The sequence below is a fragment of the Artemia sp. Qi Xiang Cuo genome, chromosome 5 (genome assembly GCF_049724085.1).
Source record: "Artemia sp. Qi Xiang Cuo chromosome 5, ASM4972408v1, whole genome shotgun sequence".
Taxonomy (NCBI): domain Eukaryota; kingdom Metazoa; phylum Arthropoda; class Branchiopoda; order Anostraca; family Artemiidae; genus Artemia; species Artemia sp. Qi Xiang Cuo.
In genome coordinates, this window is record NC_142798.1 from 11,865,639 (window position 1) to 12,009,817 (window position 144,179).

Genomic DNA, 144,179 nt, shown 5'->3' on the forward strand with positions numbered 1-144,179 from the left:
ATTAGGGGTGCTGGCATGTAATTTTATGGTAGAAATTATTATATTTGGAAAGTGTTGGATGGTAAATCGAACGATGTGTGAGTTACCAACTAACTCTGCGTCAATTGCCATACTTTTCGTAGTGCCACTTATTCCACCATACGTGGCACACTCGACGCTACGCATGCACACTTTTGCTAGGCTTCCTCATACTACACAAGCTGCACTTCCATCTCACCTAAAACTTGAAGTACGGTGTGCACTATTATCGAAAGTGGGCAATCTCTTGCATAAATATAAAGAAATGAAATATATAAGAAGGATTGTTTGCCAGTAAACTAAAATTAAAAGTGTTGATAATCAAAAAAGATATAAAAGAGCCAAAGGTTGAAACCAGAAAATTATATAAGATATAAAAAACAGAAGTTAACAGAGGAGACTTTTCCACGTGGTGTTCGCAGAAATACCTGAACTTTAAAATGGTGGCTTATTATTTATTGTACTAGTTTTAATTGGGAATGTAGGTAAAAAGACTATCTAAATTCCCTATTTGAATTGTCGAAAAAAGTATTGAGTCAAAACATTTTTTATTTCCACTTTTTTTTTGTCAGTAGAGGCAAAAATATGATGTATCTGTAGAGGTAAAACAATGACGAACTGTAGGCAAAGTTATCCATGCCAATAGTAGTCAAAATTTTAAATAAAGAATTTTGATAAAAAAAAAATATATATTTTAGCTTCTCTTTTTAATGGTGTAGCCCTCCCACACGTTCTTTATCCCTCTTTGTTTTTCAAAATTCTAAAACTTGGGATTTTTCTTCAATTTAAGTTTGTTATTAAAAAAAAAAAAACAAGTTTTTTTAACTGAAAGTAAGGAACGACGTTAAAACTTAAAACGAACAGAAATTATTCCGTATATGAAGGGGGCTGTCCCCTCCTCAACGCCTCGCTCTTTACGATAAATTTTTTTTTTTTTTTAAAAAAATATATTTTTGATAAAGTCAAACTTTATCGTCAATAGCGCGGCGTTTATGAGGGGACATCCCCCATCATATACGGAATAATTTAAGTTCGTTTTAAGTTTTAATGTTGCTCCTTACTTTCAGTTAAAAAAAGTGTTTTTTTTATTTAATTTTTGAACGTTTTTGAATTATTGCAGGTTTTAATTTTGGCTCACCGTACATGAATAATTAAAAAAAAATGCATATTAATTTTACTTTTATTTGGTTAAATGGCTTTCTCGAAAGTTGTTTAATTTTATTTACGAACGTTTTTATTAGTAATAAATATACGTACCTTACGAATTAACTTACGTAACGAACTTCTATATTCATAAATTTTTAACACGTATATTAGGGGGCTCGCCCCCTAGTCAATACCCTGTTTTTTAAGCTAAAGTTCGAAATTTTTTCCAATTCTTTAAAAATAACCTCTTAATCACAATCAGTTGATCAGTTGAAAAACTTGTTTTTTTTTATTTAATTCCTGATCTTTTTCTTTAATAATGCTGGGAAATCCGGCGCCCCCTATGTCCCTTCCCCCATGAAAACTTCCTTCATGGAAAGATCCTCCCATATAGCCCCCGAACCTCCCCGCCCCCCACCTACCAGAAAAAATCTCCTCTGAAAAGGTCTGTATACTTCCCAATAACCAATACTATAATTATGTTAACATAGAGTAAAGTTCATAACGTTCAGCCCTCCCCCCGGGGACTTCGGGGGATCAAGTCATCCTAAAAGACATTTTTATCATATTTTCGACCATGCTGAACAAAATGGTTATCTCAAAATTTTGATCAGGTGACTTTGGGAAAAAATGAGCGTGGGAGGGGGCCTAGTTGCCCTCCATTTTTTTTGGTCACTTAAAAAGGGAACTAGAACTTTTAATTTCCGTTCCATTGAGCCCTCCCAAGATATTCTAGGACCACTGGGTCGATACAATCACCCCTGGAAAAAAAACAACAAACAAATAAACACGCATCCGTGATCTTTCTTCTGGCAAAAAATGGAAAATTCCACATTTTTGTAGATAGGAGCTTGAAACCTCTACAGTAGGGTTCTCTGATACGCTGAATATGATGGTGTCATTTTTATTAAAGTTCTATAACTTTTAAGGGGTCTTTCCCCCTTTTTTCGAAAATCAGCCAAATTTTCTCAGGCACTTAAATTTTGATCGGTAAGATTAAACTTAATGAACTTATATATTTGAAATCAGAATTAAAATGTGATTCTTTTGATGTATCTATTGGTATCAAAATCCCGTTTTTAGAGTTTCGGTTACCATTGAGCCGGGTCGCTCCTTACTTACAGTTCGTTACCACGAACTGTTTGATTATAAATATTATAAGTTTTACGTCCTTTTCCAGTTTGCTTTAGTAACTAAAATAGTCTAGAGATTAGAAATTATTGAGCCGCTGGAAATAGCTAAGATTAAAACTGATAACTCGAACCGTAAATGTGACAATATTCTTTATATTCATAACTTTTTCTCTTCTTCCAGAACGTAGTAAACGCTTACGATTTTATTTTTCGTTATTTTATTTTATGCATTATATGCAGTCATTTTTCTAGGCATATTGTTTTTTTCCGTTAATTTTTTGATCTGCTGGAGTGTTTTTGTAACTATCTGTCATTTTGTGTACTTCTCAATTTTAAGAAAAATAAATAAATAAAGATACATTAACAAATCTGGTTTTGTTGCTGATTCCAAATATTTAAAATTCATCAATTTTAATTCTCAATGCGAAGTTATTAGCACAAGCACATTTGAATGATTTTGGAAAAAGGGGAAAACGTCCCATGTCTGCAATCCTGGTAAAAATTTAAGCCTAAATTACAACGTGGCTGAGAACCCTGAAGCAAAGGTTTCAAACTCATGCCTGCGATTAAATAAAAAAAACAAAAAAAGTTTTTTTAACTGACAGTAGGGAGCGACATTAAAACTTAAAACGAACACAAAATTTTCCGTATATGAAAGGGGCTGCCCCCTCCTCAACCTCTCGCTCTTTACACTAGAGTTTTTTGTTGTTTTAAAAAACAAAGTTGTGAGACAGAGTCAAACTTCAGCGTAAAGAGCGAGGGGTTGAGGAGGGGCAGCCCCTTTCATATACGAAATGATTTCTGTTCGTTTTAATTTTTAACGTCGCTCCTTACTTTCAGTTAAAAAAAAAATTTATTTAATTTCTGAACGTTTTTGAGTTAGTGAAGTTTTTATTTTTGCTCACCGTACGTGAATAATTAAAACGAAATTTGCATATTAATTTTAATTTTTTTTTGCTAAATGGCTTTCTCGAAACTTTGTTCAGATTTAATTTACGAATTAACTTACGTAACGAAGTTCTATATTCGTATGTTTTCATTACGTATTTTAGGGGGTTCGCCCCCTAGACAATACCTCGCTCTTTACGCTTATTTCAAGTTTTTTTCAATTCTTTAAGAATGACCCCTTAATCACAAAAGGCCGTTAATTAGAATAAATAGCTCTGATGAAAGTACAAAAAAAAAAAAAATTCAGCGTATAGAGTGAGGTAAAGAGTAAGGGGCGAACCCAATTATACACGTGCTAATTTCTGTTCGTTTTAAATTTTGATTTTGCTCCTTATTTTTAGTTGAAAAATTGTTTTTTTTAATTATTTAATTTCTGATCGTTTTTTTAAATAATGCTGGGAAATCCTGTGCCCCCTTCTTAGCAATGTCTCTTCCCCATGAACACTTCCTCCATGGAAAGATCCTCCCTTGTAACACCCGACCAATCCCCACCCCCAACTACCAAAAAAAAATCCCCCCTGAAAACTTCTCCCAATAACCAATACTAGCCGATATGTAAACATTGGGCAAAGTCCTTAACTCCCAGACCTTCCCCTGGGGACTGTGGGGGATTAAGTCATCCTCAAAGACATAGTTATTGTATTTTTCGACTATGATGAACAAAAATGGCTATCTCAAAATTTTAATCGGATGACTTTGGGGAAAAAATGATCGTGGGAGGGGTCTAGTTGCCATCCATTTTTTGGTCACTTAAAAAGGACACTAGAACTTTTAATTTCAGTTCGAATGAGCCCTCTCACGATATTCTAGGATCACTGGGTCGATGCGAAAAAAATGATCGTGGGAGGGGGCCTAGTTGCCATCCATTTTTTGGTCACTTAAAAAGGACACTAGAACTTTTAATTTCAGTTCGAATGAGCCCTCTCACGATATTCTAGGATCACTGGGTCGATGCGATCACCCCTGGGGAAAAAAAGAAACAAATAAACACACATCCGTGATCTTTCTCTGGCAAAAAATAAAAAATTCAAAAAATAAAACAATTTGCAGATAGGAGCTTGAAACTTCTAAAATAGGGTTCTCTGATACGCTAAATCTAATAATGTGATTTTCATTAAAGTTCTATGACTTTTAGGGGGTGTTTCCCCCTTTTTTCGAAGATAAGGTAAATTTTCTCAGGCGCTTACCTTTTGATCAGTTGGACTAAACTTGATAAAACTTGTATATTTGAAATCAGCATAAAAATATGATTCTTTTGATGTATCTATTGGTATCTAAATTCCGTTTTTTAGAGTTTCGGTTACCATTGAGCCGGGTCGCTCCTTACTTACAGTTCGATACCAGAAACTGCTGGAAAATGTGAAACTTTGTATTTCTCGCAAGAAGGGTGGTCATAAGTCCTTTTTCTTCCCAAGAGGAGATCGTATCAAGCCATCAATCATAGAATATCGTCAGAGGGCTAATTCAAAAGGAAACCGTAAGTTAAGTAATAAAAGAGATCACACAACAGCGAAATCCCGTTTTTTCCACCATTTTTAGGGAAAAACAATAGCTTTGGCCAAAATAGGGAAGAAATGCTGTCGAGTGAAAATTCAAAGGTAATCAATCAATCAGGAGTGTAGTTCCAGTATTTTTATTGGGGAAGAGGGGTCTATATCTGGAGAGTCAAGGGGCATTGGCTATGATGATTTTTTCACCAAATTATTGGGGGGAGGGGTAAAATGTATTTTTTAATATCTAAAGGCGAAGTGCAAATTTATTTTTTTGGATTTTTTTTTTTAAATGAAGTACCAAAAATTGAGTTCCCAATGAAAATTCCCCCAAAAGATGTTTTAAAATCTAGAGAGGCAGAAATATCCATGGAAAACAGCCCCCCCCCCACCCCTGCGCCCCCAAAAAATATGCCACTGTTCTTAGGCCGATGTTTTCCAACCTTTCATGACAAGCTTATAAGATCAATATAGGGGGGGGGGGTGGATTTTGCACCTTAGCGTTCCTTCATTTGAAGGAATTTTTCTAGACAAACGTACAATTTTGGTTCTGAGGGGGTGATAGCTCTCCTTTTAGTTTGAGAATGATGGATTTTAACGAAAACCGGTAGTTTTTAAACAGAACTATTTCTAAACTAATTGATAAAATAAAATTACTTAGTATATTTTATTTCACTTTTAATTGAAAGTTTTATCCGCTATTATTTTTTTTTTATCATTTTGTCATTAATGGAAAATCAGTGTAGTCTAAGAAATTATTTGAGCCCTTAATCTCAAAGCACAGTTATAAAGAAGTTTAACTTTAGCGTTAGGGACAAGGAACTGAGGGGAAGGGGTAGATAGACCCCCTTGGGTACGACCGAGAAAACAAAATTAAAAATGGGCAAAGATTGGATAGAAAAAGTTTTGCAAATGAAAAGGAAAACCAACTTTAAGACTTGAAGCGAGTATAACTATCCTGTATATTTGTGAGACTGCTACCCCCTCACTCTTGCTTTTTCGTGCTGGAGTTTGACTTTTTTGGCTCAGTACTTCAAGAATTAATTCTCTAACTCAAATGATCAAATGTTTAAATTTATATCGCAATGCTTTGAGGCACATTTAGTTGAGTTTGATTTAAAAAGTTGCTAAATTTAAAGTTTTCTAATGAAAGTAAAGAGCGATATTAAGATAAAAAAATTCTATGTAAGAAGTAAGATGCCATCCTCCACCTCTTATGCTAAAGTTTACATTATGTAATGGAAATATGATCAACACCTTGAGTATGTTGGGATTTAGGGTAAAAAGCGGGGGGTCGCAATCCCCCTCAGATGTATTAAACATTTCCGGCCGTTTTAAGTTTTAATTTCATTCTTTCCCTTCCCAAAAAACAGTTTTCTAAATATTTAATCTAAAAAGAATGCCTAATTTCGGCTAGTTCATAAGCAGGACTTTTTATTTATTATAAACAAAATTCAATCAGCTAAGATGCAAATTTTTGAACTAGAGTATGAAAAAGGAAGGAACCGAATATTTGCCCCACAGTTTATATAATTATCCAGTATGATCATTCCCTATCTCACCCATTATAAAAACCCAGGCCGTGGTGCGAGTGCTCCAGAGAACGTAGAAACATAAGCGGCATCAGATCTTTTCACGGGTAGACAAGTCAGACGCGAAACAATCGGGAACAAGAGGAAACCCGCTATTACGAATAATGCAATTTGTAACCAAGTCAGACGCGAAACAATCGGAAACAAGTGGAAACCCACTAACACACTGATCCATAACTGCACGAAGAAGTGGGAGGAGCTTTTTGTTCGCACCGAGAACGAAGACCAGAAATGATCTGCGATAAGCTTACTGGATAATTATATAAACTGTGATTTGCCCATACGAATTCATTTTTTTGTCTGGTGTCCGAAAATTCAGGTACCTATGGTAAATTGGGTAATTGTTTTTTAACCAAATTTACCCAAAATAGCTATGTTAAATTTAGACTGCTGTCAGAACCTAGCTTAAGATTCTTCTGCTAATGCTACTAAAGTAGTTTTGGGCGATACTTGGTACCGATGCTATAATACCAATACTCTTAGGTACTAAATTGAAGTTTCAATACTTTCAAGAAAAAAATTATATTGATACCGATGCTTTGTGGTATATCAGCAAAGAAATTAAAAACTGATGCTGTTAATTTCCTGAAATATGCTATAAGAGTAACACTCATCACTAGCAGGTACTTGATAACCAGCAATTCATTTTTATAAGCCTTGCAAATGAACAAAACCGTTCCTAGGGTGGGTGGTGCCAGGGACAAAATTAATTACAGTACCCCCTTCCGAATCAAATAAAAGCAAAAAATGACGAATCAAAGTGAAAAATGAAAATTTTAGAAAAAGTTGATCAACGTAGGGAGCTCCCCCCCGCCCCAGATGCCGCGTCCGCCCCAGCCACCGTGTCTGGGGCAGCTGCCCCGATCCCCCCTTGAACGGTTATGAAAATGAATAATACATTCATCAAGTATCGTATTGTGTATCGACATCCAATACTTTTTTTGATATCGCCCAACACCATACTAAAGAGAAGAAGATTATTCTCATTTACTTCCATTTTACTTTTTCGACGTCTTTTCGCAAGCTTAATCACATTCATAGCTTAAGTTAATACCAGAAAGTAAAGCCAAAAAGCCACAGCTTTTTTATCCATTTTGCATTATCTTGTTATTGCTTTGAGCCAGACAAAAACTCAAAAGACGATTGGTTCTTTTGTATCAAGTTTCAAGCCAATAAAAAAATGAGAAGTTTTTCAGTGACAACATTTTTACAAGTAAACTTTCTGTTTCTGTGGTGCTTTTGAATAAATTCGGACGGAGGAGGAGCATGCGTAACTGCGTTGGCCTCAGGCGGCTTGGTGCTGCGGTGACTGGTTAGTAGTAGTAGTATATTGAAATAGGAGGTGAATCGTGAGAAATATCAATTTATTTAAGTTCAGTATTTGGTTTTAACAGAAAAGAGTCGAAGAAAATTCAAAGAACTATTCTTCCGTTTGGAGCAATCTAGTATAATTTCACAGTATTCTTCCTCAGCTTTTAATCACCTCTTAGCACAAAGCCTATGTCCGGTGCATGATGAGACACCTCTTCCTTCGGTTCAGAGGTTTGTTTCGCCTCTTTTTCATATAAAACATTATAAGCTGGCGGATTCTGCATGAGAGGTGCAGAGGGAGGGGCAGTTTCTCTTTCTTCTCTCACAAGACCTTCTTCTTCATGTCTTTGGGTTGGTAATTGCGCTCTTCCTTCTTTAAGTCGCTGGCGAAACGTAAGTCCATACCATATAAGGTAAACGCCAACCAATATTATACACGATGCAACAAGAGCTCCGATAAATTCTTCCTCATTTTCATCTTCTACAAAAGATAGTTTTTTAAGCAGAGTATACGCTAAAATAATAACACAAACAATACCAACTCATCCTACAGTGAAAAAAAAAAAAGATAGAAGCCAGTTTTTCAAAATTTCGCGTTCAAATTTCGTTGTTAAACTAGAATCATGCTGTATTAAACAATATTAGAATGTATTAGTAGAAAGGCCTTATTGACTCGTGACATTACCACGTGGTTTATGGTTTTCTCACTGAGAATGAAAAAACAGAATTTTTTTTACTTGAAAAAACAGGAATTTTCTCACATTTATGGATGTTTCTTGGACGGTTATGAGTGTCGGTCAATTTATTTGATGTTTTTCATGGATGTCAACATAAATTTATGTCTGTTTTATGGTTTTTGTCAGTGAGAATGAAAAAACAGGAACTTTCTCACTGTGATGGATGTTTTCTGTATTATTGAGTCTAACAGATGATGTCATGATTGATTGATTGTCACGAAAGGGGAATTAATTTGTTGTTTCTAAGGGGAATTATTGATTCACGAAAGGGGAATTAATTTATTACTTCCAAGGAGAATTGTCTCCCGGATGAAGTTTATTGATATCTTTGGAGTTCGACCAGAATTGTTTCCGGGGCAAAGTTTATAAATAACTGACAGGTGATGGCAAGGTTAATTGTAACTCCGGCGAATGTTTTGATCTTAGAGATGCGCGGGAAAAGGTTTCTTAGTAATTTCAAATGTGACAGCGCAGGGATGCCAAAAACAAAGGGAACCAGATGAAATTACGTTTAGGGATTATTTGGGTGAAACCGTTTTAGACATTTTATGGAATTATTTCGGCGAAACAGTTAGAGACATTTTAAAAGATGATTTTAGAAGATGTTTTAGAAGAGGTTTTGAGTGTGGTCCTTATAATACACAAGTTCCATTTGAACAGTGTCGTGAGGTCCCCTACCCCGACCCCAAAGGGCCCCGATCCCCCTACCCCGACCCAAAGGGCTCCGATCCCCCTTACCCCAACCCCGAAGGAAGCCCCCGGTCCCCAAAGGGCCCCCGGTCCCCAAAGGGCCCCCGGTCCCCAAAGGGCCCCCGGGCCCCAAAAGAGTCCCCTCCATATTTTTTAATACTTTTTTAAGGCTATATTATATCTTTTCAGAACAGGTTCCTTTCTTAATGTCTCTCATAAACACATTTTACAACTTGGAGTAATTATCTTTTTCACCCACAAATATAAATTACAGCTTTTTCGATGGCTAAACACTAAGAAATACTTTTCAAAGACCATTTTGGGGCAAGTTACTTTCTTAATGTCCCTCCTAAACTAATTTTCCAACTTGAAGTACTTGTCTTTTTCACCCACAACTATACTTTACAGCTTTTTGGATACCTCAACACAAAGAAATACTTTTCAAAGACCATCTCAGAGCAAATTACAGTCACAATTTCTCTCCTACACCCGTGTTACGACTTGAAATACTCATCTTATTCACCCACAACTATACTTTACTGCTTATTGGATACCTTAACAACAAGAAATACTTTTGAAAGACAATTTCTGAACAATTTTAAATATTATTTTCCCTACACAAACTATATTCCAAAATCGAGTAAATATCTTTTTCACACAAAACTAAAATTTACCTCTTTTGGATACCTCAACACCAAGAAATACTTTTAAAGACCATTTCAGAGCAAGTTCCTTTCTTAATGTCCCTACTAACCCCGTTTTTCAACATGAAGTACTTATCTTTTTCACCCACAACTATACATTACAGATTTTTGGATACCTCAACACCAAGAAATACATTCCAAAGACCATTTCAAATCAAGTTACTTTCTTAATGACCCTCCTAAACCCATTTTCCAACATGAAGTGCTTATCTTTTTCTCCCACAACTATACTTTACAGCTTTTTGTTAACCTCAACACAAAGAAATACTTATCAAAGACCATTTCAGAGCAATTTACATTTTTAATGTCCCTACTAAACAAATTTTAAAACTTGAAGAACTTATCATTTTTATCCACAACTATACAATACAGGTTTTCGGATGTCTCAAAACCAAGAAATACATTGCAAAGACCATTTCAGAACCAGTTACTTTCTTAATGACCCTAATAAACGCATTTTACAAGTTGAAGTACTTATCTTTTTCACACAAAACAATACTATACATCAATTTGGATACCTCAACACAAAGAAATACATTTGAAACACCATTTAAGAGCAATTTCCTTTCATAATATCAATTCCAATACTATTTTACTAGTTGAAGGTCTTATAACTTTCACCAACAACTTCCCAGGACATCTTTTTGGATACCACAGCACCAAAAAATACTACTCAAAGATCATTTCAGAGGAAGTTCGTTTCCCACGGTTAAACACCCATCAATTGTTCGACATGACGTGGTTAAAATTTACAAACACCAATATAAATTACAGATTTAATGATACAACAAGACCACGAAATTCTTTTCAAAGAACATTTCAGAACAAGCTACTGTCTTAATATCCCTGCTAAACGCATTTTTCAACTTGAAGTGCTTACCTTTTTCACCCACAGCTATACTTTACAGCTTTTTGGTTTCCTAAACACCAAGAAATACTTTTCAAAAACCAGTTCAGAGCAAGTTACTTTCTTAGTGTCCCTCCTAAACTCATTTTCCAACTTGAGGAACTTATCTTTTTCACCCACAACTATACTTTACAGCTTTTTGGATACCTCAACACCAAGAAATACTTTTCAAAGACTAATTCAGAACCAGTTACTTTCTTAATGTCCCTCATAAACGCATTTTTCCAGTTGAAGTACTAATATTTTTCACCCACAACTGTTCAGGAAACCTTTCTGTATACATAAACACCAAGAAATAAATTTCAAATAGCATTTCAGAGCAAGTTACTCTCTTAATGTCCCTCATAAACCTCTTTTACAACATGAAGTTCTTATCATTTTCAGTCACAACTATACTTTACTGATTTTAGGATACCTCAGCTCAAAAAAATACTTTTCAATGACAATTTCAGAGCAAGTTACTTTCTTAATGTCCCTCCTAAACCCATTTTTTAACTTGAAGTACTTATCTTTTTCACCCACAACTATACTTTACAGCTTTTTGGATACCTAAACACCAAGAAATACTTTTCAAAGACCATTTCAGAGCAAGTTACTTTCTTAATGTCCATCCTAAACCCATTTTCCAACTTGAAGTACTTAACTTTTTCACCCAAAACTATACTTTACAGCTTTTTGGATACCTCAAAACAAAGAAATACTTTTCAATGACCATTTCATACCAAGTTATTTTCTTAATATCCCTCCTAAACCCATTTTAAAACTTGAAGTACTTATATTTTTAACGCACAACTATACATTTAATATTTTTTGTTCCATCTACACCTATAACTAATATTCAAATACATATTAAGATAAAGTTAATTTCTTAATGTCCCTCCAAAACCAATTTTTCAACTTGAAGTACTTATCTTTTTCATCCACAACTATACTTTACAGCTTTTTGGTTGCCTCAACACCAAGAAATACTTTTCAAATACCATTTCAGAGCAAGTTACTGTCTTAATTTCCCTACGAAACCCATTTTTCAAATTGAAGTGCTTATCTTTTTCACACAAAACTATACTTTACAGCTTTTTAGTAACCTTATCACCAAGAAATACTTTTCAATGACCATATCAGAGAAAGTTAAATTCTTATTTTACCTCCCAAGACCATTTTCCACCTTGAAGTACTTATCTTTTTCACCCGCAACTATACTTTACAGCTTTTTCGTTACCTCAACACCAAGAAATACTTTTCAAGGTCCATTTCAGAGCAGGTTACATTCTTAATGTCCCTCCTATGCCCATTTTCCAACTTGAAGTACTTATCTTTTTCTCCCACAACTGTATTTTACAGCTTTTTGGTTACCTCAACACCAAGAAATACTTTTCAAAGACCAGTTCAGAGCAAGTTACTTTCTTAATGTCCCTCCTAAGCCCATTTTCCAACTTGAAGTACTTATATATTTCACCCACACATATAATTTACATCATTTTGTTTAATTCAACACCAAGAAATACTTTTCAATGACCATTTCAGATCAAGTTACTTCCTTAATATCCCTTCTAAACCCATTTTACAACTTTAAGTACCTATCTTTTTCACCCACAACTATACTTTACAGCTTTTGGATACCTCAACACCAAGAAATACTTTTCAAAGACCATTTCAGAGCAAGTTACTTTCTCAATGACCCTCCTAAACCCATTTTTCAACATGAAGTACTTATCTTTTTCACCCACAGCTATACATTACAGCTTTTTGGATACCGCAACACCAAGAAATACTTTTCAAAGACCATTTCAGAGCAATTTACTTTCATAACGTCCCTCCAAAACCCAATTTCCAACTTGAAGCACTTAACTTTTTCACCCACAACTATACTTTACAGCTTTTTGGATACATCAACACCAAGAAATACTTTTCAAAGACCATTTAAGAGCAAGTTACTTTCTTAATGTCCCTCCTAAACCCATTTTCCAACTTGAAATACTTATCTATTTCATCCACAACTATACTTTAAAGCTATTTGAATACCTTAACACCCAGAAACACTTTTAAAACGAAATTTTAGAGATTCTTAGATTCTCAATATATCTACAACACCCAAGGTCCAAATTTTATTACTTAACAAAATAACCCACAAAGAGCCAGTAAGAATTCTTTGATAAATCAACACACCAAAAAACTATGCTAACAAAAGTTCTGAGCACGGGTTATTCTTTGGGACCCTCCTAATCCCGTTTTCCAATATGAAGTACTTATCTTTTACCCCCAAAACTATACTATACAGCTTTTTGATTCATAAAAAACAAGAAAAACATTTAAAAGAAAATTTAAGAGCAAGTTACTTTATTATTGTCCCTCCTAAACCCATTTTCCAACTTGAAGTACTTATCTTTTTCACCCACAACTCTACTTTACATCTTTTTGGATACCTCAACACCAAGAAATACTCTTCAAAGACCATTTCAGAGCAAGTTACTTTCTTAATGTCCCTCCTAAACCCATTTTCTAACTTGAAGTACTTATCTTTTTCACCCACAACTATACTTTACAGCTTTTTGGATACATCAACACAAAGAAATACTTTTAAAAAAACATTTCAGAGCAAGTTACTTTCTTAGTGTCCCTCCTAAACCCATTATCCAATTTGAAGTACTTATCTTTTTTCACACACAACTATACTTTACAGCTTTTTGGATACCTCAACACCAAGAAATACTATTAAAAGACCATTTCATAGCAAGTTACTTTATTGATGTCCCCCCTCAGCCCATTTTCCAGCTTGAGGTAATTATCTTCTCCACCCACACTTATACTTTAAAGCTTTTTAGATACCTCAACAACAAGAAATACTATTCAAAGACATTTTAGAGCAAGTTATCTTCTTAATGTCCCTCCTAAACCCATTTTCCAATTTGAAGTACTTATCTTTTTTCACACACAACTATACCTTACAGCTTTTTGCCCGGAAGAAGAAAAGTTCAACTTCGATTCTGAATTTTCTGAATGAAAATGAAATAAGTTATTGATCAATTCTATTTTCCCAAAATAATATAAAAATTTTCCACTTCAGTTCAGATTTTTCTCAAAGAGATGAAAATTTAAAATACTTCCAAATTTTTCATAGAAGATAGAAAAGTTCAAGTTCTCTTCTGAATTTTACCAACGAACACAATTCAATTCTAGTTTCTTCAGAGAAAACAAAAAGCTTCCACTTCAGTTTTAATTTCACCAAGACATAAAAAATTTAAAGTTCTGTTCTAAATTTTTCCGTAGAAGATAGGAAAATTTATACTATGATTGTGATTATTTTCCATGAAGATAAAAAGTTTCACTTTAATTCAAATTTTCTTAAATTCAGTTCCGACTTTTCACATAAAGATGAAAAAAATTTAAAGTTCTGTTCCAAATTTTTCATAGAAGATTGGAAAAGTTAGGTTAGGTTAGCCTACGTATGCGCGCGTACGTAGGCTAACCTAACATAACATAACTTAACCTGACTTAACTTAATCTAACCTAACGTAACATGATTTAATATTTTTACCATTTTTAATTTAGATTATGTTATCTTATCATGAGCGTTCAATATAATATAAACTAACATAGCCTAACTTAAAAATGTAGAAATGTTTCTAATTATTTATTAATATTTATTTATACCTAAACTGACCTAACCTATTGTTTTTGGTGGTTAGATGAATGAACTGAATTTAAGAAAAATTAGAAATAGAGTGGAACTTTTTATCTTCATGGTAAATAATCACAATCATAGTATAGCCATTCCTATCTTCTATGGAAAAATTTAGAATTGAACTTTAAATTTTTATGTCTTTGAGAAATTATGAACTGAAATGGAAGTTTTTCATTTTCATTGGTAAATTTCAGAATTGAGCTAACTTTTTTCTCCTCTCTAAGAAAATTCAGAAGAGAACTTGTACATTTTGCACTTCTTCGAGAAAACTTAGAATTAAAGTGGAGCTCCATATCTTCATGGAGAATAATCACAATCAAAGTATAACTTTTTCTATCTTCTATGAAAAATTTGGAACAATATTTTAAATTTGTCATCTCTTTGAGAAAAATCTGAATTGAAGTGGAAAATTTTATATTATTTTATGAAAATAGAATTGATCAATAACTTATTTCATTTTCATTAAGAAAATTCAGAATTGAATTTGCTTTTCTTTTCCGGGAAAATATTTGGAACAGAACTTTAAATTTTTTCATCTCTTTGAGAAAGGTCGGAATTAAATTTAAGAAAATTTAGAATTAAAATGAAACTTTTTATCTTCATGGAAAATAATCACAATCATAATATAACTTTTCCTGTCTTCTATAGAAAAATTTAGAACTGAACTTTAAATTATTTATGTCATGGTGAACTTAAAACTGATGTGGAAGCTTTTTATTTTCTCTGGAGAAATTAGAATTGAATTATGTTCTTTGGTAAAATTCAGAAGAGAACTTGACCTTTTCTATCTTCTATGGAAAATTTGGAACAGTATTTTAAATTTTTTCACCTGTTTGAGAAAAATCTGAACTGAAGTAGAAATTTTTTATATTATTTTGGGAAAATAGAAATGATCAATAACTTATTTCATTTTCATTGAGAAAATTCAGAATCGAAGTTGAACTTTTCTTCACTTCTTTGAGAAAAATTAAAAATTGAAGTGAAACTTTTAATCTTCATAGGAAATAATCACAATCATAGTATAACTTTTCCTATCTTCTATGTAAAAATTTAGGACTGAAATTTAAATTTTTTATGTCATGGTGAACTTAAAACTGAAGTGGAAGCTTTTTATTTTCTCTGGAAAAATTAGAATTGGATTGTGTTCTTTGGTAAAATTCAGAAGAGAACTTGAATATTCACGATCAAAGTATAACTTTTCCAATCTTCTATGAAAAATTTGGAACAGAACTTTAATTTTTTTTTCATCTCTATGTGAAAAGTCGGAACTGAATTTAATAAAATTTGAATTAAAGTGAAACTTTTTATCTTCATGGAAAATAATCACAATCATAGTATAACTTTTACTATCTTCTACGGAAAAATTTAGAACAGAATTTAAATTTTTTAGTGTCTTGGTGAACTTAAATGTGAAGTGGAAGCTTTTTATTTTCTCTGGAGAAATTGGAATTGAATTGTGTTCGTTGGTAAAATTCAGAAGAGAACTTGAACTTTTCTATCTTCTATGAAAAATTTGGAAGTATTTTAAATTTTCATCTCTTTGAGAAAAATCTGAACTGAAGTGGAAAATTTTTATATTATTTTGGGGAAATAGAATTGATCAATAACTTATTTCATTTTCATTAAGAAAATTCAGAATCGAAGTTGAACTTTTCTTCTTCCGGGCAAAAAGCTGTAAGGTATAGTTGTGTGTGAAAAAAGATAAGTACTTCAAATTGGAAAATGGGTTTAGGAGGGACATTAAGAAAGTAACTTGCTCTGAAATGGTCTTTTAATGTTATGTCTTGGTGTTGAGGTATCCAGAAAGATGTAAAGTATAGTTGTGTGTGAAAAAAGATAAGTACTTCAAGTTGAATAATGGGTTTATTAGGTACACAGAGAAAGAAACTTGCTCTGAAATGGTCTTTGAAAAGTATTTTTTGGTGTTGAGTTAACTAAAAAGCTGTAAAGTTTAGTTGTGGGTGAAAAATATAAGTACTTCAAGTTGGAAAATGGGTTTAGGAGGGACATTAAGAAAGTAACTTGCTCTGAAATGGTCTTTGAAAAGTATTTCTTGGCGTTGAAGTATCCTAAAAGCTGTAAAGTATTGTTGTGGGTCAAAAACATAAGTACTCTAAGTTGGAAAATGGGTTTAGGAGGGATATAAAGATAGTAACTTACTCTGAAATAGTTATTGAAATGTATTTCTTGGTGTTGAGGTCTCCAAAAACTGAAAAGTATACTTTAGTGTGAAAAATATAAGTACTTCAAGTTGAAAAATGGGGTTTAGGAGGGACATTAAGAAAGTAACTTGCTCTGAAATGGTCTTTGAAAAGTATTTCTTGGTGTTGAGGTATCCAAAAAGCTGTAAAGTATAGTTGTGGGTGAAAAAGATAAGTACTTCAAGTTGGAAAATGGGTTTAGGAGGGACATTAAGAAAGGAACTTGCTCTGAAATGTCTTTTGAAAAGTATTTCTTGGTGTTGAGGTAACCAAAATGATGTAAAGTATAGTTGTGGGTGAAAAAGATAAGTACTTCAAGTTGGAAAATGGGTTTAGGAGGGACATTAAGAAAGTAACTTGCTCTGAAATGGGTGTAAAAGATAAAGTATTGTTGTGGGTGTAAAAGATAAGTAAGTAAAGTTGGAAAATGGGTTTAGGAGGGACATTAAGAAAGTAACTTGCTCTGAAATGGTTTTTGAAAAGTATTTCTAGGTGTAGAGGTAACCAAAATGCAGTATAGTATAGTTGTGGGTGAAAAAGGTAAGTACTTCAAGTTGGAAAATGGGTTTCGGAGGGACATTAAGACAGTAACATTATCTGCAATTGTCTTTGAAAAGTATTTCTTGGTGTTGAGGTAACCGAAAAGCTGTGAAGTATTGTTGTGGATGAAAAAGATAAGTACTTAAAGTTGGAGAATGGGTTTAGGAGGGACATTAAGAAAGTAACTTGCTCTGAAATGGTCTTTGAAAAGTATTTCTTGGTATTGAGGTAATCAAAAAGCTGTAATGTATAGTTGTGGGTGAAAAAGATAAGTACTTCAAGTTTGAAAATGGGTTTAGGAGGGACATTAAGAAAGGAACTTGCTCTGAAATGGTCTTTGAAAAGTATTTCTTGGTGTTGAGGTATCCAAAAAGCTGTAAAATATAGTTGTGGATGAAAAAGATAAGTACTTCAAGTTGGAAAAAGGGTTTAGGAGGGAGAATAAGAAAGTAACTTGCTCTGAAATGGTTATTGAAAAGTATTTCTTGGTGTTTAGGTATCAAAAAAGCTGTAAAGTATTGCTTTGGGTTAAAATTGTCCTCACATCAATTTTAAAAATGGGTTGAGTAGTGACATTAATAAAGGAACGGGCTCTAAAATAGTCTTTGAAAATTATGTCTTTATGTTTAGTAATCCAAAAAGCTGTTAATTATAGTTTTGTGTGTAACAGATAAGTACTTCAAGTTCGTAAATAGGTGGTGGAGGGACACTACGAAAGGAATTTACTCTTAAATGTTCTTTTAAATTTATTTCTTGGTTTTTAGGGAACCAAAAAGCTGTAAAGTATAGTTGTGGGTGAAAAAGATAAGTACTTCAAGTTGGAAAATGGGTTTAGGAGGGACACTAAGAAAGTAACTGGTTCTGAAATAGTCTTTGAAAAGTATTTCTTGGTGTTGAGGCATCCAAAAAGCTGTAAAGTATAGTTGTGGCTGAAAAAGATAAGTACTTCAAGTTGGAAAATGGGTTTAGGAGGGACATTAAGAAAGTAACTTGCTCTGAAATGGTCTTTGAAAAGTATTTCTTGGTTTTGAGGTATCCAAAAAGCTGTAAAGTATAGTTGAGGGTGAAAAAGATAAGTACTTTATGTTGGAGAATGTGTTAAGAAGGGATATTTAGAAATTAACTTGCTCTGAAATGTTTTTTGAAAATTATTTCTTGGTTTTTAGGTATCCAAAAAGCTTTAAATATTTGTTTTGTGTTTAAATTTTAAGATCTTAATTTTGAATTATTTTTTAAGTATGGTCATTAAGAAAGTAACTTGCTCTGAAATGGTCTTTGAAGAGTATTTCTTGGTGTTGAGATATACAAAAAGCTTTATTGTATATTTGGGGGTGAAAAAGATAATTACTTCAAGTCGAAAATTGGGTTTAGGGAGGTCATTAAGAAAGTAAGTTGCTATGAAATGGCCTTTGAAAAGTATTTCTTGGTGTTGAGGTATCCAAAAAGATGTAAAGTATAGTTGTGGGTGAAAAAGATAAGTACTTCCAGTTGGACAATGGGGTCAGGAGGGACCTAAAGAAAGCAACGTGCTCTGACATGGTCTTTGAAAAGTATTTCTTTGTGCTGAGGAATACAAAAAGCTGTAAAGTATTGTTGTAGGTGAAAAAGATAAGTACTTCAAGTTGGAAAATGTGTTTAGGAGGGAGAATAAAAAAGTAACTTGCTCTGAAATGGTCTTTGAATAGTATTTCTTTTTGTTGAGTTATCCAAAAAGCTGTAAAGTATAGTTGTTGGTGAAAAAGATAATTACTTCAAGTTGGAAAATGGGTTTATGAGGGACATTAAGAAAGGAAGTTGTTCTGAAAAGATATAGTATAGCCTTAAAAAAGTATTAAAAAATATGGAGGGGACTCTTTTGGGGCCCAGGGGGGCCTTTGGGGACCGGGGACTTCCTTCGGGGTTGGGGTAAGGGGGATCAGAGCCCTTTGGGTTGGGGTAGGAGTACCGGACGCCTTGGGGATGATGTTATGGGACCTCACAACACTTATCAATTGGAACTTGTGTATTATAACGAACACAATTAAAACCTCTTCTAAAACCTTCTCTAAAAGCCTCTTCTATAATGTCTCTAACTTTTTTGACGAAATACTTCACTAAAATATGTATAATGGTTTCACCCAAATAATCCCTAAAAGTAATTTCAGCGTTTTCCCTTTTGTTTTTGGCATCCCTGCGCTGTCACATTTCAAATTACTAAGAAACCTTTTCCCGCGCATCTCTAAGATCAAAACATTCGCCGGAGTTACAATTAACCTTTTCATCACCTGTCAGTTATTTATAAACTTTGCCCCGGAAACAATTCTGGTCGAACTCCAAAGATATTAATAAACTTCGTCCAGGAGACAATTCTCCTTGAAAACAATAAATTAATTCCCCTTTCGTGAATCAATAATTCCCCTTAGAAACAACAAATTAATTCCCCTTTCGTGACAATCAATCAATCATGACATCATCTGTTAGACTCAATAATCCAGAAAACATCCATCAAAGTGAGAAAGTTCCTGTTTTTTCATTCTCACTGACAAAAACCATAAAACAGACATAAATTGATGTTAACCTCCATGAAAAACATCAAATAAATTGACCGACACTCATAACCGTCCAAGAAACATCCATAAATGTGAGAAAATTCCTGTTTTTTCAAGTGAGAAAAATTCTGTTTTTTTATTCTCAGTGAGAAAACCATAAACCACGTGGTCATGTCACGAGTCAATAAGGCCTTTCTACTTGTATTTAAAAAAGTTCAGTTTTCCTTTTTCTATCTGCCTCACACCACACTGTACATGATGCAAATGCATTGTACGGATGCAAACGGACATACAGATAGATACAGACACAGAGTTCATAAAAGCAGACATGGATGCATACAACAGGGTTTGCACTTATTTGCTCTAAAAGTTTTCAAAGATGAAAAAAAAGATGTACATAAATTAGTGTAGGTGACATTAAAGTTTGAAATTAATTGAAAAAGATTATTATGTCGCCGAGAGGAGAGGAGGTGGGATTAAAAAAAAGTCTTCAGTCAGCTAAAAAGTATTTTTTTTTATACGTTTCGTGGTTTTGGAAATAAGACTCCGTTTTAAGTTTTATTAATTTTTTATTTTTTAATGTTTTCATTTTTTAACCTTTTTATTTATTGTTTTTATTTTTTTATTTCTTAATTTTATTTGTATATATGTCTAGGTGGTCTTTAATTCTGAGGTTAGTAACAAAACTTGTTAAAAATGACAATTATTAAAAATCAAAAGTTATCGGTCAAATCATCGGTCATCATTCGGTCATGAAAATGTCAGCACCAAATACTTGCCTACCAAACCTGGGTCATTTGTATTTCATTCATCTCTCTTCTACTACCAACCTATTGAAAGCTGGTCATTGACCTGAGTTGGAATGAAAATCATCTCGTCCCTGAATGGAATGGGAATAGGTCAAAAGAAGGAATCCAATGAAATCTAGGACTTCATAGAAGGGGATAAAGAGCCAAGCTTTAAACAGATTGGGATATAGGAGGTGCACGCACCTCGTTTGGCTTGGTGCTTCAATGAGTTGTTAGTAGTAATGGTACTTATAGTAGTACCCAGAAATTTCTCATAAGTAAAGGAGCTTTTTGAGGACGTCCAAACTTTATGAATATAAGGTTGAGCCAGCGTTGCATTTACTGTTATTTTTGTTTGTATTTATATTTTGTAATTTCTATTATATGTTATTATGGAGTTTTTACAGTATTTTTATTCTCAAACCAAAACAAACTAAAGAGATACGGGCTATAACCTCCTATGAATTGTTGTGGATGTCTCAAAAGGCTTTTTCCGTGATAGAAATAAAATGTTGCCTCGAGTTTTTTTTCTTTAGGTAAAAAAAAAACAAACTAAATTCTAAATACCTAGATTTTAGCAGACGAGTCTTCATGCAGTAGCTTTGATCTTTGAGGTCATTAATTTAACTAAAAACTAACTTTTTCAATATTTTATGTTTTGAATATCTTTAGAAAACATAATTGTTTTCTAATTTTGCATTTCTAGTTTCATTAACTTTATATATACTGATTAAAAACAGCTTACATTAGAAAAAAATTTCTCAAAAGAGGGTACTCCCTGAAAGATCTAACTTATATAAAAAAGAAGTTGAGTTGTAAGCCCGAACTTGATAAAATGTTCTCACAAGACTGATAGAAAGGGGGGGGGGGATCAGGAAGCATATTATTTCGCTAGAAGCCGTTTTAAACACCTGTTGCACACATAAATCAAATGACTGAGTGGAATAACAGACATACAGTAATTTGAAATACTTCTAATTAACGTCAACTTTTCGCGACAAAGAGAAATATGCAGCCTATACGAACTTTTCAAAGCCCAGTGGTGCACAACCACAGTATATATAATTAACAGTATGATCTTTCCCTATCTCACCCATCATAAAAACCTGGACCGAGGTGCGAGTGCTCCAGAGAACTTATAAACATAAGCGACACTAGATCTTTTCACGGGTAGACGAGTCAGATCTGTCTTGAACGCAAAACTTGGCTTCGCGTTCATGAATAAGTTCATGAATAAGTGGATTCATGAATACATCCACATGAATAAGTGGATTCCGCTAATGCATGAATAAGTGGGAGGAGCTTTTTGTTCACACCGAGAATGAAGAGCCAGAAATAATCTGCGGTAAACTTACTGCCTAATTATATAAACTGTGTGCACAACTAAGTAACATAGCTCGCCCAGTATACAAAATTTACAAAAAGGACCATGACCTTCATAACCTATGTTCTGTAACTGGGGGGCTGAACAACATGTCTCCTATCCCAGGAAATGTCAAGTACATGGTATTTGGGAAGAGAGCTCGTATCCCCTCATCCATTCTTCTACGAACTAATAGATAATACTCAATATAACACCTTGACATTTTTAGCATTTGTCCATGTACTGTCGGGGTAAAGTCTGAACGATTTTTATTAGCCTAGCGTTTTAAATTGTTTAATTCTGTTATTTTGTCACCCAATATATTAAAAAAATTGACCTTATTGACCTATAGTTTTAATTGACGGAGAAAATTAAAGCTAGAATCTGCAAAAAAAAAGAAAAAAAAGACTGTTTTGGGGGAGGGAGCCACTCTCCTATTTAGTGTAATTTATGTTTGCTTTAAGATTTAATGTTGCTGTTTACTCTCGCGTGAAAACATTTGCTTTCAATTTGACTACTGTTTGGTTTTAGTTGTTTTATGGCAAAGTAGTTCGTGGTAACGCGGTAAAGGAGCGGCTCTATAGTAACCGAAACTCTAAAAAACGGAATTTTGATACCAATAGATACATCAAGAGAATTAGGTTTTTTATGCTGATTTCAAATATCTAGCTTTCATCAAGTTTAGTCTTGATCCGAGTCCGTTGATTTTGAATTGAAAATCAAGTATTTTGCAGTAGGCATCAAGACATGGCTATTTGTAGAAAAAAGCCAAGACAGATAGTCCGAGTAATTGAGAGGCAAAAATGTTTAAATGGCACGGGTATAATGATGGGAGTAATTATAACTCTCTATTGGACAAGTACTTGTGTGTTAGTTTTTGGAAAGGCACACCTGCATAGAGTCTCAGGCAAGTTGATCAAGAATTTAAATTGACATAGGACCATTAATTTGCTTGGAATAGCAGAAAATTTGCCTTACTTTCGAAAAAAGGGGGTAACACCCCTAAAAGTCATAGAATCTTAATGAAAATCACACCATCAGATTCAGCGTATCTGAAATCCCTACTGGAGTGGTTTCAAGCTCCTATCTGCACAAATGTGGACTTTTGTATTTTTTGCCAGAAGAAAGATCACGGATGTGTGTTTATTTGTTATTTTTTTTTCCCAAGTGTGGTAGTATGGACCCATTGGGCCTAGAATATCGCAGGAGGGCTCATTTGAACGGAAATTAAAAGTTCTAGTGCCCTTTTTAAACGACCAAAAAACGAGGGCAACTAGTTCCCCTTCCACGCTCATTTTTTCCCCAAAGTCACCCGATAAAATTTTGAGATAGCCATTTAGTTCAGCATGGTCGAAAAATATAATAACTATATCTTTAAGGATTACTTAATTCCCAAAAGACCCCGGGGGAAGGGCTGCAAGCTATGAACTTTGCCCAATGTTTACATATAGTATTGGTTGTTGGGAAGTATACAGACGTTTTCAGGGGAAATTTTTCTGGTAGTGGGATGGTGGGTCGGGGGATGCGCGGGAGGATCTTTCCATGCAGGAAGTTTTCATGGAGGAAAGGACATTGCTATGAAGGGGGCGCCGGATTTCCCAGCATTATTTAAAAAAAGATCAGAAATTAAATAAAAAAAAGTTTTCAACGGAAAAACTTTTCAACTGAAAACTTTTCGACATCAAAACTTAAAACGAATAGAAACTATTACGTATATGATTGGATTCGCCCCCTAGTCAATACCTCGCTCTTTACTCTAAAGCTTTTTTTTAGTACTTTCATAAGAGCTATATATTCTAATTAACGGCCTTTATGATAAAGGGGTAATTCTTAAAGAATTGGAAAAAAAATTGAACTTAAGTGTAAACAGCGAGGTATTGACTAGGGGGTGAACCCCCTAATATACGTAATAAAAATATACGAATATAGAATTGCGTTACGTAAGTTAATTCGTAAGTTACGTATATTTATTACTAATGAACACGTTCGTAAATAAATTTAAACAAATTTCGAGAAAGCCATTTAGCCATAAAAAGAAAAACTAATATGCAAATTTCGTTTTAATTATTCATGTACGGTGAGCCAAAATCAAAACCTGCATTAATTCCAAAACGTTCATAAATTAAATAAAAACAAGTTTTTTTTTAACTGAAAGTAAGGGGCGACATTAAAACTTAAAACGAAAGGAAATTATTCCGTATATAAAAGGGGTTGTCCCCTCCTCAAGGCCTCGCTCTTTACGCTATAGTTTTACTCTTTCTCACAACTCTATTTTTCAAAACAATAAAAAACTTTATCGAAAAGAGCGAGGAGTTGAGGAGGGGACAGCCCCTTTCATTTACGGAATAGTTTCTGTTTCCTCCTTACTTTCAGTTAAAAAAAACTTGTTTTTTTATTTAAAAGTATAAATAATAGACTACACAATCATTGGATTAGGAGCCAAACGTAACTCTTTTTTGGATTCCACTTTACTATCTTTTTACGAATAGTCGTTATGTTACACAGCACTTTATATTTGAGTACGTCAAAGCGACTTTATTTATTTATATGTTTTAAACAGGCTAAGAAAGAAAGGGCTCTGAATTCGTTTATTTAACAGTAAATTTACAACAACAAAAATACTCCGTAGCCAGGAAGGAACAGTGCAGAAAAAGAAAATTTACCAACAAAAACAATATGACACACAAAAAAAGGAAAAAAACACAAACCTTGAAAATCCACAAAATCATTTATTCAATAAAACTTACATAATTCATGCCTAAAAAAAAACGCCCAAACCCAATCCGGAAACATCAATTCCAGGGAGAATCATCATGGTTACAGCAGTAGCTGCAACATAGCAAAGAGCGAACCACAGCCCATAGTAACCAAACTTGAAAAGCGTGTTGTAAAAAAACTGCCTGGTGAAAAAAAAATTCCATCTGACACTGAATCGGTAATGGTAACCATTGTTTCGGTTAATCTTAAGAATAAAAGTTTATTGCGAAAACAAAATTTATGGCGATTTCGAAAGAGTCTGAAACCCCTTGAAAATGGCGTCAGATAGAAAAAGTACACTATTGATCCATAAAAAGTGCCCCATTGGAATCAGTATGGTCGAAAACGTTAAGCAGGACAATAACGATCCTCCACCTTGACCACCAAGGAAAATCACTTTTAGATGGGTAGGCTACCACTTATGTCCTTTTTTTCCTTTTTTTCACCAGGGTAGCGAATGACCAGGACATCGTAGAGACATTTTTAATGGCTCATTTGAACAGAAATTAAATTTTCTAGTGCCTTTTTAAGTGACCAATAATGTTAGAGGGCAACTACCCCTCTCCCTCCCTAAAGGCCTTCTCCCCCAAAGCTATCCAATCAAAATTTTGAGATAGCTACTTTGTTCAACATAGTTCAAAGGTCCACTATCTGTAGTTTTGGTGATGATATGACCCTCCATAGTCCCTTGGGAAAGGGATGTACGCTGTATCGGTATCGGAAGCATCGATATCACGCGTATCGGTATGGGTGTATTGTTATTGGGCGTATTGTTATCGTAGGTATCTTAGATAGATTTTTAATAGCTCATATAAAAGATATTGCTCATATCAATTGAAAGCCATAGCTCATATCAGTAGTAAGGCAATAATAGACGCGACGAATACATGCCTGTGGCATGGATATATGTGCAGTTTCACACCTACACACCTGACCGGGGGTAGTCGCATATTGCTACGAAAGGTGCATGTCTTACCAAACGGTTTTCTGAGGCAACACCCATTTTTTGGAGCCAATCAGAGATGTTTCTACTAACGGTACTCCATATATGGTAACTTGATTAGTGTTTGGATTCCAATATGAGGAGTGATTTTCACTGTAGTTCATATTAGTAAGAGAATTAAATTCAGAGAGAATAGTTTATTTGAGACGATATTAGTAAAGAAAATGAGTGGAATATTGGAGCTTGATGGTGGAGCAGGTAGCAGCAATGATACAAGGGTGAGAGTACCAAACGTGGCTGTGGAAATAACACGAGGATGTAGACTAAGTCTTGAATGGGACAATATGTATGCTAGATGCGTGATATCATTGAGCAAATTTAAATTGGAGGAGCATTTATGCTTTGCTGCGAAACTGAACATTGTGCATATAAATAGACTTCAGTCTGCATTAGATGCACTAGTGAAATATATTGAGGAGAACAAATTGAATCAGTGATTATTATTGTTGTAATTCTGCTCAATAAAACTGTTTCTAAATCGAAGATATTTTTCTTTCTATAGTAGGCTAGCGTATATTTTTTTAGAGCAGAAAAGAGAATCCTGGTTAGTCTAAAGTTAGTTGTGAGAGTGTTAGGAATGTAAAAAATGGATAGATTTGAGAAAGAGCGAATCATTGGGAGTCTAGTGTTTATGGAAAAATGTTTGATTCTAGATGATGATTTTCTAGAGTTATCTATTCAACGGAAGATATTTTCTCAGGTAATGCTTGTCGATATAATGAAAACTGATTCTCCATCATTAGACTATTGTAAGAAGCTTTTACGACGTGGTCCAAAGGCATTTACACAATTTATTGACATATTAATCACGACACAGCAAAATGATATTGTGCATATGCTTTTAAACACTAGCTTAGAAATTTAAAGACTTTTTTTCGCGAGAAAGATGCTGTTCAAGGATGATTTACTCCTCTCTCTCTCTCTATCCCACTCAATTTGTTGATCGTAGCTCAGTTTCAGTTTGGCAGTGAGTGTCAACACATGAAAAATGTTCCATACATGTCCACTATGCATGTATACACTGGGCAGCTGGTCATCATGTGAGAATTGTACAATGGTTGATGAGTATGATGAAAAGTGCAGATTATGCAACCCATGTAAATTGCATAGAGGATATGCTGTACAAATTAAAGGTTGTAATTCCTGTCTTAAAGGGATGCGTGACTCTCATCCTAGAGGGCACCTATGCTTAAATTGCTACTATGATAAATGTAATCAGTGGGAGAATACATATTCTGGTATGATTGGAAAGAATCCTAAGCGTGATTTTAGTTTATTGCTAAGAGATTGGTATCTTCACTGCCTTAGATTGTTCTGGGAGGAGGAGCCAGGTCAGCGATTCAACTGTTGGAACAACAAAAGAATTTGGTTTCTATGTCATCGTTGTGAAGACAATTGCTACTTTGATTATACCCCCACTGATTTTTATTTGTCTGTGACAGAATATGATTCGCCACTTGACGACAATGTTTATGACATTGCTTCAAATAAACAAATTGAAACATGCAAGTTGTACAGAATGAATGAGAATAGTATCATTAACTATACAAAGAGATATGATAAGAGTGAAGTTACACTCTACTGGAGGAATTGTGACCCTGACATTGTAGCACATCAGGATCAGTATACTGTGAATTCAGGTAATCTACCTGCATTAGTTGTTCTTGACAAATACCTATAGGTAGTAGAAGATGCAATCTAAAGAGTAGAAAAGTTTTATTTATCATGTATATACATTATTTTTATTAATAAACAATTTCACATACATTTTTAGAACATTTTATTCGTAGGGCACTAAAATCAATATTAAACATGCTTGTAAGTATATTTTCCGCTAGAAAGTCATTCAACCTAGGAAAATCAACTAAAATGTTGAGAAACTGCTTGTAGGTATAGCGACGACATCTGAGCATGAAAAAGAGTAGTGAATGAAAGCCGAATGTCTTAGTCGTTAAATCCTGTACTCTCCGTTGATTTTGAATAATAGTTTTCCCACTGCTCTCAATAAAGTTGCTGATGTGTGGAGTGTAGAATTTATATGATAGGCCAATTGGATCAAAAAATTCAAGGTTCTTCGCTGTTTGAAAGATGCATAGCCAATGGCCTGTCTTTAAAGTCGATGGACTGCTATTAACGATGATTAGGGTATTGTTAACACTTGGAAATTTTTCAATGAAGTCCGATGGTATGCAATAGGACTTGTACTAGGACATGTATGGATCCATATTAAATACGCTGATTATTTGGTTTGTGTTCATGGTGCTAGGTCTAGTAGAACACTGCCGTCGGGTGATTTCCCAATAGGTTTCAAATTGACTCAATGATATTAGCGTGATACTCTCAGTCAAAGCATCGGCAAATGTGCACTCTAAAAGTACATTCCCCGTTCGTACTATGCTCATATCCTGGGTCCCCGACAGGTCCAAAACAATTACACTATGATTTTTTGAAAACACTGAATCGGTTATTCCATTTTCAAATTGTTGGGAGTCATGATCTAGGGATTGCATGGTCAACTCATACAGAGTTCTATAGGACTTTTTATCAAATAGAGTGTACAATGGAATACCACTCACTTTGCGCACAAGGCTAGATAGACCAAAAACTTAAAATCATGGGGGGATGCAGTCCAGGATCCAACGGCACTGTCACTCTTCACAAAGGCCAAAGTGAGTTTTATGGGATTTCTTCATTGATAAATGATGAATCGGTATAACTACGAGAGCCAGTGGCAATGTGGCGTTGATTGGTGATCTTAAGGGAACAAGGAGTTTAATGTTGTTGCCATTGGCTCTTAGCTTTTCCACTGCCAATGCAACGGAACTCATAACTTGTTGTTTTCGAACATGAAGAATTGCCAAAGTGATAACGACATTTGCATCGGGTGCTGCAGCAATTGTTTTCCTCAAAATGAAATTCGATGGTGCTAATTGCAATTTTATGTCAATCTTGACATTGAGGGTAACCATTGGAATATATTGAATATCTCATGATTTAATTTTCCAACTAAATGATACTCCTGGGTAACTGCAGTATTCAAATCACCGCCAGTATCAAGACCTGCTCGATATTCATAGCCCGATGACTGTCCTCTCAGCTCCTTATATGCCTTTGGTGTCATCATCATAAATTGTATGTAGCTTGCATAGCTGGATAGATTATTGCTTGTGCTCACCAATGTTCCATTAATAAATACATTAATTTGTTTGAACAGGTTGTGTAGAATACCGTTTTCGTAGGACATGCCATCGGCAGCAGACGGAGTTGTATTGTCTAACTTTTTCTTCACTGCAACATTAAATGTTGATGACAAATCAATGAAATAGTCTTCATTGGAAAATATCTGAAAGTGTATATTTTCCAAAAGGAGTTGTTGAGGATAAAATTGTTCATAGTAGCCATATTTGACACTGACATAAACATTTTCAGCATTGAACAGATTCAATGAGGAACTGATTGATGGATGTGATTACTTGTGGGGGATATAAGTCATCTTAAGAGAAGAAATCCTTCTTTGATCTAACAATCTTTTCTTTTTGTTGGTCTTCTTTGTTTTATTCCTCAAAGTCCTTATTGATGTCGTTCGCTTCCCACCTGGGTAGAGACTGATGAGTGAATGATGACCACACATCCTTTTTAATCCCTTCCCACTTTCCTGAAATTTTAATTGCTCACGAACGGCTCTTGCTGAAGATCTAATATTTTCTTTAACACTTTCGTTGAAATTTTTACCCAATCCCCCGTCCTGTAGTGTTGATACAGCAGGTACAATATGTTTTCTGGCAAGGGGTAGTGCAGAACGAAATAGCCTAGCAAACCAGCTACCAAGACCATGGCCAGACATTGTAGTACACCCCTTGTAGTAGTCCAATCTATGACCTATTTAACGTGGACTCAGAGCACCAACATAACAATTGATATCAGGACAGACAAATGGAATTCTTCTATTTTTCATTTTAGGCGGTGTCGACGATGGGTCAAAATGACATGTAATCACAGCTTAACCTTTTAATATTGCTAGAGGATCACCCAATTCACTTCTTAGTGTTAACTGACAGAGCTCCAAATATGAAGTGTTTACAGAAACATACTGAAGATGCTTTATATTACAGTGATGAACAAGTTCATGGGTTGTTTTTCGTTCAAGAACACGTAGGAGGGGGACATTTGAATTACCAACTCTCGATGTTTCCACAAAGGATGCATAAAGAAATATGCAAGAGTCCAAGGCGAAACCAGGTGGATAATCAGCAAAAATTACCTGATCCATCCCGCTAACAGTACCAGCGTTTTCCCCATTGATCATATTCTGTTTAAAGCCAAGAACATCTCTCAGATTGTCATTGAGATGAATAATTTCAGTGTCAACAGGCGAGGTAATGTAAATCCTATCGTGTTCCATTGAATAATTAAAATGGAATGCACCATTCCTACCATATGAGATTTTTCTATTGATTGTAGGACACAAATCTGTCATAGTACAATATTCCTTATATTTCAATGTGACATGTGGATATTCACTAGATTTATATGCTTCAACCCATTCATACTCGACAAAGTGACCAATAGAATGGTACAACTTTTATATCATACATACGATCCTTTCTCGGGATATCATAGGTATTTTTGAGAATGCAGTAGACCAGAGCCACTTCATACGCACCGTCGAATTTGATGGCGGAGGAGAGTTTAGTCCAAAAATAACTTGTTTTATTCAAGTCGTTGTAGAGAGGATCGGAAACGTTGGGCATAAATTTTACATATAAATCATTGGTTATTGTCAATATCTTAAACACCGATCCAAGAATCAAAATCAGAGTTGTATCCTAGCCACAAATAAGTAACTGTTTCTTACCCCTGCGAGCTCCTATCTTTAATATCTTTTCGATTTGATAGATTTTACTCTTATTTATAGCTTTTTATATTTCATAGTCATAAAAACCACAAAGAATCTTTTCATACTTGAAATCGCGCAAACAATTAGTTATGCATTTGGTGTCTGGTATTTTTGCCACTTTAAAAAGTTCTGTGGACCACCGGTAATTACCCTTTTCAAAAACTTTAGTTGTTTTATTAATTCGAACGGTATCACCAACATTGAATTTTTTCTCCTTCACAACCGTTTCATTAGAATATTGTTTAAGAAAAGTGTCAATTGTATCATGATAAGAATGGTGAACTTCCGTTGGGGTTTAGTGGGACAATGATCGATGAGGTCGTTGATTATAAATCAACATGATTTTATCCAAATCATGAATAAAAGCAGGTGTATTTTTCAATTTACAATATCTTCAAATTAAAAGTCGAATAGTTCTTATCAATCGTTCAGACAATGCAGCCTTTATAGAACTATGACTGTAATAGAGCAGTGTATTACATTTCATTAGTACTTTTTCAACATGGGGATTAACAAATTCACTACCGCGATCGGTTTGAATTTTTTTATACGAATCCTGTTCGAGAATACTTTCAATAGCCTGAGCAACTTCAACACCTCTCTTTGACCACAATGGAATTGCATATGCATAGCAGCTATAAACACTGATTGCAAGTAGAATGTACTTGTATGGTGTATTGTGATGCCTTTGAATCTCATCTAGAGTTAAGAGATCTACTTGCATTATATGCAATAGGAAAAAAGCTTTAGTTTTTCGACAATGATCAGCACGACGCCTATGGTTTCTTTGCAGAGTGTAACTTGTTTCATTTTGTAGATAGTCTTGTACACTTTTAGTGTGAACACCAGTGACTTTGGAAAGAGTTGTGGGGGAACTTAAACTTCCCACTTCACCTATATTTTCATAAGTTTCAGAACTTCAACCATTTTGAACGTAAACACGTATTGTAACGTCTGCTACCCTTTTGTATACTAGTGGTTGGTGGTGTTGGTGACGTTGATGTGCAACCCCTCTAAAGTTACTCCCCTTCGTTACTGCCCTTTTGTATACTAGTGGTTGGTGGTGGTGGTGACGATGACTTGATACGTCTTCACTTTTGTCTAGCTATTTGTGGTGTGCTCCTCATTGTCAAATCAGTGTTTCCACTAGGTGTGCTGGTATTTTCCAAGATTGATTTAAAACCATCATCTTCTTCTTCTTGTTCATGTTTTAATGGTGTTGACGACGACGACAATGAGGTGCATGTTCATTTAATTTTTTAAAGTTAATTTTTCCAAACCGAGTTGTTTGTTTTCTATATTCTACACATTCAAGTCGGTCTGAGATTAAACAGTGACCGTGTGGTGGTACCTTTACACCATCCTCAAGCACATAAAATTTCTCCGATATGACCAACCTGGAATTTTTCTCAGCTCTCAATTTTCTCAACTGTTTTGTTTTTAAATTTTAATGAGCAAATCTCCATGACTTTCGCCCTTGGGACTAAGCTACGTTCCACATAGTTTCTATAGACACTCATGTCGAAATTATTTTGTACAAAGTGTGTAGGTACCCCCTTGCAAACTTGTTTGATATCCTTGTTGTGCGTTTCCACACAGTATACCTTCGGCCCAGGAAACACACCACTGGATATCAGATCGCTACCCGTTTCAGATTTTAAAATTCATAATTGACTTGGGGCCTGGCGTTTCACTAGTTCTGGGTAGAGGGATTCATTCCAATTGGTGTAGTCCATTCGTGAGCTAATGTACTCGCCATTTTCCAAATTATTCAATAAATTTTCAGGTTTAAATTTTACCAAGAGTGAATCAGTGTCCCCGTAATACACTTGAACTTGTCCCTCAATCGGCCATTGTACCTTGCATACATTATAACAAAATGACAACAATAGCTTTTTAGATATTTCTGTTATTGCACTCCCGCCTGCAGTATTTTTATTTAAAACAATGTTTCTTTTTTTATGACGTAGGAGCACCATATCAAAGTCTATGATTGTGAACGGTGTGAAGTTTGGATCCGCAATGATTCGAGCCCAATCTTTGGGATCGGACAATGTCACATCGACTTCTGTTTCGTACGCTTTCGCATATTTTACCGAAGGCTGAGTTCAAAATGAGTTTATAGATTTCCTTCTCAACCTTCGTTTTCGCTTGTGAAAGTTTACTGACACAGGTTTCAATAAACGTTTTCAGATAAGGCTTTTGATCAAATTGGAGGGCTCTATGAATCTGTGACCTTGAAACCATTGGACACCATCCATTTCAATAGCAAATGATAAACAAGGATATTCTGTTTCGGGTTGAGATCGGCAATAAGTTTTTGCTTTGAAGGCACCCAGCGCAGACTCCCATCCTCTACGAAAGAAAAATTGATTTTATCCGTATTTTTGCACACAATGTCCAGATGAGTGAGTTCGTCACTGGCCAAGTACAGTTTACGGAATCCCACCCAATTTTACATCTGCCCTTTGCCCAAACCCTCTTAGAAAATTCATAGTCTCTAGTGATGCACTCACTCTCAGTAAGAGAATTGTTAAAAGCTTCAATGGGCGGTAATGACACTTCATCTAGCCTCGAGGCAGAGTTGTAGTAATCATATGCATATATGCCTTTATACGTTAATAAATCATACATTTCATCATGGGGGAAGCGCTGTTTAAGGAGGAGGAAGCTATCAAAATTGTCGCTTTTCTGTACCAGAATCAATTGACTTAAGGATGTGGAGAAGAAGCTGAAAGAGTCTAAAAAACGGATTTTATTCAGGCATGTGTTACCCATGTCAACTGTTTTCCACATGTATTCTAGCAGCAGTAGCTTCTCCGATGATTTGCGTATATTATATGAGATGTAATCATCTATCCATGTGTTATCTACAACTCCCTCCATTGGCAATGCGGGCCAACACCGGTAAAACAAACTTTAAGTCGTAATTGGAATTGTGTATAAAAACCGGTACGAAATATTGCTGTCTAACCTTTAAATTGTACGACTGATGTGCAGCCCCTCTAAAGTTACTCCCCTTCGTTACTCCCCCTTTGTGTACTAGTGGTTGGTGGTGGTGTTGACGTTGACTTGATACGTCTTCAATTTTGTATAGCTATTTGTGGTGTGCTCCTCATTGTTAAATCAGTGTTTCCACTAGGCATGCTAGCATTTTCCAAGATTGATTTAAAACCATCATCTTCTTCTTCTTGTTCATGTTTTAATGGTGTTGACGACGACGACAATGTGGTGCATGTTCATTTAGTTTTTTTAGAATTTGCGTATTGCTAATAAGGCTTTTGTGTAAGTTTAATGTATTTAGAAAGTTGTATAGATAAGTGTCAAATGATAATAGTCCTTTACGATTTGTAACCATATCATATATTAAATCAAGTAGATTATAGCTCTTGCCTTGAATTATAATCCCTTTCCAATTACTATCAACTTGAACATGATCTTGACCACTTTCCATGAGACATGTTATGAGTCGTTTAATTTGTTCACGATATTAGTGCGGCATCACATTTACAATGCTTGACACTATTGAATACAAATCCTCCTTCTTTAATTGTGTTCCACCAGTGATAGCAGAAGAATCCTGAGGGAATGGTTCTTTTTTGTGATCAATGCCACTGGCTCTCGCCCGATAGGGCTTATGTTTTTCCACTCGGCGAAGTGCATCTTGAAGTAAAAGTAGTTTTTTATCATCCTCAATATTCCCGTTGTCAATGAATTTACTCACATTGTCCTCAAAGTGTTCCACGGGTGAGAGAGCGAGTTCTATTGGAGTCAATTTATAGGGTTTAGGCATCTAGAGAAAACTGTTTACAAGCCTGCAATTATTGGCAGTAAAAGTGTGAAAAAGCTACCGCCCGCTTGAAGAAGACCTTTCCTTTCAAAATTTTTCCCTTTCTTTTTACAGGCCAATGTACGTACAATGGAATGATGTTGCCTTGCCTGTTGCTTAACTAGTTCTGGCAGTTTAACATTGCCCTCGGTTACACTTAAACAAAGTTCAGATATCAGGCTGATTAAATCATTGTCAATACCATGTTTGAGTATGGCATTCCTAAGTGGGGGTTTTGAAGTGCTTAGAACGGAAAATGAATGTCTATTTTCATGTAGTTTCTTCAGTGTCATGATGGCAACTAATAGCCTTTTTTACTGTTCATGGGGAGATCTACTGTAATTTCATTGTCAAAAATATCTGACTACACGCAGATCCTCGGATGTATTTTGATTAAGGTCCAATAGGATGTAGCCGTAGGGTTTATTAGTTGCCTCATTGTACGCTGAGAGCAGAAATTTTGGGGCACCGGGGTATATTTGTTTATTGAGAGTTATTAGCGATCTAGAATCACGAACAACTCTGTAGATGATATAGTAGGTGCATTTCAAAGCAAGTGTTTGCATACATTTGCTCTGATGAAAGAGATTGTGTAGAACCAGAGTAAGAGAAATCTGTTTATGATGAGAGCGAACAGTGAACAGTTGTAGCATTTCCTGGGACCATTGTTCAATGGATTCAGCTAAATCGTCAATAATCGGCCAAGAGTTTGGTTCAATAATGTTGAAAACATTAAGTCCTCATATGAATTGTATCTGCACGCCCGATATAGCAATTGCTTTTATTTTATCCTATGACTTCTGCCAAATATTGTAACAATAGTAGATTTTTTGGGCTTTTCCTTAAACATTTTATCACAATTTTTAATTACTTTAGATAAGAGTGTCGTTTTGCGTGACATTAATGGACCACACAGAAACAATCTAAATGGTGTTTTAAATTTATACATATTCCCTGAAACAGTTCACCTACAACTAACTGTAGATTATAGATGCCTAATGACTAAATAATTTCCCTATTAGTACTACTACTCCGTTCAAGGATAATGAGAACAAAATCAATAAAGAATCATACTTTATTTTATTATTAACATAAAAGCATAACTTTACAAACAATACATTAAACAAGAATCCATTTCCTCCTTCTTTAATTGTGTTCCACCAGTGATAGCAGAAGAATCCCGAGGAGATTGTTCTTTTTTTGTGATTAATGCCACTGACTCTCGCACGATAAGGCTTATGTTTTTCCACTTGGCGAAATACATCTTGAAGTAAAAGTAGTTTTTTATCATCAAAAAAGCACATTAATCAAGAAAAATACACCTTTTTTATTTATTTATAACAAAAATAAAAAAATTATTTTAAATAAGCACTAGAAAAAACACTTTAATAAATACACTTTTTTAATTTATTTATTTATAAAAAAATACAACATTTATTAAACAATACACCTAAAATAATATCCCATTGTTTTTTATTTACAAGATTTTAAATTTGAAATGGGCCCCCCCCCGGGGCGGCCACTGCGGCGGCCGAAGGCCGAGGGTGGCCACTGCAGCGGCCGGGAAGCGCCGCGGGGCACGCTGCGGTGGGACGGGGCCGGAAGAGGCATTAAATAACTAAATAGTGGAAATTATGAAGAAGCTGCTCTGCCTTGCACGCACACATATTGATAATTGTTTGATAAAAAGAAAACAGAATATAAAAAAACCAATCACCACCCACCCACCCACCATGAAAGACTAAATAATTTAAGCTAATTTTTAGAGAACGAGGTGTTATCGATACTCTACAAATTAAGCTCGTTCTGAGATTAAATAGTGACCGTGTGGTAGTACCTTCACACCATCCTCAAGTACATAGACTTTGTCTGATATGGCCGACAAGGCATTTTTCTCAACTCTAACTGTGTAGTTTTTAAATTGTAAAGAGCAAATCGCTATGCCTTTCACTATTGGGACTAAGCTACGTTCCACACAGTTTCTAGAGACACTCATGTCGAAAATATTTTTTACAAAGTGTGTAGGTACCCCCTTGCAAATTTGCTTGATATCCTTGTTGTGCGTTTCCACACAGTATACCTTCAGCCCAGGAAACACATCACTGGATATCAGATCGCTACCCGTTTCAGATTTTAACATTAACAATTGATTTGGGGCCTGGCGTTTCACTAATTCTGGGTAGAGGGATTCATTCCAGTTGGTGTAGTCCATTCGTGAGCTAATGTACTCGCCATTTTCCAAATTATTCAATAAATTTTCAGGTTTAGCTTTTAACAAGAGTGCATCAGTGTCCCCGTAATACACTTGAACTTGTCCCTCAATCCGTCATTGTACCTTGCATACATTATAATAAAATGACAACGTGAGCTTTTTAGATATTTCCGTTATTGCTCTACCGCCGGCAATATTTTTATTTAAAACAATGTTTCTTTTCTTACGACGTGGGAGCACCATATCAGAGTCTAGGATTGTGAACGATGTGAAGTGTGGATCCACAATGATTCGAGCATAATCTTTGAGATTGGTTACAATGTCACATCGACTTCTGTTTCGTACGCTTTCGCACATTTTACCCAAGGCTGAGTTCAAAATTAATTTATAGATTTCCTTCTCGACCTTCGTTTTCGCTTGTGAACGTTTACTGACAAAAGTGTCAATAAACGTTTTCATGTAAGGCTTTTGACCAAATTGGAGGGCTCTATGAATCTTTGTGACTTTGAAACCATTGGACACCATATATTTCAATAGCAAGTGATGAACAACGATATTCTGTTTCGGGTTGAGGTCGGCAATAAGTGTTTGCTTTGAAGGCACCCACCGCATACTCCCATCCTCTAATAAAGAAAAATTGTAGGGGCTCAGAAAGCCCCTACCCACTGGTCTATTTATGCACGGAAAAACAAAGTCTTTTACCGAGTCATGGATTTCCAAGGGTATTTCACCGTCAATTTAAAAAAAACCGTCCCTGTGCCCCATTCTCCTCAACGGTAGTAATGTTGGGAAATTTGAAGCACATGGATTGTTAAGCCATTTATAATTCTCACGCGGCAAACAGCAGTGAGGCATTGCCGATGGGTGAAAGGAATTCATATCCAAAAAAAAACTGCGTCTGAAATTTCATCGGCGTGCTGTCCGGTCGGATCAGTTTTCATGATACGGTACCTGTGAAAAACATACCCACCCCTCATTGATCTCTCTACAAACAGATGCTTATCCACATCGTTGATGAGACCTATTTCTTCTTTGCTGATTTTAAGTTTCAAGTCCATCACCAGATGAGGAGTGGAACAATAATACCCTAAATCCAATCCAAATTCCCCATAGATTTTATCCGTATTTTTGCACACAATGTCCAGAAGAGTGAGTTCGTCACTGGCCAAGTACAGTTTACAGTAATCCCACCCATTTTTACATCCGCCCTTTGCCCAAACCCTCCTAGCAAATTCATAGTCGCTAGTGATGCACTCACTCTCAGTAAGAGAATTGCAAAAAGCTTCAATGGGCGGTAATGACACCTCATATAGCCTCGAGGCAGAGTTGTAGTAATCATATGCATATATGCCTTTACACGTTGATAGATCATACATTTCATCATCGGGGAAGCGCTGTTTAAGGAGGGGAAGCTATCAAAATTGTCACTTTTCTGTACCTGAATCAATCGACTTAAGGATTTTGGGAAGAAGCTGAAAGAGTCTAAAAAACGGATTTTATTCAGGCACGTGTTATACAAGTCCACTGTTTTCCACATGTATTCTAGCAGCAGTAGCTTCTCCGATAATTTGGGTATGATATTATATGAAATAGAATCATCTATTCATGTGTTATCTACAACTCCCCCCTTGGCAATGCAGGCCAATGCCGATAAAACAAACTAAGTCGTTATTTGAATTGTGTATAAAAACCGGTACGAAATATTGCTGTATAACGTTTAAATTGCACGACTGATGTGCAACCCCTCTAAAGTTACTCTCCTTCGATGTAATTTCCTGCCACAAATGATCATGGTCTATCACCTTCCTCTTTCCCCCATTCCTAACACCATCATCAAATTCTCCCTTGCAAACCCAACATATTTTACGATTTTTAATGGCCAATATGTCATCTGGTGATAGGAGCATAGGATAATTTGTGTAACGAAGGCGCGAAATTGCACCGTTCGCTGTTTTGATTAGACTGAAAAATGCCGAGTGCATGAAGTCTTCACTGCCCAACGACTCAACTACATCCAGCACTTTCATGGTTTTACTGAATTTCGTTGCGCATGAGCGTAAGAGACCCCTATGGCTTCATGTATTTTAACACGATTTGGACTTGACGAATCGTACACGTCTGAGTTTCGCCTCGCAGTCCAAAGCGATATTATTGCTCTGTAGGAGCGTGTTCTGGAAATTCTTAAAACGTAAGATCGCTCTATCTCCGCTTACCGTTTCCACACCCTGGTATCCATGAAGTTTACAGTGTCTCTTTCGTTGATTTAACTTCAAATTGGAGCGAAATCTTGAGAGGCATGTCTGACAATAATAGCATACACCTTTCCCCTTTTTACCCTCACATAAAACCCTATTAATATCTGTAATTGGATTAATATGTCCAATTGAATCAGGCTCTGTGGGTGGCGTGTATAGAAGCAGAACCCAATGATCCACTGACTCAATTGACGGAGCCCTCACTGGAAATAATACTCACTTTTTATCGGAACGCTGGCCCTCCTCAAATTCTGTTTTATACTGCAACAGCGTGACACCAACCTTTAAATGTGCATTAGCCCGTTCAAAACATCTATTCCTTTTAATGTCACGGGAAATTAACCATTTAAACAATTAAAATCTACTACAGGAAACTTTAACCCCTCCCTACCATTAACTGCTAATTCGTTCAACTTTTTCTTAGAGGCATTATCGTGCAGAGGTCTATAGGCGGTAATTAAAAATGCATACTTGAGACACTGCAGCCTCGCATCAAAACAGATTCAATGTACCCCCTGACGACCCTCTAAATCAGAATGATATTTTAAAATTATAGCCCTCCCCATGCCCACCTCTTATAATAAAGTCCCTTTTAAATCCACAAATATTAACGTTCAAACTCTCAATAAGTAGAACCACCGACCCTCTTCCCCCTCGTTATAATTATCCAGTTTAGTTTGAATGCTACTAACCCAATCTAAAAAAAAAACTCCTCATAATTAGATAAATGCGGGCGAATTGCTAACATCTCTGTATGCAAGTATTTTGAATAGAGCTCGCTCGCATTTTCATTTAAAAAAATGTTTTTTAGTGCTATCGATGCTTTTAAACTGTCTCTTCCCCCCACACCCCATTTCTTGTTTAAGAAGGGCTCGTTTCTTGTTAACATATAAATGGGTAACATCCAGGGGATGTGTTATTATATCCCCTGACACTAAAGAGTTAAAGGGGTCACCGAATTTGGCACTGTAGACTTTTGTATGGTGAAAGGCAGAGTTAGAAAGAAAAAATCTGGAAGTGTAAATGCTTGTGAGGTATTGTTTCATTACTTGTAGTATCATTAACCTCAATGACGGGGGTGGCATAGAATCGTCAATAGCACCACCCCAAGTCTGTTCAATTGCAGTAGTGGGACCTGGTGTGAAATCACCCAAATCACTTAGTATGCTTTTCAGGGTATTTGGAGATAGCTGATCAAGCCAGCCTGTATTTTCTTGTGACGGAATTTCTTAATGAGGACCCGGTTTAGACACACTTGTGCTACCATCACCTAAATACACATTCATAAATCTATTTGTCCATTCCGGGTCCTCCGCCATTTCTATGTCACAAGTTAAGTCATCTATGCTGGCCACGTCCCCAAAACACTCATTTAAAACCCCCCTTCCCCACTCCATATCATTAACAAATAGAGTATTCTCATCCCCAAACTCCACTGGCGGTGCAATGGCTGGCGCAGGTTCACTACAAATAGCTGCTTCTTGAGCTGATGGCGGCGCTAATTCAGTGATCTTATTCTATAAGAATAGAATTCATTTTCCATGTGCAATATCCATTATTTTATTAAGTTAAAAGACTATATCAATTTTTCACCCCACTCAAAACTTAATTTTCTTCCTAGCATTATATTGGCTAAATACTTGCCCCACCCCTTCACCCATATAAAGTAGCCAAATAGAGCTTAATCAATTCAATACTTCACCATTTTTATGATATTAATTTCACTGAAAATAGCTGAGCAGAAAAAAGCCCGACACATATTCACTAGTTGGTATGGCACACACAACGTCACGTTTGGATAATAGCAATAAAGTACAATAAAAAAATGTCTCTCGTAGAGCTGCCAATACCTCACTAGGATGCGCAAACCTACTTGTCATGAAGCATTTCAATATAGTTTCACTCTCGTGTTTACTAGGTACTAAATAAGTACCGAAAGTCATGTAACATAGTTAAAGTACTATCTGATTATGGTTTTTTCTTCTCTTTTTCCCCATCCCCCACCATTTTCTTCAGTACCCCTACTCATTTTTTTCTATCCCACTTCTTCTTCTCTAATGATACCCCATGAGTTGCAACATACACACCTTCATGTCTCGTAGTTTTTTGAACAATCCCTGACGATTTTTAACTCGGTTTAATCCTTTAGTGTATTTAGAATGTAATGCTGACTAATAGGTGTGAAGATAATTTGCTAGTTAAATGAGGATATGCTTTTGCGAAATTATGAGCGCATTATAAACTTGAAAACTACCAGATAAATTGAACTTACCCTAGAAATCGGAGGTATACTCTTAGAAACTGCTTGTCCATCTGAACGGCGTGCTTAGTGGATTATAGTGTGCCTCATTGAGTTCAGGGACCTGATTAGGTCCGTGTCAGTGTTCTCGGGGGGCGAGATCCAACTTTGCCCGATTTTGGCCTTGAGTTTGATTACCAGTGTCCTGCAATAAAAATTAATTTCAGTTTTGTTTTCAGTATGTAACTTGTAGCCTTATAGACTTAAACCCCATATCATCCTAAGACACATAGAAAAATAAGAACGCCACTTCAACATATGATAAAGGAAAAAAATAAAAAATTTTGACTATTAGCTAAGTTTGATATTTATTCAGAATATTAATGGTGGGGTTGCACCCCTCCCACCTCCCCAAAGCCCACTTCAAATATATTAACGATATTGTTTATTTTTAAAGGACACGTATTGTTCAATTTTAGTCTTAAAAAAAGATATTTCTGTATGGTACTTGAGAAGCATTTGAGCCGAATAGCCTATATCTATAAGACTAGCATAAAACATATTTTTAAATACGATACATAAAGAAACAAAAAAAAAACACTTTTTTTCCTACTTATAACTTTAGTTTAGTAGTTTAGTTTAGTTTAGTACTTAGTGCTACTTAGTTTTTTACTTTCTTAGTCTATAAGAATAGAATTTATTTTCCATGTGCAATATTCATTATTTTATAAAGTTAAAAGACTATATAAATTTTTCACCCCACTGAAAATATAATCCCCTCCTAACATTATATTGGCTAAATACTTGCCCCTCTCTTCACCCATATAAAGTAGCCAAATAGAGCTTAATCAATTTTATACTTCACTATTTGTATGATATTAATTTCACTGAAAATAACTGAGAAGAAAAAAGCCCGATACATATTCACTAGTTGGTATGGCACTCACAACGTGACGTTTGGGTAATTAGCAATAAAGTACAATAAACAAAATACCTCTCATAGAGCTGCCAATACTTCACTAGGATGCGATAACCTATTTCTCATGAAGTATTTCAATATAGTTCCATTCTCGTGTTTACCAGGTACTAAATAAGTGCCAAAAGTCATGTAACACAGTTAAGGCACTATCTGATTAAGTTTTTTTGTTTTCTTCGCTTTTTCCCCATTCCCCACCCTTTTCGTCAGTACCCCTCTTCTTCTCTAATAATACCCCATGAGTTGCAACATACGCACCTTCATGTCTCGTAGTTTTTTTTTGTCTCGTAGTATTTGAGCCGAATAGCCTATATCTATATGACTAGCATAAAACATATTTTTAAATACGACACATAAAGGAATAAAAAAACGCTTTTTTTCCTAACCTTCAGGTTAGGAAAATTCACATTCAGGTATCATAGTTTTTAAGCAATCGCTGACAATAACGGCAATTTTTAAGTTGGATTAATCCATAATTGCTATCTATTCTTTAAAATAGAATATGTATTTGGCGAAGTAGCTATTTCAGGCAAATACCTGTAAACCTGGACAGCTGATATGAAACTAGCGAAAAAATATCCGGTCCCCTGTCAATCAGAAAGCCAATATGACAAGATAGTTATAAGCCAGCTATAATGAAAAACCTTTGGCCGCTGCTTAAAGCAAACCCAGATTTGGATATTGTCGGATGTTAATTATAATCACCAAATCAAACCAAATCCGAAAAACATATGGCAGATATCAATATAGGAAAAAAAGATCACGCACTTTATAATAATTCAAGAATAAGGAATATTTACTTACCATCAAGTTTTTTTGGTGTTCTCCATTAGAAAAAACGAATAAATTTAACTGTAAAAGGCTTATTGCAAGTTCTATTATTCAACTGATACAGAAAGACCAATTTGCTCTATATTTATAGTAAAAAAACTTGATTATAAGCCACCAAGGTGAAAACCAGTATTTCTAGAAAAAGATCATCTTTGAATATACGGTATGACTGAATCAAGTTTTGGATATTGAAACTAGAAAAAACGTGTCTGATAATGCATATAGTGGTGAAATATATATATTCATGGTAGGTGCATGAACCGACGATACTGGAAATTTATTCTTGTATAGCTCATTATACACCCATGTTTGGACCAGAAAAATGCGTGCTAGCTGAGAAACCCGTCTGGTAAGACATGTACCGTTCGTAGTAATAGGTGACTGCACCTGGTAAGGTGTGTAGGTGTGAAACTGCACATATATCCATGCCACAGGCATGTATTCGTCGCGTCTATTATTGCCTTACTACTCATACCAACGTGCTTTTTATCCATTATACCATCCGTAACTGTGATACAGCACTAAAAACTAACACTTTTCGTGTCACTTCTTAAGTGGAAAAGCTTGGAAGTGCAAAACGATATCATCATTGTAATACTTATGACCCATAACCCGTGAACCGGAGCTTTGCAAGAAAAGCTCCTACATTTTCCTTCTCCAAGCCCCCTTAACAAGCCGCGCAATTAAAGTAAAAACACCAATATATAAAATTAGATTATTGTTCTTTGTGTGTGATTTTTGTTCGTTTCAAGCTTGATTTGCATATTCAATTTAAGTTTCACTTATTTTAAGATTTATTTATTCATTTAGATTGATATATATTGTATGAGTGTTTTCTTCGATTGTTTATTTAATTTCTATTCGTTTGAAGTTTCATTTGTACTTCAATAACAAAATATTTTTTTCATTTTAAGCTTGATATTCATATTCGATCTAAGCATTAATCGCCTTAAGATCTATTTATTCATTTATATTATTAATTGTTGTATGTTTTTGCTATGATTGTTATTTAATTTCTGTTCGTTTTTGGTATCATTTATTCTTTAATAGTAATTTCTGGTCATTTTGAGTTCAAATTTTAAAAGGTATTTGTATCTACTGAGCTTAAGTTTAAAATGGCCTTTACTTTTCCTTAAAAAACTTTTTTTTCGGAAAGTTTTTTTAAATTAATTTTTGTTCGTTTTCGATTGCAAAAAAATTCAAGTTTTTAAAAATCCCTTATATCAAAACTAAACTTAAAATATGGAAGGGCACTTCATATGGAAGGGGTCGTAGTAGAAACTTCATAAAGGGCTCATTCGATTTGAAACTGAGAGTTCTAGTGCCCTTTTAATTGTCGTAGAAACTTCAAAAAAGGCTCATTCGATTGCAAAGGGCTAGTGCCCTTTTTAATAATCGAAAGTGATTGGTGGGCAACTAGCCCCCCCACGCCTATCATTTCCCCAAACACATCCAATCAAAATTTTGAGATTTCAATTTTGTTCAGCGTATTTGATTTCCAGATGCAAAATATATTTTTGAGGAGGAAACTCCCCCACAACCCTCAGGGCAAGGGTTTTAAATTATGCCCTGGGGGCATACAAGGTTTTTTTTATAGAAGGCGTTGTTGTAGAAACTTCAAAAAAGGCTCATTCGATTGGAAAGGGGTAGTTCCCTTTTTAATAATTGAAAGTGATTGGAGGGCATTTAGCCCCCCCCCAACCTATCATCTCACGGTGGGCGTGAGAGGGGGGCAACTAACCCCCCTCTCACGCCAACCTTTTCCCCAAACACATCCAATCAAAATTTTGAGATACCCATTTTGTTCAGCGTAGTTGATTTCCAGATAAAAAAATATGTTTTTGAGGAGGACACTCCCCCAGAGCCCTCATGGCAAGGGTTTTAAGTTGTGCCCTAGGGGCATATAGGATTGTTAAAGAAGGTGTTGTCGTAGAAACTTCAAAAAAAAGCTCACCCGATTGGAAATTCAAAAGGCTAGTGCCCCTTTTAATAGGTGAAAGTGATTGGAGGGCAACTAGCCCTCCCCCCCCCCCCAACGGCCATCGTTCCCCCAAACACATCCAATAAAATTTTTTAGATATCCATTTTTTCAGCGTAGTTGATTTCCAGATAGAAACTATATTTTCGAGGAGGGCACTCCTCCACAACCCTCAGGGCAAGGATTATAAGTTATGCCCTGGGGGCATATGAGGTTTTTATTGAAATCTTTGTCGTAGAAACTAGAAAAAGGGCTCATTCGATTTGAAATTCAAAGGGATAGTACCCTTTTTAATAGTCGAAAGTGATTTGAGGGCAACTAACCCCCTTCTATGCCCACCTTTTCCCCAATCACATCCAATACAAATTTTTAGATAGCCATTTTATTCAACGTAGTTAAAGCTTTTGGAAATTAGGTTTTTAAGGATGAAAATCCTTCTCCCCACGGCCCTCAGGGCAAGGGTTGTAATTTATGCCCTGGGGGTACATAAAGTTTTTATTGAAAGCGTTTTCGTAAAAACTTCAAAAGGGCTCATTCAATTGGAAATTGAAAGGGCTAGTGCCTTTTTAATAGTTGAAAGTGATTTGATAGCGACTAACGCCCCTCTCACCCCCACCATTTTCCAAAGCACACCCAATCAAAATTTTGAGATATCCATTTTGCTCAAAGTAGTCGAAAGTTCTGAAAATTAGGTCTTTTAGGATGATAGCCCCCTCAGAGCTCTCACTGCAAGGGTTTTAAGTTATGCCCTGGGTGCATATAAGGTTTTTATTGAAAGCGTTGTCGTAGAAACTTCAAAAGGGCTTATTCACTTGGAAATTGAAAGGACTAGTGCCTCTTTTTATAGTTGAAAGTGATTGGATAGCGACTAACGCCCGTCTCACGCCCAACATTTTCCAAAACACATCCAATCAAAATTTTGAGATATCCATTTTGCTCAACGTAGTTAAACGTTCTGGAAATTAGGTATTTTAGGATGATAACCCCGTCAGAGCCCTCAGTGCAAGGGTTGTAAGTTATGCCCTGGGGGCATATAAGGTTTATGTAGAAAGTTGTTGTATAAATCATAGGCAGCGCGATCGCGCTGCCTAAGTAAAGAACGGGGGCACTCGAGAACGAGACAAGAAACGGGGACTAAGTAAAGAGGAGGACACTCCCCCACAACCATTAAGAACGAAGTTGGCACAATGTATTATTTAAGAAATTTTTCCTTTTGAGCAGGGCACTTCGTATTGAAGAAGTTGTCGCAGAAACTTCGAAAAGCGCTCATTCAATTGGAAATTGGAGTGGTTTGCGCCCTTTTTAATAGTCGAAAGTGATTGGAAGGCAACTAACACCCCTTCCACGCCCACCATTTCCCGAAACACATCCAATCACAATTTTAAGATAGACATTTTGTTCAGCGTAGTTGATTTCCAGATAAAAATTATGTTTTTGAGGACAGTCCCTCACAGCCCTTAGGGCAAGGGTTGTAAGTTATGCCCTGGGGGCATATAAGGTTTTTTGTAGAAGGCGTTGTCGTAGAAACTTTAAAAAAGCTCATTCGATTGGAAATTTAAAGGGCTAGTGCCCTTTTTAATAGTCGAAAATGATTGGAGGGCATCCCCACGCCCATCATTCCCCCAAACACATACAATCAAAATATTGAGATAACCATTTTGTTCAGCGTAGTTTTTTTCCAGATAGAAAGTATGTTTTTGAGGAGGACACTCCCCAGAGCCCTCAGGGCAAGGGTTTTAAGTTATACCCTGGGGGCATATAAGGTTTTTTATAGAAGGTGTTGTCGTAGAAACTTCAAAAGAGGCTCATTTGATTGGAAATAATGCTTAGATTGAATGTGAAAATCAAGCTTAAAACGAAATTAAATATTTTGCAAAGTTTATTTTGGTTTTCTTTCCTTGAAATGCAAGAGTTGGAATATTTCAGTAGTGTTTTGTCGTGGTTTACCTTGCCACAGTTACATTCTCTTGATTTTTCAAAGTTCATTTTTGGATTTCTATCGTTGAAATGCAAGAGTTAGAATATTTCAGTAGTGTTTTGTCATGGTTTGCCTTGTCACAGTAACATTCTCTTGATTTTTCAAATTTCATTTTGGATTTCTTTCCTTGAAATGCAAGAGTTTGAATATTTCAGCAGTTTTTTGTTTTGGTTTACGTTGTCACAGTTACATTCTCTTTATTTTTTCAAAGTTCCTTTTGAATTTCTTTCGTTGAAATGCTAGAGATGGAATATTTCACTAGTGTTTTGTCTTGGTTTACCTTGTCACAGTTACATTCTCTTGCTTTTTCAAAGTTCATTTTGAATTTCTGTCGTTGAAATGCAAGAGTTGGAATATTTCAGTAGTGTCTTGTTGTGATTTACCTTGTCAATGTTACATTCTCTTGATTTTTCAAAGTTCATTTTGGATTTCTTTCGTTGAAATGCAAGAGTTGGAATATTACAGTAGTGTTTTGTTGTTCTTTACCTTGTCACAGTTACATTCTCTTGATTTTTCAAGATTCATTTTGAATTTCTTTCGTGAAATGCAAGAGTTGGAATATTTCAGTAGTGTTTTGTCGTGGTTTACCCTATCACTGTTACATGCTCTTGATTTTTCAAAGTTCATTTTGAATTTCTTTCGTTGAAATGCAGGAGTTGGAATATTTCAGTAGTGTCTTGTTGTGCTTTACCTTGTCAAACTTACATTCTAATGATTTCTCAAAATTCATTTTTGAAATTCTTTCGTTAAAATGCAAGAGTTGAAATGTTTCCGTAATGTGTTTTTTAGCTTTTCCTTGCCAGACTTACATTCTCTTTATTTTTCAATGTTAAGTTTTGATTTATTTCCTGGTAATGCAAGAGTTGGAATATTTTAGTAGTGTTTCGTCATGATTTACCTTATCACAGTTAATTTCTCATTATTTTTTCAAAATTGATTTTGAATTTATTTCGTTGAAATGCAAGAGTTGGAATATTTCAGTAGTGTTTTGTTGTGCTTTACCTTGTCACAGTTACATTCTCTTGATTTGTCAAAGTTCATTTTGAATTTCTTTCGTGAAATGCAAGAGCTGGAATATTTTAGTAGTGTTTTATCGTGGTTTGCCTTTTCACAGTTACATTCTCTTGATTATGCATTACATTGTTATGTGTTCATTATTTTTAGAGTAAGCTAGCATATCAAAAGTTTAGAATGTCTATTAAAACATCGGAGATGTGAGAAACAGAATTTGTATTCACCTATTGTGAGATAAATGGGGTAACATTGACAAAATCTAGGTATCAGAATGAATCAATTCTTTATCAACATCCGTTGTTGGATATGTCATTATGTCATTATAAAAAAATTGTAAGTAAGTAGGAAGTAGGTAAGTAAATAAGTAACAAACTCTTTCTTGAATTCATCTCTTAGATACACAAAAAAAGACATTTCATTCAAGAAAATATGAAAATATTTTCGTATATATATACGTGCGCACACGTAACCTCGTCTAAATTAACCTTAAAAAATGAAATAAAGCTATGTCGACTTTGCATATTTTATTCAACATATCCGACAATTGATGCTGAAAAAACATAGAGTTTGTTACTTACTTACATTTTTTTTCATTATTTTTTGAATTAAATTTCTGTATTGTGCATCCAAATGGCGAAATCAAGAGAGTTTGTTACTTACTTGCAATTTTTTTATAATTTCTTGAATGAAGTATCTGTATTGTGTATCCAAGAGGTGACTTCAGGAAAGAGTGTGTTACTTACTTACAAATATTTTCATATTTTCTTGAATGAAATGTCTTTTTTTGTGTATCCAAGAGGTGAATTCAAGAAAGAGTTTGTTACTTACTTACTTACCTACTTCCTACTTACTTACAATTTTTTCATAATGACATAATGACATATCCAACAATGGATGTTGATAAAGAATTTATTCATTCTGATACCTAGATTTTGTCAATGTTACCTCCTTTGTCTGACAATAGATGTATGCAAATTCCTTTTCTCACATCTCCGATGTTTTAATAGACATTCTCAACTTTTGATATGCTAGCGTACTCTAAAAATAATGAACACATAACAATGTAATGCATAATCAAGAGAATGTAACTGTGAAAAGGTAAACCACGATAAAACACTACTGAAATATTCCAACTCTTGCATTTCCCGAAAGAAATTCAAATGAACTTTGAAAAATCAAGAGAATGTAACTGTGACAAGGTAAAGCACAACAAAACACTACTGAAATATTCCAACTCTTGCATTTCAACGAAAGAAATTCAAATTTAACTTTGAAGCATGTAACAGTGATATGGTAAACCAAGACAAAACATTAATGAAATATTCCAACTCTTGCATTTCACGAAAGAAATTCAAAATGAACTTTGAAAAATCAAGAGAATGTAACTGTGACAAGGTAAAGCACAACAAAACACTACTGAAATATTCCAACTCTTACACTTCACCGAAAGAAATAGAAAATGAACTTTGCAAAATCAAGATAATGTAACTTTGACAAGGTAAAGCACAACAAGACACTACTGAAATATTCCAACTCTTTCATTTGAACGAAATAAATTCAAAATGAACTTTGAAAAATCAAGAGAATGTAAAAATCCAAAATGAACTTTGAAAAATCAAGAGAATGTAACTTTGACAAGGTAAACCACGACAAAACACTACTGAAAATATTCCAACTCTTGCATTTCAAGGAAAGAAATCCAAAATGAACTTTGAAAAATCAAGAGAATGTAAAAATCAAAAATGAACTTTGAAAAATCAATAAATTGTAACTGTGAGAAGGTAAACCATTACAAAACACTACTGAAATATTCCAAATCTTGCATTTCAAGGAAAAAAAAAATCCAAAATGAAATTTGAAAAATCAAGAGAATGTAAAAATCCAAAATTAACTTTGAAAAATCAAGAGAATGTAAATGTGACAAGGTAAACCACGACAAAACACTACTGAAAATATTCCAACTCTTGCATTTAAAGGAAAGAAATCCAAAATGAACTTTGAAAAATCAAGAGAATGTAAAAATCCAAAATGAACTTTGAAAAATCAAGAGAATTTAACTGTGAGAAGTTAAACCGTGACAAAACACTACTGAAATATTCCAACTTTTGCATTTTAAGGGAAAAAAAATCCAAAATGAACTTTGAAAAATCAAGAGAATGTAACTGTGACAAGGTAAACCGTAACAAAACACTACTGAAATATTCCAACTCTTGCATTTCAACGAAATAAATCCAAAAATGAACTTTTGAAAAATCAAGAGAATGTAATTGTGACAAGGTAAACCACGACAAAACACTACTGAAATATTCCAACTCTTGCATTTCAAGGAAAGAAATTCAAAATGAACTTTGAAAAATCAAGAGAATGTAACTGTTACAAGGTAAAGCACAACAAAACACTATTGAAATATTCCAACTATTGCATTTCATGAAAGAAATTCAAAATGAACTTTGAAAAATCAAGAGAATGTAAATGGGACAAGGTAAACCACGATAAAACACTACTGAAATATTACAACTCTTGCATTTCACGAAAGAAATTCAAAATGAACTTTGAAAAATCAAGAGAATGTAACTGTGAGATGGTAAACCACGACAAAACACTACTGAAATATTCCAACTCTTGCATTTCACGAAAGAAATTCAAAATGAACTTTGAAAAATCAAGAGCATGTAACTGTGACAAGGTAAAGTACAACAAAACACTACTGAAATATTCCAACACTTGCATTTCAACGAAAGAAATCCAAAATGAACTTTGAAAAAAATCAAGAGAATGTAACTGTGACAAGGTAAAGCACAACAAGACACTACTGAAATATTCCAACTCTCGCATTTCAACGAAAAAAAAATTCAAAATGAACTTTGAAAAATTAAGAGAATGTAACTGTGACAACGTAAACCATGACAAATTACTACTGAAATAATCCAACTCTTGCATTTCAATGAAAGAAATTCAAAATGAACTTTGAAAAATCAAGAGAATGTAAAAATCCAAAATGAACTTTGAAAAATCAAGAGAATGTAACTGTGACAAGGTAAACCACGACAAAACACTAATGAAATATTCCAACTCTTGCATTTCAAGGAAAGAAATCCAAAATGAATTTTGAAAAAATCAAGAGAATGTAACTGTGACAAGGTAAACCATAACAAAACACTACTGAAATATTCAAACTCTTGCATTTAAATGAAAGAAATACAAAATGAACTTTGAAAAATCAAGAGAATGTAACTGTGACATGGTAAACCATGACAAAGCACTACTGAAATATTCTAATTGTTTCATTTCAACGAAAGAAATCCAAAAATGAACTTTGAAAAATCAAGAGAATGTAACTGTGTAAAGGTAAACTACTATAAAACACTACTGAAATATTCCAACTCTTGCATTTCAAGGAAAGAAAACCAAAATAAACTTTGAAAAATCAAGAGAATGTAACTGTGATAAGGTAAATCACGACAAAACACTACTGAAATATTCCAACTCTTGCATTTCAAGTAAAGAAATCCAAAAAGAACTTTGAAAAATCAAGAGCATGGAACTGTGACAAGGTAAACCACAACAAAACACTACTGAAATATTCCAAGTCTTGCATTTCAACGAAAGAAATTCAAAAATGAACTTTAGAAAAATCAAGAGAAAGTAACTGTGAAAAGGTAAACCACGACAAATCACTACTGAAATATTCCAACTCTTGCATTTCACGAATGAAATAAAAAATTAACTTTGAAAAGTCAGTAGAATTGAACACTGACAATGTTAAGCATGAAAAGACCCTAATGGAATATTATAACTGTTGAATTTCAAAGAAAAAAATCCAAATTGAATTTTGAAAAATCAAGAGAGTGCAACAGTGTCAAGCTAAGGCATGACCAAAAATTAGAGAAATACTCCAATTCTATTATACCACAGAAAAAAATACAAAATGAACTTTTAAAAATCTAAAGAATTTAAAATCAAAAATGAACTTTGAAAAATCAAGAGAACATAACTATGACAAGGTAAACCACGACAAAACCCTACTTAAATTATTCCAACTCTTGCATTTCAAGGAAAGAAATCCAAAATGAACTTTGAAAAATCAAGAGAATGTAAAAATCCAAAATGAACTTTGAAAAATCAAGAGAATTTAACTGTGACAAGGTAAACCACAACAAAAACACTACTTAAATATTCCAACTCTTGCATTTAAATGAAAGAAATCCAAAATGAACTTTGAAAAATCAAGACAATGTAAAAATCCAAAATGAACTTTGAAAAATCAAGAGAATTTAATTGTGACAAGGTAAACCATGACAAAACACTACTGAAATATTCCAACTCTTGCATTTTAAGGGAAAAAAAAATCCAAAATGAGCTTTGAAAAATCAAGAGAATGTAACTGTGACAAGGTAAACCGTAACAAAACACTACTGAAATATTCCAACTCTTGCATTTCAACGAAATAAATCCAAAAATGAACTTTTGAAAAATCAAGAGAATGTAACTGTTACAAGGTAAACCAAGAAAAAACACTACTGAAATATTCTAACTCTTGCATTTCAAGGAAATAAATCAAAAATGAACTTTGAAAAATCAAGAGAATGTAACTGTGATAAGGTAAACCACGACAAAACACTACTGAAATTTTCCAACTCTTTCATTTAAATGAAAGAAATCAAAAATGAACTTTGAAAAATCAATAGAATGTAGCTGTGACAAGTTAAACCATAACAAAATACTACTGAGATATTCCAACTCTTGCATTTCAATGAAATAAATCCAAAATGAACTTTGAAAAAATCAAGAAAATGTAACTGTGACAAGGTAAACCATAACAAAACACAACTGAAATATTTCAACTCTTGCATTTCAACGGAAGAAATTCAAAAAGAACTTTGAAAAATCTAGAGAATGTAACTGTGACAAGGTAAACCATGACAAAACACTACTGAAATATTCCAACTCTTGCATTTCAAGGAAAGAAATCCAAAATGAACTTTGAAATATCATGAGAATGTAACAGTGACAAGGTAGACCACGACAAAACATTACTGAAATATTCCAACTCTTGCATTTCAAGAAAAGAAATCCAAAATGAGCTTTGAAAAATCATGAGAATGTAACTGTGACAAGGTAAACCACGACAAAACACTATTTAAATATTCCAACTCTTGCATTTCACGAAATAAATTCAAAATAAACTTTGAAAAATCAAGAGAATGTAACTGTGACCAGGTAAACCACTACAAAACATTACTGAAATATTCCAATTCTATCATTTCAACGAAAGAAATCCAAAAATGAACTTTGAAAAATCAAGAGAATGTAACTGTGACAAGGTAAACCACGACAAAACACTACTGAAATATTCCAACTCTTGCATTTCAATGAAAGAAATTAGTAAACCAAGACAAAACACTACTGAAATATTCCAACTCTTGCATTTCAAAGAAAGAAATTAGTAAACCACGACAAAACACTACTGAAATATTCCAACTCTTGCATTTCACGAAAGAAAATCAAAATGAACTTTGAAAAATCAACGAATGTAACTGTGACAAGATAAAGCACAACAATAGTAAACCACTACAAAACACTACTGAAATATTCCAAATCTTGCATTTCACGAAAGAAAATCAAAATGAACTTTGAAAAATCAAGAGAATGTAACTGTGACGAGGTAAAAAACAACAAAACACTACTGAAATATTCCAACTCTTGCATTTCAACGAAAGAAATCCAAAATAAACTTTGAAAAAATCAAGAAAATGTAACTGTTACAAGGTAAAGCATAACAAGACACTACTGAAATATTCCAACTCTTGCATTTCAACGAAAGAAATTCAAAATGAACTTTGAAAAATCAAGAGAATGTAACTGTGACAGGGTAAACCATAACAAAACACTATTGAAATATTCCATCTCTTGCATTTCAACGAAATAAATCTAAAAATGAGCTTTGAAAATTCATGAGAATGTAACTGTGACAAGGTAAACCACGACAAACCACTACTGAAATATTCCAACTCTTGCATTTCACGAAATAAATTCAAAATGAACTTTGAAAAAAAAATCATGAGAATGTAACAGTGACAAAGTAAACCACGACAAAACACTACTGAAATATTACAACTCTTGCATTTCAACGAAAGAAATCCAAAAATGAACTTTTAAAAATAACGAGAATATAACTGTGATAATGTAAACCACAACAAAACACTACTGAAATATTCGAACTCTTGCATTTCACTAAATAAAATCAACATAAACATTTAAAAATGAATAAAATTTAGCTTAGACATGGTAAACCACACCAAAACATTTCTAAGACGTTCCAACTCTTGTATTTCAACGGATAAAATCCAAAATGAAATTTGAAAAATCAAGAGACTGTAACTGTGACCAGGTAAAGCACAACAAAAGACTACTGAAATATTCCAACTCTCGCATTTCAACGAAATAAATCCAAAATGAAATTTGAAAAATCAAGAGAATGTAACTGTGACACGGTAATACACAACAAGACACTACTGAAATATTCCAACTTTTGCATTTCAATGAAAAAAATCCAAAATGAACTTTGAAAAATCAAGAGAAAGTAGCTGTGACAAGGTAAAGCACAACAAAACACTACTGAAATATTCCAACTCTTGCATTTAAACGAAAGAAATTCAAAATGAACTTTGAAAAATTAAGAGAATGTAAGTGTGACAAGCTAAACCACGACAAAACACTACTGAATTTAAGTTTGTTTCATCTCATTCGAAGACATGTAAAAAAAAGAGTTGAAAAAATATCATGTTTAAAAAAAATAAAAAAAATGGGGATGGGGGGGGGGGCAAAAAGTTGGAGGGAGGGGGCACCCTTCGAGTTTGGGGGCACGGGACCTTTGGGGGGTTGATGTCTCTGCTGGTTAGGGTCGTTGGTGCTTATGATCCTTGATGGTTCGTACTCACATACACCTTACTACTTGATTTGCAAGCAAAAATATTTTATTCAGAGATGGTTTACCTTGTCATAGTTACATTCTCTTGATTTTTTAAAGTTCATTTTGAATTTATTTCGTGAAATGCAAGAGTTGGAATATTTCAATAGTGTTTTATCGTGGTTTACCTTGTCACAGTTACATTCTCATGATTTTTTCAAAGCTCATTTTGGATTTCTTTTCTTGAAATGCAAGAGTTTGAATATTTCAGTAGTGTTTTGTCGTGGTCTACCTTGTCACTGTTATATTCTCTTGATTTTTCAAAGTTCGTTTTGGATTTCTTTCGTTGAAAGGCAAGAGTTACAATATTTCGGTAGAATTTTGATATGCTGTAATTTATCACAGTTAAATTCTCATGATTTTCCAATGTTCATTTTTGGATTTCTACGCTTAAATGAAATATTTTGAATATTTCAGTAGTGTTTTGTTATGGTTTACTTAGTCACAGTTATATTCTCTTGATTTTTTCAAAGTTCATTTTGGATTTTTTTTTTGAAATGCAAGAGTTGAAATATTTAAGTAGTGTTTTATCGTGGTTTATGTTGTCACGGTTAGATTATCTTGATTTTTCAAAGTTTATTTTGGATTTGTTTCATTGAAATGCAAGAGTTGGAATATTTCAGTAGTCTTTTGTCGTGGTTTACCTTGTCACAGTTACATTCTCTTGATTTTTCAAAGTTCATCTTGAATTTTTTTCCTTGAATTGCAAGAGTTTGAATATTTCAGTAGTGTTTTGTCGTGGTTTACCTTGTCACAGCTAAATTCTCTTGATTTTTCAAAAGTTCATTTTTGGATTTATTTCCTTGAAATGAAAGAGGTGGGATATTTCAGTAGTGTTTTGTTATGGTTTACCATGTCACAGTTACATTCTCTTGATTTTTAAAAGTTTATCTTGGTTTTTTTCCTTGAAATGCAAGAGGTGGAATATTTCAGTAGTGTTTTGTCGTGGTTTACCTTGTAAGATATAAATTATCTATATTTTTAAAAGTTTTTTTTGGATTTTTATATTCTCTTGATTTTTCAAAGTTCATTTTGAATTTTTATATTCTCTAGATTTTTCAAAGTTCATTTCTAATTTCTTTCGTTGAAATGCAAGAGTTGGAATATTTCAGTAGTGTCTTGTTATGCTTTATCTTGTCACTGTTACATTCTCTTGATTTTTCAAAGTTCATTTTGGATTTTTTTCGTTGAAATGCAACAGTTTGAATATTTCAGTTGTGTTTTGTTGTGCTTTACATTGTCACAGTTACATGCTCCTGATTTTTAAAAATTCATTTTGAATTACTTTCGTGAAATGCAAGTGTTGGAATATTTCAGTAGTGTTTTGTCGTGGTTTACCTTTTCACAGTTACATTCTCTTGATTTTTCAAAGTTAATTTTGGAATTTTTTCGTTGAAATGCAAGAGTTGGAATATTTCAGTAGTGTTTTGTTGTGGTTTACCTTGTCACAGTTCCATGCTCTTGATTTTTCAAAGTTCTTTTTGGATTTCTTTCCTTGAAATGCAAGAGTTGGAATATTTCAGTATTGTTTTGTCGTGATTTACCTTATCACAGTTACATTCTCTTGATTTTTGAAAGTTTATTTTGGATTTATTTCTTTTAAATGCAAGAGTTGTAATATTTCTGTAGTTTTTTGTCATGGTTTACCTTGACACAGTTACATTCTCTTGATTTTTCAAAGTTCATTTTTGGATTTCTATCGTTGAAATGAAAGAGTTGGAATATTTCAGTATTGTTTTTTCATTGTTTACCTTGTAACAGTTACATTCTCTTGATTTTTCAAATTTAATTTTTGATTTCTTTCCTTGAAATGAAAGAGTTTGAATATTTCAGTAGTGTTTTGTCTTGGTTTACCTTGTCACAGCTAAATTCTATCGATTTTTTCAAAGTTCGTTTAGAATTTCATTCCTTTAAATGAAATAGATGGATTATATAATAGTTGTTTCATTGTGCTTTAACATTTCATTGTTACATTCTTTAGATTTTTCAATGAAAATTTTGGATTTCTACATTCTCTTCATTTTACAAAGTTCATTTTTAATTTATTTAATTTAAATACGAGAGTTGGAATATTTCATTAGTATTTAGTTGTGAGTTATCACGCCGCAGTAACATTCTCTTGATTTTTCTAATTTGACTGTGAATTTTTTTTTCGTTGAAATGCATTAGTCCGTATATTTCAGTATTGTCTGTTTACGTAGGTATGTTTCAGATTTAAAGTAGATTGATTTATTTCAAAGTTAATTTTGGATTTATTCAGTTAAAATGGACGATTTATAATATTTAAGTAGTGTTTTGTTGTACTTTACATTGTCACAATTACATTCTCTTGATTTTTCAATGTTCATTTTGAATTTCTTTCTTGAAATGCAAGAGTTGGAATATTTCAGTAGTGTTTTGTCGTGGTTTACCATAGCACAGTTACATTCTCTTGATTTTTCAAAATTCATTTTGAATTTCTTTTCTGAAATTCAAAAATTTGAATTTTTCAAAAGTGTTTTATAGTGGTTTACCTTGGCTCAGCTACATTCTCTTGATTTTTCAAAATTCATTTTGAATTTCTTTCGTTAAATTAAAAAGTTAGAATCTATCAGAAGTGTTTAGTCGTGGTTTAGCTTTTCACAATTAAATTCACTTTATTTTAAAAATTTAATGTTGTGTTTCTTTCCTTTAAATGCAAGAGTTGGAAAATTTCAGTAATGTTTTGTCGTGGTTTACCTTTGCACAGTTACATTCTCTTGATTTTTCAAAAGTTCATTTTTGGATTTCTTTCGTTGAAATGCAAGAGTTGGAATATTTCAGTAGTGTTTTGTTACGGTTTACCTTGTCACAGTCCTATTATCACACTCAATCACACTCCTATTATTCAAAACATTAATTAATATCGTTCATAGTGTCCAATTTGCGAATTCCTTATCCCTTTTTGCAAAAATGTCAATCATAACAATTCCTAAATACGCATTTTGAAAATATCTTGTTTTCGAAAAAAAAAAACACGGCGGGGAATCCCCGTTCGTAATTACTAATCACCTTAACCCTTTTATCCATCGTCAAGTACATGCTCCAAAAATATTTTATTCAGAGATTTCATGTTAAAAAATTATCCAATCACTAATTAACCCTTTTTTGCAAATGTCAATCAATGAATTCCGATTGTAAAAGCGTGTTTAATCATGTTGCATAAGTACATGCTCTGAAAAGGTGCCAAGGAACGTAATCCCCCCAAACATCTCAAACTGTTTCCATTTGCAATTGGTCTGGTAATCTGCCTTGGAAAGCTGCCAGGGATCGTAAAGGAAGCAAATTCAATAGATACTTACTACTTTCACTTTTGACTCTTAAAAAGGGCACTAAAACTTCCAACTTCCAATCAAAGGAGCTCCATCCGATCCAAAGTTTATACAACCACCTGTTCCATAAAATCCTTATATGCCCCGGGGTATAACTTAAAACCCTTGCCAATGGGCTCTGGGGGATTGTGTCCACCCAAAAGACATTATTATATGATTCTTGGACTATTGGTAACAAAATGTCTATCCCACAATTTGAATTGAATGTGTTTCGAGAAAAGAGGATATCGGGGAGGGGGCTGGCTGCTCTCCATTATGTTTGACTCTTAAAAGGGAACTATAACTATACCTTTCCAATCAAATGAGCCTCTTCTAAAGTTCACGCGACTATCCCTTCCATAGAAATCTCATAAGCCCCTAGGGCATAACTTACAAACCTTACCCCTAGACTCTGGGGTCTTCTGTCAACCCCAAAAGCCTTATTATATGATCTTTGGACTATTTTGGAACAAATGGCTATCACAAACTTCTATTGGATGTATTTGTGGAAAATACGACGTGGGAGGGGGGTGGCTGCTCCCCATCAATTTAACTCTTAGAAGGGCACTAGAACGTATAATTTCCAATTCAATTAGCCGCCTCTGAAGTTTATACAGCCACTGTTTCTATAAAAACCTTATATGCCCCCAAGGGCATAACTTACAATCCTTGCCCTAAGGCCTGCGGGGGGGGGGGTATCATCTTCGAGGATATTCTGGATCTTTTAACTACGCTGAACAAATATATATCTTAAAATTTTAATTAGATGGGTTTGGGGTAATTGTGGGCCGAGGGGGGTTAGTTGACCTTCAATTACTTTTAACTATTAAAAAGGCCCTAGCCCTTTCAATTCCCAATGGAATGAGCCCTTTTTCAAGTTTCTACGACAACTTCAATACGAAGTTCCCTGGTAAAAAAAAATAAAATAATAATACATTATGCCCGCATCGCTCTTTCCTTAGGCAGCACTATTGCGCTGCCTAAGGTGTTCATCTTATGCGTTCGTGATAATACACATCTCCCTTATCCCACATATAGCCCTAGAATATCCACAGAACAAAAAGTAAACACTAAAACAGTGAAATTCTTAGTTTATTATATGTAGCATGTTTCTATTGATCAAAAGCCATTGATTTTTGATTACAGCATGTTTCTTTCAATTGTTGTCCTTATTTTGGATAACAATCGCTATCGTGATCGCTTTGACCTACTGAATTTCACCAGGTCAAGAATGCAATTAACCAGTGTACAAGGAAGACATGACAAATCACGATATAAAAGCAGAGAAGAAATATATTATTAGAGTATATCTGGAACCTGGAACCATCAATGGGGGGGGGGGCACGTTTTTCAACAGGGAGGATAAAGGCAAATATGGTATAGAGAAAGAACACAAAATAAGGAATCTAATTCTATTTCATGTTTTTCTGTATTTGGTTAACATGTTCCCTTCTGTGGGGAGCTAATATAGAGCCACCGTGTTTGGCTCCCCATTTAACAAGAAAATTAGCTACCGCGACAACTGCATTACACAAAGGAACTTTGCACCAAAGTTACCGTTTTTCTGAAGTATGGTTTAGGCCTTCAAGTCAGGGCTGCCATCTGTAGCATACAAGTCGTTTGCACTAGTACAATCAATCTTAACTATAGCACCAAAAATCGCTGTATAACATGCAAATTTGGGCAACTGTAGCAATTTACGAACTGGCCATGGTGGTAATCCTGCTTGAAGTATGCGTTTTGTGACCTGTATATCTTGGCCATGCGGTTTGCAGCGTTTGAGCATTTTTTCCTTTTTTTTAAGTCGATGGAACCACTACTATAATTTAGGTAAGGAGTAGGGAAGGAGCAGATGTATGAGGTTGATAACACCTCTCAAAATTCTCATTTCTGAAAGTTTATTAAAAAATCACAGTTTCTTTTAAATTTTATGAAAGGTCAATGCCACGGAGTAGTATAGTCCTTCTAATGAATTCTGCCCCTTTACGTTCCTTCTGGTTTTTCTGGTAGTTAATTCTACAGGTCATTACACTCTTTGCCAAGAGTAACGGTTACAACTTGTTTGGTGATTATTATTTTAATATAAGGACTAGTTTTCTTTAAAGTTAATATTATTAATATACTATGATTCAAAGAGAATAGTTTTTTATTTGAATTTATATTAGTGGAGAAAAAAAATGAGTGTTGAATTTACACTATTTCATATTAATGATGGAACTAACAACAGTGATGTAATTACTTATTTTGTTTACGACATTTGTGAATTTTTTGCGAAGATGTATTAGCGTAAAGTTACTGCGAGGTTTAAGCATATCTCACGGGGTAATTAAATAATATGGTCCTTACATCGGAAACTTAATAGATTTGACGATTACAATAGACATTGCTAGAGTCAAATATATTGGGTGTTGTTCATATTATTACCCTCCTAGTCCCCTCGGGAAAGGGCTGCAGAGTCTATCGGTATCGGACGTTTTATTTTTGGGCGTATTGCTATCGCAAGTATCTATACAGATTTTTAGTAGCTCGTATAAAAGATATTACTCATATCTACGTTCTTCCTATAAATTCAACCATCAGAAACTTCAAAACGGCACTAAAAACGGCACTCTTGGTGCAATGTCTCGAGTGGAAAAGCTGGGGCTAGTGGACTACCAGCACTTTTAGATTGACGTTTAATGGGTCATTCGAAAGCTAATGCTCGTATCTACGTGATGTTTATAATTTCTACCAAAAATAAAAAAAAACCTTTTTTTTAAAATTATTATTTATATTAAATAAAAAAAAACAAGTTTTTTTTTAAAATTAAAGAACGGAATGACGGTAGAACTTAAACAAAACAGAAATTATTACGTTTATGGAAGGGGCGGTCCCCTCCTCCCTGCCTCGCTAGTTTCGCTAAATTTTTTTATTTTTTTATAAAAATAGAGTAGTGTTAAAGTCAAACTTTTGCGTAAAAAGCGCGGTGTGGAGGAGGGGACAGCCCCTTTCATATACAGAATAGAGTTTTATGGATACTGCTAAAAGTGGTATTTTACTTTTAAAAAGTTCAATATTCGAATCTAGCTCCAGCAGGAGCTTAGGATAGTAGTGGTGACAATTGAGAAATAATAAGCAATTGCCCCCTATTTCTGAAAAAATACATTTGTGTGTAATTTATACTTTATAAAAATAAACTTTTCACTAAGAGACGATTGCGCCATAAGGAGAGTAGTATTTTATTGGTTGCACGATTGAACTACGGTTCAAGTTTAAAATATTATTGATCGAAAAAATCCTGTTATTTTCTTTTATTATATATATATAATAAAATTTATATTTAATATCATAGCTTCATATTGATCATAGTATATCTTTTTGGAGCCTTTAGATAGTCTTATCATTTTAACCCTAAATTAGAAAATTATAATTTTGTTTGGATTTTTAATTTTAAAAAAATACAAAGTAATAGAGCCTACGATCTCTCCAGCAGGAGGTTAGGATAGTAGTGGGGACACTTGAGATATAAGGAGCAATTACCCCCTATTTTTAAAAAAAATACCTTTGTGTTGCATTTATACTTTTTAAAAATACAAAGTCCAATGGTAGAAACTAGACTCATCAGGAGCTTATGATAGTAGTGATTACACAAGAGATATGAGGACCACTTGCCCCCTCGTTTTTAAAAGAAATACCAGTGTGTGGCATATAAAATTTTAAAAAATGCAAAGTTAAAAAGTAGATCACATCCTAATAAGGAGCTTCGGATCGTAGGGGGGAAAAAAGAGATATAATGAGCAATTGCCCCCCTAATTTTTAAAAAATACCATTTTTTTGGCATTTATAATTTAAAAAAAATACAAAGTTCAATATTCGATGCTATTTTCAGCAGGAGCTTAGGATAGTATTGGTGACAATTGAGATATAAGCTATCTTCAGCAGTAGCTTAGGATAGTAGTTGTGACAATTTATATATCAGGAGCTTTTGCCCCCCTATTTTTGAAAAAATACTTTTTTTTGGCCTTTATAATTTTTAAAAATACAAAGTTCAATATTCGAACCTATCTTCAGCAGGAGCTTAGGATAGTAGTGGGGACAATTGAGATATAAGGAGCTATAGCCCCCTCGTTTGTATAAAATATACCTTTGGGTCTCACTATAAATATATAAATACGAAAAGTTAATTATTAAAAGCCAGATACAGCAGGAGCTTATTAGAGTAGGGGGGACAAATGAGATAGTATGTGCAAGTGCCCCCTATTCTTGAAAAAATACCTTACGTTGGCTTATAAAATAATAAGAATTTCATTATTAAAAGCTAGCCCAAGCATGAGATTATTTTTGGAGTGTGAGCAAAGCAGATATACTGAGCACTTTTAAACTAAATTAGAAAATATTAAATTTAGTTTATTTAATTAAATATTATTTTAAATTTTAAAATAGAATAAGAGATCTTAATAATTCTCTTATTTTATTAGTTGGTTAAATTGATATATTTTGAGCAATTGACCACTATTTTAGAAAAAATAACTATTTTTGGAATTTATAATTTTAAAAAATAAAAAGTTCAATATTCGAACCTATCTTCACCAGGAGCTTAGGATAGTAGTGGTGACAATTGAGATATAAGGAGCAATTGCCCCCTATTTTTGAAAAAAATACCTATATGAGGGGGTTCGCCCCTTCGTCAATACCTCACTCTTTAGGCTAAATGGAAAATACTATTCGTTGGTTCATAGGTGAAACTTAAGTCCAGGTATGGATTAAAAAATAAACTATTTCTGTAGAATTTGAGATAATAAGGGTTTTTGACCATAAACTCTAGTTTCCTGTAAGAAAATTATGGAAAATACAATTATCTCGTTCAAACTTGAAACTTAGGTCAATTATTTGGGTCAATTTTTAAACTTAAGTCAAGTTTTGGATAATCATAATAATGAATACTTATGGTTATAATTCAATATTTTTTTTTCATAAAAGCACAATATTTTTTTTAAACTTTGAAATTATTAAACTTTTTTTTTTTGTACTTATATTAAAATTAAAAAATATTCTTAAGACTCTAAAAATTTTAATCTGTGATTGGTAAGAGAAACAATGTGTCTTTCCCACTGATATTCTATGTCCGGATATTGACACTACCTAGTCTATTGCATGTATTAAATCAGTATTTTTTACGCAGTAGTACGATAAACACATAAGTCATATCTTTTAAAAAAGTGAAGATGGGGCATTTTAATAAAGTGTGTTCACATGTCAATGTTATTATAGCATTGAATGCTGACAAGGAGAAGTATTTAAACTATGAAACAAGTAACAATGGTAGCTCTATTAGAAATGTATGTCTGCATTTTCATGAACGTAAGGTATTTAATTTCTTTGAATTATCAAAAAAAATTCAACTGTTGTTAGGATGGATATGCAAAAGTTTTATATCCTGAGATGGGTACGTTCGATTAAAATAACAAAATCCAAATAGCATTATATCACGAAGGACATCTTCCTGCCTTTGCTTTCGTTATCGTTCTCCTTAATGTTACACCCCTTCGTCAACTTTTGGGTCTTATTAGTCAACGGAAGATCAAAAGAAGTCATGCATACTCTTCTACTAATATCATAAACCATATCTTGTCGACGTGCCGAAACTGTTACATTTATAAAAATAATGTTGTAATAGACATTGAAATTGCCAGAAAAATAAAAAGGGCATTGGCATAAAATATCACTAATGAATATAATGATGAATATATTAAAAACAAAGCACCAGCAAACGTCACTACCGTTAATCAAAAAATTAATGAACCAAATAATATCAAATATAAAGTGCATATTGAACATGTGGATAACCCCCCATTAGAAATGTGTTCACATGCTAGTGGTATTGTAGCATTGAATGCTGACATGGAGAGGTATTTGAACTATGAAACAAGTACAAGTGATAGCACTATCGGAAACGTATGCGTGCGTTGTCATGACACTATGGAATTAAATTTCTTTGGAGTACCAAAAAATTCAATTATACAAATGATGGATATGGGAAAGTATCATTTCCAGAGATGTTAGTACTCAAAGAGAATGCCAACTTAAAAATAATAGTTGATGAAGAGGGGTATCTTCATGCTAGTGCTATAGGTAACATACTACCTATTGATAGAAGCTTTCGTCGGCTTTTAGGTATTAGCATTCAAATGAAAGCAAATAAGAAAAGAAAGGCCTACTCTGCTACTAATATCATAAACCATACCTTGTCTACGTGCCTAAACTGTTACCTGTGTAAAAATAATGTGATAATAGACAGATAAATTGCCAGAAAAATAAAATGGGTATTGTCAGAAAATATCACTATGGAATATAAAGATGAAACGATGAAAAACAAAGCACCAGAAAACTTTATTGTCATTGATAAAACAGTCAATGAATTAAATAATACCAAAGACGAAAAGCATATTGAGCCTGTTCATGAGACACCATTAAAAATTGTTTATTATTCAAAATGTAATAATGATTATTCCACTAATTACGAGCCAAGAGAGGACAATAACTACAATATCAAGACAGAACATGAGGAACCATTTTATGGAACAGATTCAAAATGTCCAAAGTTAATCATTGATATTAATAATGTATCATAATATATTTTTGTTTTAATATTCTACATAACACTATTTCATTAAAAACATTACATTGTTATGTGTTCATTATTTTTTAGAGTAAGCTAGCACATCAAGCGTTTAGAATGTATATTAAAACATCGACGATGTAAGAAAAGGAATTTGCGTACATCTATTGTCAAAACACATGGGATAACATTGTCAAAATCTAGGTATCAGAATTAAAAATTGTAGGTAAGTAAGCAAGTAAGTAAGGAAGTAAGCAAGTAAGTAAGTAAGTAAGTAACAAACTCTTTCTTGAAGTCACCTCATGGATACATAATGCAGATATTTCATTTAAGTAATAAAGAAAAAATTGTAAGCAAGTAACAGAAAATTGTAAGAAAGTAACAAATACTTTCCTGAAGTCACCTCTCTGATAGATGGTGAACCATTTCAGAAACTCCATATAAGAAATTATCAAAAAATTTTAAGTACAAAAAAAAGTCATTTAATTAAATAAATTATGAAAAAAATTCTAAACAAGTGACAAATCCTTTCTTTAAGTTACCTCATGGATACACAACGTAGAAATTTTATTTAAGAAATTATCAAAAATTGTAAGTAAGTAGCAAATTCTTTCTTGAATTCACCTCCTGGATAAATAAAAAAGACATTTCATTCAAGAAATTATGACAAAATTCTAAGTAATTAACAAACTGTTTCGTGATTCCTCCCCCAGAATGCACAACACAGATGTTTTATTTAGGAAATTACGGAAACATTTTAAGTTAGTGACAAACTCTTTCTTGAATACATCTTGTGAATACACAATGCAGAAATTTCATTACAGAAATTATAAAAAACTGTAAGTAAGTAGCAAATTCTTTCTCGAATTCACCTCCTTGATCAATAAAAAAGACATTTCATTCAAGAAATTATGACAAAATTCTAAGTAAGTAACAAACTCTTTCTTGAAGTTACCTCATGGATACATAATGCAGAAATTCCATTTAAGAAATTATGAAAAATTGTAAGCAAGTAACAAACTCTTTCCTGAAGTCACCTCGTGGATACACAATGCATAAACTTCATTTAAGAAACTATGAAAAAATTGTAAGTAAGTAAGTAACATATTCATTCTTGAATTCACCTACTGGATAAAAGATAAGACATTTCTTTAAAGAAATTATGACAAAATTCTAAGTAAGTAACAAACTCTTTATTTTTTTCACGACTTAGATACACGATTTAGAAATTTATTTCATTTAATAATTCATGAAAAAATTGTCATCAAGTAACAAACTCCTTCCTCAATTCACCTCTTTGATAAACAATGCAGAAACTTAATTTAGGAAATTATAAAAAATTTCAACTAAGGAAAACAATTTTTAATGAATTCGCATCTTAGATATACAAAAAAAAGTCATTTCATTCAAGAAAATATGACAAAATGCTAAATAAGTAACAAATCCTTTCTTGAAGCTAACTCATGGATAAACAACGCGTTATTGTTTTCACGACTTAGATACACGATTTAGAAATTTCATTCAATAAATTATAAGAAAAAGAAAAGTAAGTAACAAACTCTTTATTGATTTCCACCTCTTGGATACAGAAAAAGACATTTCATTCAAGAAATTATGACAAAATTCTAAGTAAGTAAAAAATTCATTCTTGAATTCGCCGTTTACATGCAAAATATAGAAATTTCATACTAAGGGACCTCTACACGTGATTAAACACGTTTTGAAACTACATGCTATTTGCTTGCCTTTCCTTGGCACCTTTCCAAACGAGCGGGGATCCCCCACTGGTTCCTACACATTGCAAAAAAGTGACTTCTCTGTGTCGTCTCTGTGATGACACACACATAGAGACGAGACACGCACAGACACGACACACACAAACAGAGCCATAGTGAGAGAGATATCCAAAACGTTGGGTTGATCTAGGTTCACTTAGAGTGGCGCGCCACTTCACTTTTTTAAAAGATATGAGTTATGTGTTTATCGTACTACTGCGTAAAAAATACTGATTTAATACATGCAATAGACTAGGTAGTGTCGATATCCGGACATAGAATACCAGTGGGAAAGCCACATTGTGTCTCTGACCAATCACAGAGTACAATTGTTAGAGCCGTAAGCATATTTTGTCATTTTAAGATACGTACAAAGAAAAAATGTTGAATAATTTCGAAGTTTAAAAAAAAAAATAGTTTGCTTTTATGAAAAAAAAATATTGAATTAGAACCAGAAGTCTTCATTATTATGAGTATCCGAAACTGGACTTAAGTTTCACATTTGAACCAGAGAATTGACCAAGTTTCATATTTGAACAAGATAATTGTATTTTGCATAGTTTTCTTACAGGAAACTAGAGTTTATGGTCAAAAACCCTTATTAGCTCAGATTCTACAGAAATAGTTTATTTTTCAATCCATACCTGGACTTAAGTTTCACCTATGAACCAACAAATTGTATTTTCCATTTAGCCTAAAGAGTGAGGTATTGACGAAGGGGCGAACCCCCTCATATAGGTATTTTTTTCAAAAATAGGGGGCAATTGCTCCTTATATCTCAATAGACACCACTACTATCCTAAGCTCCTGGTGAAGATATTTTATAATATTTATCTTTGTATTTATAATAATTATAAATGCCAAACAATTGCATTTTTTTTTCAAAAATAGGGGGCAATTAATCCTTATATCTGAATTGTCAACACTACTATCCTAAGCTTCTGCTTTAGATAGCTTCTAATATTGAACTTTTTATTTTTTAATAGTATAAATGACACAATAATTTATTTTTTCAATAATAGGGGGCAATTGATACTTATATCTCAAGTGCGCCCCCTACTAACCGCCGCTCATTCTGGATCGATCTTCTAATAATTTATTTATTAATTGTATAAATGAAAAAACAAGTGGATTTTTATAAAATAGGGGTCAATTACTCCTAATATCTAAATTGTCACTACTACTATCCTAATACCCTGCTGAAGATAGCTTCGATTAATGAAATTTTTATTTTTTAAAATTAGTAAAAGCCAGAAAAATGTACTTTTTTCATAAATATGGGGCACTAGCTCCTTATATCTCAACTGTCCTCACTACTATCCTAAGCTCCTGCTGAAGATAGCATCGAATATTTAAGTTTGTATTTTTTTAAAGTATAAATGCCACAAAAAAGGTATTTTTTCAAAAATAGGGGGGCAATTGCCCCTTATATCTCAATTGTCACCACTACTATCCTAAGCTCCTGCTGAAGCTACCTTATATCTAAATGGGCCTCAATAAGATACTCATCTCAGGATTGAGCTTTCATAGTATATTGTTAATTTTATTTTTTTAAAAGTTTTAATGCCACAAAAAAGGTTTTTTTTCAAAATTTTGGGGCAATTGCCCCCTATATATAATTTTTACTAAATACTATCATAACCACCTGCTGGAGATAGCTTCGAATATTGAAGTTTGTATTTTTTAATATTATAAATGCTAAAAAAATCTACTTTTTAAAAAAATAGGGGGCAATTGCTCCTTATATCTCACTTGTCACCACTACTATCCTAAGAGTCTTGTGAGTATAGGATCTAATATCTAACTTTTCATATTTTTAAATTTTAAATGCCAAATAATGTTTTTTTTTCATAGAAAGGGGGCACGTGCCCCGTATATAAAACCTGCCAGCACTACTCACCTCATCTCATGCTGAAGATAGATTCGGATATTGAACTTTGTATTTTTTTAAAAGTATAAATGCCACAAAAAGGTATTTTTTCAAAAATAGGGGGCAATTGCTCCTTATATCTCAATTGTCACCACTACTATCCTAAGATCCTGCTGAAGATAGGTTCGAATATTGAACTTTGTATTTTTTAAAAGTATAAATGCCACAAAAAGGTCTTTTTTTTTCAAAAATAGAGGGCAATTGCTCCTTATATCTCAATTGTCCCCACTACTATCCTAAGCTCCTGCTGAAGATAGGTTCGAATATTGAACTTTGTATTTTTTAAAATTATAAATGCCACAAAAAGGTTTTTTTTCATAAATAGGGGGCAATTGCTCCTTATATCTCAATTGTCACCACTACTATCCTAAGCTCCTGCTGGAGCTAGCTTCGAATATTGAACTTTTTAAAAGTAAAATACCACTTTGACCAATATCCATAACACTCTATTCTGTATATGAAAGGGGCTGTCCCCTCCTCAACACCACGCTTTTTACGAAAAATTTTTAATTTAACGCGAAACTTTTTTTTAAAACAAAGAAAGAATTGATCTTAACGAGCGAGGCGTGTCGGAGGGGATAGCCCCTTTCCTATGAGAACTAATTTATGTTCGTTTTAAGTTTTACCGTCGGGGCTTGCTTTAATTAAAAAAAAAAATTGTTTTTTTAATTTAAATAATTAAGAATTTACAAAAAAAATATTTTTTTAATTTATTGTATAAATGATAAAAATCAAGTAGATACGAGCATTAGCTTTTGAATGACCCATTAAACGTCAATCTAAAAGTGCTGGTAGTCCACTAGCCCCAGCTTTTCCACTTGAGACATTGCACTAAGAGTGCCGTTTTTAGTGCCGTTTTGAAGTTGTTGATGGTTGAATTTATAGGAAGAAAGTAGATATGAGTAATATCTTTTATACGAGCTACTAAAAGTCTGTATAGATACCTGCGATAGCAATACGCCCAAAAATAATATGTCCGATACCGATACACTGTGCAGCCCTTTCCCCAGGGGACTTGGAGGGTCATAATATCACCAACACCAAATATATTTGACTCTAGCAATGTCTCTTGTAATCGTCAAATCTATTAAGTATCTGATGTAAGCACCCCATTCTTTAATTATCCCGTGAGGTATTCTTAACCATCGCAGTACCTTTACGCTAATACCTCTTCGCAAAAAATTCGCAAATCTCGTAAACTAAAGAAGTAATTACATCACTGTTGTTAGCTCCATCATTAATCTCCAATAATGTAAATGCACCACTCATTTTTTTTCTCCACTAATATCCTCTCAAATAAAAAAAGCTATTCTCTTTGAATTCAATTCTCTTACTAATATGAATTGTAAAGAAAACTATTCCTTTTATTCAAATCCCAATCACCAATCAAGTTATACTCGTTCCTCTTGGCAAAGAGTGTAATGACATGTTTACCTACCAGAAAAACCGGAAGGAACGTAAAGTCCTAGAATTCATTAGAAGGACTATACTCGGAGTCGGTTACGATGAGAACTGGAAAATACCTTTCAAGGCCTTAACTTGGGCTACAGTCATTCTTAGGATGCCTACCTCAACAACTTTTTAAGATAATAAAAAATCTCCTAAATTACGGTTTACTACGAAACAGCGCCAAAATTGCATCCATTTAGCGGCTACTCTGATTAGCACATTAACCTAATTTTGATTTGTAGAAAGCACTTTATATAAATAATAAACAGTAAGATCACACTACAGTGACTTTTGACTACTATATTCTCGGTGCATACAAACAGCTCCTCCCATTTAACCTGCCATCAGAAGGTCCAGTGTATATTACACTAGAACATGTATTTTTGCCGAAACTTTCCCAAAATACCTTTGGAACCAACTCGAGACTTCGAAACCTACTAGTAATTCCTAAGAACATCTAATAATAACATTGCACTACTGATTACCTATTTTTATATATGTGTGGAATAAATTAATATAAAATTAGATTCTTTAAAATTTAGTGTTACAAAGGTGGTCAAGTTTCACGTTCAAGAGAAATCTGACTTGTCTACCCGTGAAAAAATCTTACGTCGCTATGTTTATACTTGTTTAAATGTTCTCCAGAGCACTTGCATCTCGGTCCGGCTTTGTATAATGGTTGAGATAGGGAAGGATCCTGCTCTATTATATTGATTAAATAAAAAAAAACAAGTTTTTTTTCTAACTGAAAGTAAGGAGCGACATTAAAATGTAAAACGAACAGAAATTATTCCATATATGAACGGGGAGGTTCCATCGTCAATCCCTTGCGCTTTACGCTAAATTTTTTTACTGTTTAAAAAAATAAAGTTGAGAGACAGAGTCAAACTTTAGCGTAAAGAGTGAGGCGTTGAGGAGGGGACAGCCCCTTTCATATACGGAATAATTTCTGTTCGTTTTAAGTTTTAATATCGCTCCTTACTTTCAGTTAAAAAAACTTGTTTTTTTTAGTTAAGTTTTGAATGTTTTTGAATTAATGCAGGTTTTGATTTTGGCTCACCGTACATGAATATTTACAACGAAATTTGCATATTAATTTTCCTTTTTTGGCTAATTGGCTTTCTCGAAATTTTGTTCTGACGTAACTTACGAATTAACTTACGTAACGATTTTCTATATTCGTATGTTTCTATTACGTATATTAGGGAGTTCGCTCCCTAGTCAATACCTCGCTCTTTACGCTAAAGTTCAAATTTTGTTCGAATCACAAGCCCCTGAATCACAAAGGCCGGTTAATAAGAATAGATAGCTCTTTTGAAAGTACTAAAAAACATTACCGTAAAGAGCGAGGTATTGACTAGCAGGCAAACCCTCTCATATACATAATAATTTCTGTTTGTTTTAAGTTTTAATGTTGCTCGTTATTTTCAGTTGAAAAAACTTGTTTTTTTATTTAATTTCTGATCGTTTTTTAAATAATGCATGGAAATCTGGCGCCTCCTTCATGGAAATGTTCCTTCCCCCAAGGTAATATCCTCCATGCAAAAGATCCTCCCCCGTAACCCCTACTCTGACCCCGACCCCCCTCTAGAAAAAAATTCCTCCTGAAAAAACCTGTATGCTTCCCAATAACCAATACTATATGTAAACCACAGTTCATATAATTATCCAGTATGATCATTCTCTATCTCACCCTTTATAAAAACCCGGACCGCGGTGCGAGTGCTCCGGAGAACGTTTTTGCAGATATAAACATAAGCGAAGTCAGATCTTTTCACGGGTAGACAAGTCAGATTTCTCTTGGACGCTAAACTTGGCTTCAACGTTGGAACACTAATTTTGAAGAAACTAATTTTAAATTAATTTATTCCAATACATACATGAAAATCGGTAGTTAGTAGTGTAATGTTATTATTAGATGTTTTCAGGAATTAAAAATAGGTTTCGAAGTCTCAAGTTGGTTTCAAAGGCATTTTGAGAAAGTTTCTGCCAAAATACGTGTTCCAGGGTAATTGGACCGCTGATGGCAGATCAAATGAGAGGAGCTGTTTGTACGCGCCGATATATATATATATATATATATATATATATATATATATATATATATATATATATATATATATATATATATATATATATATATATATATATATATATATATATATATATATATATATATATATATATATATATATATATATATATATATATACACTACGAAAACTTTACGAAAAAGAAAGTTTTTTTTTAAGAAAAGTAAAGGCCAGATTAAACTTAAGATCAGTAGAAATAGAAGCCTACAATAATTCAAACTCAAAACGACCAGAAATTATTATTAAAGAATAAAAAAGGAAAGGAGAATAATTGGTATGGCGGTAACACTGCATATAAATTTATATTAATATATGTACAGTGGGCTGTAATAATGCAAAAGGTAAATATAACATTGGTTTAAGAATGGAAAGAAAGACAAAAAATAAATTTACGACGATAATCAAGTTAAAAATAAGTTTTATTTGAACAATGCCATAAAGCGATGACATTTGATTATGATATTTGATGTTTTGCATTGACATTTCAGTTTTAAAAGTTTTATCAATTTTTTTTCAAAGGGAAATTACGTGGTGGGCATGAATGTAGACTTGCAGCTAAATTAAATATAGTTACTTCCACTTTTCACATCTGTTTATTGATATTGGTTTGATTTTTATTGTCTGTAGTACTGAGGAGCGTAAAGCCCCGTAAAATTTTCTAGGCTTTTCTAGCGTAAAGCCCCGTAAAATTTTGGATCTGCCACTAAAATATGTGATGTCCTTTACGAAAAAAGAATTTCACGAAAAACACTTCTTAACAGACGTTTGGTATTTTCTTGGATAGGGCTATTGTGGCAACTTTTACCACAACAACCAATAATTAGAACTCAAGTCCTAAAATTGTTCTCAATCAGGAGCCCTTATCGCTATCTAAATTCACAAAGAGCAAAGATTTTCAAACAGAGGTGTTTATTGTTTAAAGTTCAGGAAAGGTCTGCCCATTTCATACGAAAACATTAATTTAAAACGAAAGTAGTCTTACCTAGAAAATAAATGTCGTAAACATCACGACATGAAAAAAAAAATGATAAACCATCCAGTGGTGGATTCAGAGGGGAGGGCGAGGGGTTCCCCCCTCTCGTAGTCTCAAGTTGTGTAATTTACCTAATTAACGCAAGTTTGCGTCAATTAAAATTGCTTCTAACGCAAGTTTATCGGATCAACCTGTTTTGCCCCCCCCCCCTAAAAAAATCCAGGATCTGCCCCTGAAACCATCACACCTACTCCACCAGTTATTAAAAGAAGAAAAAATTCCTTATTTTCACAAATTTCATCAACCCCCCGCCCCCGGTTTTATAAAATCATACATAGGCCAAACAGTTGAGTCCAAGGAATATAAAAAATATATTAATTAATAATATGTATATAAATTAAATAATACCTGTGAGATGGGACACTTGCAAACCACTTGCTGGCTCACCAAGTTTTTTTCTGCTTTCGCAATTACGAATAATGCACTTGGTAACCATTTCTCAGTGATTGACGAAAACAGACTAACCCGCTAATGCAAAAATAAGTGGGAGGAGCTTTTTGTTCGCACCGAGAACGAAGACCAGAAATGATCTGCGATAAGCTTACTGTCTATAAACTGTGATGTAAACAATGGGCAAAGTTTATAACTTGCAGCCCTTCCCCCGGGAACTGGGGGGATTAAGTCATCCTCAAAGACATTAATTAGGTTTTCGACTATGCTGAACAAAATGGCTGTCTCAAAATTTTTATTTGGTGACTTCGTGAAAAAAATGAGCGTGGAGGGGGCCAAGTTGCCCTCCAATTTTTTTGGTCACTTATGAAGGGCACTAGAACTTTTAATTTCCGTTCGAATGAGCCCTCTCGCAATATTCTAGGACTACTGGATCGATACGATCATCCCTGGAAAAAAAAAACAAACAAATAAACACACATCCGTGATCTTTCTTCTGGCAAAAAATGCAAAATTCCACATTTTTGCAGATAGGAGCTTGAAACTTCTATAGTAGGGTTCTCTGATACGCTGACTCTGATGGTGCGATATTCGTTAAAGTTCTATGACTATTAGGGTTTGTTTCCCCCTTTTTTTGAAAAAAAGGCAAATTCTCTCAGGCGCGTAACTTTTGATAGGTAAGACTAACCTTGGACTTGATTACTCCTTGACGTATTTGCAGTGGAACTTCTTTATTTTTTTTCTTGCATTTATGGAAATTTGTGCAAAAAAGAAAAAGATCGAAGTTCCAGCCAGCCTCCTTCTAGAATTCCTGGAGCCACTAGTAATCCCTACAACAATCCCTTTATTCCTAGCTGTGTTGCTATGTGTGCTAACTACAAGTTAGACTGGATTTTCAAGTTTAAGCACCTTTTATATTGAGACTAGAACTTACCATTTCCTAGAACTTTTGTTGAATTTGTCCTTTCAGTAATATTTCTAAGAACCCTTAATACGTCTGCAAATTGAGGATCCTTCCATAACTGTTCCTCTAGCTTTGAATATGGTGATGTGCCCCTGTCTTTATCCTGATTTATTTGTTCATAATAAGAACCCATTTTGTTCACCAAAAATTCCAAAGCGAACTGGATTGCTGTTTATCCCTCAGCAACATGTGTAACGTATAATCGACGTTTAAATGCTCTTCGCATTGCTTTGCATTAGGCTAATTCAGAAATCAAGGGTTTAGCTTGAGATTGGGCATCAGTCCAAACATTTTTGTGGTTATCATTAGGCATAGTGTTGGGCGATAATTTGATCAAACGATATATCGAAATATCGATATTTTTACTTTCGATATTCGATAATCGATATATCGATTTCGATATTTCTGATCAGTTTTCATTCAGAGTAACTCTTGGCTTTGCCAAAGTTAAAAAATATATGGGTACTTATCTCTTAGCCACCGCACACTCGAGATTCTGAATCTATAAAATCATGCAACAACCGGTTTATTGCTGTTTGTATACCGAGACAATTAGCTTCGATTCAGTGGAAAACTACATTGTAGCTATGTTTTAATAAATATTTAGTTGGTATTTTGGTTTATTTAGGTTAGGTTACTTATTGCATGCAGCCCCGCTATACTTAACCCCCACCCCACCATCCCCCTAGTGTGCAAATATACAGCCCAAATAATATATATACTATCTATTTCCCAACCATAGCAGTTGTTTTTACCCCGTACCTGTAGATCCAAATTCTCGAGTGTGCACTGGCTGATTGAAAAGTACCAACAATTATAATAAAAGTATATTTTGCACAATTTTTTTAAACTTTGAATAATAGAAAATCAAGCAATAAAAGCAAAATTCGATTACAAAAGTGAATATCAGGGATATATAGACTTTAAATTACTCGGGCTCAAGGGAAAGAAAGGTAACCTACTGGCTACTTCTGGCTATTCAAACTCAGTAACATGTCAATGTTTTTTACTTGAGCATTTGTTCTACCTTTCAGTGATTAAATAAAAAAAAAGAAGAAAACAGGTTTTTTCAAATGAAAGTAAGGTTCAGCATTAAAACTTAAAACGAACAGAAATTATTCCTTATATGAGAGGAATACCCTTCATATATGTTTTTTCTGGTGTTTTTAAAACAAACTTCTTATTCTAATTAAATAGCCGCTGTGTTTCAGAATTTGTTTTTAAACAATTGGAGCTCTTTAAAGGAGGGGATAACTCCCCTCGCATACGGAAGGATTTCTTTTTATTTCAAGTTTCAATATGTCTCCCTAGTTTCCGTTGAAATTTTTTTTTTTTATTTAATTTTTGGTTGTTTTCATTTAATACCAGGAAATCATCACTACAAATCCGTCCCTGCTGAAAATTCCACCCAAATATTTTCTTGTGGACAATTTCGCCTAGAAATTTCTCTTAAGCCTATTTTCATTTGAAAAAAAAGACTTGTCTTTCATTTAATTTTTGATCTTTTTCAAATCATGCCGGAAAACTCCTTCAACAGGAAATTTTTCATTGAAATCCCATCCTCCGAATGGAAAGTTTCTTCCACGGAAAATCCTCTGATGAAGAATTTCTCCTGCGAAAAATTTTGACGTGGAGTATATCTCCTGCGGAAAATTCCGCCATGAAGAATTACTCCCACTGAAAACTTTCCCATGGATAATGTTCCCCGTGGAACCTGCCTGTCTCCCACAAAAAAGTATCCCAGGCACTTTTAACCTCTTTCCATTTTAATCCCAGATAATATTCCTGAAACATCTCTAGATGTTAAATTGAATCAGCAAAGAGAAAGTAACATAAATTTGATAAAAGAGTTCTGGCAAATTCTCCTGTGTAATATTTCCCCTTATAAGTTCATCTTTGGAAACTTCCCTACCCATGGAAAATTCTCCCGTGGAAAACCCCCTTGCAGAAAATTTTCCTCCCTAAAAATGTCTGTTTACTTCGATATAATAGAAACTCTATGTCAACAACATAAAAAATACATAACTTACAGCCGTTCCCCCAGCCACCATGGGGGGGGATCATAATACTTTCCTCGGAACATCTCTACATTAAAAGTTGAATCGGCAGAAAAATATTATGATGAATTTCGTATTGGAGTTCTGACAAATTCTCCGGTGTAAAATTGCCCCTTGTTAGTTCAGCCCCGGAACCTTCTCTGTCCATGGGAAATTCTAACTGTGGAAACTCCCCCCACAGAAAATTCCCCTCCCCTAAAAAAGCCTGTTTACTTACAAATAAAAAATACTATACGTAAACAACAGCTGAATTCATAGCTTAAAGCCCTTTCCGCAGGTTGCGGGGAATCAGGTTATCTCCGGGTAACATTTTTTCGATCTTTTAACTAGGGTGAAGAAAATGAATATCTCAATATTGGGATCGGGTATTTTCAGGGAAAAAAGGGCGTTGGAGGGAGACTAGTGACTCTCCAGTATCTCGGGTCACCTTAAAAGGGAACTAGAACTGTTATTTTCTTTAGAAGGAGCTTTCCCAACATTCTTGGGCCTTTGATTTGATCCGATCACGCTGGCAAAAGATAGAGGAATAACTAAACATGCATCCGTGATTTTTATTCTGACAAAAAATACAAATTCTACATTTATGCTGACGGGAGGTTAAAATCTTTACAGTAGGGTTCCATGATATGCTGAATCTGATGGTACGCTTTTCTTTAAGATTCTTTGACTTTTTGGGGGGTTTCTCCCCTTTCCCAAAAATCATGCAAATTTCTCAGGCTCGTATCTTTTGATGGGAACATTAAACTTAATGAATCCTATATATTTGGATTCAGCATAAAAAGCCAATTCTCTTTTATATGAGCAAGGCCTATCAGCTTAGAAGGCATTAATACAGCCAAGACCTTTTGGAGGTTCTCAGCAACATTTGGAAGTCCTCCTGACTAAACGTATCTTAGTTTGAGAACAGGCTATGCCAATTTATGGATACAGGTAAGTATGCTGTGTATCAGCATGTATGAGTCAATGGATTAAATATATCATTGTTCTTCTTCTCGCCCACTTCCCAAACAATTTTCTATGTTGGATCTTTTCTGCAGGACGTTTACCAGTAGCAGAAAAGGCCGAAAATAGTCAAATATGTTCAAATATCGTTTTCGATATCGATATTTTCGTTTCGATATTCGATATCGATATTTGCTCTGATATATCAATATCGATATTGAATATCGCCCAACACTAATTAGGCAGAGCTTATAATAGCTGATAACAGACATGTACACAAGTTTTTTGGGGCGGGAGTGGGGGAGAAAACTTGTCCACATGTAATCGGTGCTATAAAAATACAGAAAAATAGTAAATCTTGAATCCCCTTCTTCCAGTTCTCATTGTGCAAGTTACACACACACAAAAAAATATTATTCCCAATTCTCCTAAATTACCTAGGTCAAGGTTAAACAATCCATAAGAGATTTTCATCTGTTATCAGGGGCGTCGTTTGAGGGGAGGCAAGGGGGAGAAAAAAATCCATCCCATGCCCATTGACTATCTGGATATGGACCATTCTTGCGCCCCCCCCCCCGATAAAAATTCTGGAGATTTGCCCCTGTCTGTTATACAAGGCCACCTAGGCTACCCCTTCGCCCTTTTCCATTATTTTTGTTGTGAAGAGAATTAGGTTTTTTTTTGTATTATATGCCTTTTAATTCTTTTTTGTATGTTGTGTTGAGGTTCGTGTTATCAGAGCAGGATAACATAAAGGAAACAATGTGCTCGGTTTTGATTTGTCCTTGGCTCAATGCTATTTAAACTAAGTAAAAAAAAAAAAAAACTTTAAGATACTTCAGACGGGAAAACCTCCTGATATACGTCTAGTGGACGTGTTCTCGATTACAAGGGGCGAACTGGTAACATATAAATTTATATCGGTGCCAGATCTTGTACACGGGAGGTAATTACTCTTACTTCTTAGTCCTAGCCTATATTTCTGTGAACTTCCATCACAGGGCATCCCATTCACAGTTGCCACTAATTCCATATTTTCAAATTTTTATCAAGCATATGTGTTCAGTAAAATATGTCGTAATAAGCGTAATATGTCGAACAAATCTCACTTACAATTTAAAAAAAAATCAGAACCCAAGGCTGTAGCCAGGGAGGCAGGGGGGGTTAGGGGGTTTGAACCCCCTCGACATGTTTGTTGAACTCGTAAAAACGTAACAAAAAAGAATATAAACAAATTCCGGATGCGTTTTTAGCGACCCATTTTTCCACGTTTCGTATTTCTTAAAACGTAAAAGCACTAGTTTGTTTTGTGAATGCAAACGAGTCAGAGCTCGCATATAGTTCTAGTACTAGCAGCCTAGCATGTCAGACGTCGGTCTACAAAAGAAAAAAAAAGTTGTAAATATACTCATTTATGAGCCTACCCTGCAACACAAAGTTTGAAATGTCGTTCAACATCCCATTCCCTTCCTGAAAATAGCTTTTCCTGAGAGCTTTAACTCTATCCCTCAAGTGTGAAACAGGGCACACTTATGCCTGTGCCACATTATAGTCACACTCGTCGATAAATCAAAATTACGCACGACTACAGCGTCGATTACGTTCGCCGTTCGCAATTTCTCGAGTTGAAAATTGTTCAACTTTCAAACATAAATTCTTGACTGGCCAATCAGAGTCAAGGCTTAAAGCAAAATTTTTAAAACTAGAAAAGATGAAAACTTCGAACAGCGGATTTCTATCTGGGAGAGGAATCTGACAAAAGTTAAGAAGACTTAGTATTAGTAAAGAACAGTTGGACAAAAATTACTTTTGGAGCAAAATCTTTAAACTAATGTCTTATTTTTATTTTTAGCTTTTTAAATACAAGTGTGACGCTAAAATCACGAAAATTGCTTTGTCATTCTTGATATTTGGCTTTCTGTATCGAAAGATGTGACTATGACATGGCACGGGCATCACCAAACCACATATAAAATTTGTCGTCATTTTACTGAAACCTACTTACTGCATAACGATAAATTCTTGATTGACTTAAAAAAAAGAAAAATTAAAAAATAAAGACACTAAAAATCAATAAATATCTGTTTAGGTGCTTAAGCCTCCCTCCACAAATTTAGAATTCCGTCCAATTCTAGGAAGGAAATTGCTTTTCCAATCAACCTTGTGCATAAAAATTTTATCGCCTAATTCCGATATGCTAAAAGTGACTATTACCTTATTTGACTTTGTTCACAGAGGATATATTGTGCGCTTATGACCATTTCAATGCCATTCTTTAGATTTAATACGGATGGAATTTCGTAAAAAGAGGGTTTTAAGCCTGTTTCTCAAATATTATAACAAACATTATGTTACATACCCCCCCCCCCGTATACTAGCAGTCTAGCATTTGGACTTAACATTTTCAATCAGAAAGAAGAAAAGGTCCAAAAATGTGTCTTTCTCATGAGTTATTTTGATTTCCCCGGCCACTTTGTATCAAAAAAAGTTCCTACAAAAATGAGAAGGGGTGTATTTAATTAGGAATGGATATCCATTGTTTCATTCTAAAGTCCATCATTATTAGGAGGCCACCCAATCACTGTCACATGCCCCTTTTCTCCCCGAGCACCCTCGTTACCCAACTGGGCATTGGGCCGCATTTCTGAGACAGATTTTTCGTTCACAGTGATCAAAAGTTTACACACAACTTGCTTCCAGGAGGATACTGGGCATATCTTAACGGCAGTAGAGGGGGGATTACTATACAGGGCAAACAACAGGGCGAACAAGATCATACGCCTATTTCTAGGTCAATCACTGGGCTAACAAGGCGTTGTCGAAATCAACCTACGTAATAACTGTTTGTTATGAAGTGACATCATCAGATTCCCTGGAATTTCAGCATTGAATTTTATGTAATTTCTTTGCTGTAATCAAATTGTAATCAAATATTCTTGCCGACACTCTCTACACCGAGCAGGGCCCGGCAGGAGACATAAGTCAAGTAAGTCAAGTAAGTAATCAAAGTACCGTATTATCTGTAATGTCACAATTTGTCCATGGGACATATATTGTAAAATCCTCTTATCTGATTATCGAATATTCTTGAAGTAGAACTTTCTTAGGGGTGAAACAAAGCCAGATATTATTCCTATTTTTAATTGCATTGTATGAAAGGGATAAAAGAGTTAATAGCACGTAACAGTTAAGGTAAGTCTTAGAGAATGGTAAGTTTAGAATATATCTCTGCACAGTTTCCAGATCAAAGGAAACGCCAGAGATTAATTGAAATTTTAGGGGATTATTTAAGGTGAAATAGTTTGAGACACGTGACTTGACCTAGCTTTACTTCTCGGCTTTGGTCGCTATAATAGACAAATGCACAATATGGGATTAGTAGGATGGTTATAGATTTGAACCATCAAGGACCGCAACCACCAATGACCCTAGCCATCAAGGACCTCAAACCCCAAGGCCCCCTCTCCCAATCCTTCAAGGGGCCCCCTACCTACCACTTTTTTGGCCCATCCCCCCATTTTTTTATACTTTTTTGAAGTTTATTTTTTTTAAATGATAATTTTATTTCAACTTTTTTCACATGTCTTATAATGAGATGGTTATGGATTTGAACCATCAAGGACCGATAGCACAAATGACTCTAGCCACCAAGGACCGCAACCTCCAAGGTCCCCTCTCCCCAACCTCCAAGGGGCCCCCTCCCTCCAACTTTTTGGGGCTCATCCCCCCATTTTTTATACTTTTTTGAAGTTTATTTTTTTAACATGATAATTTTTTTTCAACTTTTTTTTACATGTCTTAGAATGAACAAGTACTCAATATGGGATTAGTCAGATGGTTATGGATTTGAACTATCAAGGACCGCAACCACCAATGACCCTAGCCACCAAGGACCTCAACCTCCAAGGTTCCCTCTCCCCAACCACCAAGGGGCCCCTCCCACCAAATTTTTTGAGCCCATCCCCCCATTTTTTAACACTTTTTTGAAATTTATTTTTTTAACATAATAATTTTATTTCAACTTTTTTTTACATGTTTTAGAATGACATAAAACATACTTAAAGCATAAAGAATTGACATTTTAGGGGATTATTTGGGGTGAAACAGTTTTAGACATGTGACTTGAAATAGCTTTACTGTCGCTATAATAGACAAGTACACAATATGGGATTAGTGTGATGGTTATGGATTCGAACCATCAAGGACCGCAAACACCAATGACCCTACCCACCAAGGACCTCAACCTCCAAGGTCCCCTCTCCCTAACCTCCAAGGGGCCCCCTCCCTCCAACTTTTTGGAGCCCATCCCCCCCATTTTTTACACTTTTTGAAGTTTATTTTTTTAACATGATAATTTTATTTAACTTTTTTTTTACATGTTTTAGAATGAACAAGTGCACAATGTGGGATTAGTGAGATGGTTATGGATTTCAACTATGGAGGACCACAAAAACCAATGACCCTAGCCACCAAGGACCTCATCCTCCAAGATCCCCTCTCCCCAACCTCCAAGTTGCCCAGGTTATGGATTTGAACTATCAAAGACCGCAAAAACCAACGACTCTAGCCACCAAGGACTTCATCCTCCAAGATCCCCTCTCCCCAACCTCCAAGTTGCCCCCTCCCTCCATCTTTTTGGGGCCCATCCCCCATTTTTTAAACTTTTTTGACGTTTATTTTCTTAACTTGATAATTTAATTTCAACTTTTTTTTTAAATATCTTGGAATGAACAAGTACACAATATGGGATTAGTGAGACGGTTATGGATTTGAACCATCAAAGACCGCAACTACCAATGACCCTAGCCACCAAGGACCTCAATCTCCAGGGTTCCCTGTCCCCAACCTCCAAGAGGCCCCCCTCCAAATATTTGGGGCCCATCCTCCCATTTTTTATATTTTTTTGAAATTTATTTTTTTAACATGATCATTTTATTTCAAATTTTTTTTACATGTCTAAGAATGAACAAGTACACGATATGGGATTAGTTAGATGGTTATGGATTTGAAGCATCAAGGACCGCAACCACCAATGACCCTAGCCACCAAGGACCTCAACCTCCAAGGTTCCCTCTCCCCTCCCTCCAAATTTTTGGGGCCCACCTTTCCCCTTTTTCTTTTACTTTTTTGAAGTTTATTTTTTTAACATGATAATTTCATTTCAACTTTTTTTTACATGTCTTAGAAAGAAGAAGTACACAATATGGGAAAAGTGAGATGGTTATGGACTTGAACTTCAAGGACCGCAACCACCAATGACCCTAGCCACCAAGGACTTCAACCTCCAAGGTCTCCTCTCCCCAACCTCCAAGGGGTCCCTTCCAACTTTTTGGGGCCCATTCTCCCATTTTTTTATACTTTTTTGATTTTTTTACATGATAATTTTATTTCAACTTTTTTTTACATGTCTTAGAACGAACAAGTACACAATATGGTATTAGTGAGATGGTTATGAATTTGAACCAAGGAAAAAAACCTCCAAGGTCCCCTCTCCCCAAAATCCAAGGGGCCCCCTCCCTCCAACTTTTTGGGGCCCATCCTCCTATTTTTATGCTTTTTGAAGTTTATTTTACATGGTACTTTTGTTTCAACTTTTTTACATGTCTTAGAATGAACAAGTACACAATATGGGATTAGTGAGATGGACATGGATTCGAATCATCAAGGACTGCAACCACCAATGACAAAGCCACCAAGGACATCAACCTCCAATATCCACTCTCCCCAACCTCCAAGGGGCCCTCTCTCTCCATCTTTTTGGGCCCATCCCCCCATTTTTTATACTGGTGTTCTTAGGAATTATCTGTCTGTAGATTACAAGTGGTAAAAGACAAACTTTATTTTTAAATCATTCGTTTTGTATTTTGGAAAAAAAATACTTCCTTACCATGAACAGTTTGACCACTTTCCCTTTTTTTCGAAAACAAGGTAAATTTTCACAGGTTCGTGGCTTTTGGTGGGTAAGACATGAAACTTTTTTATTTGAAATCAGCATGAAAATTCAATTCTTCTAATGTTCTTACTTACACTTCGTTACCAAGGCACTATGATGGATATAGGGCTGCCATTTCTCTCCACTAGATATAACTTCGGAGAATTTAACTTTTATAAGAAATTCAGTATATTAATCAACATCGTATTTTACATCTGCATTATTTTATTCTACACTTTTACCACAATTTTTACACTTATAAATAAATATTCTGTTAATGTAGTCTCTAGATATTGCACGAAAGTTCCGCTTTTTGTACTAGTGACAACGAGGATCATATATGATATCTAAGAGGTGCGTGCGTACATATGCTTCTGTTCTTTTCCTAAGAGGGTCCTGAAAGAAGAAGATGAAAATTAGCTATGATTGTCTAATAAATGTCTTTGGAGATAAAATAACATCCTAAACCCATATTACAAGTTCAAGTACTCATCTTTTTTCACTCCAAACACTACTTTACGGCTCTTTGCATGCCCTAACACCAAGCAAATACGTTTCAAAAGGCTTTATTATATTTTTTCAGGACAAGTTCTTTTCATAGCAGTCCTCATAAGCCTGTTTTACAAGTTAAAGTTCTCATCTTTTTACAATCCCAACGTTACAGTACGCCTTCTTGCATACCCTAACACCAAGCAATACTTTTCAAAAGGCTTTATTATATTATTTCAGAACAAGTTCTTGTCTTAATATTCCTCCTAAACCCATTTTACAAGTTGAAGTACTCATCTTTTTTCACTCCGAGCATTACTTTACGATTTTTTGCATTTGCCAACACCAAGAAACTACTTTTCAAAAGGCTTTATTTCTTTATTTCTGAACAAGTTCTCTTCGTAATATTCCTCCTAAACATGTTTTAAAAGTTTAAGTACTCATCTTTTTTCACTCCCAACATTACTTTACGACTTTTTGCATACCCCAACACCAAGCAATACTTTTCAAAACGCCCTATAATATTATTTTTTAGAACAAGTTGTTTTCTTAATATTCCTCTTAAACCCATTTTACAAGTTGACGTACTCATTTTTTTTCACTCCCAACATTACTTTACGACTTTTTGCATACCCCAACACCAAGAACTACATTTAGAGTTTTTCCAATAAAGTGAAGAGAAGTTTAAGTTCTCTTCTGAATTTTTGTCAAAGAAAAAAAAGTTATACTATGATTGTGAATATTCGCCATGAAGATAAAGAGTTCAACTTTAATTCTGAGTTTTCTCAATAAAGTGAAGAAATGTCAAGTTCTCTTCTGAATTTTCTCAAAGAAAAAATAAGTTACAGATCAATTCTAATTTTTTCTAGAGAAAATAAAAAGGTTCCACTTCAGCTCTGATTTTTCTCAACGAGATGAAAATAAATTTTAAGTTTTGTTCTAAATTTCTTGTAAAAGATAGAAAAAAGTCATAGATTGATTGTGAATAATCACAATGAAGATAAAGAGTTCCACTTTAATTCTGAGTTTTCTTAGAGAAGGGCAAAAATGTTCAAGTTCTCTTCTGAATTTTCTTAAACAGAAGAACAAAAGTTAGCTCAATTCTGAATTTTACCAAAGAAGAGAAAGAAGTTCCACTTCAGTTCTGAATTTTCTCAGATACGAAAAAATTTAAAATATCTGTTCTAAATTTTTCCGTAGAAGATAGAAAAGAAGTTACAGTTGAATTCTGTATATTCTCCATGAAGATAGAAAAAGTTCCACTTTAATTCTGAGTTTTCTCAGAGAGGTGAAGAAAAGTACAAGTTCTCTCTTCTGAAGATAAATAGTTAAATTTGTAAATCTGAGTTTTCTTGAAGAAGTGAAGAAAAGTTCAAGTTCTCTTCTAAATTTTCTCAAATAAAAAAAGTTACAGTTCAATTCTAAATTTGTCCATATAAGTTAGAAAAAAGTTATACTTCAATTCTGAATTTTTCCTCCAAGAAGAGAAAAAGTTCTGCTTTAGTTCTCTATTTGCTCAAAGAATTGAAGAAAAATTCAAGTTTTCTTCTGATTGTTTTCCCAGACAAGAGAAAAGGTTCCATTTTAATTCTGAGTTTTCACAACGAAGTGAAGAACAGTTCAAGTTCTCTTCTGAATTTTCTCAAAGAAAAGAAAAAAGTTATAGTCCAATTCGAATTTTTTTCTAAAGATAATACAAAACCTCCGACTTTTTAACAAGCATTCTAAGCGTTTGACATTCTAGCGTATTCTAAAATAATAGAAATATAACAAAGTAATGCATAACATATTTTTATTGAAATAACAGCATGTAGAATTTTAACATAAAAATATGTTACATATATTATTATACACTATTAGTATTATTGAGCAACTTTGGACATTTAGAATCTGTTCCATAAAATAAATCATCACATTCTGTCTTCATACTAGAGTTACTCGCTTCTCTTAGTTCATAACCACTAGAGTAATCATTATTTCATTTTGAGTCATATACAATTTTTACTGGGGTGTCACCTACAGGTTCAATACACGTTTCATCCTTGGTATTATTTGATTCATTGACTATATGATCATTGGTAGTAATAATGTTCACTTGTTATTTATTCTCCATTAATTTATCTTTATATTCATTAGTGATATTGTCTGCCAATGCCCCTTTTTATTTTGACAGTGATTTCATTGTCTATTATAACATAATTTTTACAGAAGTAACAGTTCTGGCACGTAGACAAGATATGATTTATTATATTAGTGCACCAGTATGCATGTCTTCTATTTCCCTTTGCTTTCATTCGAATGCTAACACCGAAAAGATGATGATAAGATCTATCATCGTGTAACATGTTACCAGAACCATTAGCTAGAAGTTGAGCCTCTTTATAAACTATTATTTTTATGTTGGCATTCTCTTTTAGTACTAATTACTATGGAAATGATACTTTCACATATCCACCCTTTGCACGATGTAAATTCTTGGGTACTCCAAAGGAATTTAACTCCTCACTGTCATGACAACGTAGGCATACATACCCAATAAAATCTCCACTACTACTTGTTTCATAGATCAAATATATCTCTTCGTCAGCATTCAAGGCAACGACGACTTTATCATGTGTACACACTTTCCTCGAATAATTCATTTTCACTTTTTTTAAATATGATGCCGGTGTTTATCCCTCCAATGGGTGAAAATTACTGATTTAATAAATGCAATAAACTAGGTAGTCTCGATAATCTACCATGGAGTACCACTGGGAAAGCCGTTTCCGATGTAAGAGCAAGCATAGAGTACGATTGATACAGCCGCAAGCATATTTCATGTCATTTTAAGGTTTGTTAAAAAAATTTGAATTATCTATAACCAGTCTAACCTTTGTTTGGACTGAATTTTTTGGACTGAACTTTTTTTTTAACGAATCTTAAAATGACTTGAAATATGCTTGCAGCTGAACCAATCGTACTCCATGCTTGCCCTTACATCGGAAGCGGCCTTCCCGGTGGTACTCCATGGTAGATTATCAAGACTCCCTAGTTTATTGCATTGATTAAATCAGTAATTTTCACTCTTGGAGGGATAAACACCGGCATTATGTTAAGAAAAAGTAAAAATGAATTATTCGAGGAAAGTGTGTACACATGATAAAATCATCGTTGCCTTGAATGCTGACAAAGAGATATATTTGAACTATGAAACAAGTAGTAGTGGAGATCTTATTGGGAATGTATGCCTACGTTGTCATGACAGTGAGGAGTTAAATTCTTTTGGAGTACCCAATAAATTCTATCATGCAAATGATGGATATGTGAAAATATAATTTCAAGAGAAGTTAGTACTCAAAGTGAATAACAACATAAAAATAATAGTTGATGAAAAGGGACAACTTCTAGCTAATGGTTTTGGTAACATGTTACCCGTTGATAGATCTTATCGTCATCTTTCCGGTGTTAGCATTTGAATGAAAACAAAGGGGAATAGAAGACATGCATACTGCTGCACTAATGTCATAAATCATATCTTGTCTACGTGCGAGAACTGTTACCTCTGTAAAAATAATCTGATAATAGACAATGAAATCGCTGGCAAAATAAAAAGTTCATTGGCAGACAATAGCACTAATGAATATTAAGATAAATTAATGGAGAATAAAGCAAAAGTGAATATTATTACTACCAATGATCATATAGTCAATGAACCCAATAATACCAAAGATGAAATGTGTATTTAGACTGCATGTGACTTCCTAGTAAAAATTGTGTATGACTCAAAACGAATTAATGATTACTCTAGTGAATATGAACTAAGAGAAGTGAGTGACTCTTGTATAAAGAGAGAACATGATGATTTATTTTATGGAACAGATTATAAATGTCCAAAGTTGTTCAATAATATTAATATTGTATAATAACGTATGTAACATATTTTTATGTTAATATTCTACATGTTGTTATTTTATTAAAAATGTTTTATGCATTACTTAGTTATATATCTATTATTTTAGGATACGCTAGCATGTCAAACGCTTAGAATGTTTATTAAAAAGTCGGGGATTTTTTGGTTTCATTGGAAAAAAATTAGAATTTGACTATAACTTTTTTCTTTTCTTTAAGAAAATTCAGAAGAGAACTTGAACTTTTCTTCACTTTTTTGTGAAAACTCATAATTAAAGTGGAACCTTTTCTCTTCCCTTGGAAAACATTCCGAAGAGAACTTGAACTTTTCTTCACTTCTTTGAGAAAATATAGAATTAAAGCAGACCTTTTTTCTTCTTGGAGGAAAAATTCAGAATCGAAGTATAACTTTTTTCTAACTTCTATGGAAAAATTTAGAACTGAACTGTAACTTTTTTTTATTTCAAAAAATTCATAAAAGAACTTGAACTTTTCTTCTCTTCTTCGAGAAAACTCAGAATTAAAAGTAGAACTATTTATCTTCAGATAAGAGAACTTGTACTTTTCTTCCCCTCTCTGAGAAAACTCAGAATTAAAGTAGAGCTTTTTCTATATTCATGGAGAATATACAGGATTCAACTGTAACTTCTTTTCTATCTTCTACGGAGAAATTTAGAATATAAATTTAAAATTTTTTCATATCTGAGAAAATTAAGAACTGAAGTGGAGATTTTTTCATTCCTTTGGTAAAATTCCGAATTCAGCTAACTTTTTTTCTTTTGTTTAAGAAAATTCAGAAGAGAACTTGAACATTTTTGCGCTTCTTTAAGAAAACTCAGAATTAAAGTGGAACTATTTATCTTCATGGTGATTATTCATAACCAAAGTATAGCTTTTTTCTATCTCTTACGAGAAGTTTAGAACAAAACTTTAGATTTTTTTCGCCTCTTTGAGAAAATCAGAACTGAAGTGGAATCTTTTTATGTTCTCTAGAAACAATTAGAATTGATCTGTAGCTTATTTTGTCTTTGAGAAAATTGAAAACTTGGACTTTTCTTCACTTCTTTGAGAAAAAACAAAATTACAGAGGTACTCTTTGTCTTCATGGCGATTATTCACAATCATAGTATAATTTTTTTTTATCTTTAATAAAAAATTTAGAACAGAAATTTAAATATTTTTTATTTTCTTTGCTAAATCTTAGAATTAAAGTGGAAATCTTTATCTTCATGGCGAATATTCGCAATCAAAGTATAACTCTTTTCTATCTTTTACGAGAAATTAGGAACAGAACTTTAAATTTTTTTCACCTCTTTGAGAAAAATCAGGACTGAAGTGGAACATTTCTATTTTCATTGGAAGAAAATAGAATTGATCTGTAGATTTTTTGGGGAGGATATTCAGAAATGAAAAGAGGAACCCTTTAGTTTTGAAAAAATTTAGAATTTATCCGTAACTTTTTTCATTGAGAAATTTTCAGAAGAGAACTTGAACCTTTCTTTTCTTCAGTGAGAAAACTCAGATTTAAAGTGGAACTGTTTATCTTGATGGAAAATATTCACAATCAAAGTATGACTTTTTCTATATTCAACAGAAAAACTTAGAAAAGAACTTTAAATTTATTTTCACCTCTGAGAAAAATCACAACTGAAGTGGAAGCTTTTTTTTATTTTCTTTGGAGAAAATTAGAATTGAACTGTAACTTTTTTCTTTTTATTGAGAAATTTTCAGAAGAGAACTTGAACTTTTCTTCACTCTTCGAAAAAACTCTATATTAAAATGGTACTCTTTATCTTCATGGCGAATATTCGCAATCAAAGTATAATTTTTTTTCTATCTTTTACGAGAAATTTAGAGCCGAACTTTAAATTTTTTTCACCTCTTTGAGAAAACTCAGAACTGAAGTGGAACCTTTTAATTTTCTCTAGAAAAAATTAGGATTGATATGTAGCTTATTTTATTTTCTTTGAGAAAATTCAGAAGAGAACTTGAACTTTTCTTCACTTTATTCAGAAAACTCAGAATGAAAGTGGAACTATTTATCTTCAGAAGAGAACAAGAACTTTCTTCACTTCATTGAGAAAACTCAGAATTAAAGTGGAACTCTTTATCTTAATGGCGAATATTCGCAATCAAAGTATAATTTTTTTTCTAACTTTTACGAGAAATTTAGAGCAGAACTTTAATTTTTTTTCACCTCTTTGAGAAAAATCAGAACTGAAGTGCAACCTTTTTATTTTCTCTAGAAAAAATAGAATTGATCTGTAACTTATTTTTTCTTTGAGAAAATTTAGAAGAGAACTTAAAATTTTCTTCACTTTATTTAGACAACTTAGAATTAAAGCGGAACTTTCAATATTAAGAAAAGAAATTGTTCTGAAATAATATTATAAAGCCTTTTGAAATGTATTCTTTCGTGTTGGTCGTAAAGTGATGTCGTAAAAAAGTCGTAAAGTAATGTTGGAAGTGAAAAAAGATGAGTACTTCAACCTGTAAAATGGGTTTAGGAGGAACATTAAGAAAAGAACTTGTTCTGAAATAATATTATAGAGCCTTTTTAAAAGTATTGCTTGGTGTTCGGGTATGCAAAAAGTCATAAAGTAATGTTGGGAGTGAAAAAAGATGAGTACTTCAACTTGTAAAACATGTTTAGGAGAAATATTACGAAAAGAAATTGTTCAGAAATAATATAATGGAGTCTTTTGAAAAGTATCTGCTTGGTGTTGGGGTATGCAAAAAGTCGTAAAGTAATGTTGGTAGTGAAAAAAGATGAGTACTTCAACTTGTAAAATGGGTTTAGGAGGAATATTAAGAAAAGAACTTCTTCTGAAATAATATAATGTAGGCCTTTTCAAATGTATTTCTTGGTGTTGGGGGTATGCAAAAAGTCGTAAAGTAATGTTGGGAGTGAAAAAAGATGAGTACTTTAACTTGTAGAAAATGTTTAGGAGGAATATTAAAAAAATAAATTGTTCTGAAATAATATAATAAGGCCTTTTGAAATGTATTTCTTGGTGTTGGGGTATGCAAAATGTCGTAAAGTAATGTTGGGGGTGAAAAAGGATGAGTACTTCAACTTGTAAAACAGGTTTAGGATGAATATTAAAAAAAAAACTTGTTCCGGAATTATACACTTAAGGCTTTTGAAATGTATTTGCTTGTTGTTGGGGTGTGCAAAAAATCGTAAAGTATTGTTGGGAGTAAAAACAGACGAGTACTTCAACTTGTAAAACGGGTTTAGGATGTTATTTTCTCTCCAAAGACATTTATTAGACAATCACAGCTAATTTATTCTTCTTCTTTCAGGACCCTCTTAGGAAAAGAACAGAAGTATATGTACGCACGCATCTCTTAGATATCATATATGGTTCTCGTTGTCACTGGTACAAAAAGTGGAAATTTCGTGCAATATCTAGAGACTACATAAACAGAATATTTATTTATAAGTTTAAAAATTGTGGTAAAAGTGCAGGAATAAATAATGCAGATGTAAAATACGATATTGATGAATATACTGAATTTCTTATAAAAGTTAAATTCTCTGAAAATTTATCTAGTGGAGAGAAATGGCAGCCTTATATCCATCATAGTGCCTTGGTAACGAAGTGTAAGTAAGGACATTAGAAGAATTGAATTTTCATGCTATTTTAAAATAGAAAAATTTCATGTCTTACCCATCAAAAGTCACGAACCTGTGAAAATGTACCTTATTTTTGAAAAAAGAGCGAGTGGTCAAACTGTTCATGGTAAGGAAGTATTTTTTTCCAAAATACAAAAAGAATAATTTAAAAATAAAAGTTGTCTTTTACCACTTGTAGTCTATAGACAGATAATTCCTAAGAACACCGATATGAAAAATGGGAGGATGGGCCCAAAAAGTTGGAGGGAGGGGTCTCTTGGAGGTTGGGGAGAGAGGACCTTGGAGGTTGAGGTCCTTGGTATTGACAGATAATTCCTAAGAACACCGATATAAAAAATGGGAGGATAGGCCCAAAAAGTTGGAGGGAGGGGTCTCTTGGAAGTTTGGGAGAGAGGACCTTGAAGGTTGGTGGTCCTTGATGATTCAAATCTATAACCATCTCACTAATCCCATATTGTTTACTTGTTCATTCTAAGACAAGTAAAAAATGTTGAAATAAAATTATCATGCAAAAAAAATAAACTTCAAAATGTATAAAAAAATGGAGGGGGGGGGGGTGGGGGTGGGCCCCAAAAGTTGGAGGTAGGGGGCCCCTGGAGGCTGAGGAGATGGGACCTTGGAGGTTGAGGTCCTTGGTTCAAACCCATGACCATCTCTCTAATCCCTTATTGTGTACTAGTTCATTCTAAGACATGTAAAAAAAAGTTGAAATAAAATTATCATGTTAAAAAAATAAACTTCAAAAAAGTATCAAAAATGAGGGGAATGGCCCCAAAAAGTTGGAGGGAGACACATGGAGGTTAGGGAGAGGGGACCTTGGAGGTTGAGGTCCTTGATGGTTCACATCCATAACCATCTCACTAATCCCATATTGTGCACTTGTTCATTCTAAGACATAAAAAAGTTGAAATAAAATTATCATATTATGAAAATAAAATTCAAAAAAGTATAAAAAATTTGGGGATGGGCCCTAAAAAGTTGGAGGGAGGGGGCCCCTCGGAGACTGGGGAGAGGGGACCTTGAAGATTGAGGTCCTTGGTGGCTACGGTCATTGGTGGTTGCAGTCCTTGATAGTTCAAATCCATAACCATCTCACTAATCCCATATTGTGTACTTTTTCCTTCTAAGACATGTAAAAAAGTTGAAATAAAATTATCATGTTAAAAAAATAAACTTCAAAAAGTATAAAAAATGGGGGGATGGGCAAAAAGTTGGAGGGAGGGGGCCCCTCGGAGGTTGGGAAGAGGGGACCTTGAAGGTTGAGGTCCTTGGTGGCTAGGGTCATTGGTGGTTGCGGTCCTTGATGGTTCAAATCCATAACCATTGCACTAAGTCCATATTGTGAACTTGTCTATTATAGCGACCAAAGCCGAGAAGTAAAGCTATGTCAGGTCACATGTCTCAAACTGTTTCACCCCAAATAAACCCCTAAAATGTCAATTTTTAATGCTTTAAGTATGTTTTATGTCATTCTAAGACATGTAAATAAAGTTGACATATAATTATCATGTTAAAAAATGAAATTCAAGAAAGTATAAGAAAACGGGGGGATGGACCCTAAGAAGTTGGAAGGAGGGGATTTTCACCCCAAATAATCCCCTAAAATGTCAATTTTTTATGCTTTAAGCATGTCTTATGTCATTCTAAGACGTAAAAAAAGTTGAAATTAAATAATCATGTTAAAAAAATAAACTTCAAAAAAGTATACAAAAATTGGGGGGATGGGCCCCAAAATGTTGGAGGGAGGGTGCATCTTATAGGTTGGGGAGAGGGGACCTCGGAGGTTGAGGGCTTTGGTGGCTAGGGTCATTGGTGGTTGCGGTCCTTGATGGTTCAAATCCATAACCATCTCTCTAATCCCATATTGTGTACTTGTTCATTCTAAGACATGTAAAAAAAATTGAAACAAAATTATCATGTTACAAAAATAAACTACAAAAAAGTATAAAATAAATGGGAGGGGGGGCAAAAAGTTGGAGGGAGAGGGCCCCTTGGGGGTTGGGGAGAGGAGACCTAGAAGGTTGAGGTCCTTGGTGGCTAGGGTCATTGGTGCTTGCGGTCCTTGATGGTTCAAATCCATAATCGTCTCACTAATCCCATATTGTGTACTTGTTCATTCTAAGACATGTAAAAAAAAGTTGAAACAAAATTATCATGTTAAAAAATTAAGCTTCAAAAAAGTAAAAAATGAGGGAACGGGCCCAAAAATTTGGAGAGAGGGGGCCCCTTCGAGGTTGGGGAGGGGGACCTTGGAGTTTAAGGTCCTTGGTGAATATGGTTATTTGTACTTGCAGTCCTTGATGGCTCAAATCCATAACCAACTCACTAATCCCATATTTTGTGCTAGTATATTATAGCGACCAAATCTATAAAGTAATGCTAGGTAAAGTTACTTGTCTCAAACTGTTTCACCTCAAATAATCCCCTAAAATGTCAATTAATGTCTGAAGTTTCCTTTGTTTTGGCAACTTTGCACAGATACATTTTAAACTCACTATCCTCTCAGACTTACCTTAACTGTTACGCGTTTTTAACTCTTTTATCCCTTTCATACAATCCAATTAAAAATATAAATAATATCTAGCTTTGTTTCACCCCTATGAAAGTTCTACTTCAAGAATATTCGATAATCAGATAAGAGGATTTTACATTATAAGTCCCATGGACAAATTGTGACATTACAGATAATATGGTACTATGATTACGGCAAAGAAATTACATAAAATTCAATGTTGAAATTCCAGGGAATCTGATGACATTCTGTTAGCCCAGTGATTGACCTAGAAAAAGGCGTAAGATCTTGTTTGCCCTGTTGTTAGCCCTGTGTAGCACTACCCCCTTCTACTAACGGAAAGCGCCCAAAACTATTCAATTGGCCTATTTACTTACAAATACATATAGTAGGAAGGACTGGACAAGTCTAGCCTGAGGTATCTCTGTGAAGGGTGTAAAAATGGGTTGGTTCCAAGCATAGGCTAATTTGGTATACCTAAATTTGCAGACACCAAGCCATTCCTGACATATTGCAGATCCGCTGTTTTTATTATTTGTTTTACGAACGGGTGTCTTCTGATTTACCTCGTTACTTCAATGTCCCCTCATTACCCCATCACCATTCCCATCACTTCACCTCACCATCACATAGCTATCACCAACACCTCTCCAAAAAATATTGAGTCAACTCATTCTCCACCTAAACCCTGAGAGTTTCAACCTAATCCTCGAAGCCGTCTGATCCCTCTTTGTCTGTCTGACCTCTGTTGAGATATTATAGATACGCTATTTTATAACCTGAATAGTTGTAGGTTTTTTTGTTTTGTCTTATTTATCTCTGTAACCTCCTTCCAAGTCAAAATCTTATGTCCACTTAGCTTCTCAAAATTCTCTTAAAGTTCCAAATCGATCACCCAAGCTGCTCCGGAAGAAGTATCCCCTCACGGCTTTCTGTGACACAGGTAGGGAATTAGCATAGAATTTCTGTGAGACAGGTAGGGAATTAGTATTGGATTTCAATCGGCCCATTTGACTTGGAGCTCTAAACCCCTTGCACCTGTTACCGGTTGTCACGATTCCCATCCCTGGCAAGATTCCCAGGTGTTTCAGTGACTTGGAGTGTGGTCAGGATAATAGAAAAGTAATAATAACAAGGGGAATCCTTTGCACCTGTGCAGTACGGTCAGCTGTTTATAGTGGTGCCCTCTGACGTCACGGCACATCTGTTTCTAGGCGACATTCCTACCCTTGGCAAGAGTTCAAAGGTCAGGTGACACACCCCCTTTGTTTTTCTATAACAGCTCTGGCAAGATTCCAAGCGCATATCCTATTTCAAGGTGAAATTCCCACGTGTTTCATTTACTTGGAATGCGGTCCGTATAATAGAAAAGTAGTAATAATAGGGAAATTATGACATCACGGTGCACATCCCCGTTTCAAGTGCATGTTACACCAGACGACACACCCATTGCCCTTAAACGGCCCAGATAAATGGAGCTACCAGCCCCTTGCACCTGCACAGTGCAGTCACCTGCTCTGTGAAAGGGAACACACTTGGCAAGACTCCATGACACACCCCTCTGCACTCCAATGACGTCATACGACTTACCATGTTCCAAACAGACAGGTTGAATATGCATTAAGCAATTTTCCGTAACCCTAAGGAGCCCATGGGGGAATCCCCGTTTGTAGCAAAAACCTTACGTAATGATTGTGCAGCAGTGTCACGTAATATTTTTTTTCACTAGCTTAATGGCGGCACGCACTTTATGTAATGATTGCGCATCCATCACTGCCAGATAATACCATTTTCGCATTTTTTGCCAAAAACCCTCAAGACATTTTTTTCGGCGTTTCTTTTTTCACCCAAAACCCCCAAGGCTTTTTTCAGTCACTCAATGGCTGTGCTCAATGATTGCGCATCCATCACTGGCAGATAATATCATTTCAACATTATTCCACGAAAAGCCTTTCTTTTTCGGCGTTTCATTTTTCGCTCAGAACGCAATTCATTTTTTTTCTAGATTTCTTGACCCCGCCAGGACTCGAAAGGTCATTGCCTTCAAATGGAACACGCTCTAACCTAGATAACTAAGAAGACATTTCCAATATTATGTATCTTGAGTCATATTCTAAAAATAAACTATTGCACGACACCTTTGATTCCCCATTTCTGGCAAACACTAGAACGGCGTGTTTACAGCCCAAATTTGATGCACTCCGGGGGGTACTTGCTTTCAAGATATTCATAAAGAGAAATGCGTGTTTACTGCCAAATTTATGTAAACACCTAGGTATGAGAGACGCGTCCCAAACAATAAATTTTAAAAATATAGACAATAAAAACAAATTGGCGATCAATAAAACATAATAAAAGACAGCTAAAAAATAAAAGATGAAACTGTTATATTATCATATACGCAAAAAAGGACCATCTAGTATAGAAAACAGAGACTTCTAGCCTGAAACTAAGGAAGATGAGAAGGAAGGGAGTTATATTAGATGCAAATTTAAGACATATTAGGAGCTTTTAAGGAAATACCCCTTTTTCATTAAGATAAACTCTCCCCGTCTAGTAGCCTTCATTTTCAGAGGGCACCATGATAATAGATGTAATTTTTAGGTGCTATTGTAGCTTTAAAAGGATAAAGAATAACATGCCAAATTTAAGGAAAGACGAAGGGGTAGGGCTCCATGGGAGGGTGGAACCATCTCTGGGGGATGAGATTCAAAAACACATGAAAACACACACACACAAAAAAAACTTGCACACACACACAAACACAAACACACATGAACACAAAACACACAAAAAAAACAAAAAAACACACACACAAACACACACGAACACAATACACACAAACACACACACACACACACGCACAGACAAACACACAAACACACACACACAACAACACACAAAACACACACACAAACACAAACACACAAACAAAAACACGCAAACACAAAAAAAACACACACAAACACACACACGAAAAAAAATGACACAAACACAAAAACACGCACACACAGACACAAAAAAACACAAACACACACACACAGAAAAACATACGCTCACTTTTTTTTCATTGCGTTAAACAGCTTAGTGTTCCTTGAAGAAAAAAATTGAGGGTATGAGTAAAGGGGTAGAAAGACAACAACAAAAATGTCGAAATTACTCAGGTATACCTCAAATTATTGGAAAACTGAGTGATAGATTTGCCATGACATTCCATAAGATCCAAAGAATGTAATTAAAAAGGAGCACACACAAAAGCCAAATAAGGCTAGTAGCCTATGAGAAATCACAAAATACCCAAGACAATGAACAAGTCCTAATGGGGGACCCTGGGTCTATCAAAATATTCAATGATTTCCCAGGGAATTAGATATCATTTTCTTCTGTCTCCACTTTAAATGAAAAAAAATATCTCTTCGGCATCCCTGCTTTCAATAAAAAAAATGAGGTATTATCATTTAAAAATAATAGTCCACTACCCCTCCCTCCCTATAGGCAATAACGTACAATATATTTATGAATCATATTTCTGGGGTAACTTCCGGTTCAATTTTTAATTCCCCAACCTTGTACATAGCTTAGTCTATAGGTAAATTTTGTCTCAATCGAAGGTTTTTTTTTTTTTTTTTTTTTTTTTTTTTTTTTTTTGGGAGGGGGGGGGTAAATATGTTCAAGAAAGAAGATTTTATTTTCTATCAGGCGTTCAATAATTGAATATTAAAAATTTAGAAAATCTTATCTAAAAAAAGCAAAAAAAAATCTGCAAACTTACAATTCAGCTGTAGAAACAATCTGTCAATTTCAAAATCCAACAAAAGGCTGAAGCTGTATAGTAGTGAATGCGTTCTATAATTCTATTGAACTTGAAAATAAAATTCTTGACTACGAATGATGTAAGAAATAACGATTGGGAAACTGCATTCGAAATGATTTAAACTCATTTCATAAAGACGATACTTTTTTTGTCAACATATGAAGAACTGTGTAGTTTGCAACATTTGCAATTGCATTTTGCATCTGTCTGGTTTTTATGCAAAGTAACAAAAGAGATGAAAATTAATGAACAAGAGAGTAGTGAAAAATTATGGTATGCAAAGTAATATTTGGCAGGGAAAGTCACTGGTGATAAATCGCTAGGGGTGGCACCGTGATTGGGTGATTTTCGGGGATTTGGGGAACCAAATTTTTTTTCGGGGTGACGCTTACATTTTCGGTGAAATACCTGAAAATTCGGGGATAGTTCAAGCCCTGATTGATTTATAATCAGGAAAATCGAAATACTAAACCACACGATAAAGAGAAGCTCCGACTTTGTGGTTGACGCAATAAAGAATTGCCGCAAAATTAATTTAAAGTCGACCAAACGCCGCCGCCTCTGTGAGCGGCAGCGTGCCTGCGGCTTGCCGGCGGCGTTACGACACTTCGGCGGCGTTCGACCGTGCCTCTCGTCGGCGGCGTTCGGTCGATCCGCCGGCGCGGCCGGGGTCTAACTGCAACATTTTGTTGACCTTTTAACGTTCACTTTGGAAGTATTTTCACTGAAGTCTAAGGCTTTGAATATTCTTGTAGTAGTTCACCATATCACTGCTACACTCTGTTGATGTTTCAAAGTTCATTTTGGAATTTTTCCCTTGAAATGAGAGACTTGGAGTATTTTCAAAGTGTTATGTTATGATTTACCTTGTCACTACTGCACTCTGTTGACGTTAAAATGTTCACTTTGGAATTTTTCCTTTATAGTAATAGACTTTCTCCACGTTTAAGTTAGGTTCATTTAAATTAGATTATCATGAACGCTCATGCTAATCTAAGTTAAATGAACATAATTTAAACATAGAGAAAGTCGTTTTTTTGTTTGTGTGGTGTTTTTTGTGTTAGTGTTTGTTGGTGTTTTTTTGTGTGTTTGTGTGTGTGTGGTTTCTCTGTGTGTGTGTGTGCGTGTGTGCGTTTTTGTGTGTGTTTTTGAGTGTGTTTGGTTTTGTGTTTTTTTTTTGTGTGTGTGTTTTGTGTGTGTGTTTTTTTGTTTGTGTGTGAGTTTTTGTTTGTTTTTTGGTGTGTGTGTGTGTTTGTGTGTGTGTGTGTGTTTATGTGTGTGTGTGTGCGTGCGTGTGTGTGTGTTTGTGTGTTTTGTGTGTTTGTGTTTATGTGTGTGTGTGTATGTTTGTTTTTGTGTGTGTGTGTGTGTGTGTCGTCTCTCTCTCTGTATGTGTGTGTGTGTGTGTTTTGTGTTCGTGTGTGTGTGTGTGTTTGTGTTTGTTTGCATGTGTGTGTGTGTGTGTGTGTTTTGTTTGTGTGTGTTTTGTGTTCGTGTGTGTTTTTGTGTGTGTGCGTGTGTGTGTGTTATTTGTGTGCGTGTGTTTGTTTCAAATGTTAGATGACGCTTACAATGATGATGGAAGGTGTTTAAGGGACTCTAGAGATTACTTATAGTGTGGTACTGTGGGCTGAATTGCTCGCGAAAACCCGAATGAATGAGTTGAAAATAAAATTTTTAACGAGAAATGACTGAAAAGTGTTTTTTTTTTTTTTTTTGGGGGGGGGGTGATGACAGTGGTGACATTTGTGAGGTGAAATACTTAGAGTATCAAACACTAGCAAAGAAAGAGGGGGCTTTTGTGTTTTCAAAGGGAGGGGTATCATGTGGAGAGCTGATGCTAGTGTGAAAACAGTGTCGTAGCACCATTCCGCTCTGGACCATAAGTATACTTTTTAATGGTTTGGACATCTGCCCTTCTCGCAAGATGATCTTCCAAGCTCTCCCAATAGGAATCTTTTCTTGAGATATACATCACCGTTATTACACAATATGCATGTGTCTGTGTCTTGCTGGAGCTCTATGAGGTCCTTTTAGACTTGTTTGTGAGATACGCTGGCGTCATTTACATTAGACCTCATCGCGGGAAATCCAAGTGTATTCCAGAGAAACTATGAATCAATTGCTGGAATTTTGCCGGTGAAAGAATCTTGCTAACTGAGCGCAAGAAACAAGGATGCTCTGACGTTAGAGGGTTGCCGTAGAAACTCTATGATAACTTCTCTATTATTACTACATTCAATGTTATCTCGAGCAATAGCCTCTTTTACCGCCTAGCCAAAGCCCGGATTCCGTCCTAGGAATAAGTAGACCTAGATCAAACTGCCCTACTGCGCGTAGGATGGCTGGATTCCATCCCTGGAATGACACAAAACTGACCAAACTCCCCCCACAGCGCACGGGGTGGATGGTAACAAGAATTTCTCGAAGTATAATTTTCCCCTCCTTTCCGTGTTTTGATATTTTAGTGAGAAATGTACCATGGGCTAAGAGAAACCGTTCAGGGGGACTTTACACTTCCCCAGAGGTAAGCAGTGAGCACTAGATAGAAGCTGGATAACAATAAATGTACACTTGAATCTCCTCCCCCACAGATGGTTCCCCCTTCCCTGGAGTCCTCTCCCTTCGTCTTTCCTTAAATTAGGCATGTTATTCTTTATCGCTTTAAAGCTGCAATAACGCCTAAAAAGCAACATCTATTATCAGTGCATCCTCTGAAAATGAATGTTACTAGTTGGGAGTTGGAAAATATTGTTAGGATATTGTTATATATCCATTAATTTTTCTGAATGAAAAAGGGGTATTTCCTTAAAAGCTCTTAATATGGTTTCAATTGCATCTAATATCACTCCCCTCCTTCTCGTCGTCCTGGTTTCCAGGCTATTAGTCTCGGTTTACTATAATACAGGGTTCTTTTTTGTGTATATTATGATCCCCTCCCTCATATTTTTTGCTGAAAAATTTTGTCCTGGGGGTGTGTCTGGCTGGGATAAACAGCTCGGGTAGGGAGGGGGGTTGGATACCTCCTCAGAGACGAGCAGCGAGCACTGGATGGAGGCTGGATAACAATAAATGTACGCTTGAATCTCTTCCCCCAGAGACGGTTTCCCCTCCCCTAAAGTCCTCTCCCTTCGTCTTTCCTTAAATTTGGCATGTTATTCTTTATCCTTTTAAAGCTGCAAAAACACCTAAAAACTAGCCTACATCTATTATCAGTGCATCCTCTGACAATGAAGGCTACTAGGTGCGAGCCGGAAGCTATTGTTAGAATAATTAGAAATATCCATGAATTTATCTTAATGAAAAAGGTATATTTCCTTAAAATCTCTTAATATGTCTTAAATTTGGATCTAATATCACTCCCCTCCTTCTCATCGTCCTCGGTTTCAGGCTAGAAGTCTCAGTTTTCTATAATACACGGTTCTTTTTGTGTATATTATGATCCCCTTCCTCATATTTTTGTTGAAAAATTTTATCCTGGGGGTGTGTCGGGCTAGGACTAACCGCTCGGGGGTGATCGGACACTTCCTCGGAGATGAGCAGCGGATGGAGGCTGGATAACAATAAATGTACACTTTAATCTCCTCACCCATATATGGTTCCCCCCTCCCCTGGAGTCCTATCCCTTCGTCTTTCCTTAAATTTGGCATGTTATTCTTTATCCTTTTAAAGCTGCAATAACACCTAAAAATCTATATCTATTATCAAGGTGCCCTCTGAAAATAAAGGCTACTAGACGGGGAGTTTATCTTAATGAAAAAGGGGTATTTCCTTAAAAGCTCTTAATATGTCTTAAATTTGCATCTAACATAACTCCCCCCTTCTCATCCTCCTGGGTTTCAGGCTAAAAGTCTCGGTTTTCTATAATAGATGGTTCTTTTCTGCGTATATGATAATATAACATTTTCATCTTTTATTTTTTAGCTGTCTTTTTTTTTATATTTTATTGCTCTTCAATCTGTTTTTATTGTTTGTGTTTTTAAGGTTTATTGTTTGGGACGCGTCTCTCACACCTAGATGTTTACATAATTTAAACATACATTTCCCCTTTATTAATGTCTTGAAAGCAAATGTCCCCTGGAGTGTATCAAATTTGGCAGTAAACACGCATTTCCCTTTATTAATATCTTGAAAGCAAATACCCACCGGAGTTTATCAAACTTGGGCTGTAAACACGCTGTTCCAGTGTTTGTCAGAAATGGGGAATCTCAGGTGTCGTGCAATAGTTTATTTTTAGAATATGGTTAAAGATACATAATATTGGAAATGAATGACATTTGGAAGGGAATGACCTTTCGAGTCCTGGCGGGGTCATAACTCTAGAAAAAAAAATGAATGGTGTTTTGAGCGAAAAATGAAACGCCGAAAAAGAAAAGTTTTTTGGGGAAAAACGTTAAAGTGGCATTATCTGCCAGTGATGGATGCGCAATCAGTGTGTACCACCATTAAGTTAATGAAAAAAGCTTTGGGGATTTTGGGCGGAAAAAAGAAACGCCGAAAAAGAAAATATCTTGAGGGTTTTCGGCGAAAAATGTCAAAATGGTATTATCTGGCAGTGATGGATGCGCAATCATTACATAAAGTGCGTGCCGCCATTAAGTTAGTGAAAAAAAATATTACGTGACACTGTTGCACAATCATTACGTAAGGTGTGTGCTACAAGCGGGGATTCCCCCATGGGTTCCTTTTGGGTTATGCAAAATTGCGTCAAGCATATTAGACCTGTCTGTTTGAAACAGGGTAAGTCATATGACGTCGTTGGGTGTGTCGTGTGGTGTAATATGCACTTGAAACGGGGGTGTGCGCTGTGATGTCATAATTTCCCTATTATCACTACTTTTCTATTATACGGACCACATTCCATGTAAAAGAAAACACGTGGGAGTTTCACCTAGAAATAGGATGTGCGCTTGGAATCTTGCCAGGGCTATAATAGAAAAACAAAGAGGATGTGTCGCCCGACCTTTGAACTCTTGCCAAGGGCGGGAATGTCGCCTAGAAACAGGTGTGCCGTGACGTCAGAGGGCACCGCTAGAAACAGCTGACCGTATTGTAAAGGTGCAAGGGATTCCCCTTGTTATTATTACTTTTCTATTATCCTGACCACACTCTAAGTAATTGAAACACATGGGAATCTTACCAGGGGTGGGCAAGATTCTTGACAAACGGTAACAGGTGCAAGGGGTTAAGAGTTTCAAGCCTAATGGGCCGATTGAAATTCAATGCTAATTCCATACCTGTGTCACAGAAAGCCGTTTGGGGATACTAGTTCCAGATATGTTGCTGCTAAGGTATTTGGATAACCTGCAGGGTACATACATGTTTTTTTTATTTACCTCACTTCTTCACCAAAAGTGGATTTTAAATCTGGTGTGGCTGATATTGCTAATTCTATTACGCAGATCAAAAACCTAATTGTTTTGCCCACCCCCCCCAGTCCAACATCCTAACCCAAAATCTGAAGTGCTTTTGCTCCATCCTTCCAATGCCCTGAAAGTTTAAGTTCGATCCTGCCAATCCATTCATGATGTACTATAGATATGGTAGTTTGATCACCAGCATACTTGTAGTTACTTTTCATTTACCTTTGCCCTTATGAACTTCTTATTAATAAAACTCTCAATTGGAACCACAGACAGTTGAATAGTTCAACTATTCAGAGCCTACCTCCCCGCAATGGGTGCCGACAGGGGGGGGGGCATGGACCCCTGGAAATTTGGGACTATAAAATAATTATAAGAAACCAAAGTAAAGAGAGCAGAATAGGGGGAAAACATGGAAAAAATGTGTGTTGCCTCATTGTTGTCTGCCTGCTAGATTTTAACCCTTAATAAGGAAAATATAAGTTCTAATTTGTGACTGAGTGACCCCTTTCCAGTTTTCCGCAAGCATTTTTTCTATATGATTTGGTTAGAGTAGCCAAAAAAATAAAAAAGAAAAATAAAATCACATTCTTCATAGTAATAAATGGTTAGTAAATAACTATCCTTGTCAATAACGAAATTATAAGAGCCTAACTATTGATTTATGAAAAAAACAACAAGTTTTTCAACTGAATGTAAAGAGCAACATTAAAGCTTAAAACGAACATAAATTATTATGTATATGGAGGGGGTTGCTCTAAAGTTTTTATTACTTTTAAAAAAAGCTATTTGTTCTAATTAAACGACCGTTGTGTTTAAGGAGTCATCTTCAAAGAATTGGGACAAAATTGAAACTTAAGCGTAAAGAGAGAGGTGTTGAAGAGAGGGCAGACACCTTCATACACGTAATAATTTCTGTTTGTTTTTAAGTTTTAATGTTGCTCCTCACTTTTATTTGAAAAAAACTTGTTTTGTTATATAATTTCTGGGCGTTTTTTAAATAATGTCAGAAAATCTGGCCCCACCTCCGAGAAGAAACCCCCTCCCCGCGGAAATATCCTCTAGACTATTCAATCTTGGAAAAAATTTACACCGGACAATTACCCTTAACAACCCCGCGTTTAAAATTGAGACGGAAAAGAGAGAGCAAGACATATAAAAAGAATTTTGTGTAGGAATTCTGGCAGATTCCACAAGTGTATACTTTCCCCTGACAAGTTCACCCACTGGAAACTTTTCTCCCCATGGAAAATTTCCCTGTAGAGAAAACCTCAGGAGAAAATTCTTCCCCACCCCCCACCCGAAAATGTATGCATACTTCGCAATAACAAATATTATACGTAAACAATGGACAAATTTTATAATTCAAAGACCTTGCCCCTAGGGCTGTGGGGGGGGGGGGGTGGGGCTCTGTTATTTCCAAAGGTATAGCTATTGGGCATTTCGACTATGATGAACAAAACGGCTGTCTCAAAGTTTGATCGGACGATTTTGGGGAAAAAGGGGTGGGGAGGGGGCTTAGTTGCCCTCCAATATTTTTGGTCATTTAAAAAAGGCACTAGGACTTTTAATTTCCGTTCAAATAAGCCCTCTCATGATGTTCTACGACCAATGGGTCGATACGATCACCCTAAAAAAAAAACAAAAAAAAAAACACACGCATCCATGATCTTCCTTCTGACAAAAAAATATCCGCGTTTTTGCAGATAGGAGCTTGAAACCTCTACAGTAGGGTTCTCTGTTACGCTGAATCTGATGGTGTGATTTCTATTTAGATTCTATGAATTTTAGGGGATGTTTCCCATTTTTTTTTAAAACCAGGCAAATTTTATCAGGCTCTTAGCCTTTGATGGGTAAAATGAAACTTAATGAAATTTACATATTTGGAATCAGCATAATAACCCAATTCTTTTGATGTATCTATTGGTATCAACATTCCGTTGTTAAGAGTTTCGGTTACTATTGAGCCCGGTCACTCCTTACTTACAGTTCATTACCACGAACTGTTTGATACCTTCTCAATGTGTCTTTTCTCTATATTTTACATATATATTACTAGTAGAGTATGGATTATTATTATTATTCTTGTTTGTACGTTTTTGTTAATTTATTTTATTACTTTATGATGGGCGTCATATCGATAGGCTATTCCGTTGCTTTCCCCATCTCAAATGGACAAAATGACCTCTAGAAACGGGGCTTCTTTCAAACATCTCAGATTCAATTCTCTGAACCCGATTATCCGAAAAAATTTTCGTCCGCTTAATTTTCTTTCAAAATAGAAGACTATGTTGTTGTTTTCTTTTTAGTCTGGGGGCCAAAGTTAAAAATCTGACAAAATTGTGATCCGAGGATTACAAGTGATCTAAGAGTGGTTTGGGACTATATCGACCATGCTCATTACGAATATATCGTGAATAAAAGCGCCAAAGGTGCGCTTGGTGGTTCCCCGTAATTAGGTTCGTTATTTTTCTGTTTTACTCAGACTAAGTCCAGCTTTCTATTATAATATTGTAGTTGTCTTCTTTATACCTTGCCAAAACATGAGGCGATCGTTAATTTACCATAAAAAAAAAAGAAAAACTATGTTTAGGTTTCCTATGCTGCTGGCCAGGGAAAACAGCTCAGCTTCAATATGCTTTAAACTGCTTTTACAAGCTTTTTCTTTTACATTATATTAAGATCCAATTTGTCGAATTTCATTTCATTTATTTTATTCTCCAAAAATGATACCTCCAAAACTTCTTGCGATTAATTTTTCTAAATCAGCTACTACCAAGAAACATTGATGCGCTAAAAGGCAATCCTAATTGTTCATAAATGAAGTAGGTGTAGCAATATTTTGTAAGCTATTATTTCGTTAAACTCGTCTTCACTTCCAGAACGATCGCATGACCCAGCATATGCACAAAGCAAGTCACAGTTTCAGGTTCCCGCACAGTAGAAAAAAAAAAAAAAACACAGGAGCAAATTTCAAATGGGGATAAATCCATTTATTTAGACAGTGAAAAAACAGGTACAAAAGTCCAGATATTTCGGTCACATATACAGCGACCGTCTTCAGTAGAAATACTCTAATAAATGGATAATATTTACTGTCTAAATAAATGGATTTATCCCCATTTGAAAGTTTATTTGTTCGTCTTAGAACGGCAGTGTGGTCTAAGAACACAACACCTAATTTAAAGGTGTTACGTCGAAAACCACAGGAGCACTTTCCAAGGCACATATTTCTACATTTACAATGGATTGCAACACGGCTTAAAGAAATCGGCCACTGTGACAGTGAATTTGTCAGAGGAATTACCCCAAAAGCGTCACTATATACCCATCCGAAATTTAGGGGATCTAGAACTAAAGGTTCACACTCCGTAGGCTGTAAAATGATTCCTCACTAAAATACAACCCTGAGGACGTGATATTTAAAGCTGTTTTCAGTGAGCGGAAGGTTTTTCAATGATTTTTTTCTGTGGAATAAGTGTACTCGTAAGTCATTTAGGGAGTTAAAGTCTGTAGGATTCTTTCCATAGGCTGCTATAGTTGCTATTCTTGCCACCTCAATCACTTCATCTGCATAATTCGATGATAACGAGGTCAATCTTGACTTTTTTCCTCAATTCCGCCATTTCACTAACAAGACCATATTTCAGAGCTGCTTTTATGAATGTCTTCTCACCCACAGAATATGCAAAGGTCGTAGTGTCAGAGCCACTAAGGCAGTGTAGAAGTCCAATGCTGTCAACAAAGTCCCTTGGAAGAGATATAGAAAAAAAGGCATGGAGCAGTGAAAATTAATATTTAGAGGCAAACAAATGGTATGAAGAAAAGGGTTTCTGCCGCGAAGCGGGAAAAATTTTGCGGGAAACTTTGACCTCATATTAAAGTATGTAGTGCACTTCGGTGGTTGCTATTCCCGAAACAAATGGAATCAGCATGTTCGAAACTATCGTTTCCAAAAGTCAGAACTCATGTACCAAAATATTTTGTACAAATCGTTATTCGGCGACTTTTTCAGCTTTGGCTCCCCGACTATTAAGAAAATCGAGTTTAAAGTCGATGTCAGCTAAAAATATTTCGTAGAAGTGATTGGATTCGAAATTACAACTTTAAGTCTCCTTCCACTCAAATAGAACGTAAACTTTGGAGCAACTCCCCTCCTCCCCCTCCTCAATTAAAAATTGCCGATGTCGAAATTTTCTCTATAGTTTTCCGGATAATATCCCTGTTGTTTTTAATTTGTACCCCCCCCCCACCCAGAAAGTATTTTTTTTTTCTATAACTGCTTGGCTCTCTTCCTCTAAATATACATGAAATAGTATCTGTCTAGGCTATAGTCAACGGAGTTCAACAACTGACGAAATTGGTGACAAACTTATACGTTTGCATACGCATATTATACCTTGCTAGAATCGGAATACTTATTCAATTTACATCCTTGGAACCCTTCTGGTCCCTGAGTAGCAGCCCTAAGCCCCCCCTCCCAAAAAAAAAATTACGTTAAGAATATTACCCCTAATATTATGCTAATTCCAAATACAGCCAATAAAAAGCAAAAATAGTGGTAAATTAATTCAATAATATGAACTGCCAAAAATTTATCAAAATAGTTTTCATTGAATGGTACGGTAGGATAGGATTTCTTCTCCGAAAAGCTTTAGTAGTATCCATGTATAAGGTACAGAACTTACACCTGAGGCATGAATATACATTGCAGTTTGACGTGCACATTGCAAAAAGCGACCAATCGTTTTATATTATATACCTATAAAGTGATCAAACAGGTTTTGAAACTATAATTGAGATTGCATAACGCAACCAGACTGGTTTTTGAGGCAACACCCGTTTTTTAGGGCAAATCAGAGAGAGCGGACGTTACTCCATATACGATAACTTGATTGGTAATTGGATTCGAATAAAATGAGTTATTTTCATTGCAATTCATATTAGTAAGAGAATTGATTTCAGGGAGAATATAGTTTATTTGAGACGATATTAGTAGAGAAAATGAGAGGAGTATTTACACTATTGGAGGTTGATGGTGGAGCCGGTAGCAGCAAAGATATACGAGTACCAAACGTGGCTGTGGAAACAACAGGAGGCTGTAGAATATGCCCTGAATGGGATGATATGTATGCTAGATATGTGATATCATTAAGCAAATTTAAAATGGAGGAGCAATTATGTTTTGCTGCGAAACTGAACATTGTGCATATAATTAGACTTTAGGCTGCATTAGATGCACTTATGAAATATATTGATGAAAAGAAATTCATTCAGTGATTTTTATTGTTGGAATTATGCTCAATAAACCTGTTTCTAATCAAAGATATTTTTCTTTCTATAGTAGGCTAGCGTGTATTTTAAGAGTAGAAAAAAATTCTGGTTAGTCTGAAGTTGGTTGTGAGAGTGCTAGGACTCTAAAATGCATAGATTTGAGATAGAGCGAATCATGGGGAATCTTGTGTTTATGGAAAAACGTTTCATTCTAGATATTGATTTTCTAGAACTGTTTATTCAAAGGGAGACGTTTTCTAAGGGAATGCTTTTTGATATAATGAAAACTGATTCTCCATCATTAGACTATTGCATGAAGCTTTTACATCGTGGACCAAATGTATTTACACAATCTATTGACATATTAATCACGACACAGCAGAATGATATTGTGGATATGCTTTTAAACACTAGTTTAGAAATTTAGGACTTTTTTTAATGAGAAAGATGGTGTTCAAGGATGATTTACTCCTCTCTCTCTATCCCACTCAATTTGTTGTTGGTAGCTCAGTTTCATTGTGACAGTGAGAGTGTCAACACATGAAAAAATGTTCCATACATGTCTGCTATGGTTGTACACACTGGGCCGCTGGTCATCATGTGAGAATTGTACAATGATTGATGAGTATGATGAAAAGTGCAGATTATGCAACCCGTGTAAATTGCATAGAGGATATGCTGTACAAATTAAAGATTGTAATTCCTGTCTTGAAGAGGTGTGTAATTGTCATCCTAGAGGGCACCTATGCTCCAATTGCCACTATGATAAATGTAATCAGTGAGAGAATATATATCCTGGTATGATTGGAAAGAATCCTAAGCGTGATTTTAGTTTACTGCTACGAGATTGGTATCGTCGTGGTTTTAGATTTTTCTGGGAGGAGGAGCCTGGTCAGCGATTCAACTGTTGGAACAACAAAAGAATTTGGTTTCTACTTCATCGTTGTGAAGACAATGGCTACCATAATTATAAGCCTACTGATTTTTATTCGGCTGTGACGGAATGTGATTCGCCACTTGAGGACACTGTTTGTGACATTGTTTCAAACAAGCAAATTGAAACATGTGAATGCTATAAAATGAATGAGAATAGTATAATTGACTATACAAAGAGATATGACAAGAATGAGGTTGAACTCTACTGTAGAGAATGCGACCCTGACATTGCAATAAATCAGGATCAGTATACTGTGAATTCAGATAATCTACCTGCATTAGTTGTTCTTGATAAATACCTATACCTAGTAGAATATAAAATCTGAGGAGTAGAAAAGTCGTTTTTTATCCTGTATAAACATTATTTTTATTAATAAACAATTTCACATACATTTTTAAAACATTTTATTCGTAGGGCACTAAAATCAATATTAAACATGCTTGTAAGTATATTTTCCACTAGAAAATCGTTCAATCAAGGTAAGTCAACATAGATGTCGAGAAACTGCTTGTAGGTATAGCCACGACATCTGAACATGAAAAAGAGTAGAGCATGAAAGCCACATGTCTTAGTCGTTAAATCCTGTACTCTCCTTCGATTTTGAATAATAGTTTTCCCGCTGCTTTCAATAAAGTTGTTGATGTGTGGAGTGTAGAATTTATACAATAGGCCAAAAAGATTCAGAAATTCAATATTGTTCGCTGTTTGAAAGATGCATAGCCAATGGCTTGTCTTCAAAGTCGATAGACTGCTATTAACAATGATTAGAGTATTGTTAACACTTGGAATTTTTTCAATGAAGTCCGATGGTATGAAATAGGACTTGTAGTGGGACATATATGGATCCATACTAAATACGTTGATTATTTGGTTTGTGTTCATGGTGCTAGGGCTAGTAGAAAACTACCGTCGGGTTTGATCTCCCAATAGGTTTCAAATTGACTCAATGATATTAGTGTGATACTCTCAGTCAAAGCATCAGCAAATGTACACTCTAAACGTACATTCCCTGTTCGTACCATGCTAATATCTTGGGTCCCCGACATGTCTAAAACAATTACGCCATGATTTTTTGAAAACATTGAATCGGTTATTCCATTTTCAAATAGTTGGGAGTCATGATCTAGGGATTGCATGGTCAACTCGTACAGAGTTCTATTGGATTTTTTGTCAAATGATAGAGTGTACAGCGGAATACCATTCACTTTGCACACAAGGCTAGATATACCGAAAAAATTAAAATCATGGGGGGATTCAGTCCAGGATCCAATGGCACTACCACTCTTCACAAAGTCGAAAGCCAATTTTGATGGAATTTCTCCATTGATAAATAATAAATCGGTATAGCTACGAGAGCCGGTGGCAATGTGACGTTGATTGGTGTATGTATGGGGACAAGAAGTTTAATGTTGTTGCCATTGGCTCTTAGCTTTTCCACTGCCAATGCAACAGAGCTCATAACATGTTGTTTTTGGACGTGGAGAATCGCCGATGTGATAATGACATTCGCATCGGGTGCTGCAGGATGTGTTTCTCTCAAAATGAAATTTGATAGGGCCTGTTGCAACTTTATGTCAATCTAGATATTGGTGGGTAACCATTCGGATATAGTTTATATCTCATGATTTAATTTTCCAACTAAATAATACTCCTGGGTCAATGCAGTAGTCAACTCACCGTCAGTATCATCACCTGATCGATATTCATAGCCCAATGACTGTCCTCTCAACTCCTTATATGCCTTTGGTGTCATCATCATAAATTGTATGTAGCTTGCATAGTTGGATAAATTATTGCTAGTGCTCACCAATGTTCCATTAATAAATACATTAATTTGTTTGAACAGGTTGTGTAGAATACAGTTTTCTTAGGAGAGTCCATTGGCAGTAGTTGGAGTTGTATTATCTGACTTTTTATTCACCGCAAAATTTAAATCAATGAAAATCCATGAAGAATCAATGACATAGAGTCCGTCTGAAAGCATTTTATAGTGTATATTTTCCGAGAGGGGTTTTTTGGTGTGAAATTTTATATAATGTTCACACTTCGCACTGACATAAGCATTTGAGGTATTGAATAAACTCAGTGAGTACCTGATTGATGGATGTGATTCCTTGTGAGGGAGATGAGTCATCTTAAGAGAAGAAATCCTTCTTTGATCAAACAATCTTTTTCTTTTTCTTCTTATTGGTCTTCTTCGTTTTATTCCTCAAAGTCCTTGTTGATGTCCTTCGCTTCCCACCTGGTTAGAGACTGATGAGTGAATGACGCGAACGTATCCTTTTCAATCCCTTCCCATTTTACTGAGATTTTAATTCCTCAAAAACGGCTCTTGCTGAAGATCAAATATTTTCCTTAACACTCTCCTTGAAATTCTTACCCGACCCCCAGTCCTGTAGTGTTGACGCAGCAAAATTTGATGCAGCAGGTACAAGATATTTTCTGGCAAGGGGTAGTGCAGAGCGAAATAACCTAGAAAACCAGCTACCAAGACCATGGCCAGACATTGTAGTACGCTCCTTGTAGTAGTCGAGTCCTCGACTTATTTGACTTAGACTCAGCATCAACATAGCAATTGATATCAGGGCAGACAAATGGAATTCTTCTATTGTTGATTTTAGGAGGTGGTTTCGCTGATAATGGGTCGAAAATGACAGGTAATCACTGCTAAGCCTTTTGTTATTACTAAAGGATCACCCAATTCACTTCTTAGTGTTAACTGACAGAGTTCCAAATACGAAGTGTTTACAGGAACATACTGAAGATGCTTTAAATTATAGTTATGAACAAGTTCATGAGTTGTGTTTCGTTCGAGAACACGTAGGAGGGTGACATTTGAATTACCAACTCTCGATGTTTCCACAAAAGATGCACAGAGACATATGCAAGAGTCCGAGGCGAAACCAGGTGGATAATCAACAAAACTAACTTGATCTATCCCGTAAATGGTGCCAGCGTTTTTCCCATTGATCATATTCTGTTTAAAGCCAAGAACATCTCTCAGATTATCATTGAGATGAATTATTTCAGTTTCAACAGGTGAGGTAATGTAAATCCTATCGTGTTCTATTGAATAATTAAAATGGAATGTACCATTCCTACGATATGAGATTTTTCTATTGACTGTACGACACAAATCTGTCATACTATCATATTCAATATATTTCAATTTGACATGTGGATATTCACTAGATTTAAGTGCTTCAACCCATTCATACTCGACATAGAGTAACCAATCGAATGGTATAACCTTATATCATACACACGATCCTTTCTCAGGATGTCATAGGTATTTTTTAAAATACAATCGACAAGAGCCACTTCATACTTTCCGTCATCGAATTTGATGGCGGGGGAGAGTTTCGTCCAAAAATCACTTGTTTTATTCAAGTCATTGTAGAGAGGATCGGAAATGTTGAACATAAAAGTTACATAGAAATCATTGGGCATTGTCAATATCTTCAACACGGATCCAAGAATCAAAATCAGAGTTGTATCCTAGACACCGAACAAGTAACTGTTTCTTACCCCTGCGAGTACGAATCCTTAATATCTTTTCAGTTTGATAGATTTTACTATTATTTTTAACTTTTTGTATTTCATAGTCATAAAAGCCGCTGAGAATCTCTTCATCCTTGGTCTCGCGCAAGTAATAAGTTATGGGTTTTGTATCTAGAATTTTTGCCACTTTAAAAAGTTCTGTGGACCACAAGTAATTCCCCTTTTCAAAAACATTAGTTGTTCTATTAATTCGAACAGTATCACCAACATTGAATGTGTTTTTATTGACAATCGTTTCATTGGAATACTGTTTAAGAAAGAGGTCAATTGCATCATGATCAGAATGATGAACTTCCGTTGGGGTTGAGGTGGACAATGATCGATGAGGTCGTTCATTATAAATCAACATGATTTTATCTAAATCATGAATAAAAGCAGATGTATTTTTCAATATGCAATATCTTGAAATTAAAAGTCAAACAGTTGTTATCAATCGTTCGGCCAATGAAGCCTTTATAGGACTATGACTATGATAGAGCAGTGTATTATATTTCACTAGTACTTTTGCAATATGGGGATTAATAAATTCACTAGTGTGATCCGTTTGATTTTTTTTATACGAATCCTGTTCGAGAATACTTTCTATAGCCTGAGCAACTTCAACGCCTCTCTTTGACCGCAATTGAATTGGATAAGCATAACGACTATATTGCAAGTAGAATGTACTTGTACGGTGTATTGTGACGTCTTTGAATCTCATCTGGGGTTAAGAGATCTGCTTGTATTATATGCAATGGGAAAAAGGCTTTAGTTTTTCGATAATGATTAGCACGAAGCCTACGATTTCGTTTTCGAGTTTAACTTATTTCATTGTGCAGATAGTCTTGTACATTTTTAGCGTCAACGACTGTGCAATTTGAAAGAGTGGTGTCGGATCTTAACCCTCCCATTTTAGCAGTATTTTCATAAACAGCTTTAGAACCGTCAAGCATTTGAACGTAGACACGTAGTGTAACGTCCGTTACCCTTTTGTATACTGGTGGTTGGCGATGGTGGTGATAGCGACATTGAGTTGATACGTTTTCGCTTTTGTCTAGCTATCTATGATGTGCTCCTCCTCATTGTCAAATCAATATTTCCACTAGGTGTTCTAGTATATTCTAGAATTTACTGAAACTCTTCTTCTTCTTCTTCTTCATGTTCATATTCTAATGGTATTGAGGGTGCATGCTCATTTAATTTTTTTAGATTTCGTCTAGTGGTAACAATTCTTTTGGGGAAGTTTAATTTTTTAGAAAGCTTTAAATATGAGCTTCAAATGAAAATATTCATTAAAGATTTGCAATAATATCGTATATTAAATCAAGTAGATTATAGCTCTAGCCTTGAATTATAATCCCTTTCCCACTGTTCTCAACTTGAATATGATCCTTACCTCTTTCTATGAGGTAGGTTAGGAGTCGTGTAAGTTTTTCAACATATTAGTGCGGCATTAGATTTCCAATTTTAGACACAAATGAATACAACTAATCATTTTTTAATTGTGTTCCAGCAGCAGCAGCAGCAGAATCCTGAGGAGTTAGTTCTTTTTTGTTATTAATAGCAGTGGTTCTTGCACGATGGGGCTTGTGTTTGTCCACTCGGCGAAGTGCATCTTGAAGTAAAAGCAGGTTTTTATCGTGTTCAATATTCTCGTTGTCAATGAATTTACTCAGATTGTCCTCAAAGTGTTCCATGGGTGAGAGAGCGAGTTCTATTGGAGTCAATTTATATGGTTTTGCCATTCTCTAGAGAAAACTGTTTACAAGTCCTGCAATTATTGGCAGTAAAAGTGGGAAAAACCTACCGCCCGCCTGAAGAAGACGTTTCCTTTTAAAATGCTTTCCTTTGTTTTTTTAGAGGCCAATGTGCGTACAAAGGAACGATGTTGCTTTTCCTGTTGCTTAACTACTTCCGGCAGTTGAAAATTTCTCTCGGTCAAATTTAAACAGAGTTCGGATATTAGATTAATGAAATCATAGACAATACCATGTTTGAGTATGGCTTTCCTAAGCGAGGGTTTTGAAGTGCTTAGAACTGAAAATAAATTTCTATTTTCATGTAGTTTCTTCAGTGTTATGATGACAGCTAATAGCCTTTTTTAATGTTCACAGGAAGATATACAGTAATTTGATGTCAAAAATATCTGTGACTACACGCAGATTCTAGGGTGTATTTTGATTAAGATCCAATAGGATATAGCCGTAGGGTTCATTAGTTGACTGATTGTATGCTGAGAGCAGAAATTTAGGGGTGCCGGGTTATATTTATTTATTTAGAGTTATTAGCGAGCTAGAATCACGAACAACTCTGTAGATGATTTAGTAGGTGCAGTTCAATGCAAGTGTTCGCATACATTTGCTCTGGTGAACGAGATTGTGTAGAACCAGAGTAACGGAAATCTGTTCATGATGAGAGCGAACAGTGAACAGTTGTAGCATTTCCTGGGGCCATTTTTCAATGGATTAAGTTAGTTCGTCAATAATCAGCCAAGGGTTTGATTCAATAATGTTGAAAACATCAAGTCCCTGCGTGAACTGTATATGCACTAAACCCGATATGCCAATTTCTTTTATTTTATCGTATAACTCCTGCCAAACAATGTAAGAATAGTAGATTTTTTTTGGCTTTTCCACAAACATTTTATCGCAATTTTTTATTATTTTAGTTAAGAGTGTTGTTTTGCCTGACATACATTGCCCACACAGAAACGATCTGAATGGTGTTTTAAATTGATACATGTTCCATTCAACAGTTCACCTACAACTAACTGTAGACTATAGTTGTCTAATGACTAAATGATTTCCCTACTAGTCCGTTCAAGAATAATGAGAAGAAGAACAAAATCAATAAAGAATCATATTTTCTTTTATTATACATAAAAGTAATAGCACTTTATAAATACTACATTGAACATGAAAAAAGCACATTAAACATGAAAAATACACTTTTTTTTATTTATTTATAATAAAAAATACAACATTTATTTTACATAAGCACTAGAAAAACACACTTTAATAAATACACTTTTTTTTGAATCTATTTATAAAACAATACAACATTTATTAGAATATACACACACTTGAAATAATATCACACTTTTATGTATAACATTTTAAATTTAAAATGTGTCCACCCCGGGGGCGGCCGCTGCGGCGGCCGAAGGCCAAGGGTGGACGCTGTGGCGGCCGGCAACCGCCGCGGGCCGGCAAGCGCCGCGGGGTAAGCAGCGGCGGGCCGGAGGCGGGGCATTAAATAGTGGAATTCATGATGAAATTGCTCTGCCATTCACACACACTGAAAATTGTTTGCGATTAAAAAAGAGAAAAAAGAAATTAAAAACACCCATCACCCAACGAACCCTCCCACCCAATTTGTACTTTTCAATAATTTAAGTTAATTTTTGTATACCGAGTTGTTTTCTGTACTCTACACATTCAACTCAGTCTGAGATTAAATAGTGACCGTGTGGTAGTACCTTCACACCATCCTCACATACATAGACTTTGTCCGATATGGCCGACATGGCGCTTTTCTCAACACTAACTGTGTAGTTCTTAAATTGTAAAGAGTGAATCGCCATGACTTTCGCTCTTGGAAATAAACTACGTTCCACACAGTTTCTATACACAATCATGTCAAAATTATTTTTTACAAAGTGTGTAGGTACCCCCTTGCAAACTTGCTTGATATCCTTGTTGTGCGTTTCCACACAGTATACCTTCGGCCCAGGAAACACACCAGTGGATATCAGATCGCTACCCGTTTCAGATTTTAACTTTAACAATTGATTTGGGGCCTGGCGTTTCACTAGGACTGGGTAGAGGGATTCATCCCAATTGGTGTAGTCCATTCATGAGCTAATATACTCGCCATTTTCCAAAGCCTTCAATAGATTTTCAGTTTTAACTTTTAACAGGAGTGAATCAGTGTCCCCATAATACACTTGAACTTATCTCTCAATCGGCCACTACACCTTGCTTAAATTATGATAAAATGACAACATTTACTTTTTCTAGATATTTTAGTGATTGCAATCCCGCCTTCAATACTTTTATTTAAAACAATGTTTTTTTTCTTGCGATGTAGGGGCACCATATCAGAGTCTATGATTGTGAACGATGTGAAGTTTGGATCCGCAATGATTCGAGCACAATCTTTGGGATTGGTTACAATGTCACATCGATTTCTGTTTCATACGCTTTTGCACATTTTACTAAAGGCTGAGTTCAAAATGAGTTTATAGAATTCTTTTTCAACTTTTGTTTTTGCTTTTGAATGCTTACTGACAAAGGTATCAATAAACGTCTTCATTTAAGGCTTTTGATCAACTTGGAGGGCTCTATGAATCTTTGTGACTTTGAAACCATTGGACACCATCCATTTCAATAGCACGTGATGAACAACGATATTCTGTTTCGGTTTGAGGTCGGCAATTAGTTTTTGTTTTGAAGGTACCCAGTGCATACTCCTATCCTTTACTAAAGATAAATTGTAGGGGCTCAGAGACTCCCTACCCACAAGTATATTTATGTCTGGAAAAACAAGGTTGTGTGACAAATCATGGATTTCAAATGCATCTTCCTCATTGATTTCAAAATGCCCCTCCGCGGTTCAATTCGCCCTATCGCCGCAAATATTGGAGAAATTTAAATTGTGTGGATGGCTATGCAAGTTATGATTGCCTTATGTCCCTCCATCGTAATAAATTGCCGACGAGCAGAGGGACTTCCAATCCAAAAAAACTGCGTCTGACTTCTTATTAGTGTGCGTTCTGGTCGGATCGGTTTTAACGATACGATCCCCGTGAAAAACATACCCACACCTCATTGATCTCTCTACAAACAGAAGCTGATCCACGTCGGCAATCAGATCTATTTCTTCTTTGCTGATTTTAAGAATCAAGTCCATCACCAGATGAGGAGTGGAAAAATAATAACCTAAATCCAACCCAAATTCCCCATAGATTTTATCCGTGTTTTTTCAAACAATTTCCAGAAGAGTGAGTACATCAATGGCCAAGTACAGTTTACAGTAATCCCACCCATTTTTACACCCACCCTTTACCCAAACCCTCTTAGCAAATTCATAGTCGCTAGTGGTGCACTAACTCTCAGTAAGAGAATTGTAAAAAGCTTCAATGGGCGGTAATGACACCTCATCTAGCCTCGAGGCAGAGTTGTAATTATCATATGCATATATGCCCTTACACGTTAATAAATCATACATTTCATCATCGGGGAAGCGCCGTTTAAGGAGGGAGTAGCTATCAAAATTTTCACTTTTCTGTACCTGAATCAATTGACTTAAGGATTTGGGGAAGAAGCTGAAAGAGTCTAAAAAACGGATTTTATTCAGGCACGTGTTACCCTTGTCAACTGTTTTCCGCATGAATTTTAGCAGCAGTAGCTTCTCCGATGATTCGGGTATGATATTATATGAAAAAAAACCATCTACCCATCCGTCATCTACAACTCCACACTTGGCAACGGGCCAACGCTGGTAGAACAAACTTTAAGTCATAATTGGAATTGTGTATAAAAACAGGTACGAAATATTACTGTCTAACGTTTAAATTGCACGACTGATGTGCTACCCCTCTAAAGTTACTCCCCCCGATATAAATTCCTGCCACAAATGATCATGATTGATCACCTTCATCCTCCCTCCATTCCCTACACCATCATCAAATTCCCCCTTGTAAACCCAATATATTTTACGATTTTTAATGGCCAATCTATCATCCGGTGATAGGAGCATAGGATAGTTTGTTTAACGAAGGCCCGAAATTGCACCGTTTGCTGTTTTGATTAGACTGACCAATGCCAAGCGCATGCAGTCTTCACCGCCCAACGACTCAACTACATCTAGGACTTGCATGGTATTATTGGAATCTCGTTGCGCATGAGCTTAAGAGACCTCTATGGCTTCGTGTATTTTAACACGATTTGGATTTGACGAATCCTAAACGTCTCTGAGTCGGGCTTCGCAGTCCAAAGCGATCTATTGCTCTGTAGGAGCGTGTTCGGGAAATTCTTAAAACGTAAGATCGCTTTATCTCCGCTTACTGTCTCCAGAGCCTGGTATCCATGACGTTTACAGTGTTTCATGTGATGCTGTAACTTCAAATCAGAGCGAAATCTTGAGAGGCATGTTGGACAGTAATAACATACACACCCATTTTGACCCTCCCCCAAAACCCTACTAATATCAGTAATTGGATTAAAATGTCCAATTGAATCAGGTTCTGTGGGTGGCGTGTATAGAAGCCACACCCAATGCTCTACTGATTCAATTGAAGGAGCCCTCACTGGAAATAATGCGCCCTTCTTGTCGGAACGGTGCTCCTCCTCAAATTTGGTTTCATACTGCAACACCATGACACCAATCTTTAAATGTGCATTAGCCCACTCGAAAATATCTATTCCTTTTAATGTCACGGCAAATTGACCATTTAAACAATTAAAATCTACTATGGGGAACTTTGAACCCTCCCTACCATTAACTGCCAATTCCCCCAACTTTTCTTAGAGGCATCTTTTTGAAGAGGTCTATATGCGGCAATTAAAAATTCATACTTGAAACACTGTAGCCTCGTATCGAAACAGATTCATTGTATCCCCTTACATCCCTCTAAATCTGAATAATATTTTAAAACTATAGCCCTCTCCCCAGCCCCACCACCTCTTAAAATAAAATCCTTTTTAAATCTACAAATATTAACGTTCAAACTCTGAATAAATAAACCCACAGACCCACTACCCTCCTCGTTATAATTATCCGCTTTAAATTGAAAACTATTTAACCAATCTAGAAAAACCTCCGCAGAATTTGATAAATTCGGGGGAATTGTCAACATCTCTGTGTGCAAGTTTTTCGAATACAGCTCGCTCGCATTTTCAATAAAAAAAACATTTTTAGTGCTATTGATGCTTTTAAACTGATCCCCAACCCCCCCACCCCCATCTGGTGTTCAAGAAGGGCTCGAATCTTGTTTACATATAAATGGGTAATGTCTAGGGGATGTGTTATTATATCCCCTAACACCAAAGAGTTAAAGGGGTCACCGAATTTGGCGCTGTAGACTTTTGTATGGTGCAAGGCAGAGTTGGAAAGAAAAAAAACCTGGAAGTGGGGATTTTTGTGATGATGTTATATCATTATTAGTACTAGTACTAGCGGTATCATTAACCAGAATGGTGGGGGGTTGCATAGAATCGTCAATAGCACCAACCCCAGTCTGTTCAATTGGATTGGATGGACGTGGCATGAAATCCCCTAGGCTAGTTAGTATGTCTTCCAGGGTGTTTGGGGATATCTGATCAAGCCAGCTTGTATTGTCCTGTGACGGAATTTCTTTATGAGGACCCAGTTTATATGCACTAGTACTGCTACTACTACTAACATCACCTAAATGCTCTCTCATAAATCTATCTGTCCATTCCGGGTCCTCCATCATGTCAATGTCACAGGTTAGATTATCTAGGCTAGCCATGTCCCCAAAACAATCATTTAAAAAAACACTATGCCACTCCATATTATCAAGAACTAGTGTAGGCTCATCCCTAAACTCTATTGATGTTGCAATGATTGGTTCAGGTCCACTAAAAATGGATACTTCATGACCTGATGTTGATGGCGCTGCTAATTCATTAATCTGTAGAAAAAGGGTTTATTTTCTATATGAAATAACCATTATTTTATAAAGTTAAAAAACTATGTTCATTTTCACCCCACCCTCAAAACTTAATTTCCTCTCCTAGCATTATATTCACTGAATACTTGCCCCCACCCCTCACTTCATATAAAGTAGCCAAAATGGAGCTTAGCCAATTCTAAATTTCACCATTTTTTATGTTATTAATTACACTGAAAAAAATTGAACCCCTAAAAAGCCCCGATAAATATTCGCTAGTTTGGTCTGGCACAGACAATGCAATGTTTTGACTAATAGCAATAAAGTAAAATAAAAAAATATTTTTCAAGGAACTGCGATTAGTTCAGAAAGAAGCAATAGTCTATTTCTCCTGAAGCATTTCAAGTCAGATGTTTACCGGGGTATTAAATAAGTACCATTTTTACACCCCCTCAAAACTTAATTTCCCCTCCTGGCATTATATTCACTAAATACTTGCCCCCTCCCTCACACACACACACACACACACACACACACACACACACACACACACACACACACACACACACACACACACACACACACACACACACACACACACACACACACACACACACACACACACACACACACACACACACACACACACACACACACACACACACACACACACACACACACACACACACACACACACACACACACACACACACACACACACACACACACACACACACACACACACACACACACACACACACACACACACACACACACACACACACACACACACACACACACACACACACACACACACACACACACACACACACACACACACACACACACACACACACACACACACACACACACACACACACACACACACACACACACACACACACACACACACACACACACACACACACACACACACACACACACACACACACACACACACACACACACACACACACACACACACACACACACACACACACACACACACACACACACACACACACACACACACACACACACACACACACACACACACACACACACACACACACACACACACACACACACACACACACACACACACACACACACACACACACACACACACACACACACACACACACACACACACACACACACACACACACACACACACACACACACACACACACACACACACACACACACACACACACACACACACACACACACACACACACACACACACACACACACACACACACACACACACACACACACACACACACACACACACACACACACACACACACACACACACACACACACACACACACACACACACACACACACACACACACACACACACACACACACACACACACACACACACACACACACACACACACACACACACACACACACACACACACACACACACACACACACACACACACACACACACACACACACACACACACACGACACACACACACACACACACACACACACACACACACACACACACACACACACACACACACACACACACACACACACACACACACACACACACACACACACACACACACACACACACACACACACACACACACATCTACACATACACACATCCCCACCCACGCACACACACTCACACACATATACACACATTCATACACTCTCACACTCTCACTTACATTCTCACATATATACTCACATATATTCACACCAACACACACACACACACACACACTTACTCACACGTTTACGCACATATATACATATGTACATGTACACATATACATACCCACCCATAAACACATACATATATACACACACATTTTTTGATTTGACGCTTGAATATCAGAATCCTGGATATAAAAATCAATTTTTAGTTATTCACTAGGTAACTTGTAGTCTTATAGGCTTAAATCATCCTAAAACACATAGAAAAGAAACCCCTTTAGTAAATACACACATGTACATACAAGTAGCTGATTATAAATTACTAGCAGAGTAAACAATGATCGTCTCAATTATATATGACACGGAAGATAATTGCTATCTGTTGAGTTAAAAATAGACATTGTTGTGAACGCTATTTTACCCAGATATCTTTATACCTGGCCATCTGATTCGAAGCTAGCGAAAAATATACGATCTGAAGTATTTCAAGTCAGAAGTTTACTGGGCATTAAATACGTACCCTTTTTACACATTCTTCAAAACTGAATTCCCCCTTCTAGCATTATTTTTAACCCCAATTATTAGGTTCGGTTAAGCTATGAATGCATATAGGCATAAAAGTGCAGTTTTGACGCATCAGTCACACACACCCCTCAACAATGCCACAACAATGAGCCACCGGAATGTCATAAAACACGCTTTTTTAAATACGATGCATGTAAAAAAAATGCAATTTCAACTATTAGCTACATTTGAAATTTATTTAGAATGTTAATGGTGGGTGCCCCTTCCCCCATCTCCTCTTTTTTTCTTCAATAATTACCCCCTTTAGTAAATACACACGCGTACATACGAGAAGCTGATTATACATTACTAGCCGAATAGACAATGATCGTTTCAATTATATATGACACGGAAGATAATTGCTATCTGTTGAGTTAAAAATAGAAATTGTTGCGAGCGCTATTTTTACCCAGATATCTTTATACCTGGCCATCTGCTTTGAAGCTAACGAAAAATATACGATCTGAAGCATTTCAAGTCAGATGTTTACTGGGTATTGAATAAGTACCATTTTTACACATCCTTCAAAACTGAATTCCCCTCCTAGCTTTATTCTTAACCCCAATTATTAAGTTCAGTTAAGCTATGACTGCATATAGACATAAAAGTGCAGTTTTTGATGCATCAGTCACACACCCCCCAACAATGCCACAACAATGAGCCACCGGAATTTCATAAAACACGTTTTTTAAATATGATACATGAAAAAAAATACAATTTCAACTATTATTTTATTCAGAATATTAATGGTGGGCACCCCTTCCCCCAACTCCTCCTCTTCCTCTTTTTTTTTCTCTACAATAATTACCCTTGATTATTGGCTGAGTTGGACCATGATCCTCTCATTAAGTTTGCTTAATTAAGAGTACAGTGAAATGTAATCTCACGAGAAAGCACGTAGCCTTTCTAATCAAAACAGGTGTTATGAACATGTAAAATTTATCGTAGCTTCGAGAGCTTGCATAAATACAGAAGTTCCCTTTCTGTGTGAAACTCAAATGATATGAATAAAAAAGGCTTTGTTCTTATGTTAGTACACGAATAATGTATATTTACTTACCATTATAATTCTTTTATTGTCCATTAGAACGAACGAATTGATTCTTATAGGTTTATTATAACTTCTATTAATCAACTGACACAGAATGATCAATTTGTTCAATATATATAGAAAAAAAACATGATTATACCTAACTGTAAACCGGTGTTTCTAGAATGAGACCATTCTTTGATTAAGCAATTTGACAATTTCTAGTTTTTGGTAAAATAAAACAAAAAAACGTTATGATGAAAGTGTCTCAAAAACCCGCCTGATTGCGTTATACAATCTCAATTATGCTTTCAAAACATGTTTGATCACTTTATAGGTATATAATATAAAAGGATTGGTCGCTTTTTGCAATGTGCTCGTCAAACTGCACTGTATATTTATGCCTCAGGTGTAAGTTCTGTGCCTTATACATGGATACTACTAGCTTTATATCTGCTTGTCCCCTCGTCTAGCTGAGGGGAGAAGCTTTATTTTTGTAAGAGTGTTTTGAATAAACCTAAGACTGTTTTGAATATTTTTGTGCAACCAAATTGACCTAAAGCTCAAAAGGGAAAAGATAAGATTTTAAATTCCAGTGCTGAGGGATAGGAAAATGTCAATATGAGAATTTAAAATGCTTCCTCTAAAAATATAGAGAGCGATCCTTATAATTCAGTCATAGTTGGAACATCCGAAAAAATTTGTATATTCTTTAGACAGTTTGTGTCAGATCCTAGCTTTATTCTGCCCTCGAATCATTGGTTAACACCAAGTTAACCAAGAGAATGCAGAGGCAAATCTGACTACTCTTGGGCAATCAGCCCTCGCAATCAAATCGTACTTCTGTTTAGCTTCAAGTCCGGTATTAGATGAATGAGCATTAAGATCAAATGTTATAATCAAAATGGTAATATGTTTAACTTCAAATGGTAATAAACTATGGCCATTGGGGATAACATAACCCCGCCCCCAAAGTCCATTTGGAATGGTCTTTAAGTTATGAATTTTGCCTATTGTTTACGTACAGAATTTGTTATTGGGAAGTATATAGACACTTTCCGGGGGTGGGGTGAGGGTGAATTTTCTGCTATGAAGACTCCACAGGGTTAATTGAATTAGGTTCATTCTGACAGCCTTTTTGAGAATAATTTTTTTGGGACCCGATGGAGCTTTATTTTTCTGGGTTGAGGGGAGGGGTTAAAAAAACAGAACATGGAAGGTAAAATAGAAGGCATAGAGAAATTTGTGATATTTTAGGAGGGTTGCGCTTGGAGCCTGAGTTTTTGAGTCTGAGTCTAGTGAAACATATGCTTAGATTTAGGAATTTTAGAAGACAATATTCCATCTTACGTACAGGGAGACAACTAATCGATAGGGGGATTGATGGCAGGGCTGTGGCTCCAGGATTTTTCTGGGGGGTAGAGGGGGGGGGGCAAGAGAGGTCTTCATCCGGAGAGTCAAGGTGCACGGGCCATATAATATTAAAAAAAAATAATTGGGGGGCAACCCCCCCCCCAAAGACAACACTGATTGATGGGATCTGAAACAAATTAAATTCGATGACAAAACAAAGGTGCAAATCCCCATCCCTAGCTGTTTGAAGAAATTCCTGCTAAAAAATGTTAGTTTAGCAAAATTACATCTAAAATCAGAAGTGATCAGAGAGAATGCTCTTGCCATTGAGTGCCCTTCTTAAGCTTGAAAGTGATGGGAGGGCAACCATCCTCCTCCCAGGCCCGTTTTTGCTACCCAGCTCCCATAAACCCATGAAACTTTGAAATAGCTGTTTCGTTCAAAATTTTCTGACGGTCGATTGATTTGGTTTCCAGGGATGACGTGACCACCTTTTCCTCGCTAGGGCAAGGGCCATTAATTGTAATAAACGAACGTTTGAAACTTATACACAAATTGCAAATCCATTTGGGTTGAAACGTATCCATAAGTCCTTGGGCTAAGGAAACCCTAAGGAAGAAGGAAAAAGTAGAAGAGAATATCAGTTCCCTTTATACGAGTCCCGACAAAGGACCAAAAAGAAGATTGGGTTGAAAACTTAAAACTGTAACTTCCTGGACCAAGGAAAACCTAAGTAGTAGGGGATAATCACTTTTGTGACAGCCATACCCAGGATACCTGCGACACCCCAGGATTCCTGTGACACCCTGGATTCTGAAAGACACGTCCCCGGATTCCCATGAAATCCCTGCTTTTAAATGGCCAGCAGGTGTTTGTTACGGCAATGTTTACATTTGGGAAGACACACCACCGCAATACAACCAGTGCCATGTTTTAAACGGCCAGAAGGAGTTATGTAATGTTTACTTTTAGTTACAATGTAATAGAGGATGGCGCAATCTTGTGCAACCTTGCTTCAGTATTAAAAAGAGTTCACTGTGTCAGCATCATGGATATTGTAATGGATGCTTTTACACTATTCGTATTGAAGGCGCTAACAATGGCGAAATGGAACATAGAGTGCCCAAAGTAGCAGTGGAAATTACAAGGGGTTGCCGACTAGTCATAGAATGGGACAAGATGTATGCAGGATATGTTATATCATTAAGCAAATTCAAGTTGAAAGAACATCATTGCTTTGCAGCAAAAGTCAATATAATGCATATAGCTCACAAAGAATAGAAGACGGATTAAATACATTAGTGTAAGATATTGAAGAGAACTATCTGAATAAATCTTTAAAAAAGGAGTAGTTTGTTACTAACGAGGTTCTTACATAGTTTAGAATTGGTAGTGAGAGTGCAAGGATAAGAAAAGTAATTGGATTTGAAAATCCAAAAATCTTGTGAAATTTAGTAAAATTGGAAAAGAACTTGATTCTAGATGATGACTTTCCAGAATTATCTCTCCAAAGGAAGGTATTTTCTCAATGAATGCTTAACGATATAATGGAAATGATTCACCATCGTTGGACTATTGTATGAAACATTTACGTCGTGATCCAGATGCATTTACTAAATTTATAGATATATTAGTTGAAATGAAACAAAATGATATTGTGATTTTGCTTTTAACCAGTACCTAGACAGCCATATTTTAAGGCAATAAGAAATTAATCGATAAATCCTGCCTAAATAGGTTTTGTGACGTCACTTCTCATCCTAGAAGACATTCACTTTTCGCGGTCAGTTTCTTTTCGGAAGTGAGTGAGTCAACATCGAAAATATTTTACACATGTCCATTATGCTTGTATTTTTTTGACAGCTGGTCATCCTGTGAGAATTGTACTTTTGTTGATGGCTTTAATGAAAAGTATAGCTTATGCAATCCATGTAAATTGGATAGAGGATATGCTGTGCGAATTAAAGACTGTGATTCATGTCTCGAAGAGATTTGTAACTTTCACACTAGAGGTTTCCTATGCTCCATTTTTCGCTGTGATAAACGTGATCAGTGGGAAAATACTTACCCTGGCATCATTGCAAAAAACCCTGAACTTGATTTCAGTTTATTTTTAAGAGACTGGTATCGTCGTGGTTTTTAATTGTTTTGGGAAGAAGAACCTGGCCTATGCTACAATTGCTGGAATAATAAAAGAGTCTGGCTTTTACGACATCGCTGAGAACATACCGGCTACTATGATTATAAACCTACATACTTTTATTTAGCTGTTACAGAATGTGATTCTTCATATGAGAATTGTGTGTGTGACATTTCGTCAAATATGCAAATTGAAACAGGTGAATTTTGTAATATGAATAAGATTAGTATTATTGACTTTACAAAGAGATATAATAATAATGAAATCACAATATATTGTAGAAAATGTGACCCTGACTTTCCATGCCAAGATGAATACAAGTTGAATTCTGAAGAACTGCTGTCACTTATCGTTTCTGATGACTACCTATACGTGAAAGGACAAATCTAAAAGGGCACAGTGTTTTGTAAATACAAGTTTTATTAATAAACAAATTTACATACATTTTTAAAGCATTTCACTATTAGGGCATCAAGATTTATATTGTACAGGTAGGAAAGAGTATTTTCAACTAGAAAGTCTTTCAATCGAGGATTGTCACCTTAAGTTTTTAGGAATTCACTGTAAGTATATCCATGACATAGGAAAACAAAATATAATAGTGCGTGAAAATCACAGCTTTTGGTTGATTAATCTTGCACTTGCTTCCTATTTTGAATAATAGATTTTCCACTTTGCTCAAGAAAGTTTTTAAGATGAAGCGTGTAGAACATGTACGGTAGGCCAAGAGGATAAACAAATTCAATATTCTTTGTCGTTTGAGAGACGCATAGCCAATGCCCCGTCTTTACAGTTGATGGCCTACTATTAACAATGATAACAATGATCGTTAAAACTTTGAATATAGTCGAGGAAATACGAAAATATGCAATAGGATTTGTATTTGAACATGTAAGGACCCAAATTGAATACATTGACTACTTAATTTGTGTTCATGGTGCCAGGTCTAATAGAACACGGCCATCAGGGGTAATTTCCCAATAAGTTTGAAATCAATTTAGCGTGATTAGTGCAATACCCTCCCTCAATTCCACGGCAAAGGTGCACTCTAATCGTACAGTACCCGTTTGGACAATAGTCATATCCTGAGTACTGAACAAATCCAATACAATGACACCATGAGTCTTCGCAAACATTTCTTCGGTTATACCATTTTCAAATAATTGTTAATTTTGATCTAGGGATTGCATTGTCAATTTATATAAAATCCCGTAGGATTTATCAAAGGATTAATTGTAAAGTGGAATTTCATTTATTTACATACAAGAGATGAAAGTCCAAACATTTCAAATTTATGCGGAGAATTTATGATCCAACGGCGCTAGCACTTTTTACAAAATCCAAAGCAAGTTTTGAAGGAATTTATCCATTAATAAATGATGAACCAGTGTAGGTACGTGTTCCCGTAGCAATATGCCGTTGATTCAGGATTGTATGAGGAACGAACAATTTGATTTTAGTTCCACTAGCTCTTAATTTATCAATTGCCAAGGCAACAGAACTCACAACTTGATGTTTTCGTACATGAAGTATTTCCGAGGTGAAAGAGACTGTTACAACGGGTGCAGTGCCAACTACTTTTCGCAAAATAACATTGGACGAGGTAAGTTGTAACTTTATATCAATCTTTACATTGGAGGGCAACCATTGAGGCATATTAAATATCTCATGATTTATTTTCCCATCAAGTGCAAATCTTTAGTTATCGCATCTCTTAGTATATTACCACTATAAGTGTCCGTTTTATATTCATATCCAATAGCACTGCATCTCAATTTCTTATAGGACATCGGAGTCATCAACATGAATTGTATATATGTGTTTCATCAACATGAATTATCATGTGTTTTAACTATATATGCAACTATGTTTGTTTTTGCCATGGCCCAAAGAGGCTTTTGTTTTGCAATAAATATCTATCTATCTATAACTTGCATAATTTGAAAGATTATTACTTGTTCTCACCAATATTCCAGTTATTTAGACAACTAATTTGTCAAGATAACTTGTGCAGTACACAATTTTCATTGGATAACCCCTCAGTGGCACTTGGTTTTTCATTGTTTGATTTGTTGACAATGACATGCAAATCTATAAATATCGAAGTCAAATCTATGAAATAATCTTCACAGGAATAAATTTGAAAATGGACATTTTCAGAGAGTGGTTGTTGCGAATAAAAATGTTCATAGTAACCATGTTTTACACTCTCATCAAAATTGTCTACATTGAAAAGATTTAGAGATGAGTTGACTGAAGGATGAGATTCTTTATGCGGTAGATATGGCATTTCTAGGAAAAGAATTTTTTTTCGATCTAACAATTTTTACTTTCTTTTCTTCTTTGGTGTCTTACACTTCCGGGCTGAGTCGAGACTGATGAGTGATGAAGACTTTCTTGCCCTTTTTAAACCTCTGTGTTGTCGGGATTTCAATCGCTCACCGAGGGATCGTGCGCTGGGCCTGAGATTTTGTAAAACCCTTTCTTTAAAATCCTTCCCAGAGCTCTAATCACGTTGTGTAGAGAACGCAAAATTCGCGGCAACCGGTGCAATATATTTCTTAGCCAGGGGTAATGCAGAGTGAAACAACTTAGCAAACCAATTGCCGCGACCGTAACCGGACATTGACGAACGAACCCTGTAATAGTCTTTTTCATTATCCAATTGTCGTGGTCCAAGAGTAGCAACATAAAAATCAGTATCAGGACCAACAAAAGTATTATTTTGTTAATCATCTCACTGAATGGGTCAAAAATGACAAGTAATCACAGCCAGACCTTTTGTTATTGGTAGAGGCTAGCCCAATTCGCTTTTAATGTTAACTGACAGAGCTCCAAATACGAAGTGTTGACTGGAATGTATTCAAGGTGCTTTATATTGTGGTGGGGAAATTTTTCCTGAATAGAATAAATTTTCCTGAATACGTTCAAGAATACGTAGAAGGGGAACATTGGTATTACCGACTCTTGATGTTCTGACAAAGGATGCGTAAAGAAATATACAATTTTCAGATGAGAAGCTGCGTGCATAGTCTGCATAGATAACATGGTCCTTGCCACTGATTTTTTGTACTTTAACAATACAATCTTTAAAACTGAGAACCTCACGTAAATCCTCATTGAGGGATTTTTTTTATTCTCAAATGGACTGGTAATTTAAATTCTCCTCTCTCCTGCTGAATAATTGAATCTGAAGCCACCCTTTTTCGATATGCAATGTTTTTTTTTGATAACTCGACCCTAATCAGTCATATTTCTGTACTCCCCATAGGGTATAATTGCAAAGGGGCAAATACTAGAGTCAAAACTTGCCACCAAACCCTCGTCAGAAAAGTCAAAGGGTCTTACTTTTATGTGATATGTGCGATTTTTTTTTAGGATATCATATGCATTTCTAATAATAGAATCAACAAGAGCAACTTCATACCTTCCCTCAAATTTAATGGTGGGTGAGAGTTTGTCTAAAAAACACTTGTTTTATTCAAATCGTCATAGAGAGGTCAGAGACATTGGATATGAAAGTCACAAAAAAATCATAGACATTATGAACGTCTTCAGTGGCAGTCCATGAATCAAAATCAGAGTTGTATCCTAGCCAAAAAAATCATAGACATTATGAACGTCTTCAGTGGCAGTCCAGGAATCAAAATCAGAGTTGTATCCTAGCCAAAAAAATCATAGACATTATGAACGTCTTCACTGGCAGTCCAGGAATCAAAATCAGAGTTGTATCCTAGCCAGCGAACAAGCAACTGTTTCTTGCCCTTGCGAGTTCGGCTCTTTAATATCTTTTCAATTTGATATATTCCATTATTTCCAACTTTTGCAATTAATAATTATCAAAACCGCCAAGAATCTCGTCATCTTTCATATTGATTTAAAAAAAAAGTTTTTCCGACGGAAGTAAAATTTGAAACTTAAAACGAACAAAGATTATTACTTCACAGCCTATCTAACATATATCAATAAAACTATTGCAAATAAATCAACTGATGATATTTTGCTATGTTTGTAGGATTACAGAAAACTAGCGCTTTACTGAAAACACAATACAATATAGGAGTTTTGGTTCGGTAAATGTAAACCTTTTAAGGGCGTTTTTAACAGTACAAAATTAAAGCATATTTATATTGTTGTTTTATTTATAATTCGTTTAATTTGGCATCACTTCTGCACAATGAACTCAATTCAATGATTAACGGTCGTCTTGGATCTGAAAAGGACATTTTACGATTATTTTGTTGACAAGTTTGAAGTGAAGGAATCTTCTTAGTATTAGGACTACAAACTCACTTTAGATTTCCAGATTTCCAGAGTTCATATTACGGTTGGTATGTTCTTCATTTCGAGTTATACTCGGTGAGACCAAGATGATACCTGGTCAATCATTCCATTATTTTATATGCTGTGTAATGATTTTAAACTTATTCTTTTTAAGCGTAAGTTTTTAAGATAATTTTAATTGTATACTGAAAGTTACTGATATCACAGCTCCTGTATGACTATGAAAAGCGTTATAGATTAGTTTGTCGTCGTGAGGCTGCGTGTTTACTTTTGACTCCTAAATCAATATTCTTGTTTTTGTACTTGGCTTTTGTGTTTTTGTGTATTGAAGGAAAAAATAAATTTGGAGTGAAAAAAAAACATAGTTTCATTTCTTTTTGTAAAAAATTTTTCAAAAACAAGAAATTGATATTTAATTATTTGTTTTAAAAAATTAAATTTAGTCACACTTAACAAAATAGTTCTAAGCGAGTAGCTTCGACACAAAAGGTTAACTGAGCGGACAGGTTAGTATATCGAAATACTTGCGGAAAATTTTGCTAGCTCAACATAAATGTGCCTTTAGGCTTAGGGATCTATTTGGCCTGTCCCTAAATAAAAAGCCACTCATGACTCAGAAATGAATGGAAAATTTTTAAAAAAGGTCATTTTTTGTGTAGGTACTATAAATGGTATTACAAACTAAATTTGTTTTCATTTCAAAAATTTTGGGAAGAATTACCCGAGTTCTCCTACAGAACTGTTTTCATTTGTCTTTCTTCCTCTTTGGATGCACAATCTTACGTATGGAGAGAATATTACGGTGGAATTGTCAAGTAAATAATTTGAATAAGTAAGTATAACAATAAGTAATCCTTCTTTTAATATACAATTTTGAGTGGTTCCAGAACCATATGCCTACACTTCCCCAACCACTTAGTGGCAAGAGGTTGGGGTCAGGGGCATAATTTGCTATAAGATAGAGGGGGCAACTTCCCCTTCCAGACCTCAATTTTTCTCCAGACCCCAGCTTCACCCCCCCCCCTCCCAGCTGAAATTTAGTTTCTCCAAAAATGTTGTCAAAACTAAGATAAGCCTGCATAATTCAAATATCCACTGAAACAGGTCAGTTTTCTTTAGTACATCTTTACCTTTTTTATTACTATACGATAGTTTTTCAGTTTTCTCTGGATTTTCACTTGATTTGGGAAAATTGGCTCCGACTTTAACCCATTCCCCCTAAAAGATTTTGACAAAATTACGCCATTCTTTGGGGTATAGATTTAGAGATCTACTCAGAATGTCGTTGCAAATCATGAACTGGATGACCTCTATTCTCTTTTGAGTCAAATGCTTGACGGAATATGTTCCTGGGATATGCTTTAAAATATGAGTCTATCAAATTTACAAAAACAGTGAATCGGCGTAGCTTTTTAAGGGGGCTTGGAGGAGGAACATAAGAGAGGTGTTCTAGAAAACCTCCAGTTACGGGTTTTTGAACTTAATTATTACGGTTCTAGGCGTTTACCCCCCCTGACGATTATCCCCCCCGCCAAAAAATGTCCACCTGAAAATGCCCCCGCGGAAAATACCCCCCCCCCCCCGGAAAATACCCTAACCCCCCGTGGAAAATCCTCCTCCCTAAAAATAATCCCCACGGAAAGTACTCCCCCAGAGTATTTCCCCCGGGGAGTATTTTTTTCGGGGGGGGGGGGCGGACACTTCCCCCTCAGAATATATTCCCCGGAAAACACCCCCGTGGAAAACACCCCCTCCCCAGGTAAATACTCCCCCCCCATGGGAAATAAGGCTTTCCAAATTTGAGATTTTTATTTGAGTTTTATTTTTCAATTTCCCTAGGGGAAAGAAATTTTGGTACTTGTGTATCATGCGCCACTCACTCAAGTTTACGCTGTGTAAAATTCGAGAATACACCGGTTTTTTCGTTAGTTTCTTCGTTACTTTAGAAATAAATTTGCGCTATAGATTTGCATATTAGAGGGGGGCGGGAAAGTATAGCGGGTCTGCATGCAAAATGTGTTTGGTAAATTATTCTGCATATTAGATATATAGATAATTAAGTGTATTTTAAAGCCAAATATACGGCCATGAACACAAAAAAATAAGATAAATGAAAGGCACAAAAACATAAACTTGAATGAAACACTACATCAACCTAATATTAGTACTTAATACTTGGAAAAAAGGTCATTGACAAAAAAAAAAACACTTAACACTTGGAAATAACACTTAAAAGAAACATTACATTTACTTTATACTGGGATTTTTTTTTTAGTTCACAAAATTTCCAGATACCTTGCTATTCTTCTGTAATTTTTTAGAGGCCATATACCTTGAAAGTATTGTTTTCTGACTTCAAACTGTCCAAATACTTTACCCCCCCCCTTTATGTGCAGATATAACCCCGCGGAAAATACCCCCCCCCCCGCTGAAAATAAACCCTCGGAAAATATCACCTGCAAAAAATAACCCCCACGGAAATAACCCCCTCCCAGAAAATACCCTCCGGAAAATACCCCCCAGAAAATGCCCCCGTGGAAAATAATGCTTTCCAAATTTGAGAATTTCATTTGAGTTTTTTTTTAATTTCTGTAGGGGGAAGCAGTTTTGGTACTTGTTCATTATGGGCCACTCACTCAAGTTTACGATGTGTAAAACTTGAGAACAAACCGGTTTCTTCGTTAGTTTTTTTTCAGCTTAGCGCAAGACAAGACAAAGGCAAGTGACAAAATATATGGGAAATATATAATTTGGACTATATATTTGCGCACAAAGGAGGGGGGGAGTATTTGGACAGTTTGAAGTCAGAAAACAATTCCCCCCCACCCCCCACCCAGAAAATACCCTCCGGAAAATACCTCCCGGAAAATACCTCCGTGGAAAATAATGCTTTCCAAATTTGAGAATTTTGAGTTTTTTTTTTATTTCCATAGGGGGTAGGAGTTTTGATATTTGTTTATTATGGGCCACTTACTTAAGTTTACGATGTGCAAAACTTGAGAACAAACCGGTTTCTTCGTTAGTTTTTTTTCAGCTTAGCGCGAGACAAGACAAAGACAATTGACAGAATATATGGGAAATATATAATTTGGACTATGTATTTGCACATAAGGGGGGGGGGAGTACTTGGACAGTTTGAATTCAGAAAACAATTTTTTCTAGGTATACGGCCACTAAACAATTACTCAAGAATCGCGAGGTATCTGAAATTTTTTTTAACTAAAAAAAAAAAAAAACAGTATAAAATAAATGTGATGCTTCATTTAAGTGTTTTTTCCAAGTGTTAAGTGTTTATTTTTTTTTAAACGGACATTTTTCCAAGTATTAAGCAATATTATCAGGTTAAAGTAGTGTTTCATTTAAGTGTTTTATGATGGTCGCTGATCAAAGTTTACGTTATTTATGCCTTTCATTTATGTTATTTTACTGTGTTCATGGCCGTATATTTGACTTTAAAATATACTTGTCCATCTATGTATATGATATACTGAAAAATTATACCAAACATATTTTGCATGCAAACCCATTATACTCCCCCCCCCCTAATGTGCAAATCTAGAGCCCAAATTTATTTCTAAAGTAACGAAGAAACTAAGGAAAAAACCGGTGTGTTCTCGAATTTTACGCAGCGTAAACTTGAGTGAGTGGCGCATAATACTCAAGTACCAACATCATTTCCCCCTACGGAAATAAAAAAAACTCAAATAAAATTCTCAAACCTGGAAAGCTTTATTTTCTACGGGGGGTTATTTTCCGTTTTTTTTTCCGGGGGGCTATTATCCGCGGGGGTATTTAAAGTTTTTTTCCGGGGGGATATTTTCTGCGGGGGAGGGGGGGGTGTTTTTCGTAGGGGATGTTTTCCGGGGGGTATTTTCCGGTTGGTTATTTTCTGCAGTGAGGGGGGGTGTTTCGGTGGGGGTATTTTCCTCAGGGGGGTAACTTATGTGGGTAAATTGCCCGGGAAGGGGGTAAACGCCGGCCATTATTACAATGATGATTTCGTTTTATACTTCCAAGCTTTTCTACTTAAGAAGTGACATCAAAAGTATTGTTTTAGTGCTATATCACACTTACGGATGGTAGCATTGATAAACATCACGTAGTTATGAGCAATAGCTTTCAAACAAGCCATTAAATATATCTTCGAGTACTTTGAGTACTATACATTCTCTTTGAGTACTATCATCTCTGGAAATGTTATTCTGGTATATCCACCTTTATGCAAGTTGATTTTTTTTTCGGTAGTCCATAAGAATCTAATCTCTCAATGTCATGACAACGCACGCATACATTCCCAATAGCGTTACCACTGGTACTTCTTTCAAAATTAAAATATTTTTCTTTGTCAGCATTCAATGCTACGATGACTTTATCATGAATACACACTTTCTTCAAATATTTCATCTTTCCCTTTTAAAACAAGATTTAAGTGTTTATCGTTCCAATGTACAAATAAGACTAATAAAAAAAATACGATAAACTAGCTTATGTCGATGTCAAGCAATAGAGCACCACGAGAGCAGCAAAAAAAACCCTGAAACCGGTGAAGCTCGCAGCGAAATTGTTGGAATCGGAACCGTATAATCGGGGAGGGACAGAAGTGGCAGAACTGGAAGCGAAACTGACGAAACCAGAACCGGTGGGACTGGAAGTGGAACCGGTCGAACCGGGACTGGAACTGGAACTGGGACGGGAGCCAGCAGGATTGAAATTGGAACTGCTGTAACCAGGGATGGACCAGCCACAGTGTACCCCGGGGCGTGTAATGCCATGGGGAATTACGAGGGATGATGGCTTGCGAAAACAAACCATTGGAGTCAAAGCATTATTTTTATGAAGAAAACGTCCAAAAACGTTATAGGAATGATGATGTGTGCTACGGGACATCCGCATAGTGCCACGTTGGCATGAAATACTTTGGAATATCACGATCTAACGATGAAATGGAAAGTCTTGCTATTCAAATAAAATATCTGTCGCGATATTCAAACGTCTGAAAACACTTAAGTGATAATGACGGGTGCCACAGGTTATCATGGGCCATCCGCAGAGTTCCATGGGCCAGTGCTTTGAAAATCAGTTGGAAGAGATCAATGACATAACAAGAGGAAAAGCACAGTTTCGAGAAATAACGTGCTTTTTTTTATCTCAAATGACACCCCGTGCCTTTGGGCAATAGACTAAAACAATAGCATCTATTTCTAACCTTGATCCTCATTTAAATTTACATAACTATGATGTAATATCCACGTGTGCGTTAAATGTAAAACAATAGCAACTGCGTCCCAAAATCTATTTCCAGCAATCGATTTCTTGAATTCTCCCTTCCGTGAGAATTATTACCCGGAAAGATTTATCTCAAGGCGTAGTAATCACATCCCGAAACTATTTTCCGGAATCATTTATCTCAAGGCGTAGCAATCACATCCCCTAAATCTATTGCGTAACAATCACGTGTGCGCAATAGATCAATGATCAATAGCACCTGCGTCTTGAAGGGCTAACAGCTACGGGTACACCCTTTATGGGGTATGCCTCCACTACTGTCTAGGAGAGATTGCTTTACTATTTTGCGTTCCATAAGACAAACTCCATCAAAATCCTTTCAGAGGCAACGCTATAGCGTTGCCTATAGTAAAGGCCATACGGCTCCAATGTTTTATTATTTATTTATTATTGTTTTTTTTTTTCAGAGGCACTTCATATAGAAGGGGTCGTCGTATAAACATCAAAGGAGGCTCATTCAATTGGAATCGAGAGTTCTAGTGTCCTTTTTAAGGGTCAAAAGTGATTGGAACGCAACTAACACCCCATCCACGCCCACCATTCCCCCAAGCACATGCAATCAAAATTTTGAGATAGCCATTTTGTTCCACGCAGTCGATTTCCAGATAGAAATTATGTTTTTGAGGAGGACACTCACCCCACAGCCCTCAGGGCACGGGTTGTAAGTTATTCCCTGTGGACATATAAGGTTTTTATAGAAAGCTTTGTCGTAGAAACTTCAAAACGGACTCGTTCGACTGGAAATTCAAAGGGCTAATGCCCTTTTTAATGGTTGACAGTGATTGGAGGGCAACAAACCTCCCTCTTACGCGCACCTTTTCCCCGAACACATCCAATCAAAATTTTGAGATAGACATTTTGTTGAACTTAGTCAAAATTCTGGAAATTAGGTCTTTGAGGAAGACCCCCCCACAGCCCTCAGGGCAAGGATTGTAAGTTATGCCCTGGGGAGAGATAAGGTTTTTATAGAAAGTGTTTTCATGGAAACTTCAAAAAGGGCTCATTCGATTGGAAATTTAAATGGCTAGTGCCCTTTTTAATATTCGAAAGTGATTGGAAGGCAACTAACACCCCTTCCACGCCCACTATTTCTACAAACATATCCAATCAAAATTTTGAGATAGCTATTTTCTTCAACGTAGTTAAAAGTTCTGTAAATTATATCTTTGAACAGGACACTCCCCCCACAGTCTTCAGGGCAAGGGTTACAAGTTATACCCTGGGGGCACATATGGTTCTTATGGAAGGAATGCTCGTATAAACTTCGGAGATGGCTCATTTGATTGGAAATTGAAAGTTCTAGTTAAATGTTTAGGCTTCAAAAGATATCAGAGGGTAACCAGCCCCCCAGACCCTTTTTGCCAAATACATCTGATAACAATTTTGAGATTTCTATTTTGTTAAAAATAGTTCAAATATCAGATAACAACAACTCCGGGGTTGACACCCCCCCCCAGGGCCAGGGGGCAGTCGTTGTAAGTTTTTCCTTGGGGGCATATATGGTTCTTATGGAAGGGATGCTCGTATAAACTTCAAAGAGGGCTAATTAGAATGGAAATTGAAAGTTCTAATTCACTTTTTAAGAGTCAAAAGAGATTGATGGGGACCTGGCCCCCCCCTCCATGCCCTTTTTCCCTCAAACCGATCCATAGGAACTTTGAGATAGCCATTTTTTTTTAAATAGTTCAAAGACACTATAACAAAAACTCCGGGGTCGACACAACCCCCAGGGCCCGAGGGCAGGCGTTCTAAGTTATTCCCTGGGGCGTATAGACTATGGTTCTTATGAAAGGGATACTCGTATAAACTTCAGAGAGAGCTCATTTGATTGGAAATTGAAAATTCGAGCTCACTTTTTAATAGTCAAAAGAGATCCGAGGGCAAATAGTCCCCATGCCTTCTTTTTCCAAACCGATCTGATGAAAATTTCGAGATAGATATTTTGTTAAAAATAGTTCAAAGGTCGGATGAGAAAAACTCCGGTGTCAATACAAACCCCCCGCTCCCGGGGAAAGGCGTTCTAAGTTATGCTCTAACTTAGACATAGTATAACTTATTATAAACTTCACAGAGGGCTCATTTGATTGGAAATTGAAAGTTCTAGTTCACTTTTTAAGAGTCAAGAGATTTAAAGGCAACTAGCCCCCCCACGTCCTTTTTTCCCCAAACCAATCCGCTACAAATTTTGAGATAGCCAGTTTTTTGAAAATTGTCCAAAAATTAGATAACGAAAACTCCGGTGTCCACACATCCCACCAGGGCCCGGGGGTGGGCGTTGTAAGTGTTATTCTGGGGGCATTTATGGTTATTATGAAAGAGATGCTAGTATAAGCTTCGGATAGGGCTCATTTGATTGGAAATTGAAAGTTCTAGTTCACGTTTTAAGAGTCAAAAGATACGGAGGGCAACTAGCCTCCCACCACCACACACCCTTTTTCCCCAAGCCCATCCGATAAAAATTTTAAAATAGCTATTTCATTAAAAATAGTTCAAAGGTCAGATAAGAAAAACTCCTGTGTCGACACAACCCCCTAGGGCCCGGAGGCAGGCGTTATGAGTAATGCTCTGGTGGCATATATAGTTCTTATGGAAGGGATGCTCGTATAAACTTTTGAAAGGGCTCATTAGTAGAGTGCTAACTTATACTTCTATAGAAGCTCTACACCTTTTCAAAGAGAGTCAGTACTCCCTCACACAGTTTCACGTCCACATTGCAAAAAAGCATGCAAAACCTATAAAGTGATTAAACACGTTTTGAAACTATAGTCAAGGTTGTATAAGAGAATTAGACTGTTTTTTTTTTGCTATTGATATAAATTGCACAAGGAATTTCACAAGAACATGCAGCGTAGCTTCACGTGGACATTTTAAATAGCTAGCAACCAATAGAGTGGACCAACACGTTTTGAAACTACATGCTATTTGCTTGCCTTTCCTTGGTACTTTTCCAAACGAGCGGGGATTCCCCACTGGTCCCTACACATTGCAAAAAAAAGCGAGCAGTACAAGCGGGGATTCCCTACTGGTTCTTGAAATCTGGCTTGTTACACAAGTTTGTTTCAACTCCACGTTTTTTTTCATGGATGCTACAATCAGAATTGTTTGATTGACATTTGCAAAAAGGGATAAGGGATTCGCGAATTGGACTGTACGAATGATCTTATTTGAATAATAGGGAAAAAAACAGAGCTAGATAACATTTGCGAATTGGATCGTATGATGATGGAGAAAAAAAGGGTTAAAGTGATTAGCAGTTAAGGTAACCCTGAAGAGCATGTTAATTCATACCTTATTTACGTATTATAAATTTCGAACAATATCAATCTATGAAAATGGTTAACGATGATAAAATGGTCTTATGACTTGACCTAGCTTTACTTCTTCGATGTGTTCCGTATAATACACAAGTGGCGTTTGAACAGTGTTGTCAATTTAAAATAGAGTCTAACGTTATAGTATACCAAAAAATTGATACTAAGAGAGATGTAGATGGCAAGAAAAGAATTTTAATAATGAATAGCTTTACTTCTTCGACGTGTTCTGTATAATACACAAGTGGCGTTTGAACAGTGTTGTTAGTTTAAAATAGAGTCTAACGTTGTAGTATACTAAAAAGTTGATACTAAGAGAGATGTAGATGGCAAGAAAAGAATTTTAATAATGAAATTCAGAACAAAACTTATAAATCCTTGAAAATCAAGTAGTATGGTGTTTGTGAGTACGAACCATCACGGATCATAAGCACCAACGACCCTAACCAGTAGAGACATCAACCCCCAAAGGTCCCCTACCCTCAAACTCGAAATGCACCCCCTCCCTCCAAATTTTTGGCCCCCCCCCCTTTTTTTTGATTTTTTTAAAAAAAAATTTATTATTTTTTTTAACATGATATAATTTTTCAACTTTTTTTTACATGTCTTCGAATGAGATGAAACATACTTTAAATGACAGTAAGGACTTAAATTTCTTTGGAGTACCGAAAAAATTCAACTCTTATGTTGGTGGATTGGATTTCTTTCATTGAAATGCAAGAGTTGGAATATTTCAGTAGTGTTTTTTCGTGGTTTACCTTGTCACAGTTACATTCTCTTGATGTTTCAAAGTTCATTTTTGAATTTATTTCGTTGAAATGTGATAGTTGGAATATTTCAGTAGTGTTTTGTCGTGGTTTACCTTGTCACACTTACATTCTCTTGATTTATCAAAGTTCATTTTGGATTTATTTCGTTGAAATGCAAGAGTTGGAATATTTCAGTAGTGTTTTATCGTGGTTTACCTTGCCACACTTACATCCCCTTGATTTTTCAAAGTTCATTTTGGATTTCTTTCGTTGAAATGCAAGAGTTGGAACATTTCAGTAGTATTTTGTTATGGTTTACCTTATCACAGCTACATTCTATTGCTTTTTCAAAGTTCATTTTTGATATCAATTTGATTGAATTCTATATCATCAAGCCTTTCTCGAATACAAGGGGTAAAATGGACAAACTCTAAGTATCGGATTGATTAAATTCTATATCAACAACGCGTTCTCAAATATATGGGATACAATTGAAAAAATCTAAGCGTCCGAGTGATTAAATTTTTTATATCAACATCTATTGTCAGATACATCGAATATAATTGACAAAATCTAAGTATCAGAGTGAATAAATGCATTCTCAACATCCTTTGTCCGATATGTCAGTTAATATTGACATGTCGGATAAAATTGACAAAATCTAAATGGCAGAGTGAATAATTTTTTTTCTCAACACCTTTTGCCATACATCAAATATAATTGACAAAAACTACGTGTTAGAGTGAATAATTTTTTTATCAACATCATCTGTCAGATACATCAGATAAAATTGACAAAATCTAAGTATCAGACTGAATAAATTCTTTATCAACATCATTTGTCGGATATGTCGGACAAAGTTTTTTTTCTTTTATTTAATTAACATTGTAGAATGGTTAAATTTGAAAATCTTGCCTAATATTGAATCCTGACTCTTCAATAGCCTAAAGAAACCTTCGACAGCACATTATCTTGTTTATTTAATTGAAAATATTCTAAGTAACGTTGAGAAACCGATTATTTGGCCTAATCTTATTTCGGTTTACTTAAAAAAGGCTTTTGATTTAGTTGATCACCAAATTTTAATTAGTAAACTTCGAAGGAATTTTTGAATCGACGATTTTCATGTAAATTATGGCTTCTTTAGTTTACGATAGGCTACAAAAGTTTTAATATAAGAATCGTTCATTCCAGTCCCACTTTTACTTATTTGTTTATCCCCCAGCGCTAACTGTTGGATCTCCTTATGTGCTTGGAAATGGTTTATACCTTTATAACCTTGGTAATGGTTCCCCCAGTCGGTGGAGTAATGATTTATCTATCATGAAATTTGCAACATCAAAAGTGATACCAATCAAGATGATTGAGGCTGGGGAATCTAATGCTTTAAATGTGAAACTAAACCTTATTAAGTCTCTTTCTAAAACTTTGTTTCCTTAAACCATCCCTGCTATCCTCCATATCCTCCATACTGCTCCAGCAGTGATAGCCGTGATTAATTTGAAATTCATTGGGGCTATTTGTATGATTGACCCTCGGTGGAATTTCCATGTTTCTAACTTTAAACAATCCATCTCTGGCTCTAAATCTCTGACTAAATAGTTATTTTATATATATATATATATATATATATATATATATATATATATATATATATATATATATATATATATATATATATATATATATATATATATATATATATATATATATATATATATATGTATATATAGGCTTCACGGCTCCGTCACAAGTGATGATATGCCGCTAGTCCTGGAAATTACCACGCCATTTGTCATCAATCGGTTAACAATATGTGTTATTTCAAAAACAATAGAAAACTATTTATTATGTCGATAATACCTTTTTTCAACATAAGGGAGTCAAACTGAAACTGTTTAACACTTTTTAGGGGCATGGTATTTTGAATTGGAGTTTTGAGACATTTTCTCAGCTTTTTTTAGATTGTCTACTGAAATATACCATATTTTGTCGCCAACAAATTGCTATTTAGTAATTAAATTAGTAACTGCAACAACCAAGAACTGCAATAAATTACCCAGGATTCTTGTAGAAACATACACAATTACTGAATTAACTGATTTTATTCTAGACAATCAAATTCCACCCTCCCCCCACTCTCCCCGAGTTGTTACAATATTTAGCTCTTCCTTCCCATTATCTCTGTCTTTACCCTTCTTTTATCAGATTGCTGTTTCCTGACAAGTGGGCACCCTGGCCATTGGCGCCCATAAGCTGAATTTTAGGGTGTGGGGGGGGGGGATTGGCTGGTCTAATCGGCACTTTCAATGCTGCTTAATAGAAATCTCAGAACAAAAATATAAAATATAACGCATCATTATTCAACCAGGGGCCCCCATATGGGCGCCCATGACCCTGGCTAAGAAATTCTGAAAAAATTAATTTAATCCAAAAGTGTGCTTCAAAAATCCCCTGTATAAAAGGAAAACCCCCATATACTTACACCTTAAAAGGCCGAGCTAGCCCATCGAAGGAAGTAAAGGGCTGATTCATGTTTAGGTTTCGCAGAATCTGTGCTGGTTAATTACGGAATTAACAAGGCTTTCCTGAATCCCAATGTTTAAACCATATCTCGTCGACTGCTTACTCCTTTATTCCCAATTTTACATCCACACAGAGAGGTATTGATTGATGATACCCAAGGCCGTATCCAGGGGAGGGGTAGGGTGTTTAACCCCCCCCCCCCACAAAAAAAATGTTTGTCCGACTCGCAAAAAACATAATAAAAATTAATGTAAACAAAGTTTGATGCGCATTTTAAGTTTTTTTAATCCCCCCCTGAAAAATCCTTTTGTACACCCCCCCCCCAAAAAAAAAAGAAAAATCTGGATATGGCTCAGATGATACCCTTTGTTCCTAAGCTTCTAAATAGTTGATTTTTCCTGTTCTTATGCTCCGATTCAAACAGCAATTTTCTGCATTAAAATCCTATCCTTTCTTAAACTATGCTTAGTTTTTGCATCTTTTTTTTGTTATCTTACTTTCTCATACCCTGATTTTAGATTTTTGGGAGAAAATATTTTTTTATAGAAAGTCTGTATATCAAGCCAGATAAATAACTATGACTTCGCATTTTAGAAAGATACGCAGGGTTGCATCCAGGATTTTTTTCGGGGGGGGGGCAATTTTTTTTTTTAACGCATCAAAATTTGTCTATGCTCATTTTAGTTACTTTTCTACGAGTCGGACAAACCTTTCGGGGGGGGGGGGGTTTAAACCCCCTAACCCCTCCGTTGGGTACAGCCTTGGAGCTACGAATGATTTTCCCTACGGCCAATAGAACGGTTTTCACTTGTCCTTAAGTCAGAGCCTACAATGTAAGAGCTGAAGTGGTGATAGATCAAACGGGTGCAAATCGATACACTTTGAAAGGCTCAAAGAGATCAGCCGCTTCGTTTTCAGGCTTGGAGTTTCGCATTTTTTTTT

At 35.3% G+C, this 144,179-nt stretch overlaps 1 protein-coding gene across 1 annotated transcript; it reads right to left on the reverse strand.

The window, feature by feature from the left end:
• Positions 1-7,677: 7,677 nt before the first annotated feature.
• Positions 7,678-74,443, reverse strand: LOC148951811 (uncharacterized). The gene is made up of 2 exons (XM_089088727.1): positions 74,249-74,443; positions 7,678-8,119 (listed from the first exon to the last, which is right to left on the reverse strand). The coding sequence occupies exons 1-2, from the start codon at positions 74,409-74,411 to the stop codon at positions 7,803-7,805; spliced, it is 480 nt and encodes a 159-aa protein (XP_088944853.1). The 5' UTR covers positions 74,412-74,443; the 3' UTR covers positions 7,678-7,802.
• Between the last annotated feature and the right edge of the window lie 69,736 nt (positions 74,444-144,179).

Bases quoted from the DNA above. Each gene is read 5' to 3' on its own strand.
- LOC148951811 (XM_089088727.1), bottom strand. From the start codon at position 74,411: ATGGGTTCTTATTATGAACAAATAAATCAGGATAAAGACAGGGGCACA. The intron at 8,120-74,248 runs GTAAGTTCTAGT...TATCTTTTGTAG, and splicing joins AACAAAAGTTCTAGGAAATG to AAGATGAAAATGAGGAAGAA.